Here is a 141,896-nt window from a genome sequence, read left to right as displayed (position 1 = left end):
GGCTGTTGAGCTCCATATTTTACTTACTTTTTCGTCTTAGTTGTATTAAGCCGCCGGCGGCTCCTCAACATGATTGAGGACTGGTAGCTAAAAATGGATGTGATATCCACACATCCCATTTTACTTCTCACACACATTTTTAATTTTCGGCCGTCGGATCGGATGAATTTAAGAAGATCAACGGATAGAAATTATCAAAGGGTGTGTGAGAAGTAAAATGGGTTGTGTGGATAGTATTCTCTGTGTACCTGCCATAGTATTCCCCTCCCCTATCTGACCTTAGGATCTTTATGGACATTTCTTGTTGTTTTTCAACTTTGGTTTTGAATACTTTAAAACAATTGAATACAGAAGACTTCCGAGATTAATAGAAATATGAAAATCTTGAAAAATCATTCGTAAAAGTCATGAAATACACATTTCCATGAAGTGTTTTGGTTGGAAAAGGTCCACAGACGTCTGAATGAATAATCTCCAACAACTTTAGACTTCTAGTTGAAGTTTTCTTCTTAGAAATTATTAACTTTCCCTTAAAACACTCAATACAATTTGTTAAGTCTGAGAAGTCTAAAGTAGGTAGGATATTATCCTTGACTAAGCGATTCATTCTAATTTTCGAAATGTGTCACAATCTTCTACGCCAAAGCATAGAAGATTTTTCATTTAAAAACGTTCTTTTACTCGAACCCATTGAATCAACACTAAGGCCAGCAAAATCATTCATCACTGAACACAACAATTGCCACAAATTATTAACCAGGAAACAAACTCCAAGAACATCTTTTGGATTATTTTTCAAGTAAATTATGACACTCTCATCTCATTGTCTCCATTGAAATGTAAACCGCATTTTACAAGTTTTGAAACAGAAACTAAATTCCTTCAAAGTGAAGGTACATAGAGAACATCAACTAATTCTAAAATAAAACCACTAGATAATTCCAGCTTGAGGTTGCCTACTACTTCCACAGCCACTTCATTGTATTGCCAACGAAAACTTGAAAAACTTCACTTCTTGTAGTTGTAACTCCTCTTGTGAAACCCTGCAATGAATTGGTGATGTGAACCGAACACTTAGTGTCAAACCACCAAGTATTTGGAGGGACTACAACAAGATTAGTTTCAAAACAAACAAAAATACCTTTCTTAATTTTCCAGTTCTTGAGTTTCTCACATTCCCTTCTTATGTGTCCAGTATTTTTGCAAAAATAGCACCTTATGTTGTCCATAATTTCCTTATGTTCCTTTGGTCATTTAGAGGAAGAAGCAGCTATAGCAGTTCCTAGAGAAGAGTCTAGTTTAGAAGCCTTACCAGAATGAAACATTGGCCTATTCCCTTTGTTGGCATGCACCAAGTTCATAGTACCTTTCTTTGAGCCTGTCTTCCCCCTGAGCGCATATAGAAATCAGTTCATCCAATGACCATTTTTCCTTCTGTGTGTTGTAAGTGATCTTCAGTTGATCAAAGGAATAAGGTAGGGAGGTCAATGCCATATAAACAACAAAAGCATTATCAACTGGAACCTCCAAGTCCTTCAATTTTGTTGCAGTGTCAACAAGCTTCGGTATATGTTCCCTTACACCTTTGCCTTCATCAAACTTCAAACTGGCCAATGTCATCATCAATTCACCCATTTCGGCTTTCTCGGACTCTTTGAGCTTTGCTCCAATTGAATCCAGGAAATCCTTAGCTTTGTCACATGCAGTTATACCACCTCTCAAAGTCTCACTTATAGTTCTTTTCATCACCATGAGCTACGCATCCTGTTGTCTTTTTGCCACTTTTCATGCTTCAATCTTTGCTCAGCAGTCTAAGTGTCAGTTGGTGGTGCAGGTTCGTCCTCTCTCAGTGCTAAATCGAGATCCATCAGGCCCAGCAAAATCTCAATATCATGTTTCCACGTTTTGAGTTTCCCCTATTGAGAGGCTCGATCGATGAAAGGCTAAGTGCAGATGAAGTTGCTGAGGTAGCAAAGTAAAACATTAAATATAGTTTTAATTTCATACATCACTTACACATGTTTAAATATAAACACCCTTTCAAAATCATGTACATTTTGACCACTACAATCACTTTTATCGCAAATATATCGAGTCTTTGGACAAGATAATTACAAGATTATACAAGGAATGATTCATTGAAACTTTACGGATTTTATATATTCTTTCCTTTGGAAAAGAGTATGAACATGCAATGAATCTTTAAACCCTTCTTTGCCAGAATATACAGCCATATCATTCACCGCTGCATGACATTAAAAACTTCTAAGGCAAGACTATCCCATGCATTTCATAAAAAACAGAGAATTCACATGCTTGAAAACATATGCAGTTACACATATATATTCGACTCGTTGAAAGACTTAATGTTCTTAAGGTGATAGAACCCAATAACGTAGAATTTTTCTTTACGAGCAGGGAGTCCTTCTATAGATTAACATTCACCAACTTCCCTCTATCATGGAGGGTTGGTTTTTGTCAGTTAACAACAATTTCATCAAATAGTGGGACGTAAGTTATCTCCACTATTGATATCCATATTTCCTTAATAATAGGAAGCAGTTCTTTCCATGCTTGCAACTTATGTCAAATTGTATTATTACCAATTAAATACATTTCGTCCTTCACTAAATGATAGTTTAGTCCAATTAGGTTTCTAACATAAATGGCTTTCTTGAGTTGTGTAATACTATGTCTAATGGTGGCCTGGATCATATTCCAAGCCTTCCGTTACTCATCTGCAAGAAGAATGCCGACAAATCTTCCGCCCTGGACCAAGGCCATTACCCTTCATTGGCAATCTTTTGGAGATTGGCAACAAACCGCCCCTCTCCATAACCAAGCTTTCACAATACTGCGGACCCATAATGTACTTTAAAACTCGGCCAAATAACTGTTGAGAATGAATCCTACATCGATTAGATGAGAGACTTTACGTGTGCTATTAAGTAATTTGGCTACTTCTCATATTGTCAATTGGTTTTATTGTGGAACTCCAACTTCTTCATGATATGCCAAGCATGGGATACCTTGGCTACATGTTTCAGATAAATGGAGAAACCTTCACAAAATATGCAACTCTCAGTTGTTCGCCACCAATTCTCGATGCTAGCCAAGGCAACCATTAGCGGATGGACTAAGGGGCAAGGGAGGTCAGCTGACCCCCGAACTCCAGTGAATGTCCGGATAACTCGAGAGTTGCCTTTTTGAAGATTGAAGTTGGCTTTATACATTCCCTCCAGCTGTTTGATAAAATGCTTGAAAGAAGAGTTTCTCTTCTTATTATTATTATTTTTTAAATATTATCTTACCAAAACGACCATATTTTAGGCCAAATTAGTTTAATAAAATTAAAAAAAACAACAACAGCCAAAAAAGTAATAATCATGTGCATTTGCTAATTACATTGCTTTGGTTTTACCGGTTGCTAATGCTTCAGTGGAGAAAGTCATTTCCGCTATCAATAGTGTGAAGAGTACATTGCATAACAGAATGATTTATACCTTGGCTATGATGGAGTGATAGCATGGTGATTTATAATAAGAGCAATGTTTTATCTTCCGTTGATAATTAAGCTATGATGGAGTGTTTTCAAAATATGAAAATGCGTCATTGACTATTGTTACTTGTATTTGTTATTTATTCTATAGGTTATGAATAAGGAACTATGGTTTAATTTTTAAGGTTATTATGTGTCTAAAAAATGTTTGTGAAATTTTACATGTGACCCTCCGAACAATTTTTCCTGAATCCGCCATTGAAGGCAACCGTCAATTAAAAGTGCAAGAGCTCGTTGCTGATGTCAAAGAAAGCCTTGTAAAAGGCGAGGCGGTAGAAATTGGAAGGGTTGCTTTCAAAAACTACGCTCAATTTTCTATCACGTACTGTCTTCTCTGTGGATTTAGTGGACTCACATATTGAGAGGGCTAGAGAGTTCAAATAGTTAGCGTGGAGTATTTATGGAAGAGGCTGGCAAACGAAACTTGGCAGACTTCTTTCCTGTGCTTAAGAAGATTGATCCGATGAGGATAAGGCAACGTTTGACTAGTCACTCCTAGAATGTTTGAACTCTTTGACCGCTTGGTCATGCAAAGGTTTGAATCAAGAAAACAACTTGATTATATCATATGACTAATGATATGTTAAATACCTTAATAAACATTAGTGAAGAGAAAAATTGAGGATATATATGGACACTGATGAAACTCAACATTTGTTCCTGGTTAGTTGCTACTATATATTTACCCTCTAATTTTGTTGCTCTCAATTATTCTCAAATGTTGGCAGTCCTACATCGGTGGGAAAAGTCAATAAGAGTGGCTTTAAATATAATTACTCTACTCTAACTAATACCAATGTCTTTTGTGGTAATATCTCACACCTAACGGATTGGGCATGTGGTGTGGTAAAGTTGGGGACAATACCAGTGTCGTTAGAGTGAGGCCCCCCAGGCCCTTTGATCTAGAAAATATCAACATGGTATCAGAGCCCATTGTTACGGGCTCATGCAAGCCGAAAGCTTGTCATTAGGAAATGTGGGCTTGGAAACAAGCTTGGACTCTTAACATAGAGCCAGCATCTGAGTTCTTAAGAAGCACTTCCTGAAAAGATTAAAAACAAGTCTAGACACCATTGGAGCCGGCTTGTTGAGTTTCAATTGCCGATATGTGGATCTCCACGTGTGAACCACCAAAGGGGGTTACACGTGAGAGGGCGTATTGGTAGTCCCACATCGGTGGGGGAAGTCAACAAGGGTGGCTTTAAATATGATTACCTTACTCTAATACCAAGTTTTTTTGTGGTAAAACCCCACACTTGACAAATTGGGCATGTGGTAAAATTAGTAACAGTATTGGTGTCGTTAGAGTGGAACCCCAAGACCCGTCGTTGTAAAAAAATTCAACATTGAATAGCGATGACTATGATTGGTTAGAGTGGAGCCCCTGGACCCGTCGTTTTTTGTTGTGTATACTTAAGGATTGCTTAGAGGCTATATCGATGACTATGATTGTTTTGTTGGTTCATTACAGGATCTATTTACTGTGGGAACAGATACAACGTCATTCGCATTGGAATGGGCAATTGCTGAGCTACTCTGTGACCCTGAAAAATTGTCCAAAGCTCAAGTAGAGCTGAAGCAGATCATCAGAAAAGGAAAACCGGTTGAAGAATATGACATTGGTCAACTCCCTTACTTACAAGCAATAATCAAAGATACCTTTTGATTGACCCAGCAGCACCTTAACTACTTCCCCGAAAAGCTGAAACAGATGTAGAAATCTGCGGGTACACTGTACCAAATGGCGCACAAGTGTTTGTCAATGCATAGGCCATCAACAGAGACCCTAGCATTTGGGACAACCTGAATTCATTTTTGCTAGCTAGAGAGGTTTTTGGGATCGGAAATTGATGTTACCGGCAAGAACTTTGAGCTTATTTCGTTTGGTGGTAGGAGGACAATATGTCCTAGCTTGCCATTGGTAGTAAGAATGGTGAACTTGATGTTGGGTTTGTTAGATATAGTGTGTAAGGTGGTTAAGTTGGTTAGCATATCATGAACTTAGATTGTGACAAGTATTAACATCTTGTGAGTTTTATCTTAGCTTAGTAGTTAAGCTAAGATAGTTAGACATATATACATTTGTGTAAGTGTAATATGTGATTTCATGAAAATACAATACAAACAAATACTTTCTTTCTCTAAACAACCTCTCTTATTCTTTGAGATAGTTCTTTCTTTCTCTGTTTACATGGTATCTTTCGCTTGAAAAGCTTCGGCTTGACGGTTTCTTGATCTTGGTTCTTTTGCTTCCGCGTTCTACTGTGATTCACGATTGTTCTCTCTCTCTTGGGGCCGTGATTACTCTCCATCCTCTACACTCGATGTATCTTCTTCTTTGCACACCAAGTGTTTGTTATAATTTCTCAGTGAAAACCTTTATTTGGGTTGTCTCGGATCTCTGCAATGGTGACTTCTGCTCAGTTGCAGATTCTTCAATCTCCTATAACGTCTCTCATCTCCACAGTTTCTTCATCTGTGAATGTTAAACTTGATGATTCCAATTATCTTACTTGGAATTTTCAGATCGACTTGCTTCTTGAAGGTCATGGTCTTATGGGTTTTGTTGATGGGTCTCATATCCGCCCTCTACGGTTTGTTGCTTCTACTTCTGGAGACTCTAATGTTTCTTTAAGTGATGGGGGTTCTCTGATTGAAAGTGATGAGTTCAAGGTTTGGAAGATGCACGATAGGCATTGATGCAATTGATCACCGCCACTTTATCTCCCCTAGTGGTCTCTTGTGTCATCGGTAGTACTAGTGCTCGTGATCTGTGGGTGCGTCTCAAAGAACAATTCTCTATTGTTACTCAAGCTACGATTTTTCAGATGAAATCTGAGTTGCAGAACATAAAAAAATATACTGATTCAATTTCTCAATACTTGCAATGAATTAAAGAAGCTTGGGACTATCTGGTTGCTGCTGGGGTTCATTTTGATGATGATGATATAGTTATCTTAACCTTGAACGGCCTTCCATCTGAATACAATACTCTACGATCTATTATTCGAGGCCGTGAGAATGTGATTTCCATGAAGGATCTCCGGTCTCAGTTACTTGTTGAAGAAGCAATGGTTGACAATGTCCCTATTACTCATTTCTTATTTGCTATGGTTGCTAGAAATAATGGCAGTCATTCACCGTCTTATGGAGATTCTACCAAAATTGGAGATTCTTCCAATGGTCCTTCATATGGGGGTTCTTCTGGGTTCAAATCAAATTATAGTAAGAACAAAAACAAGGGTAAATTTCAGCATAGCTCCTAGCTGCAGATTTCGAAATTCTGATAATGCAGTTTCTGAAGGTTGTAAAATCTGTGGGAAGAAGAATCAAAGTGCCAAATACTGTCACTTCAGGAATTCTACTATGTCTTCTCAAGCTCCGACAGCTATGCATGATTCGACATCTCAATCTCATGAACCAAGTGCCCCTTCTCAACAACTGTGGCTTACTAATTCCGGAGCTTCTTCCCTTATGATTGCAAATTTGACTAGATTTTCATTGGCTTCCTCATACCCTACTAATGACACCATTCAGACTGCGAGTGGTGCAGGTTTATCGATTTCTCCTATTGGTTCTTCTACTCTTCACACTTCCTTCAAACCGTTGCAACTAAATTCAGTTCTTTATGTTCCTCGTTTATCTCAGAATCTTTTATCTGTGCATAGACTTTGTTTGGACAACAATTGTTGGCTAATATATGATGCATTCTCTTTCTGGATCCAGGACAAAGCCACAAGGATGATTCTCATTCAAGGCAAATGCAGCAATGGATTGTACCCTATCCCAATTTCTGCTAAGAAGAAGGTTATCACTTCTTCGGCTCCCACTGCTTATTTTGGACATCGTGTATCTTCTGGTCTCTGGCATAATAGGCTAGGTCACTCTTCCAATTCTGTGGTGTCTCTGATGTTAAAGAAATGTAATGTGTCTGTTTTACCTGATTCACTGTCTGTGATGTGTCATACTTGTATGGAAGGTAAATTCTGTAAACTGCCATTTGTCAACTCTGTGTCTAAGTCCATTCATCCATTTCAAGTCATTCATAGTGATGTTTGGGGTCCCTCTCCTTGTAATTCAATAGATGGTTTTCAGTATTATGTGACATTCATTGATGAATGCACAAGACATTGTTGGCTGTTTCCTCTTATCAATAAAAGTGATGTTTTCTCTACTTTTGTTGGTTTTTCCAATTATGTGTCCAATCATTTTGCCACTTCTATCAAAATATTACAGAGTGATGGTGGGGGTGAATATCTTAGTAAATCATTTCAACAAGTTTTACTGGACAAAGGGATTAAACATCAATTGTCTTGCCCTTATACACCTGAGCAAAATGGTTTGGCCGAAAAGAAGCATCGGCATATCATTGAAACAGCCATAACCCTTTTGCAAACTGCTTCTCTACCACCCATGTTCTGGTCTTTTGCGTGTCAAACTGTTGTGTATCTTATAAATCGCATGCCTTCACCTATTCTTCAAAATCAATCTCCATTTGAATTGTTATTTGGTGCTGTTCTAGATATACATCATCTCAAATTTTTTGGTTGTTCAATATTTCCTTTACTAAAACCATATAACAGTACCAAATTGCAACCTAAGACATCCAAATGTATCTTTCTTGGTTATGCTTCCAAATACAAGGGTTTCATTTGTTATGACATTTTTTCTACCAAGTTTTATATTTCTAGACATGTAGTTTTTGATGAGTCTGAACTTCCATACCCTTCTCTCTCTGCTACATGTTCTGTCAACCTCCATTCTACTCTTAATTATGTTGTTTTTCCATCATCTCTTCCATATTAGTTAACCATGAAAATCATATTGTGTCTATGTCATCTACCTTGTCTGATACTATGTCATCCCAATTTACTCAACACAGTGGTACTTCTAGTTCATTACAATCCATTACTGCATCCACAGATCACAAATCCTCTTCTGTACTCCCTGTGGTTCCTGAGATTCCAAAGTGGGGTATGTTCTGAGCCTTCTCATGAGTTCACTTTTGCAACTACTCCGAGTACTACTGCAATTGAACTGCAACATGAGTTTCAACCTGATAGTTTGTAGATTATTCTTCCAATTCCTCCTATGAATACTCACTCTATGCAAACACGCGCTAAGAGTGGTATTTCGAAAAAGAAGGCTTTTCTTTCAGTAGTTCAAGAGAGTGAAACGGTTGATATTTCACAAGTTGAACCTGCCACTTACAAGTCTGCTCTTAAGTCTCCAGTGTGGTTATCTGCTATGGAAGAAGAGTTGCAGGCTCTTCATACTCAACACACTTGGTCTTTAGTTCTACTGCCTCATAATAAAAATTTGGTAGGGTGTAAGTGGGTGTTTAAGATCAAGAAGCATGCTGATGGTTTTATTTCCCGGTATAAAGCCCGCCTTGTTGCCAAAGGGTTTAATCAAGAAGAGGGTATCGATTATGGAGAAACTTTTAGCCCGGTTGTTAAACCTACAACTGTGAGGTTGGTTTTGGCATTAACAGCTAATTTTGGATGGTCAGTACGACAACTTGATGTCAAGAATGCCTTTCTTCATGCCATTCTTCAGGAAGAGGTGTACATGACACAGCCACCCGGGTTTAGTGATCCTCACTATCCTGCACATGTTTGCCGACTACAAGTCCTTGTATGGCTTAAAACAAGCCCCAAGGGCATGGAATGACAGGTTTACCTCATTTCTTCCTTATCTGGGATTCCTTTCAACATATTCTGATCCCTCATTGTTTGTTAAACATGTTGGCAAGTCTGTGGTTATCCTACTCCTTTATGTTGATGATATACTCATCACATGGAGTGATTCAGCTGCTATTGATATCACTATTGGGGCTTTGACCAAAGAATTTGATATTAAAGATCTTGGTTCTCTTCATTATTTTCTTGGGATTCAAATCACACAGAATTCTAGTGGGATTTAAAGAATATGTGACAGATTTGTTGGGAAAAGCAGATATCGTTCGTTCTAAACCGTGCCCTACTCCTTGCTTACCGTATAACAGATTGGTAAAAGATGATGGACATCTTTTCAATAATCCATCTTTGTATAGAAGCATTGTAGGTGCTATTCAATACCTGACTTTTACCAGACCTGATATCGCATTCTCGGTTTATCAAGTCTGTCAATTTATGCATTGCCCTATGGAATCACACTATGCTGATGTGAAACGTTTTCTCAGGTATTTGCAAGGCACTATTGATTTTGGCATTCAGTTTAGCAAAGGGGATTTGGATCTTCATGCCTTTAGTGATGCAGACTGGGCGAGTGACCCAAATGAACGTAGATCTACAACAGGTTTGGTTGTGTATATTGGACCAAATCCTATTTCTTGGTCATCCAAGAAACAAAACACAGTCTCTAGATCATCTATAGAGGCTGAATATCGAGCACTCTCAAGCACTTCTGCCGAAATCGATTGGATTAAACAATTACTTCAGTTTATGCAGATTGAGGTGTCTGGTCCAACAACTTTGTTCTATGACAATCTTTCTACCATTGCTCTTGCTTACAATCTTGTACTGCAAGTGCAATTCGTTTCATCAAATGACCAATTTGTCGATATTCTTACAAAGGGACTGTCTACTCCTTTGTTTCGCACACATTGCTACAATATCAGACTTGGCAAGCCTCACTCTGAGATTGAGGGAGGATGTTAGATATAGTGTGTAAGGTGGTTAAGTTGGTTAGCATATCATGAACTTAGATTGTGACAAGTGTCAACATCTTGTGAGCTTTATCTTAGCTTAGTAGTTAAGCTAAGATAGTTAGACATATATACATTTGTGTAAGTGTAATCTGTGATTTCATGAAAATACAATACAAACAAATACTTTCTTTCTCTAAACAACCTTTCTTATTCTTTGAGATAGTTATTTCTTTCTCTGTTTACAGGGTTTGCTTATTAACTGCTTTGATAATTGGAAGCTTGAAGATAGAGTTGCACCAGAGGCCATGAACGTGGATTAGAAGTTTGGTCTCACTTTACAGAGAAAACTCAGCCTCTCATAGTTGTGCCCATGTTATAGGAGAACCCAGTTTGATATCTACGTGAAGTTTCTATAAAGGGTAGCATTGTAAATATACCTTCTTAGTTGTTATCTTAGTAGTCAAGATAATCTGATAGTTTGTTGTATATATATACACCTAAGTTGTAACATTATGTGTGTGAAATGAAAATATATTTTACCAAATATGGTATCAATCGCATTCTCTGTCTAAAGACTCCCCCTCTTCGATCCTACCTTTCCCGCTTCTCTCTGAGTTCCTTCTCTCTGAGTTCCTTCTCTCTGTGTTCTTGATCGATTCTTCGATCATGTTCGAGATCTTCGATCGTGCTCTCTACCTTCATCGTCTATCTGACAATGGCGTCTCCTTCGTCGGAATCGGCTTATCCAATTCATCCCCTTCCGACTGAATCTTCAAACCCTAATTCTTCAAATTCTACCTCAATCACGATCCAAAACATTGGATCCATGGTGCCAATCAAGCTTACCACCACAAATTACTTGACCTGGAGTGCTCTCTTTGCCCCAATTTTTCGCCGCTACAACCTTACTGGGTCATATTGATGGATCTATGGCGGCACCGCCTCACTTTCTTCTTGATTCTTCGAGCAATCGCACTCTCAATCCTGCTTATGTTTCTTGGTATGAGAATGATCAAAATATTCACATCTAGCTCAACTCCATGCTCTATGAATACATAATTCCATATACTGTTGGTGTGAATTCCGCTCGTGATCTTTGGGCAAAATTGGAATCACGTCTTGCCACGGCTTCTCAGTCTCATATTCATGAGTTACGCTCTCGTCTTCGTAATCTTACTAAAGGAAATTCAACTGCTGCTCAATATCTTCAGCAAATTGAGGCAATTGTTGATGCTCTTACTAGTGCCGACTCTTCGGTTAACGATTTCGATCTGATCTCTGTTACTCTTTATGGCCTTCCCCTAAAGTATGACTCATTTGTTGATGCTATTCAATTCCGTCTCGGATCTACAACAATTGATGAACTCCATGGCTTCCTCCTTAGCAAAGAGATTCAATTAGCCACTCGCAAGAAAAGAATCTCTGAGGCATCATCTTTTCAGGCGTTTAACACATCTGCAGGCATCATTCCTCTTCTTATTTCCAATCCTAACTCTTAGGCTTTTGTGGCTCAGTCTCTTTCTACCTTCAACAATCAAAGTCGTGGAATGGATCGTCCTCATAATCGAAGTCATTTCAATCGTGGAAATTATAGATCCTCTAATAATCAATGATTCTCTAACAACCGTGGTAATAATCAGCGTCATACTCGTGGAGGTCGCAACAATTTTTCATCCTATACTAAGAAAAATCCATGTCAGATTTGTCATCAGTTTGATCATGAAGCATATGATTGTCCTCATCGCATGAATCTGGCTTATGGTGGAAAATCCTCTTCTGCAGCAATGGTTCCTAATACTTCTTCATCCAATCCTACTTGGATTGTCGATTCCGGAGCCACATCACACATGACCAACTCTTATGCAACTCTGCAGAATCCTGAAGCATACACAGGTCTAGAACAAGTGTATATTGGTGATGGCAAAGGTTTGCCCATCACTCACTCTAGTTCTACTATTTTGAATACTTCTACTAGTGCTTTTACACTCAATAAAGTACTATATGTGCCTGTATTAAAACATAACCTTCTATCTGCAAATCAATTTCTGATTGATAATCACTGTTCATTGCATCTTTATCCCTCTCACTTCACTGTGAAGGATATTTCTTCGGGGAGGATGCGTTTAAAAGTCCTGTTCAGCAAGGGTTTTATCCTTTTCATTTTCACTCATCTGCAAATGGTCATCATAAGGCACTCACAGCTTCTGCAAAAGCTTCTAATGATGTTTGGCATCAAAGATTGGGTCACCCATCAATCAAGATTCTCAATAAACTTGCTTCAAAATCCTGTATTCCTGTTTTAGCTCATACAAATACATCATTCTGCTCAGATTGTGCATTAGGTAAAAGCTCCAAGCTTCCTTTTGTATCTACTTCTTGTACAACTAGCAAACCTCTAGAACTCATCCACACGGATGTTTGGGGACCATCACCTATAGCATATTCTCAAGGTTTTCGGTACTATATCATTTTTATGGATGACTTTACTAGATATTGCTGGTTTTATCCTCTGAAATGCAAATCTGATGTACTGTCAACTTTTATGCAATACAAATCTCTGGTTGAGAATTCTCTGAGTACCAACATCATTACTTTGAGGACTGATTATGGTGGAGAGTACTTAAGTACTCATTTCTCTAACTTCTTGGCTACACATGGCATTCAACATCAACTCACTTGCCCCCACACACCTGAACAAAATGGGTGTGTAGAACGCAAGCATCGTCATTTAGTTGAAACTGCTTGCACTCTTTTGGCAGCTTCAAAAGTACCCCACATCTATTAGGTTGAGGCTTTCACCACATAAATCTATCTTATTAACAGATTGCCCATTGCATCCCAACAATCTCCTTGGGAATCTCTATATCATCGAGCTCCAAACTATGAGTTTTTAAAGGTCTTTGGTTGTGCTTGTTTCCCATGGCTCAAACCTTATACTTCTTCAAAGCTGGATCCTAAAAGCAAAGCATGTGTCTTTCTTGGATATAGTCTGAATCACAAGGGCTATAAGTGCCTTGATCATGCAACCAATAGAGTATACATTTCTAGGCATGTTCTTTTCAATGAATCCAGTTTTCCTTTTCATAATATGTCAAACACCACAACCCCATTACCACCCTTGTATCCTAAGCTCGGATCATTTGACCCATCTAATCTTACCTTTACATTTCCTATTTCTTCTTCCTCTGGTACTAACACCTCATTGCCTAGATCCTCTTCAAGTACACCACCTATCTTATCCCATAACCATTCCTCCACTACTATCTCAAGTCCTATAATGTCAGTTCCAGATTCCATTCCTTCCATTTCTAATCAACCCATTAACAATCATCCAATGCAAACACGGTCAAAATCTAGCATTTTCAAACCTAAAGCACTCACTGCCACTAAACACGTTCTACCATCTCATCTCTCAGTGGATTACATACCTAATACCTATCTTCAAGCCTCCAAATACCCTCATTGGAGCCAGGCCATGCAAGAGGAAGTCAATGCTCTTATCAACACTGGAACATGGTCTCTTGTTCCCAAGACTCCATCACAGGACATTGTAGGTTGCAAATGGGTCTTCCGTATCAAGAGAAAGCCAGATGGCACTATAGACAGGTACAAAGCTCGGCTCATTGCCAAGGGATTCAATCAACAGGAAGGTTTAGACTATACTGAAACCTTCAGTCTGGTAGCTAAGCCTGTTACCATTCGACTTCTCCTCACTTTTGCAGTTCAATTTGATTGGTTCTTGAACCAACTTGATGTCAACAATGCTTTCTTACATGGGACACTCAATGAATCAATTTTTATGCAGCAACTTCCTAGATTTGAAGATTCAACTAAACCATTTCATGTCTGCCATTTGCATCGTTCTCTGTATGGTTTAAAACAAGCTCCGCAGGCTTGGTATGACAAGCTTCATGGTGCTCTTCATTCTCTTGGATTTTTTGGATCTCACAGTGATCATTCATTGTTTATAAAAAAGGGTCAAGATATGATTTTCATTCTTGTCTATGTTGATGATATTTTGGTTACTGGTCCAAATTCAGCAGCATGTCAACAAGTTATTCAGCAACTTAGCTTCATGTTCCCAATCAAGGATTTAGGTCCTCTACACTATTTCCTCGGTCTTGAAGTTCAACGATCCTCCTCCGGTATTTTTCTCTCTCAAAACAAATACATATTGGATTTGCTATCCAAAGCAAACATGACTGGAGCCAAACCTTGCAGTACCCATCTCAGCACCTCTAAACTTGATCATGATTCTCACTTATGTCAAAATGCTTCTGAGTATCGTTCACTAGTTGGTGCTCTCCAATATCTCACTTGGACACGTCTCGATCTCAGTTTTGCAATTAATCTTGTATGTCAATATATGCACAATCCAGAGTTTCACACTTTCAGGCTGTTAAGCGTATCCTCCGATATCTCAAGGGATCTCTTGGCATTGGTCTCTGGTTCTCCAAGTGTTCAACTCCGCCTACTATCATAGCATTCTCTGACGCTGATTGGGCTGGCTGTGCTCTTAACAGACGATCCACTGGAGGTTATTGTGTATTTCTGGGAAACTCCTTGATTAGCTGGAGTGCAAAGAAGCAACCAACTGTTGCTAGATCTTCCACAGAGGCAGAGTACAGATCTCTAGCTAACATTGCTTCTGAAATAACCTGGCTTTGTCAGTTACTGGTGGATATTGGCTATTGTCTGCCTTCAACGCCTCAACTCTGGTGTGATAACATTTCGGCTATATCCCTAGCAAAAAATCCTATTTTTCATGCTCGGACAAAGCATGTAGAAATAGACTATCATTACATTCGGGAAAAAGTTCTTGCTAAACAAATCTTTGTCCAGTTTGTCTGCACTCAAGATCAAGTAGCTGATATTTGCACAAAGTCTTTGTCCAAGCTCATATTTCTCTTTCTTCGTGACAAATTTCAACTTCGACTACCTAAGTTCAGTTTGAGGGGGGATATAAAGGTAACATTGTAAATATACCTTCTTAGTTGTTATCTTAGTGGTTAAGATAATCTGATAGTTTGTTGTATATATATACACCTAAGTTGTGACATTATGTGTGTGAAATGAAAATATATTTTACCAAATAGTTTCTACCATATAATTTTTAGAATCTCTATAGTATATCTATCTGCTATTCTCTCCTTCCTAATTATTGCTCCTACGTGATGAGAGATTGGACATTCACGTTATGAACAAAAAAGTTCGGTGATGGATGTTCTTGGTGTTCTTTTCTTTTTGTTCATATGTAATTAAGAATTACTTACATTCTCCTTGAGGTTTGTCGTATTTTCACAATAACGATTCTTACAAATCAGTTGAATGGCGGCTCAACGACTCCTTTAATTTGTTGAGTGAAACCTTAATAGCATCTCTATTTGCAATTGCCTGCCTCCCTCCTAATTCTTATTCCTATGTGATGAGAGGTTAGACGTTCAAGTTTTGAACAAAAAGTTAGGTAATATGTTCTCCATGTCCTTTTCTTTTTGTCATATATAACTAAAGATTAATTACACTAACACTTCTTGAGATTTATCGTATTTTTAAAAAGCGATTCTTACAAGTTAGTTGACTGGCCGCTCAATGGCTCCTTTAATTTGTTAAGTGAAGCCTCAATAGTATCTCTATTTGCAATTCCCTCCCTACCATTTCTTGTTCCTACGTGATGAGATATTGAACATTCAAGTTTTGAACAAAAAAGTTAGGTGATGGATGTTCTCCATGTCCTCTTCTTTTTATCAAAATATAATTAAAAATTAATTACACTAACCCTCCTTGAGATTTATCGTATTTTCATAAAAGTGATTCTTACAAGTTAGTTGACTGGTGGCTTGGGCTTTTAATTTGTTGAGTGAACAAAAAAGTTAGGTGATAGATGTTGTCCATGTCCATGTCCTTTTTTTTTATCCATGTTTCATTAAGAGCTAGTTTCACTAATTCTCATTAAGGTTTATCGTATTTTCACAAAATCCTTTCAGATTTGAGAAATAACACTAACATTTTAATTTTCTTTTGTATCACCCCCTAAAGACTAATTTACCCTTTCATTTAATAGTTTAAAATTAAAAAAAGCTTTGTGAATAAATAGATTAATAAAAAAGCACAATACACAAAAAAAAAAAGTAAAAAAAAAATGGAAAGAAATCCTAGATGCTAATATGCTATGCATATTCTTTTTGTCGCCTTCTTCGCCCTCCATTTTTTTCTCCTCTATTGTCATCGTCGCAAACACAACCACGAGCCATTTTCCTCCACCCTTTTCTAGCAACCATCCCCAGTCATACTGCCCCAAACTCCAGAGACAGGAAATAGGCAAACAGATAATAATGCCCTAACTAGAAACTCTTAGCAATCCCACCGTCATGGTTTGAAATTCCTGATTGTGAAATTGCGAGAACAACATCAATCCGACGTGAAATCGTGATGTGGAACCCTAAACCCCTGATTTTCACTAGAGAGAATAATGATCATAAATTTTTATCGGATGACGTGGTCCTGATGATCGTGAGTGAAAGTTCGAGTTCGCAGTTGTCAACTCGGGTCTGGTGACCTTCGCGCACAAAATGATAACATAATGATAAGGATATCATCTTCAAGGTATCATGCTTTGACTATTTTGTTGCGCAAGTTCAGAAAGATGAAAATTTGATGCTTTAATTGGTCAAATAAATTGCACTGGGAAAAACCAAGTAAAATGAACGGAGTTTCTCATTATGCATGTTTGGTTTGTGTTAAGAATATTAGAGGATAACCATATCACAGTGCACTCACGGCACTAGATTAATACTTACTTTAGTGGTAAGTAATCTACCTTAGTGATTAAGTAATGAGTAGATAAGGTTGTTATGTAAGAGTGGTGACTAAGCAATAGATAGTTATTTATAAGTCTATATCCCTTTGTAAAGTGTGCTGTAAAAGCTAATGAGAATTCATTCTTCACATATCCATTCTCTCTCTCTCTCTCTCTCTCTCTTTTGATAAGATATTAGGATTCTACATGGTATGGCCGCCATAGTCTCACGACAAATCGATTTGCTTCCGATTGTCTACAAGTTTCTACAGTTTCCACCATTGAATGGTCAAACCCAAAACTCCAAAGCACTTGTAAAAACTACGAACACTAGTGGCATTGATTGTTCCTTAATTAGCTCTAAAATTGAATGCCTTCGCAGCATTGCCATCATTTGCTCTCTGCTGAGTGAATTGCCATACAAAAAATGTGTTAATAAAACAGACAATATATGGTTATATTGTAAGACTAAATTTATCAAAAATATAAGTTAAAAGATTAAGCTCATGAATCATAAATTTATACAAGTACTAAAATCACAATTCGATAAACACAGTGACAGACTAACTCGTAAATGCAGCAGAAGAAGAAGCCAAAGCAAACTTCTAAACAGTGCACATTCTCCTCTCTTGCAAAACCAAAAGTACTCAAACTAACAATAGGTCTTGGTTCAATATTGAGTGTACGTTTTGTGAGAGCAGTAACCACTATTTATAATAGATCAATCCTAATAATTCTCCTATTAGAATCACCATAGGATACCAACTATGAATCCAAACATATTATGAGTACATCAACAAAATAGACTTCCAATCCCACAAGGACTAGGATAATCTGAATTAAATCCTACAAGAATTAGGATAGTTTTAAGCTTTCTAGCAAGACTTTTCTATGTCAATTGAAACACTGTGACCGACCATAATATTCAGTTTTATAATCATTCTAACGTTCTCCTACTTGAGTATGAAACATATTAATCACACAGCCTTTCATATTCATAGAAGTGATCACCAAATCTTTTGGATAACAAAAGCTTAACCTCACATACAACTTACCTATGCATTTTAAAGTATGGTTAAGAATTTTTTCTGTTACATCGCATAATTAACCCAAAAGTCACAACAAGAATTTTTTCTGTTATATCGCAGAATTAACCCAAAAGTCACAACATACTTAATTTGCACTTTGTAATTATGTGAACCAATATAGCCAAACCAAACCAATTTACTCCCACTCATCTAGGCCATACTTAACACAAACAAGTTAATAGCAACTATATTAACTAAAAGTCATTCCAATACAATGAAAGACTAATCAAAATTCATATGGAAACCAAATTCGTTTCCTTTTAAATGCTAACCAACATAATAGGATCCTTCTCATTACTTAAACAAATTAAGTAACACAAACAATGCAACCAATTGCTTCAATAAAACCATAAACTAGTTTAAGCATCCCAATGAATTATAATGGCTGGCCTAAATTGTCACATCCCGGCCCGGGGTGGATCACTTCCCAGGCCCGCTCCACCACCATAGCACGATATTGTTCGCTTTGGGCCCGACCATGCCCTCACGGTTTTGTTTCTAGGAACTCACGAGCAACTTCCCAGTGGGTCACCCATCCTGGGAATGCTCTAGCCCCCTTCTCGCTTAACTTCGAAGTTCCGACGGAACTCGAAGCCAGTGGGCTCCCAAAAGGCCTCGTGCTAGGTAGGGATGGGAATATACATTTAAGGATCACTCCCCTGGGCGATGTGGGATGTCACAATCCACCCCCCTTAGGGGCCCGATGTCTTCGTCGGCACACTCGCAGCCAGGGTTAGGCTCTGATACCAATTGTCACATCCCGGCCCGGGGTGGATCACTTCCCGGGCCCGCTCCACCACCGTAGCACGATATTTCAATTTTCACATCCCGGCCCGGGGCGGATCACTTCCCCGGCCCGTTCCACCACCGTAGCACGATATTGTTCGCTTTGGGCTTACCATTCCCTCACGGTTTTGTTTTTTGGAACTCACGAGCAACTTCCCAGTGGGTCACCCATCCTGGGAATGCTCTAGCCCCCTTCTCGCTTAACTTCGGAGTTCAACGGAACCCGAAGCCAGTAAGCTCCCAAAAGGCCTCGTGCTAGGTAGGGATGAGAATATACATTTAAGGATCGCTCCCCTGGGCGATGTGGGATGTTACAATCCACCCCCTTAGGGGCCCGACGTCCTCGTCGGCACACACGCGGCCAGGGTTAGGCTCTGATACCAATTGTCACATTCCGCTCCGGGCCGGGATGTGACAACCACCACCGTAGCACGATATTGTCCGCTTTGGGCTTACCATTCCCTCACGGTTTTGTTTTTGGGAACTCACGAGCAACTTCCCAGTGGGTCACCCATCCTAGGAGTGCTCTAGCCCCTTTCTCGTTTAACTTCGGAGTTCCGACGGAACTCGAAGCCAGTGAGCTCCCAAAAGGCCTCGTGCTAGGTAGGGATGGGAATATACATTTAAGGATCACTCCCCTGGGCGATGTGGGATGTCACATAAATGCTCTTAGCCTTATACTTACATTTGAACATATTATTCTCCCACTTAAGCATAAGCAAAAAGTACTGCACATCCAATAAAGAAACTGGAGATATGAACCAATTAGTTCCTGATTCCTCACCAGCATAATCTCAGTTTAGTCATATACACCTAAACCATTATGCAAACAGTTTATGTATCAAAAGATAGTCTTGATCCATGCAGAAAAAACTTATCTCACATAAACCCAAAATCACCAGTTTCAATAATGATCAAAATCAGAATAGCAAGCACAATATTTTTTCATTCAATTTGATCCTAACTAGTTCAATATCCATCAAGCAAGATCAACCAAATCTTGATAATGTCTGGATATATATCACAACAATATGTCTTGATTAAAACAAGATAATCAAGACCACTATTTCTTCTAGAGAACTCAAAATTCATCTTCCTCCCTACTTGCGATTTCAATCAAAACATAATAGTGGAAGCATGCATCATAAATGAAATCACAAATACACCTATACAATAAGCATGCATCTTAAACTTCATGATTTTCACAATACAATAAGCATAGGCTTTCTTATGAATTCATAAATTAAATCAATATGCTTATGAATTCATAAATTAAATCAATATGCATTCAGCAATGTCAATTTGTGTTGTACAAAAATATTGACAACAACTCATATAAGCTAATTTGTTTCTCATCCTTGTATATGGATGATACAAGCTAATTCTCAAAATTTATAGCTTGACCTATATAATCATACAAGTAAATTTTTAAGGCTACGATTAATATACATCACCACGAAATCTAATTTGGGTCAACTAATGAAAAATAAGAGCACTACAAAATAAAACCCAAAATTACACCAACGTATATAGATCCACCATATATGCACAATAACGATTCTAGCCAAAACATATTTACACATATATGTTCGTTCATCTGTTCATATATTTTCTTGTATGTATGCATCAATATGCAGAAAAAACTTATGCAAATTCTATTTGATATAGATACAATCGCATGCCCGTAATTACAACGTCTATGCACGAATCGATAAGGAATCTGTCACATACTTAAAACTGTAATAATACCGTAAGCCTCAAATTCCATCCCAAACTAATGTTACCATAAACCCAAAAACCAATTGATGTATTCACAGTAATTGACATTCAAAAAATCTATGGATGCTACCATAATTATGTTTGCTTTATTACAAAAAAAAAAATTAAGCAACACAAAACTCTTATTGATTTGTAATTATCAAATGCCAAAATTGTATGGTGTGTTGATGCACAAAACCGGAGGTCTTGGAACAACGTAAATCCGACCGTGAATACACATGAAATGTAAATAACACAAGATGTATCGTGGTTCACCCCAAGGTTTGGGCTACGTCCACACTGATTATGTATTTATCTGAGAGGTGAGGGAGAGAACCTCTGTAATGAGAGGAGATGTGAGAGGGGATGAGAGGGCCTCATAAATGGCCTCCTCTAATTGTGAGGGTGATGGGTCCTTTTATAGAATGAGGTTTCCTCACTTATTACATATTTGCCCCTTCCTTTATTACATAATTACATTTAAGTCCCCCGAGTATTTATACGAGGTCTAAATACGAGGCCCTAAATATGGTATAAACAGTAGTCCCCCAAGTCTTCAGTCAAGAGAGTCTTTTGGGTGGAGATTTGAAATTCAGTCCATGTGTGAGTCGAAGTAACTAGATGTTGTCTTGAACTGATGCTCGATATGAGGCGGTGCTTAATCTGAAATGATGCTCAACTAGAAGTAGCACACGCTGCGAGGCTGCTCAGCTCGTAGCTTATGTTGCCTTGGTTGGCTCGGCTTGTGGCGTTTGAAGGTGAGGGAGTCCCTTTTATAGAATAAGGGTTTGCTCCTCAATACATAAATGATGGGCTAGAGTTGATGCTCATGGCGAGGCGGTTGCTCAGTAGGTGGCGATGCTCTCTAATGGTGGTGAGGGAGTCCCTTTTATAGAATAAGGGCTCGCTCCTCAATACATAAATAATGGGTAAGTCCCCCAAGTATTTTTCATGAGGCCCAATATATGGTACATAATGTAGTCCCCAAAGTCTTCAGTCAATAGAGTCTGTTGGCTGGAGACTTCAAATTGAATCCATGTATGGGCCGAAGTGGCGGTTGTTCGGAGGCGGTATTTGTATACCCTGCACTGAAGCTTTGTAGGTGAAGCTTTGCAAGTGAAACTTTGAAGCTAGAGCTCTGTAAATGACGCTTTTGAAGCTAGAGCTCTGTAAATGAAGTTTTTGAAGCTGATTGACATGAGTGATGCTCATGAATGTTTATGTTGATTGACATGAGTGATGCTCATGGATGTTGTCATGAGTGATGCTCATGAATGTTAACATGAGTGATGCTCATAAATGTTGACATGAATGATGGTCATGAATGTTTATGTATGATTGTCATGAGTGATGCTCATGAATGTTTATGTATGAATGACATGAGTAACGCTCATGTATAATTTGGAGTATTGGGTGTACTTTTGATCACCTGGTTGGTGGCATGAAGGAGAGTACAGGTTGTACATTTCATCACCTGGTTGGTGGTAATAGCGGCAAGTTGCCGAATAATTTTGGAGTACTGGGCGTACTTTTGATCACCTGGTTGGTGATAATAGTGGCCTGGCTCTTTTGGGCATATGGGCATTCGCCCTCCACATAACGATCCAGCCCATTATTTTGGGCTTGCCGTTTTTTTTTTTTTTTTTGGATAAGAAAAATAAATTACATCCTTAAAAAACAAGAAAAGTAAATCACATCATTCTGGTGGGGTGTTTATTCCTTGCTTTTGCAGTGTCCCCATGTGCATCTCTTTTGCTTTTTGCTTTTTCTTGATTTTGCTGCATCTCTCTCTGTCTCTGATTTTGCTTTTTCTTTTCTCCTTTCGCTTTCGGATTGGAGGACATTGTCATCCATGCTTCTTCATTTTTCAGCTGGAAAGCTAAAGACCCAAGACTGCAAAGCAGATTAAACAATGTATGGGGAAGAAAAGAAAACAATTGGGTATCTTTTTCACTTATTTTCCTCCACTTTCCCTCATTTTCCGAGAAAATAATAGATAATTGAGGTAGTGCAGAACCAACTCAACAAAGATTAACCTTTTCCATGAGGGTGTCTAATCAGATAGAAAGAACAACTCAAAGGATGGAGAAAGAGTGTGGCAGCAGCGATGTGAGATCTGACAGTCACTAGAAAGGTGAAATACTCGGTGGTGGCAGCAGCGATGGAGAGAAAGGTGAAATCCAAAAAATACAGCAGGATCACCAAAACAATGCACGACAAGAACATCGAAATCGGCCCGAAAATCCACAGAAACAGAAGGAACGAGAAGTAGAATGCTCGGAGTCCCAAGGACCAGAAATAGCTGCCTCGGTTCACGGTGGTGGCAACGTACTCTTGCGTGAGGTACTGCTGCTTGTGGTGAGGCGGCGACATCATCTTCTTGAACGACGCGTTGATGAGCATGCTGGCATGGCTGTAGTACCTTATGGACTGCACGTTGAAAAGGAATGCCACCAAGAAACACACTAAAATGGCGAAGAACTTGATCGAATACGCAAACTCGCTTCGGTTTCCGAAAACGAAAAATGCTCTCCTAGTGCTGATGGTCATCAAGAGGGCAATGAGAAAGCAGAGCATGATCGCTGTCAAGGCCAAAACGGTCGATGCCATTATGTTGTTTCGAAGCGTCTGCACCGGAAGAATACCATTCTTTGGAGCATCGTCCATCATGGCTTGAACCCAGAAGCGGCGATTGATGGAGTTGAATACATAGAACCTCGAAGTTGAATTCGATTGGATAACTTATGTTCTTTGATTATTGTTTCGCAAAAGCAAACCCTTGAAGATCTGAAACACACTCAAACAGATGCAAAACTGAAATAAAAAATGGTAAAGAGAGGAGATATTGCTCTTTAATGACTTCCAGTTCCAGCTCTTTGCCTCTATCTCGATCTCGGTCTCAGTCATATTTGGAGGTGGAAGGAAGCAGCTGTGCTGGAAGATGGAACAAAGATAGCAGATGAAGATGATCAGATGAAGTAGGATGTGACTTCAGCTTTATCTTCCCTGTAGGCTTGTGAGGAGTATTTGAGATTTGGATCTTTTCTGTTTCTGGGTTTTTGTGATTTTGCAGATTCACGGTGGAGGTGAAAAAATAAAAGAGAACTGACATAATTTTTTGTGTCATTTCCCACAGACGGCGCAAATGTGTCTTGGAACAACGTAAATCCGACCGTGAATCTACATGACATGTAAATAACACAAGATGTATCGTGGTTCACCCCAAGGTTTCGGCTACGTCCACACTGATTATGTATTTATCTTAGAGGTGAGGGAGAGAATCTCTGTAATGAAAGGAGATGGGAGAGGGGATGAGAGGGCCTCAGAAATGGCCTCCTCTAATTGTGAGGGTGAGGAGTCCTTTTATAGAATAAGGACTCCTCACTTATTACATATTTGCTCATTCGTTTATTACATAATTACATTTAAGTCCCCCGAGTATTTATACGAGGTCTAAATACGAGACCCTAAATATGGTATAAACATGGTGAATCAAACATGGGGATATCATGAGAATTTTTTAAAACAATTAATGCACAAATGCTATCTCCATATGCATACATATTTCATTCATATATGCTATTATACATAAATCACAAAGCAATTGGCATCCACTTTGTTATGCATTTGTATTTGTTGCCTTATAATACCTACCGAATTGCATATGATATGCAGTCAAATCCATTCCAACCCAAACTTGATATAAATCAAATCAATTAAAAATCAGGAATTGACAATAAGACGTGCATGTGCCACTTCCTACAATTATATATATCGAGATTCATACATAAAACAAAGCATAACCATTTATGCATATCGTTAGCATTCTTTTAAACCATCAGAAAAGACTAAGCATATTTGCTTCATCATGACAGTCGATGAGACTCAACCTGTACAACAATCATGAATCATATATGCTCATAAGTTCAAAATTTGGCTTAACCAATGCTAATGGCAAAGCAGATACATGCACCAGCACACCATGCGTCCATGTATATATTGAAATAGATTCGTGTTTGTGCTTCTTTATACTTGGAAGCCCTTTGATATTATATAATATAACTTGTATATATTATGTTGATGCACAAAATCAGCGAGGACTTTGGTACAACAGAAAGTGTCAGGTTTGTGACCTTCGCTTGGTTGCTTCGATCACTAGTGAAGATAAGTACGTAAATGAATAGGGACAGAGAAGCAAACACAAGATGTACGTGGTTCACCCAGATCGGCTACGTCCACGGAGTAGAGGAGTTCTCATTAATTGTGAAGGGTTTACACAAATACATAGGTTCAAGCTCTCATTTTGTGAGTTCTAGTGAATAGTTTAGTACAAAATGACATTAGAGATTATTGTGGGAGAATGATCCCTATTTATAGAGGAGAGTTTCTAGTTTTGTTCTAACATCGACACGTGTCGTGTTGTGATTGGCTTCTGATGTTGACACGTGTCGAGCTGTGATTGGCTTCTGATGTCGACACGTGTCGTATTGTGATTGGCCTCCTGGTTGAAGGGAAGCTCTTCTAGGTCCTTGACGGTATAACATTGACCGGTGCTCAGTAGTTTCGGGATTGGTCAAGTATGGTACAAACAGTGCTCCCCTAAGTTCCCGAGTGAGGGAAGCTCCTCGGTTGGGGACTTGCAAGATCCAAGCCATTGAGTAATCACGAAACTTCTAAGTACTGGAGTGTGGTATCATTTTCACGTGCTTTATCTGTCTCATATGTAGATGTGGCATCTTCTCTGGAAGTACTTTTCCTCCATCCATGGGTGGTATCTTTAATCGATGAAGATGCACAAGGTAATGTATCAATTTCACTTGAAGCTTACCTGTAGTTTCGGGCTTGGTCAAGTGCGATACAAACCCTATAGTAGGAGTCCCCCAAGTCGCTGAGCTAGGAGATCTGCCGAAAGAGGTGACAGACAAGGTAAGCAGTCAAACTTCCAAGCAAGCAACCCAGGATCGGAGGTTCGACTTCGGCTTCCGGTTGATTGTTCTCCTTCTCCTTGTCTCTCATTCAGCTGCCAGGATAAGGAGAAGCAAATGGAGAAGAGATGATATGAGATACTTTTGCTTTTGAAGAAGTAACTTTCCACAGGCTTATTCTTGAACTGTGCTGGAGGGTTTTCTTGTTCCCTTCAGAGTATAAGGCCGACTCAAATCTAGAGTACGTTCGACCTTGATGATATGGGATACTTTTGCTGTTGACGGAATAATGAATGTGGTATGGAAAGGTGTCGTGCTGTAGTGATCTGTTTCAGCTCACCGTTGAACCTTCTGCTTCAATCTTTTGCATGGCAGAAGTGGTGTGCAACCTTTGCATTTAAATGGTCCTTCAGAACATTCCTTCATAGTGACTCATCCACGTTTGGCAGCTTCAGTGTAAAGAGCCAATATCTGATCAACTGTCATGAGGTATTTGCCGGTGGAATTCGTGACCTTGACAGCAGTTGAGGATGAGTACTCGAGAGCAATGCTAAGTAAGCAACCAGGCAAAGGTTCCATGCAGTCAGTTCCAGATTGGAGGTTTGATTTCAGGTTCCGACTGACTGCCCTCTTTCTCCTTGTCCTGCAGGTGTGGACAAGGACAAAGACAAAGACAGGGAGAAAGCATGATATGGGATACTCTTGCTTTCGACCCTGATGATATGAGATACTCTTGTTCTTGGTGTGGCTTATTTGCTGAGGTATTATCGGGGGGAAATAAAGCTGAGTATTTCGAGAGGTTATGTTGAGGGTGCATTCTCGAATGCGAGAAAGGGTTGAGCATTTTTGCAGGTTTTCCTGTCCGTTGAGGAGGGAGGTCGATGTATATAGGGATTTCCCAATAACAAGTAGTAATGCTATTCCTTTACCCTTCTTGGTCACAACAATGTAGTGGGAGCTGCCAGCTTCACGTGTTTTAACTTTGTCAGAGCACTTTGAAAAAGTGGTATGTGGTATCTGGAAAGCTGATGTTACGTGTGAAGATTACAGACAAGCTTTATCTAAGGAAATCTGGCTCTCGAAGTTCTGAGAGTTGTGCCTCTTCGGTTTTCGAACAAGCAATCCCGTCGAGGATCTGACTCTCGAGATTCGGAAAGCGGTGCTACTTCGGTTTTTGAGAAAGTAATTATGTTGGGAGTCTTTTCTCGAATGTGAGTAAAGGTTGGACGTTCTTGCCAACCTGTCTTGCCGCAAAACACGGAGGTCGACACACATAGGGACTTTCCAGTTGTCAAGCAGTGGTGTTGTTCCTTTACCCTTGTGGGTAATAGTATGGTAGCTGGAACTTCGAAATTCTCGTGCCTAAACTTTGTCAGAGATCTTTGACAAAGTTATATGTGGTACCCGAGGAGTTGATGGTGCATGTGGAGAGTGGTGATTGAACAATAAGATTCACGTGCTTTCTACTTCACCAGAAATCTTCGACAGATTACCCGTAATTTCTGCAAAGCTGAGTGTGCATGTGACAGGTGCTGACGAGGCTGAAAAAGCAGGTGCTTCTTCGATTTCTGAGATCGGCCCTCGTGGTCTCTGAGCAGCCCAGCTTTTGAGAAAGCAAACGCCTCTTCGATTTCTGAAGCTCCGTCGAGTGCAGATTTTTATAGAGGCTGGCATTAAGTTCCACAGCACACTTGAATCTCTACCAGTAGAAGCTCCCTTCTTGCCCTTCTAAGATCTTGATTTGTCTGACCTCTTCCCTCTTCAACATATTTGAAAATGTCTGGACCCTCCGACCGTCGTTTTGACTTGAACCTTGGAGAAGAGACAGCCACGCATTCTCCAGACAACATATGGCGCCCATCCTTCATATCCCCTACTGGTCCTCTTACCGTTGGGGATTCTGTGATGAAGAATGATATGACCGCTGCAGTGGTGGCCAGGAACCTTCTCACTCCCACAGATAACAGACTACTTTCCAAACGGTCTGATGAGTTGGCTGTTAAGGACTCTCTGGCTCTTAGTGTTCAGTGTGTAGGTTCTGTGTCTAATATGGCCCAATGCCTATTTGCTAGAACCCGCCAAGTTGAATCATTGGCTGCTGAAGTGATGAGTCTCAAACAGGAGATTAGAGGGCTCAAGCATGAGAATAAACAGTTGCACCGGCTCGCCCATGACTATGCTACAAACATGAAAAGAAAGCTTGACCAGATGAAGGAATCTGATGGTAAGGTTTTACTTGATCATCAGCGGTTTGTGGGTTTGTTCCAAATGCATTTATTGCCTTCGTCCCCTGGGGCTGTACCTGGTAATGAAGCTTCAAATGATGAACCTCCAATGCCTCTTCCTTCTGGGGTTTTGTCAAGTACTGAGGCTCCGGATAACCACCCTCCGGTGCTTTCTCTTTCTGGGGCTCTACCGACTGCTGAGACTTCCCCTAAGCAACCTTTGTGAAGGCTCCCTTTTGTTTGTTTATTTTGACTCATGTATATGTACATATTTGTGGCTTATCGAAAATATTAATAAATAAGCTTTGCTTCATTTCAACATATTGTGTTAAATACACCAATGCCTTCTTCAGAAAGTTCTTTGAATTTTTTCTTTTGTTGAAACCTATATTGTTGAAGCTTTGTGAGTGAAGCGTGTAGTTTGAAGTAATGTTCCCTTAATTTCCCGAGTAAGGAAAACTTCTCGGTTGGAGACTTGAAAAATCCAAGTCATTGAATGGTTGTGAGACTGTCGAGTATCAAGGTGTAGTAGCATATGGTGGGAGTCCCCCAAGTCTTCAGGCGAAGAGAGTTGTCGAATGAGGTGTCTCGCTTGTTACTAATTTGTCAAAGTAACGAATCCTTGTTTCGATGTCACACATTCGTATATGCTTTATCTAAAAATATTTCCAACTTTTGTGTGTTTGATGCTGCATGCTATTGACTAGACAAGATCAAGTGCAATTAGTAGCATTTCTCTCTTTTTCATCTTTTCTTTGGTGGAATTGCTTTTCGTTTCCACTAATCAGCCTGAGTGGATGCAAGATAACACCATTCTCTATAGCTCATATTGCAAAGTCGTCTTCATGAAAGTTGTTCCTTATCTTGTGAACTACAACATATCCAAATTTGAGATCCATCGGAGTAGTACAACTTCAGAAATTCAAGTATGATGAGTAACTGTTCATCAATTTTCTGTTAACCCGTCAGACTTGTTGTGAGCTTCGAAACTCCATTTTCTCTTGTTCAGATCAACAGACTTTCTTCATCGAAGTTGTTCCTCACCATCTCTTCCATAACATATCAAAAATTCAGAACAAACTAACGGTTGAATATTTCCAGATCTTCGAAACACCGCAGCAGCTTTGAAGCTTGCAGAAATCTGACTGTCATGTTTGGGGCTTCAACACTCTAACTTCCGTCGCTCAAATAGAAAAATTTCCTTCGTGAAAGTTGTTCATCTGCTCAAGAACTATAAGATGTCTAAAATTCAGCTCCACTGGAATTAGCTTCGCACTATCTTGATGAAGAGTGTGTGAAGCTTTTATGTGTTTTGGTGTTGAAATTTGGTATTGTAGGTGAAGTTTTGGTGTTGAAATTTTGTATTGTAGGTGAAGCTTTGGGGTTGAAGCTTGATAGGTGAAGCTTTATAGGTGAAGCTTTGGTGTTGAAGCTTTATAGGTGAAGCTTTGTGTTTGAAGCTTTATAGGTGAAGCTTTGGTTGGCACCATAAATTGATTGTGCTTCGCACTATCTTGATGAACATAGTGCGAAGCTTTGGAGATTGATACTTTTCCTCCATTGATGAAGCTTTTGTTGGCACCATAAATTGATTGTGCTTCGCACTATCTTGATGAACATAGTGCGAAGCTTTGGAGATTGATACTTGTCCTCCATTGATGAAGCTTTTGTTGGCACCATAAATTGATTGTGCTTCGCACTATCTTGATGAACATAGTGCGAAGCTTTGGAGATTGATACTTGTCCTCCATTGATGAAGCTTTTGTTGGCACCATAAATTGATTGTGCTTCGCACTATCTTGATGAACATAGTGCGAAGCTTTGGAGATTGATACTTGTCCTCCATTGATGAAGCTTTTGTTGGCACCATAAATTGATTGTGCTTCGCACTATCTTGATGAACATAGTGCGAAGCTTTTGAGATTGATATTTGTCCTCCATTGATGAAGCTTTTGTTGGCACCATAAATTGATTTTGCTTCACACTATCTGGATGAAGATAGTGCAAAGCTTTTGAGATTGATATTTGTCCTCCATTGATGAAGCTTTGTTGAATTTCCCAATTTCCATTTTTTTTTTTTTTTTTAATTTTTTTTGGGAAAACTAGAAATTTGAAAATGTGGGAGAGACAACGTATACAAATTTTGCTTCCATACTGTTAAGCGAGAGATTGTGATGCAAGCCACATCTTGTAGTAGTCGAAGGTTTGGATGAACCATATAAATTGAATTTGCTTCGAACAGTCTTGATCAAGAGCGTTTGAAGCTTTCTATGAGTTGTAGTGTTTGCATTGTTACAGAGGAGAAATGTCTGAAGCAGATGCAAGAGGGTTGAAGAGCTTGATCTTCGTATACCATGCATTGAAGCCATTGTTGGCTTGCAATAAGACTTTGTTTGTGACTATAGCTCTTGTTAGACATAAGTGCTCCCCTAGTTAAGTTGTAAAGCTTGATGGTTTTTTATTATTTGTGAATGCTAGGAGTTCACATGTACAAGTTGTACCACTCGTCTTCTGGTTAATGGAATGAATGGTAGGTTGCTTTCATCACTTGGTTGGTGGTACGAATGTGAATTCCTTAATCACCTTTCATCACATTTCATCACCTGGTTGGTGACATAAAGGAGAGTACGCGTTGTACATTTCATCACCTGGTTGGTGGCATGAAGGAACGTACGCGTTGTACATTTCATCACCTGGTTGGTGGCATGAAGATGAGTTCCTTCTTCACCTGATTGGTGATAAGGGTGGCAAGTTTCCAAATAATATTAGAGTACGGGTTGTACATTTCATCACCTAGTTGGTGGTACGAAGGTGAGTTCCTTCATCACCTAGTTGGTGAGAATAAGGGCAAGGTGTCGAGGCACATTGTGGCAAATGTCGAATGACACAAAGTGTGTTGAACCCTTTCGAAGCACAGTTGGCTTATGTATGGATGTGTTGGAATGTATGATGTTTATGCATGAATGTGTTGGAATGTATGATGTTTATGTATGAATGTATTAGAATGTATAATGTTTATGTATGAATGTGTTGGAATGTATGATGTTTATGTATGAATGTGTTGGAATGTATGATGTTTACGTATGAATGTGTTGGAATGTATGATGTAGATCCTTTGTATAGTCTTGTTGACACATGCTTAGATTTTATTTTGTATTGGAAACATTTGCGTTGAAGCTTCAACACTTGAGTGTTTCATTGCTCAGAATGGAAAAGAGTTTATGGCCGAGTTGGCTAAATCACCTCTTTATTGAATTCATACCAAATGGTCTTTGTTACATAGGATGCCGAACGGCTGTAGCTTAACACTTGTACAATGTGAGTCTATTTGTAATAGTACTTCAAGTGGTCAGCATTCCATGGATGGCCAAGGGTCTTGCCGTCGGAGTTTCTGAGCTTGTAGGAGCCAGGGCGGCTGATGCCGACGACCTCGAACGGTCCGTCCCAGTTAGGACTGAGTGTTCCTTCACTCGGGACTCTATCACAGAGTAATCTTTTCTTCAGTACCCAGTCTCCCACTTTGAAAGAGCGAGGTTTGACCCTTGAGTCGTAGTAGTTGGAGATGCGCTGCTTGTAGGCGACATTCCTCAGGTGAGCCTGATTTCTGTGTTCCTCGACTAGATCCAGGTTGAGGGTGAGTTGATTATCGTTCTCACTCTGTATGTAGTTCTGGATTCGGTATGTTGCTTGCTCAAGCTCAACTGGGACAACTGCTTCTGTACCAAAAGCAAGTGAGAATGGAGTTTCTCCTGTGGAAGTCCGATATGAAGTGCGGTATGACCAAAGGACTTGGGGTACGAATTCTGGCCAACAACCTTTAGCTTTGTCCAAGCTAGTTTTCAGAGTGCGCTTGATTATTTTGTTATTGGCCTCGACTTGTCCGTTAGACTGGGGATGGGCTGGAGAGGCAAAACATAAGTTGATGTTGAACTTAGAGCAGAACATCTTGAACTTCTTGTTGTCGAACTGCCGCCCATTGTCCGTGACTATCGCATTGGGAATGCCGAATCTGCAGAGGATGTTCTTCCATACGAAGTCTTCTATTTTTCCCTCAGTAATGGTTGCCAAGGGTTCTACTTCAGCCCACTTTGTGAAGTAGTCAACTGCAACGATTGCATAGCGGACCTTGCCTTTCCCTGCAGGCATTGGGCCGATCAAATCAAGTCCCCATTGGGCAAAGGGCCAAGGGCTAATCATAGGAGTGAGCGGCTCGGGAGGGGAGTGAGGGATAGATGCGTAGCGTTGACACTTATCACATGAGCGAGATATTCTGATGGCATCTTGGTGGAGTGTTGGCCAATAGTATCCTTGGCGAAAAGTCTTGTGTGCTAGGGATCGAGACCCAGCATGATCTCCGCAGACTCCTTCATGTATTTCCCGAAGGACAATTTCCGCCTCTGCAGATGTAAGGCATCTTAGGTATGGCAGGGTGAAACCGCGCTTGTAGAGTTGGTCATTAATGATCAGGTAGCGGGCAGACTTGTATCGAATCTGCTTAGCTTGGACTTTGTCAATTGGGAGGGTGCCATGAGCAAGGAATTTATAAATTGGGGTGATCCAACTATCTTCTTGTTGTAAATTGCACACCTCCGCGACCATAGTGCTTGGTTCTGCCAACAATTCGACATGAATTTTTCTCCCAATCTTGTCTTCCACTGCCGAGGCGAGGCGAGCCAAAACGTCTGCATGACTGTTTGCCGCTCGAGGAACTTGGGTGATCTGGTAGTGGAAGTGCTTGAGCAAAAGTCGCGTTTGCGCAAGATATGCTGCCATGGAGCTATCCTTAGCATCAAAGTTGTTTGTGACTTGGTTGACCACTAATTGGGAGTCACTGAAGATATCAATTCGTTTAACCCCAAGGTGTTTGGCCAAACGTAAGCCTGCTAGAAGGGCTTCGTATTCGGCCTCGTTGTTCGATGCCTTGAATTTGAAATGAAGAGCGTATTCCATCGCCACTTTGTCGGGGGTAGTGAGGACTAATCCTGCTCCGCAGCCCTGTTGGTTGGATGAGCCATCAACATACAGACTCCATGCTGGGGTCGTTGATTCTACTTTCTGAGCTTCCGATGGTAATGAAGCTACTACTTCAGGTGTAGAAGCAATGTCAACAGGATATGTGAAGTCGGCGATGAAATCTGCTACTGCTTGACCTTTTTCGGCTGGTTTTGGTTGGTAGGAGATGTCAAACTCACCCAATGCTATCGCCCATTTGATCATTCGTCCAGACGTGTCAAGACTCTGGAGTATCTGTCGAAGAGGGTGATTGGTAAGCACGATGATGGCGTGTGTTTGGAAATAAGGGCGAAGTTTCCGAGCAGACATGACCAATGCTAGAGCTAATTTCTCAATGTTGGAGTATCGTGTCTCCGCATCTTGTAGGGCCTTGCTAGCGTAGTAGACGGGCCGTTCGACACCACTGTCCATTCGAATAAGAACAGAACTGACTGCTGAAGCCGAAACCGATAGATAGATGATGAGAGTGTCACCAACTTCTGGTTTGGAGAGCAGATGGGCTTTACTCATGTACTCTTTGAGGTTCCTGAATGCCTTGGCACATTCCTCCGTCCATGTAATGTACTTCTTATTTCCCTTGAGTGCTTTGAAGAAAGGAGCACATCTGTCTGTGGCCTTAGAGATGAATCTAGTTAAGGCTGCCACCTTGCCAGTAAGGCTTTGGATGTCTTTTGAAGTTATTGGCTCTTTCATGTCGAGGATTGCTTTGATCTTTTCAGGGTTAGCTTCAATGCCTCGTTGGCTAATCATGAAGCCTAAGAATTTGCCAGAGCCCACGCCGAAGGCACATTTGTTGGGGTTCAACCTCATTCGATACCTCTTTAGAATGGTGAAAGTTTCAGATAGGTTGGTGATGTGTTGGTCAGCATGTTTGCTTTTGACTAGCATATCATCAACGTAAACTTCCATGCTCTTCCCAATTTGTTCGGCGAACATTGAATTGACCAGTCTCTGATAAGTTGCTCCTACATTCTTTAGGCCGAAAGGCATGACTTTATAGCAATATAGTCCCCTGTCAGTAGTGAAGGCCGTGTGTTCTTGGTCTGAGGGGTTCATGAGGATTTGGTTGTATCCTGAATAAGCGTCCATGAAGCTCAAGAGCTCACACCCTGCCATAGAGTCTATAAGTCTATCAATGAGAGGAAGGGGGAAACTATCCTTCGGGCATCCTTTGTTTAGGTCAGTGTAGTCGACACACATTCTCCACAAGACCTTTTGAAGCAGGAGACTTTCCTTGGTCGGATTTTTCTTAACAAGGACAACATTTGCTACCCATGTTGGGTAATTGACTTCACAGACGAAGCCTATGTCCTTGAGTTTTTCAACTTCTACTTTCATCGCCTCGTATCGTTCAACATCATAAGATCTTCGCTTCTGTTTTACTGGTTTGGTCTTGGGATCAATACTCAAGTGGTGACAGATGATATCGGGAGAGATGCCCGGCATATCTTTATATGACCAAGCGAAGACCTCGGCGTTCTCTTGTAAAAAGGAGATCAGCGACAACCGAAGGGGTGGTGACAAAGTGGTGCCAATATTCACCATGCGGTCTGGATGGTCTTTGGAGATAGAGACCTTCTCTAACTCTTCAGCGGGTTGTGCTTGCTGGGTGAATGAGTCATCTCGAGGGTCGTCGGGTTGACTGTTGCCATCCTGAAGACCCGAGTTGGATTCATCTGGACTGGTCTTTACGACTTGGTTATGTATAAAGAGAGTCTCTTTGGGGATAGGCAGGTGTTGTTGTTTGACTGAAGTGTTGTAACATGATCGAGCACTAAGTTGATCTCCCCTGATGTACCCATTGCCGAAAGGGGTTGGAAACTTCATCAACAACATATGTGTGGATACCGTGGCCTTGAGATCATTGATGCCTGTGCGCCCAAAGATGACATTGTATGTCGTCGGGCAGTTGACCACTAGGAAGTTAGTGGTAATAGTAGCCGTGTAGGGGCATGTACCAATGGTGAAGGGTAAGTGTATACTCCCTAAAGGTTGCACGATATCGCCAGAGAAGCTTATCAGAGGAGAAATCGAGCGATCGAGCAAGTGTTCAGCTACATTAAGTGCCTTGAAAGCTTCAGCAAACATGATATTGACTGAAGCACCTGTGTCTATCAGAATTCGTTTCACATCAAAATTTGCTATGTGAGCTTCCACGATCAGCGGGTCATTGTGAGGGTAGATGATACCTCTTTCTTCCTCAGGGTAGAAACATATTGGATCCCAGTTAGGCTTTTGATACTTGCCTCCTCTGATATCTTCCACGTGAAACACTTGATGGCCAGGTCTCAAAGTTCGTTCACTGCTTTTCATGGCCCTATTGGAAGATTCAGACATGGGTGTGCCGCCGCTTATGGAATATATCACATTCACCTGGCGTTGGTTACGGTTATCCCTTGGATGGTGAAGGAGGAACTGATCAATTTTTCCTTCACGTGCCAAAGCTTCAATATGGTCACGGAGGATAATGCACCTCTCACTATCATGGCCATTATACTCGTGGTAGCAGCAAAACATGCCTGTGTTCTTCGTGGACTTGTAACCTGGCTGTCTTGGCTTTGGCTTTGGTATCAGGTGAGCTATACTGGGGTAGATCGCAGCACATGTAGCATTCAAAGAGGTGTATGTCTCATACCTCGGGGTAGGGCCTGTCTTGACACGTGATTGGCCCACTGCGTTGACTGCCTGGGGGCGGGCATTATTGTGACAATATCCTGAGTTATCGCGATAGTGCCCCTTATTCTTTTTATTAAAATGAGATTGGTGAGGATGGAAGTCTTTCCTTTTGCCCTGAGATTGATATGTCTGCTGACTTGGCGAAGCATTAAATGAGGCAGGGGGGTGTGCTGCTACCATTTGGAAGGTTGAGGTCTTTTCATTCGGTTGGATCTGGCCTTCACTCCCTACTTGCTGATAAGGGGTCACTGTAGGGGGTTTCCCTTGATATGTCCTTGCCTCGGCGGAGGCATGGTTGAAAGCTTGTGTCATCACCTCACAGTAAGTCTTCCAAGTGTTGGCATTGATCATGTACTTGAAGAAACAGTCACGTAAGCCTGCAGTGAAAGCCTTAAGGGCGGTCTTGTCATCTGCCTCAACGCAGCGAGAATACTCATGGCTGAAGCGGCCAGCGTACTTTCGTAATGACTCGTCCGGCTTCTGGCGAATAGTGTACAAGTCATCTGCGGAATGCAAGCGATCGGTCTGGAAAATGTGTTGAGAGACAAACAGCTTTCTCAACTCTTCAAATGAGTCTACTGTCTCAGGTGGAAGACGGCAATACCAGTTTAAAGCTCCGCCAGAGAGGGTGGAGGGGAAGAGAAGGCACCGTTCTTTGTCGGTGTGTCCCCGGTATACCATGGTGGACTCAAAGAGGTTAAGGTGTTCAATCGGGTCTTCCCTTCCAGTATAGAGCTGTAAGTCAAGCTTCTGCTTTGTCTTCGCTTGGAGGGGAGTGTTGAGGATCTTTCTTGTGAGAGGGCCAGGCCTGGGTTGGTTCCAGTCAAGTATCTCGGCTTGACGTTCAGCCTTCAGCTTGTTTACTTCCTCAAGGAGCTGCAGGACAAGGGGGTCCTGAGCGGAGTCGTGCACCACCGAAGTTTTCTTCTTTAAGTCCCCATCGCCTCTTGAAAGTAGGAAAGTTTGATCAAGATAGCGTGATCTTTCTCTGGACTCGCCACACTGACTTCTAGAGTGAGTATGTCGGAATGTTTCCGAGTCCCCAGTACCTTCATATTCTTCTGGGACTTGTTGCCCCTTCTCTAGATTGGCGGCTGGCCTGGGTCGTGGAAGAGGACCGAGTCTTTTAGAAACCCTTGGGTCATTGATCTTCGAGCTTATGTGGATGGGATTCTCTCGACGTTGCTTTAGGAAGTCTCGACAATCGCGATAGACAGCTTTTGATCCTTCCACACCCTCTGTGAGGAGGTGTTTTCCTCTACTTCTCCTGCTTCAGGTTGAGAGAAGTCTCATGTTGATTATCACATTGATGTGTAGCTCGATCCCTATCAGGGATGTCCGTGTCGGATATCGGCGACCCTCCGTGTTGGGGGCATTCAGTTGATTGTTGACCTCGACAGGGGCGACGAGCTTGTGTGTTTGAGCCTGCCTAGCCTCGTGAAGCATCTCGAAAAGTTTTTCATATTGTTCTTGGAGGACTTCATTCTTCATCGCTATCTTGTTGTTCTGAACCTCTAGCTCATCGACTTTAGCTTGAAGAGTAACTCTATTTCCTTCCTGATTTCGTTGCTTCATACTAGGTCCAGCAGGGGAGTCATTCTGTGTGCTGTGGCTTCTTTCGCTCCCCATATCGGAGAGAGATGCTTGGCCAAAAGAGAGTGTACGAGCGGTGGAAACCAGCTTGACAAAGCTGAAGAAAGTGGGAATAAGTGTCGTTTCCCACAGACGGCGCCAAATGTTGATGCACAAAACCGGGACGGTCTTGGAACAACGTAAATCCGACCGTGAATCTGCACAAACGCTCAAGAACACGAAGAACACAAAGAACACAAGGATTTTATCGTGGTTTACCCCAATGTTTGGGCTACGTCCACACTGTAATTGATTCTGTTTCTCTGTAATTGTATGGATACAAGTGTTTGAGGGGAAGTCCCCCAGAGAGAGAAGAGAAGGGAGAGGAGAGCCTCGATGGTGTGAGGACTCTCTCTCAAGGCTTCTAGCCTTTGTTTTCAGCTCTAGCCCTTAGAAATGAGGACTTAAGACTTCTTTTAGAATGAGGGGGAGTCCCTTTTATAGAATAAGGGGCTCCTCCTCTTTTACATTTGTCGTGGGCTTAATGTGTGAGGCCCAAATACGAAGCCCAAGGCCCAAATACGAGGCCCAAATATATGGTACCAACAGGCCCGAAACTACTGAGCACCGGTCAACGTTATACCGTCAAGGACCTAGAAGAGCTTCCCTTCAACCAGGAGACCAATCACAATACGACATGTGTCGACATCAGAAGCCAATCACAGCTCGACACGTGTCAACATCAGAAGCCAATCACAACACGACACGTGTCGATGTTAGAACAAAACTAGAAACTCTCCTCTATAAATAGGGATCATTCTCCCACAATAATCTCTAATGTCATTTTGTACTAAACTATTCACTAGAACTCACAAAATGAGAGCTTGAACCTATGTATTTGTGTAAACCCTTCACAATTAATGAGAACTCCTCTACTCCGTGGACGTAGTCGATCTGGGTGAACCACGTACATCTTGTGTTTGCTTCTCTGTCCCTATTCATTTACGTACTTATCTTCACTAGTGATCGAAGCAACCAAGCGAAGGTCACAAACCTGATACTTTCTGTTGTACCAAAGTCCTCGCTGATTTTGTGCATCAACATTTGGCGCCGTCTGTGGGAATCGACATGAAAAGCTATGTCGGTTCTCTTTCATTTTTTTTCATCAAACCTCACAACCTCCACCGTGAATCTGCAAAATACAGCACCGCCTCTCCTGGATGCCCACTTCTCTCTCTGCCATTCTCAACCCCACAGAGCCAGAATCTCACCTCCATCCGCCATGTTCCGCCGCTAAATCCCCTGTGGGTTGGGGGCCAGAGACAAAGTGGAGCTCCTGTTAATTCAAGTTTAAAGAATTATAATGTACTGCAACCAGATTCGGAGAGAGGGCATGGGGGTCAGCCATACCATGTGCCTCATGGTTTGAAATTTTATGCAATCAAATGTGAGACCCGAGTTTGGCAGAGCCCAGTATCAAAATCAACTCAGAAGCCCAAGTGCACACACAGAGATCACATTCAAACCCAAACCCTATGGCTGAAACTCCATCCCAGACGCCGACGCCGCCGCGATCTGCGTCTGAGGCCGAGACGGAGACGATGGAGTACTGGTGCTACCAGTGCAACAAACGCGTCTCCATAAGGTTCTACAGGAAGTATTCAACAAGTTAAAAATTGAGAAGCATCTTGAAGTCAATAGGCTTGTTAACCTTGTGGAGCGAAGGAGTAAGGGTGGGTCAGAATCCACTACCCTCATCCTCTTCATCTTCTGCAACCCCCGGCCGGCTCCGAGCCATCCAACGAAGACTCCGCCTCCGTGCAAGAGAAGTTTGCGCCAGGAGCAGGAAGCCCTAGCGGCCGCGGCTCGTTCCCTCTCCGTCGACGAGCAGGACCTTCTCACTGCGAGCTACGGCGACGTCCCCCTGATCGAGCTCCAATCGAAGACGGCTGAGGACATCAGTCACTGGACCAAGGTTGGAAGCCTAACCAGTGCGTTGGAGAATCGGTCCGTGCTGATACGTGGCCGGGCGCATACGATTCGTGCCGTCGGGAAGAATATGGCGTTGGTTGTCGTCAGAGAAAGGGGGTTTACAGTGCAGTGCGTGGCGACGGTGCATCCTGACACCGTGAGCCGCCAGATGGTGAAGTATGTCGCTGGGTTGAGCAGAGACGCAGCAGGTGGAAGTTCAAATGAGGAAGTTATATTGTGTGAATAAGGCTGCTGTTTTACCTATTAACATTGAGGATGCTGCTCGGAGTGATGTCGAAATCGAAAAGGCTTTGCAGGCCGGAGAAACACTCGTTCGAGTTAATCACTCACAGAGTTGGACGGGAAGGAGAAACAATCGAAAAGGCTGTAGCACATCCTGCCCTAACTATTAGTGGAACCCTGAGCCTTATTTGGGCCCCGCCACTTTGCTCCACTCCAATTGAGTTTGTTACAGCAGGATATTCCAATGGATGATAATCATCATCAAAAGGGCTTGGACAACAACAAAAAACATTAGGTCTCCATCCACTTTTCCCTGTCGACCGCCAATGTCGGGATAAAGATAAGGCATCTTCTTTCTTTATAAATAGTGTTTCATTATAATCGGCACTCACAAAAGCATAATTAATATATATATATATAGATATAATGATAGTTGGCATCACAAAAGCATTATTAGTATATGCCGTGCTTGTTGCTAGAAAGCATTATTAGTATATAATGATAGTTGGCATCACAACAGTATATAATGATGGTTGGCATCACAACAGCATATATATATATATATATAATGATAGTTGGCATCACAACAGTATATATATATATATATATACTTGTTGCTAGAATGCAACCGCATATGCCGCGTGCTTGTGCTTTTATTAAATAATGCTGTTGTAAACTTAAGTCTGCTATGCACATACCAATATCAGTATGCGTAGTGCAATACAAATGCATCACTTATATGCCATGTAACACCATATTAAATGTACTGTGCTGACAGAAAGTCAGTACTTAATCATTGTAAATGATCATAACTCCATCTATTGCATGTGCTAAACACATGCACCGAACTGATCAATATATTATATACTATTGCATCAAAGGCTATTACCTTGAGACAATGGCTAGTCACGTGGCATAATTATGGGCACACAACCTTTCACAAGTGTGTGTGTGTGTATATATATATATATATATATATATATCACTAATCCTAGTCGGATCGCGCATATTTATATAAGCATTTATTTGTGCAAATATTTATTCATTGCCCATTGTTTCAGCTAATTATTTCACTTATGCAACGTGTGATTTACCACACAATTGAATAAATCATTTATTTGTAGTAGGCACATCGTACAATATTCTGCCTTGACAAATTGTGTCAATTCGATTTATTCATTATACAATCATACTTATGCTGTCATTTATTGTCAGGAATTATCGAGCAACCAGCTCTACTAATCAACATTGATCTCTTGCCTGACCAGACACCCACTTGCTCGGACATTCGCTTATTGGGACACCTATGTGCCCGGACCCAACTCGATTACCCTACAGATAGTCCCAACTTGATGCCCCTACGTATGGCCCCAATTCAAAGACCCGACTTGCGGACCTGATCCGCAAATCTGACATATAGACCCAATATGTGAACCCGACAAGCAGACCCGAGTCATGTCGAGAATCAACTCATACTGAGTGCATGTCGACATAAAGTAGATACTTGCAATAAGGAATACCACGAGCCGAGCCGCCTCGCAGTGAGCATAGCCTCTAGCCGAGCCGCCTCGCAATGAGCATCGCCTCCAGCCGAGCAAATGCCTCGCCGCGAGCATAGCCTCTAGCCGAGCAGCCTCGCAACGAGCATCGCCTCCAGCCGAGTAGTCTCGTAATTTTGTGATACCTTTAGCCGAGTATTGCTTTATGTTGAGCATTGCCTTAGGTTGAGTACTGGTTCAAGACATCTAGCCACTTCGGCCCGTACATGGATTGAATTTGAAGTCTCCAGCCAAAAGACTCTCTTGACTGAAGACTTGGGGGACTCCTGTTGGTACCATATATTTGGGCCTCGTATTTGGGCCTTGGGCTTCGTATTTGGGCCTCACACATTAAGCCCACGACAAATGTAAAAGAGGAGGAGCCCTTTATTCTATAAAAGGGGACTCCCCCTCATTCTAAAAGAAGTCTTAAGTCCTCATTTCTAAGGGCTAGAGCTGAAAACAAAGGCTAGAAGCCTTGAGAGAGAGTCCTCACACCACCGAGGCTCTCCTCTCCCTTCTCTTCTCTCTCTGGGGGACTTCCCCTCAAACACTTGTATCCATACAATTAAAGAGAAACAGAATCAATTACAGTGTGGACGTAGCCCAAACATTGTGATGAACCACGATAAAATCCTTGTGTTCTTTGTGTTCTTCGTGTTCTTGAGCGTTTGTGCAGATTCACGGTCGGATTTACGTTGTTCCAAGACCGCCCCGGTTTTGTGCATCAACATATTATATAATATCTAACAAAATATAATCAATGCACGACACTCAATTTTACAGACAAAATGACATGGTATAACAAATGTTCGAAACTGAGTAGAAAGGTTTTGATAAAAAAGAATTCGAGATAAAACCTTTTGAAAGCCCTATAGATTTCCTCACAAACAAAATTTGATCCATGCTAATTAACTATCAAATCTTTTACTGTTTTAGTGTCAAAACTTTCAATTTGAATTCAAGAGCAACAATCTTAGGCTCCGATACCACATGTAAGACTAAACTTATCAAAAGTAAAAGTTAAGAGATTAAGCTCATGAACCACAAATTTATACAAGTATTAAAATCACAATTCGATAAACACAATGACAAACTAACCCGTAAAAGCAGTATAAGAAGAAGCCAAAGCAGAATTCTAAATAGTGCACATTCTCCTCTCTTGCAAAACCCAAAGTACTCAAACTAACAATAGGTCTTAGTTCGATGTCAAGTGTACATTCTCTCTTGCAAAACCAAAAGTACTCAAACTAACAATAGATTTGATATCGAGTGTACGTTTTGTGAAAGCAGTGACCAATATTTATAAGAAATCAATCCTAATAATTCTCATATTAGAATCACCATAGGATCCAAACATATTAAAAGTACATCAGCAAAATAGACTTCCAGTTCCACAATGACTAGGATAATCTGAATTAAATCCTACAAGAATTGGGATAGTTTTAAGCTTTCTAACAAGACTTTTCTATGTCAATTGAAACACTATGACCGACCATAATAATCAATTGGGGTGTGATATCCACACACCATTTTTTACTCCTCTCACACCTTTTTGATTTTCGGCCGTCGGATAAGATGAATTGAAGAAGATCAATGGACAGAAATTAACAAGGGGTGTGTGAGAAGTAAAAAGGGGTGTGTGGATAACACATCCCTTTTCAATTTTATACTCATATTGTATTGACCTTTTTACCTGATATCTTGTATGTGAATTTCCCACTTTTCTATTAATAAAAAGGTATTTTTCTAGGTTTACATTTATAAATGAAATAATGGATGTGCAAAGACAAGAATTAGATGTTAACTGAACACCTAAACCTTGTTTAATTTTTTTTACCTTTCTTTTTCTTGAAGGAATCGTAAGTTTTAGCTAACAAGGCCCGCCATTGAACTCTCGTCTAAGAAGAAAATTCTTTAAGATAGATGATCAGTGAACTCAAACATGGCAGAAATTTAAAACAAAAAAATTGAAAATTGAAAATTGGAGATTTTATAGGTTTTTTGGTTGATATACCCGGCAAGTTGTCCAGCTCTCTCTTATAAATTAGGCACTGGCGCCAACACCTTTCTTTTATCTGCAATTGTTTTTTTCTGACTTTTGTCCCACGAGATGTCCATATCCTCTATCTTTTGTCCAAAATTCTAGATGCATGGGAATGGAGAACAATATGCATAAATTATTTCGATTATATTCGTCCTTTTGTTAAATGGCTTCTTTTTCAAGACGGCACACAACTTATATATAGATTATATAACTTTTGAAGGATTAATAGATGGTTACGAGAAATCTTAGGAGCAGTCGTGCATGAGCTCATTTAGAATGGACGGCAAGAATAATTAAGTCCCTAGGCGCCCTGTCACTTTTCATTTTCGATATATGCGCAACATTCATTGTCTATCCCAACAATTATACCAAAAACTTAAGGTTTAGGAGAAAGAGGCGAGAGAGAGATCAGAGATGAACATCTTGAGTTGCATACTACTAGGTCTAATGGTTGCATGGATCTCAATTTACACCATCTATTATTCACAAGAAAGAAGATCATCAATTACCAAAAGGCTTCCACCTGGACCAAACCCACTTCCCTTCATTGCAATCTCTTAGAGCTTGGCAACAAACCCCATCTCTCTCTCACTAAAGCTTTCACAACGCTATGGCCCCCATAATGACCTTGCAACTCGGCCAAATAACGACAGTGGTAATTTCTTCATCATTCGTCGCCAAAGAAGTCCTCCGAACCCATGACCAACTTTTTTGCAACCAAACCATCCCAGATGCGGTCCAAGCCTGTAAACATTCCAAGTACAGCATGGCTTGGACACCGGTTTCAGCTACATGGAGAAATCTTCGCAAAACATGTAACTCGCAATTGTTCATCACCAAAATTCTCGACATCAATTAAGCCAACCGTCACCTAAAAGTGCAAGAACTCATATCCGATGGCAATGAAAGCGCTGTAAAAGGTGAGGTGGTTGATATCGGTAGGGCTGCTTTCAAAACTTCGCTCAATTTGCTGTCGCGTACTGTCTTCTCTGTGGATTTAGCGGACCCACATAGTGAGAGGGCGAGAGAGTTCAAGGAGTTGGTGTGGAGTATCTTTGAAGAGGCTGGGAAACCTAACTTGGCTGACTATTTTCCTGTGCTGAAAAAGATTGATCCCCAGGGGATACGACGCCGTATGACTGATCACTTCCAGAAGATGTTTGACCTCTTCAACTGCTTGATGATGCAACGGTTTGAATCAAGAAAAGAGCTTGATTATATCATGACTAATGATATGTTATAGATACCCTGATTAACATTAGTGAAGAGAAAAATGAGGATATGGACATGGATGAAACTCAACATGTTAGTGTGTATGAATTCAAGAGTTTTGAACTGGAGAGAGAGAGCTGAACAAAGAGCAAAAACTGAAGAACACAATGGAAGATGAATAGTTTTCTTCTTCTCTCTGTCTAATTGCAGAGGAATATTTTCTGTGTAAATTGAAAGAGCACGAAGCACATGCTTTTACATAACTGATGGCCTTGAACTTGGGACCACACATACACTACATTTCATCTTAGTCACTCATCTACCTAATCACATGGATCAACCAACACATGGCACTCATGACCTTTTACAAAACTTAATTTTACACTTGGCATTATTTTGCACAAGTGAATACACCAATTTAAACAATCTTATTCTAAGCTTTTCAGCTCAACACTTATAATTCAACACAACATCTGTTCCTGGTTAGTTGTCTACTCTCTGCTAGCCTCGTTGTTCTTGATCTTGATGAACTTATTCTTTGAATCGATAATATGTTTATACTAAAAATTGCTTAGAGGTAATTAAGAATTACGCGCGAGTCGCCACTAGGTAATTATTAGTGTTGTGTATGGTCCAAGGAAGAAAATATCGGAAATATCGGTAGTCTAAAAACACGGAAATATTGATGGAAATATCGGGATAATATCGATATCGATAAAAATTACATGGAAACCACGGAAATTGTAAGAAAAACTTGGAAATTTTTATTGAAACTTTGCAGGATATTTATTTAGTCAATTATCTATTAGTTTATCACAAAAATTGGAAGGAAATGCATTGCATGATGGATTTAACATTATCAAGTTGATTATATAGCGAGCTGACAAACATTGTGAGTGTAGAAAATATGTAGTAATTAATGAAAGAGGTCTAAACACACCATAATCATTTATATATAATGAATTAGTACAATATTTTACACTTTATACATTGCATTTTTGGTTCTTCTCTGACAGAATTAGGTCTTCACGTGGAGAAGAAGATAAAGTAAGTAGATTTTTTTGTTCTTCTCTGACAGAATATTTGGTTCTTCTGTGCAAAGTCACTTCCAATTCTTTCATACAAAACCATGTGCCACACACACACACCCTCAAAGTTTTTTTCTTTTTCTCTCGGATAACACACACACACACACATAACCATACACACACACACACACACACAAAACCATGGTTTCATACAAAACTGTGTGCCACACACACACACACACACACACACATCCTCAATCTTTCCTTCTCTCTCGAATCGTCTCGATCCTTCCTTCTCTCTCTTCTCTCTCTGAGTCTTCTCCCTTCCTGTAATTGTTCTCAGTCTTCACCCTTCCCCCTTCTCCAGTTCTTCCACACACACACAGAGACATCATCTCTCGAATCTCGATCCATCTCTCGATCCTCCTCGTCCGCGTCTCCCTCTGCTCCTCCCATCTCACCCGCCCTAAACCCAGTCGTCGACACCACTCCATAACCGCCTTCTAAACCACCTTGTTCCATGGAGAAGCCGTGTCGTTAGTCGCAGTCGTCGAGTCGTAACTGTCGCGTCATCGCAAATCAACGGTTGTGGAGAAACTGAGCGGAGGCAACGGACACCGGACGATGGACCGGAATTCATCGTAGTCGTCGGTGAGGAGCACAACGTTGTCCCAGCCGTCTTGGATTCGTGAGGAAGACGACGTTCCCAGGCTCCTACTACCATATTCTTCTCGGCTTGTAATTTAATTTTTGTACATATTTCGAATTTTCTGCATGTTGCACCATTTTTGTACTGAATTCGATTTTAGGGATTTAGGAATTAGGGATTCAGTTCATTTGCTTTGAATTCGAATTTGGGGATTTAGGGATTCATCAGTTCATTTGCTTTGAAATCGAATTTGGGGATTTAGGGATTCGGTTAATTTGCTCCGGCGTTCTTCTCCGATTTGAACAGTGCCAAAATATCGCGATATTTTGACGAAAACAATTTGGATAGTTAAAAAAATATCGGACCCCAAAAAAAACGATAATATCGGCGAAATATCGCCGATATTATCAATATTTTCTTCACTGGTATGGTCTAAAATTGGTCATGTATTGTATTATTATTTCTCTAGTAAACAGACGAATTTCATCTAGAAAGATGATAGGTTGAGCTGATGTAAGTAGTTTTTAATTTTTTACTTGTTCGTCATCAACACACTACTATTTATTATAGCATCAAGCACGTGGGCGATCTTGTGAATATCTCTATGTGCTGTTCATAGTCTGTACTATGTCACAGTTTTGATTTTGTTACATACAAATTAAGTGATCTTTAGGGTTGTTGTATACTCATTTTTCTTGTAGTGCTTCTTCAATATATATAAGCGGGACAAGTGAATTGCACTTCTCTTTGTTTCACTACAGGACCTATTTGTTGCGGCAGCAGATACAACGTCATCCACATTGGAATGGGCAATGGCTGAGCTACTCAGCAACCTAGAAAAATTGTCCAAAGCTCAAGCGGAGCTAAAGCAGATCATCGTAAAAGGAAAACCGATTGAGGAATCCGACATTGCTCAACTCCCTTACTTATGTAAACCATTGAGAATGTTGATGAAGAAGATTATGCAGAAAGAGAGAAGGAGAGAAAGATTGAAGATTGAAAGTAGAGAGAGAGAAGAGAGTTTAGAGAATTGTGTTATCTTTCTTATTAGTTACAAATGTTTGTTACAAGGTATATATATTTGCATTGGTAGCTTACACTCTAAGCTACACTATAACAAACTTAACTAACTCTATAATCTCTTGACACATGTCTAATTCACAGTCATAGGATCTTAATACTCATAATGCCCCCTCAAGCTCAGGGGCAAAGAAATTGAGCCTAAGATTGGCACAATGAGTCTAGAAAATTGCTGCAGAGAGCCATTTGGTAAGTATATCAGCAAACTGCTCATTTGAATACACAAAGTGCACCTGTAATTGATGTTTTGCTACCCTTTCTCGAACAAAATGTACATCAACCTCAATGTGTTTTGTTCTTTGATGTTGAATTGGATTGCAAGTCAGTGTTATAGCAGACAAGTTGTCACAAAAGAGTAGTGGTTTATCTGCAAGAAATTCATCAAACACTTGATCCAATCCAGTTCAGTAGCTGTAATAGATAATACCCGATATTCAACCTCAGTTGATGATCTAGATTCAGTGTTCTGTTTCTTTGACATCCATGAAATGGGATTAGAACCCAAGAACACCACCATTCCAGTAGTTGATCTTCTATAATTAGGATCTCCAGCTCAATCTGCATCACTATATGCAGTTATATTAAGGGAGCCTCTGACATACTGAATAGCACAACCTTGAGTAGCCTTTAAGTACTTGAGAATCCTTTTGACAGCCATAAAATGTGATTCCATTGGTCTTTGCATAAATTGACAGACCTGATGCACTGCAAAAGCAATGTCAGGTCTAGTGAATGTCAAGTATTATAAGGCACCAACCAAGCTCATATACAGTGAAATATTATTGTAAGGTTTTCCATCATCTGTGAGTAGTCTGTTGTATGGCAAACATGGAGTAGCACAAGGTTTGGATAGTCGCATTTCAGATTTAGTTAACAAGTCGGTAACATAATTGTCTTGGGAAAGAAACAAGCCATTCTTCTTTTGCACAATTTGAATCCTCAGAAAATAGTGAAGTGGTCCCAAGTCTTTTATATCAAACTCCTTAGTAAGAGATTTAATAACTTCAGTGATAGCTTATGTAGCACTTCTTGTTATGATTATGTCATCAACATATGAAAACAAGATCACCACAGAACTGTCAACAGTTTTTATAAACAATGATGAATCTGCATATGTAGATTTAAACCCCAAGAATGGTAGAAAATTGGTGAACCTCTCATTACAGGCCCTTGGTGCATGTTTCAATCCATATAGTGATTTATGTAATCTGCAAACATAGTTTTCATGTTTGGTATCAACAAACTCATGTGGTTGTGCCATGTAGACCTCTTCTTGCAATATGCCATGAAGGAAAGCATTTTTCACATCTAATTGTTTAAAGTCCATAAAAAGTGTGATGATAAGGCCAGAACTAGTCTCGTTATTGTTGGTTTAATAATAGGACTAAAAGTCTTTCCATAGTCAATGCCCTCTTCTTGACTAAATCATTTTGCCATTAGCTGTGCCTTGTATCTCCTTAGCAATAGTGACATTTCTTTGGACATCGCCAAAAACATTAGAGTTCCAATCTTGAAGACAACACTTAAAGGCCTTAAGCTTTTCCAACATAACAAGCATGGGACACCCAAGGCAATAGTTGATTGCCAGCACTTAGCAACCAAATCAGAAAATTATGAATGTAAAGTCCACATGGACTGAAACCAAAAAGGTCGTGGACCTCCAGTACGAATAGCAAAAGCTGAGAAAACTAGACAATCATGATCATAAACAACCCTGGGTAAAACTGAACAACTAATAGAAGGCCAAGATTGTAACCAACATGTGTCACAAAGAAACCGATCAAGACGCCTCTCCATGCAACCACGGACACTCCAACAATTAGTCCAAGTGTAAAAAGCACCAGTAGTATCCATCTGAGTAAAGTCACAAAGCTCAGTAATACTGTAAAAGTCCTCACACGAAGTTCAAGCAGGTAAGTAACCACCCATTTGCTCATGCATTCCAATGATAGCATTAAAGTCACCAATTGCCATCCACTGCATTGTAGTATTAGAACGGATATTTAAGAGGTCACAACATAAATCACGACGAAGAGTCGAGGTAGTAACCGCATAAACAACGGTAAACTGAGAAAGAACACATTCAAAAGAAGTCTAAAAAGTAACTTGTTGCCCTCAAGAAGAAATCACAGTAGGAGAACAATAGTACGTAGAACACAAAACCCAAATATTAGGCAATAAATCACCCCTGTTATTGACAATAAGTAAAGAGAGACCTAATGAATTCCAATAAGTAGAAGGAACAGAATCAAAAGTAACCATAGGTTCAGAGATGCAAACGTAGTCCGTTTGGAAGAAAGAAATGCAAGAGCAAGGTTAACTACTATTTACAAATATAAATTTTTAGAGTAAAAGACTGTTTACTACCCTCATGTTTCATGGTTTTCAACATTTAGTACATCAAGTTTTTTCGTCTCAGAGTCATACCTAAAGTGTAAATTTTGGGATAGTCTCATACATCCATTAGTCAAATGTTAAATATGTCGTTAATTATGACGTGGCGCCCATGTGGACAATGACTGGGCACCACGTGTCAGCCACTTTTTTTTTCCTTCTTTCTTCTTCTTCTTCTTCTTCTTCCTCCGACTGCAACTTTTTTTTTCTTCCTCCTTCTCCTTCTTCCTTCCTCCTTCTTTCTTCCCCTTCTTCTCCTTCTTCCTTCTTCTTCCTTCTACCTTCTCCTTCTTCTTCCTCCAAATCTGGGGAAGTTTATTTTTTTTCTTCCTCCTTCTTCCTCCTTCCTTCTCCTTCCTCCTTCTTCCTTCTTCCTTCTTCTTCCTCCGAATCTGCCCAGATTCGGTTTTTTTTTTCTTCTTCTTTCTTCTTCTTCCTCCTTCTTCCTCCTTCTTCCTTCCACTTCTCCTTCTTATTCTTCTTCTTCCTCCTCCAAATCTGGGGAAGTTTTTTTTTTTTCTCTTTCTCCTTCCTCCTTCCTCCTTCCTTCTTCCTTTCTCTTCTTCTTCTTCTTCTTCTTCCTCTAAATCTGCCCAGATTCGGCTTTTTTTTTTCTTCTTTTTTCTTCTTTCTTCTTCTTCTTCTTCTTCCTCCGACTGCAACTTTTTTTTTTCTTCTTTCTCCTTCTTCCTCCTTCTTCCTTTTTTTTCTCCTTCTTCCTTCCTTCTTCTTCCTTCCCCTTCTTCTCCGTCTTCCTTCTTCCTTTTTCTTCATCTTCCTCAAAAAAAAAAAAAAAACCTTCATCTTCCCCAGATTCGGAGGAAGAAGAAGGAAGAAGGAGAAGAAGGGGAAGGAAAAAGGAAGAAGGAGGAAGGGGGAAGGAAGAAGGAGAAAAAAAATCGAATCTCGGCAGATTCAGAGGAAGAAGAAGAAGAAGAAGAGGAAGGAAGAAGGAGGAAGGAGAAGGAAGAAGGAAGAAGGAAGAAAGAAGAAGGAAGGAGGAAAGAGGAAGGAGGAGGAAGAAGGAAAAAAAAATGAAACTTCCCCAGATTCGGAGGAAGAAGAAGGAGAAGGAGAAGGGAGAAGGAAGAAGAAGGAAGAAAGAGAAGAAGGGGAAGGAAGAAGGAGGAAGGAAGAAGGAGGAAGGAAGAATGAGAAGGAAGAAGAAGAAAAAAAGTTGCAGTCAAAGGAAGAAAAAGAAAGAAGAAAAAAAACATGGCTAACACGTGGCGCCCAGTCATTGTCCACATGGGCGCCACGTCATAATTAACGGCACATTTAACAGTTTGACTAACGGATGTATGAGACTGTCCCAAAATTTACACTTTAGGTATGACTCTGAGACGAAAAAAACTTAATGTACTAAATGTTGAAAACCACGAAACATGAAGGTAGTAAACAGTCTTTTACCCCTAATTCTTAGTTAAGAGCAGGTCCACCCATGGAACTTGCTCGAGGGACAGGGGAGAGGAAATGGCCCGAGGCCCTGTGAATTTGCTCCAGCATTGAAGGAGCCCGAGCAGAGGTGGAGCCCGAGCTCCGGGCCTATCAACTCTTCATAACCTAAGAGCCCGAGTGGGTGTGACGCCAGCGCTGGCGGCAGACCGTTTTTTTTATTTTTTTTTTGTCAGGCGCGTGCACCCCACTCCTGCGTAGGGGCGCGTCGCCCGACCAGTTTTCAAAAAAGTCAGCCGACTTTTCAAACCAAAAAGTTACCGTTGGGAAGCCACGTGGCTTCCCATAGTCCGTTCGATCTCAACAGCTCTTTAATTTGGCCGTTGGATCTCAACGGTAAAAAAATTAAAAAAAATCTTATTTAATATCAACCGTTCGATCTGAGATCAACGATCGATATTAATATGCTTTCTAAATAAATAAAAAATTGTTTTAAAATTAAGAAAAGTTACCGTTATGACACGTGGCACAATCTGAAATGTTAGAATTCAAATTTTTTTAAATCCAATGGCAGAGAATAATTATTTGAATAAAAAAATTGTAAAATTGTAAAAAATCCAAAAAAATATCTGATTTTTTTTTTAAAAAATGTTTCTACTTTTCTATAAATACCTTCTCATTATCATCTACTTTACACCACAATTTCATACTTTCTCAACTATTTTCAATCACATTCCTATCTTTCTCTCAAAGTTTCAATCCAATTTTTTTCAACAAAATGACTACTGATGCAGGTACGAATTGGACGCTTGTTGAAGATGCTGCATTATGTACTAGCTGGGTTGAAGTTACGCATAGTTCGCGTACGGGTAATGAGATGCAGTTGCGAGAAATGTGGAGTCTTATTCATACCAATTATCTTGAAAAAATGGGTGGGAGTAGAACCAAAGAATCGATGTCTAGTCGTTGGAAATTACTTAGCCAATCGTTTAGTATTTGGAGAGACGTCTTGGCACAAACTAGTAGTAATCTTCGAAGTGGGGAAAATTACACGGATCAGGTAACAATATATTATTTATTTGTTTGTACTATACCCAAATTTACATTGTAATTATTTGTTTGTATTATTTATTTGTTACATACTTTAATTATAATTATTTATTTGTATTATTTATTTGTTACATACTTTGATTATAATTTTTTGTTTGTATTATTTATTTGTTACATACTTTAATTATAATTTTTTGTTTGTATTATTTATTTGTTACATACTTTAATTATAATTATTTGTTTGTATTATTTATTTGTTACATACTTTAATTATAATATTTGTTTGTATTATGTTACCTACTTTAATTATAATTATTTGTTTGTATTATTTATTTGTTACATACTTTGATTATAATTTTTTGTTTGTATTATTTATTTGTTACCTATTTTGATTATAATTATTTCCTCTCCCCCACTGTGTAGCTAATTCAAGCACAAGCTTGGTATGGTGCCAAAAGCAAAACCAAAAATAAATCATTCAACCGGTGGGAATGTTGGAATATTGTCAAAGATTGTCCTAAATTCAGAGTTGTGCATGTTGGTCCAGAAGTTGTCATGAACAGCACCCCGCTATACTCTACACTTGATAATGGCTCGCATGAAGATGATGCAGAAGAAGTGCCCGAAACGCCCCTCCCTGAACAAGCGTCGGGTTCGACCCGTTATCCAATTAGGCCTCAAGGTAAGAACGCTTCAAAGAGAAAAGTAAGTGCTTCCAAGCATGATTATGCAAAGTACATGGAAGAACTTACTCGCCATAGTGAATTGAGGCTGATAAGGCTAGAGATGAGGCAAAAGTTGCAGCTGTTGAGAGAGAATTTCAAGCTAATCAGAGAGAAAGATAGCTCCTTAGGCAAGAAAGGGAACTGGTTAGAGAAGAAAGAATGGCACAACGAGATCGTGAGATTATGAACATGTCTTTAGAAGGGAAGTCTCCAAATTCTAAATATTTTTGGAAGTCGGAGAAAGAGGATGTGGTGCGTAGGAGGCGTGCAAGAGAAGCGAGAGTAAGAGGATATGGTCCTAGCAGCACAAATTGGTTAAGTGATGATGAATAGAGTACTTTTTGTAATCGGAGCCCATAGTTTTCCAATCACCTTGGGTTGTAATTTATTATTTATTTAATTGAGTATTTTATGTTGTTTCCAATTTATTGAATTTAGTACTTTATTTAAAGTGAGAGTAAATTTATTTAATATGGTAATATATTTATACTATAAGAGAATCTTTATTCAAATAACATAAACACACCAAATAAAAAACTCACGAAATGAACACCAAATAAAACGTATCAAATAAAATTACATAAACACACCAAATAATAAAAACCTCACTAAAATAAAACACACCAAATAAAATTAAATAAACATACCAAATAATAAAAACCTTACTAAATGAACTAAAATAAAACACACCAAATAAAATTACATAAACATACCAAATAATAAAAAACACACTAAATGAACTTAATTATCTTCAGCTTATTTCAATGCCCACTGGTGCTCTATCAAGTCATTTTGTCTGGCATTGTGTATGTCTGGCCTTTGAAATGCAGTATATCGTTGAATGACCCTCTCGTTGTAACATTCATCCCTTTCTAATAGCTCATGTTGCACGGGCTCATCGGTGGCGTCATGAGCACAATATATACGTGTTCTTGAATTGTTCATCTTGTCTAGCTCATATTCATCAACAGTTTCATAATCGTACTCATCTTCCACAATCATGTTGTGAAGAATGATGCACGTTATCATGATGGATCGAAGCGACTCTACATCAAACAATCTGGCAGCACCCCTAACGATCGCCCAACGAGCTTGAAGGATACCGAAACAACGCTCCACATCCTTCCTACACCCCTTTTGACACCTTGCAAAGTGTTTTTCCTTTGCACTTCGCGGACGTGGCACTGTTTTGACAAATGTTGACCACTTTGGGTAAATGCCGTCAGCTAGGTAGTATGGCCCGTCGTACATACATCCATTGACCTCATACATGACTTTTGGTGCCTTTCTTTGCAGGACATTATTGAACACTGGGATTGAGCAAGGACATTCAGGTCATTTTGAGCTCCCGGAACTCCGAAAAAAACGTGCCAAATCCATGTATCAAAGGATGCCACCGCCTCCAAAATGATACTTTTTGCTCATTTTATGTCTCCATAAGCGCCTTGTCATGCACTTGGACAGTTTTTCCACGTCCAATGCATACAATCAATGCTCCCAATCATCCCAGGAAAACCTCGCATCTCGGCCTTCTTCAAAAGCCTTTCCAAGTCCATGTGAGTAGGTTTCCGAAGGTACTCTACGGTGTAGATAGATTCGATTGCTCCGTAAAACCTCATCAGGGACTCAAGAATGGTTGATTTCTCCATCCTCGCTATCTCATCCACTTGGTTTGCAGATACTATGTACGCAAATATCCGCAGCGCAACAGTAATTTTTTGCTCAGGAAGGATACCCATAGCACCATAAGCATCTTTCTTTTGCTGAAAGTAAAAATCATGGTTGCAAACAGCAATCATGATTTTGTTGAACAAATGTCGTTCCATTCTAAAACAACGTCTGAAGTACATATCAGGAAATGCACTATTATGGACAAAATAATCGTCCAACAGCTCCACACCTCGTTGTTGCCTCCTTCTATCAAGGTTTCCGGAACGGGTGGGCCTGCATATCTGAGCCACAGCTTGGACGACTCGACGGGAATGTGAGTCTCTGGCCATTCTTGATTCGTTATCTCTCATTCTCCGCTCCTCATCCTCTTCCTTCTCATTTTGGGCTATATGGAGATTGAACATTCCTTCAGATTGGTTAAACAATTCTTCCTCTTCTTAATCGATTTCCCACATCATGCTTGAAGAAGAAGACATTGTAAGTAGAAACTATGAATAATGATACAGATTTTGATTTGGTGAAGAAAGAAACATAAACCATGAATAATGATAGAGATATTGAGAAAATTAGTGTGAGATTTCAAAGAATGGATGATGGATTATATGGAGGATTCTAAAATGATTAGGTTGTAGATAGTGCCACGTAGCATGCCGTCATTCGTTAAAAATCTGATCGCAATCTATCATAAAAAATTCTGAAAAGATAACGACACGTGGCACGACAACATTGGATAAAAATCTTATCGAAATCCATCACCAATAATTATCTTTTCGGATAATGACACGTGGCGCAACGAGAACGATTTAAAAACTGATTGAAATCTATCCTCAAAGATTCTGAAAAGATAACGACACGTGGCACGATGACATTCGATAAAAATCTTATCGAAATCTATGACCAATAATAGTCGTTTTGGGTAAATGACACGTGGCGCAACGAGAACGATTTAAAATATCTTATCCGAAATTACAAATAAATTTATTTAATATTATTTTGTAAAAAAGTAATTAATAAATATTTTATTGCCTATTGTCAGGGCTATTCAAGTGCAAGGGTAGAGATACAAAAGGCAATTACTGTTCATTATGGCAGTTACTATTCACATAGTGGATTGAATAGTGGATTGCCTGGGGGAGGGCTCCAAGGGTGGAGTTGCTCTAAAATGTAAGTTAATTCTGAAAAAACATTTAAAATGTTTTATGCAATAAGCACATAATTGATGTTTCGTGTAGGAACTTCAAATGCTTTTGAAACCTATAAATATTTATCTAAAATCACTTTCAGTCATTTTAAAAATATTTCCAAACGAGTTTAAATATATGAAAATGATTAAATATTTGCCTGGTAGCTATGGAAGGGCCGGTAAACTAGGCAGAGAGACATAACGGATAAAATCATCGAACTCATCACCATTTAAATGGAAAGTTTTCCTTATGTGAAAGGGAGTTTTAATGATCAAAAGATTCAAAAGATTTAACGTGACTCGGGATTTTTCCTAGAACACGCTAGTGTACTTGGGTTTACATCAAATTGTCTAAATATTTATTCTACAGTAAGGCAAACCCTATTCCATATTGGACAGCAAAAGAGGCAATGACTGGAGAAAAAAAAATATATATATATATTAGCCCTTATGGTTTAATGGAAAAATAAACAGATTCAAATTTCAATGGAGCTAGAGAGATAAAAAAACAACAATTTACAAAACAGCCAACGGCAGAAGTGTCCGAATCTAATCAGAGATATTCGGCCGAAATTTTTGAACTTAATATAAATTGTACGTTATGCGGAAATTTACGAATCCTTTTATTTTCTCACTCGCTTTGCTTTGTTATAAACAATTTGGTATTAGGTTATTTATATTGAACTTGGAGCAATGATTTTGAGAGTGAGTGTTTACAACAATGTCTCATTTGAATTTCGATTTCAAATCTCCTTCAATAAAATGAAGGCTACATATCCAAAGAAGATAAGAATAACAAAACATTAATGTGGAAGCAGTAACCTCACAAGCATGTATAATTCTTATAAATATTTTGAAGAAATATTGTAGAAAGTAGAAATCGCTTTTGTAGACTAGGCTTTAAACTCCAGTTGGAGTTCTTGGGCTAGATTCTTAAATATGGTGTCTACTCCTATACAAGAATGGCATTTGGGCACAATTACACAAAGTTACAAAATATCAATGGGGAGTATTCACAAGCATACGTGAAATTTTTATTTTTTTTATATAAACAATATTCTACATTTAATATGTCTAAATTATAGAGATCAGATTTGAACTCGGATGCAAATCATTTATCTAACTAATTTGGCTAAATTTAGATATGATCTACAGGCATGATTCTTATTTAGATTCTAAAAATTATATGGTACGGCCTTGAAATAGATATCAAGCTGGGTTCTTCTATAACATGGGCACAACTCTGAGAGGCTGAGCTTTCTGTAAGGTAAGGCCAAACTTCTGATCCATGTTCATGGTCTCTAGTGTAACTCCATCTTCAAGCTTCCAATTACTGAAACAGTTAATAAGCGAACCCAGCATCAAGTTCACCATTCTCACTGCCAATGGCATACCAGGACACATTCTCCTCCCACCACCAAACGGAATAAGCTCAAAATTCTTGCCAGTAAAATCAATTTCCGATCCCAAAAACCTCTCTGGCACGAATGAGTCTGGATTGTCCCAAATGACAGGGTCTCTTCCTATGGCCCATGCATTGACAAACACTTGTGCACCTTTTGGTACAACGTACCCGCAGATCTCAACATCTGTTTCAGCTTTTCGGGGAATTAGTAAAGGTGCTGCTGGGTATAGACGGAAGGTCTCCTTGATTATTGCTTGTAAGTAAGGGAGTTGACCAATGTCGGATTCCTCAACCAGTTTTCCTTTTCCGATGGTCTGCTTCAGCTCCGCTTGGGCTTTGGACAATTTTTCTGGGTTGCGGATTAGCTCAGCCATTGCCCATTCCAATGTGGATGACGTTGTATCTGTTGCCGCAGCAAATAGATCCTGTCATGAACGAACAAAACTGGAAGTCACTTGTCCCACTTATACATATTGAAGAAGCACTATAAGAAAAATGGGTATGCAACAACCCTAAAAGATCACGTAATTTGTATGTAACAAAATCAAAACCGTGGGAATGTACGCACTATGATCAGCACATAGATATGTTCACAAGATCTCCCCTGAGCTTGATGCTATAATAAATAATAGTGTTGATGGTGCACAAGTCAAAAACCAAAAACTATTTATATCAGCTCAACCTATCATATTTCTAGATGAAATCTGTGTGTTTACTAGAAAAATAATACACTAGATGACCAATTTTAGACGATACACAACGCTAATAATTACCCTGTGTGATTCTTATTTACCTCGGAGCAATTTTAAGTATGAACACATTATCAATTCAAAGAATAAGTTCACCAAGATCAAGAACAACCAAGCTAGCAGAGAGTAGAAAACTAACCAGGAACAGATGTTGAGTTTCATCCATGTCCATATCCTCATTTTTCTTTACACTAAGGGTTATCAGGGTATCTAACATATCATTAGTCATGACATAATCAAGCTCTTTTCTTGATTCAAACCGTTGCATCATCAATCGATCAAATATGTCAAACATCTTCCGGTAGTAACCAGTCTGACGGCGTCGTATCCCCAGGGGATCAATCTTTTTCAGCACAGGAAAATAGTCAGCCAAGTTAGGTTTCAAAGACTCTTCAAGAATACTCCATACCAGCTCCTTGAACTCTCTCGCCCTCGCACTGTGTGGGTCCGCTAAATCCACAGAGAAGATGGTACGCGATAGCAAATTGAGCGTAGTTTTGAAAGCAGCCCGTCCGATATCAACCACCTCACCTTTTACAGCGCCTTCATTGACGTCGGATATGAGCTCTTGCACTTTCAGGTGACGGTTGGCTTGGTTGGCGTCTAGAATTTTAGTGGTGAACAATTGCGAGTTACATGTTTTGCGGAGGTTTTTCCATGTAGCTGAAACCGGTATCCACGCCATGCTGTACTTGGAATGTTGACAGGCTTGGAGCGCATCAGGGACGGTTCGGTTGCAGAAGAGTTGGTCATGGGTTCGGAGGACTGATTTGGCGATGGTTGATGAAGAAATTACCACGGTTGTTATTTGGCCGAGATGCAAAGTCATAATTGGGCCATAGCGTTGTGAAAGCTTTGTGAGAGAGAGATGGGGTTTGTTGCCAAGCTCTAAGAGATTGCCAATGAAGGGAAGTGGGTTTGGTCCTGGTGGAAGCCTTGTGGTATCTAATGATCGTCTTCCAAGCGAATAATAGAGGGTGTGAATTGAGATCCATGCAATTATTAGACCTAGTAGTATGCAACTCAAGAAATCCATTTCTTCTCCCAATCTGTAAATTTTGCCACAATTGAGAGGACATAAATACATCTTTTCACTGGGATATGTATCTATATATATGAATGGGACCAATTTACTTATCATATTTTACTCACATAATGACGTAGAATGTAAGGTTTAGATCTTAACAAATACTGACACATCATTTGGTGAATAAATTAACCTACTTAGTATTTTTAGTCAAAAAGTTCACTTGTTATGCTATTAATTGAAGGCTGATTTAACATTACTGAAATTATTTTATAAGCATCTTTTTATAAAAAAAATTGGGGCTAAAATTGTATTTGGGAAAAGAAAAAAAAAGTTTTTTTTTATTTTATCAAATCATGGATCCAAAACAGTAGAAAGCAAAAACAATTCTACTCTTACTTTTGAAAAGCACATCAACTCCAAACTAGTCCTTAGATGGGGTACCGTGGCTTGAAGAAAATGAAGCCTTTGTATCTGAATTCTTAACCAAAAGGACATGAAAAACATGAAAAACATGGAGAACATGAATAATATGTACAAAGGAAAAGGACATGAAGAACACGAAATCAAAGGTATTTTTTGCCACGTGTCCATCATGTTGAGGAGCCGGCAGCAGCTTTATATTACTAGGCCGAAAACCCACCAGGTAGCAATCAAATTCAAAACCCAACAGTTCTCGATCATATTTCCTTTTTCGATTGACATTTGATTGTTGAAGCGTACAAGGGCAAAGGGAGATAAATATTGAGTTTGTAATGCTATGTTTTGATTTGTATTTAAAGTTAAATTATTGGAGTTAAATACTGAATTTTATTTTTAAAGAAAATTTATAAAGTGTACAATTACAGGACACAAAGCATAAAAATTTGGGTAAAAAACTGTTTACTACCCTCATGTCTCGTGGTTTTCAACATTTAGTACATCAAGTTTTTTTCGTCTCAGAGTCATACCTAAAGTGTAAATTTTGAGACAGTCTCATACATCCGTTAGTCAAACTGTTAAATGTGTCGTTAATTGTGACGTGGCGTCCATGTGGACAATGACTGGGCGCCACGTGTCAGCCACGTTTTTTTTTTTCTTCTTCTTTCTTCTTTCTTCTTTCTTCTTCGTCTTCTTCCTCCGACTGCAACTTTTTTTTTTCTTCTTCCTTCTCCTTCTTCCTTCCTCCTTCCTTCCCCTTCTTCTCCTTATTCCTTCTTCCTCCGTCTCCCTTCTCCTTCTCCTTCGTCTTCCTCCGAATCTAGGGAAGTTTCTTCTTTTTTTTTCCTTCTTCCTCCTCCTTCCTCCTTCCTTCTTCCTTCTCATTCCTCCTTCTTCCTTCCTCTTCTTCTTCTTCCTTCGAATCTGCCCAGATTCAGTTTTTTTTTTCTTCTTCTTCCTTCTTCTTCTCCTTCTTCCTTCCCCCTTCCTCCTTCTTCCTTCTTCCTTCCCCTTCTTCTCCTTCTTCCTTCTTCTTCCTCCGAATCTAGGGAAGATGAAGGTTTTTTTTTTTTTTTTTTGAGGAAGATGAAGAAGAAGGAAGAAGGAAGAAGGAGAAGAAGGGGAAGGAAGAAGGAGGAAGGAAGAAGGAGGAAGAAGGAGAAAGAAGAAGAAAAAAAAGTTGCAGTCAGAGGAAGAAGAAAGAAGAAAAAAGAAGAAAAAAACGCCGAATCTGGGCAGATTCAGAAGAAGAAGAAGAAGAAGAAGAAGAAGAAGAAGAAGAAGAAGAAGAGGAAGGAAGAAGGAAGAAGAAAGAAGAAGGAAAAAAAAAACTTCCCCAGATTTGGAGGAAGAAGAAGAAGAAGAAGAAGGAGAAGGGGAAGGAAGAAGGAGGAAGAAGAAGAAAGAAGAAGAAAAAAAATACCGAATCTGGGCATATTCGGATGAAGAAGAAGGAAGAAGGAAGAAGGAAGAAGGAGGAAGAAGAAGAAAAAAAAAAAAACTTCCCCAGATTCGGAGGAAGAAGAAAAAAACGTGGCTCTGACACGTGGCGCCCAGTCATTGTCCACATGGGCGCCACGTCACAATTAACGGCAGATTTAACAGTTTGACTAACGGATGTATGAGACTATTTCAAAATTTACACTTTAGGTATGATTCTGAGACGAAAAAAACTTGATGTACTAAATGTTGAAAACCATGAAACATGAGGCTAGTAAACAGTCTTTTACCCAAGAATTAGTTTCAAAATAGTTTCACCAAAAGCACTTTCAGTCATACTTTCAAACCAGCTCTTTATTATTTTTTAAACTTTTTTGAATTGTAGAAGACCAACAATACACTACCTCCATTACGAGACCACATTATTACATTAATACGAGTTTGAATTTGCTGCTCCATTTGTCCTTAATGTTATAAATAGTATTTTCCCTTTTAGATTGTTTAGTTTGAATTTTGAAATTTTTATTTACAAACACAATCTTTCGAAAGCAGACATAAAATGTGATATTATATTTGTTCAAGAGGTAAATTATCGCAATCGAACCTGATTCTATACTAGAGGTCGAATACCTTAGCTACATGTTGATTATTCAATGTATTTGATTTTATAGACCGTGAGTTTTGATACAGAATGTATAAGGTACCGTGGTTGGGTTTTGATACCAAATTTATAGGTACTCTAATTGTATTTCTCTTCACTTGTAAATGATATGTTTTAGATTCAATTCCCACCAAATGCGGATTTGAACCACATTATTGTTATCCTATTATGAGGTTAAGCCTACCTCATCTCCCTCAGCGTAAATAATATTGTTTGTTAACCATTCTACCGCCCGCAACAACAACATTATAATCTTCTTTTCCCTTGCACGTTTCAGCATCCAAATGTCAATCCAAAAAGGAAACATGATGGCGGAGTGGTGGGTTTTGAATTTGATTGCTACCTGGTGGGTTTTCGGCTTAATATTAAGCCACCGCTGGCTCCTCAACATGATGGACTCGTGGCAAAAAATACTTTTGATTCGTATTCTTCGTGTCCTCTTTCTTTGTACGCATTACTCATGTTCTCCGTATTTTCCACGTTTTCCATGTCCTCTTGGTTAAGAATTCAGATACATAGGCTTCATTTTCTTCAAGCCACGGTACCATCTTCTCGTCCCTTGTACGTTTCAGCATCCAAATGTCAATCCAAAATGGAAACATGATGGAGGAGTGGTGGGTTTTGAATTTGATTGCTACCTGGTGGGTTCTCGGCTTAAGTAATATTAAGCCGCTGCCGACTCCTCAACTGGCAAAAAATACTTCTGATTCGTGTTCTTCGTGTCCTTTTTTCTGTGTTCTCCGTGTATTCCATGTCCTTTTGGTTAAGAATTCAGATACGTAGGCTTCATTTTCTTCAAGCCACGGTACCATCTCCTTTTCCCGTGTACGTTTCAGCATCCAAATGTCAATCCAAAAAGGAAACATGACGGAGGAGTGGTGGGTTTTGAATTTGATTGCTACCTGGTGGGTTTTCCGCTTAAGTAACATTAAGCCGCCGCCGGCTCCTCAACATGATGGACTCGTGGCAAAAAAATACTTTTGATTCGTGTTTTGTGTCCTTTTTCTTTGTACACATTACTCATGTTCTCTGTGTTCTTCGTGTTTTCCACATCCTTTTGGTTAAGAATTCAGATATATAAGCTTCATTTTCTTCAAGCATGGTACCATCTCCTTTTACCTTGCACGTTTCAGCGTCCAAATGTCAATCCAAAAAGGAAACATGATGTAGGAGTGGTGGGTTTTGAATTTGACTGCTACCTCGTGGGTTTTCGGCTTAAGTAATATTAAGCCGCCGCCGGCTCCTCAACATGATGGACTCGTGGCAAAAAATACTTTTGATTCGTGTTCTTTGTGTCCTTTTTCTTTGTACACATTACTCATGTTCTCCATGTACTCCGCGTTTTCCATGTCTTTTTGGTTAAGAATTCAGATACATAGGCTTCATTTTCTTCAAGCCACGGTACCCCAGCTTAAATTAATAGTATAACAGGTGGACTTTTCGACTGAAAATATTTAACGCATTAATTTATTCATCAAATGATGTGTCAGTACTTATTAAGACTTAAACCTTACATTCTACTTCTTTTTATGAGTAAAGTATGATTATATTTGGTGTTTCTAGCGGTACCCCATCCATATATATACGTATCCCCAGAGAAAAGATGTATTCGTATCCTCTCAATTGTGGCAAAATTTCTATCGTTTGAGAGCTAAAAAACAATAAGTGTTAATGAGAACAATGCAAGAGAAAATTAGGTTTTGCTGTGCAGCAAATTTTGAGAGCACACTGGATTTTGTGAATTCCACAACAATGTAACATTTTATTTACAACCATTGCATGCTTGATATTGCCAAAACTAAAAGTACAGAACCAACTGATACTCAGTTCTCTACCATAACACCAGAAATCCTACTCACTTCCAAGGTTTATTGATTTGGACTGCCAAACCACACTGCCATTTTCGTATCTACAAATTTACCTTCTAAAACATTAAAAATTACCTTGATGTTTCACATTAACAAAACTAGCAAAAATACACTTTTTGAAGAATAGCATTCTTTTTGCACATTTTTTGTTATTCATGAAAAAGTGGTTAAATTCTTGCTATTTTTGTTAAAAAGCGAATGAAACAGAACGCGGCGCGTAATTTTCATCATTTTTTCCCGGCGATGTCATAAGCCAGGATGATTCGAACATTTCGATGAGATCATCCTTAGAGTTGGTTTCACTTTCATCATCATCAGCAACACTACTCTCCACTTCTTCCCTGTTGTTAACCTTGTTCTCTTCTTTTTTTCCAATCCCTCCTTTATTTGTTCCCTTCTGTAGAAGCACGTCCTTGTAAGTAACAGCTTTACGCGGAGAAGAGAAATTATTACCCTTATTAATCTTATTACAATTTGGGGAAGACTGGTCGGCCTCATGAACCGAACCTGGTTGACAGTTGTGATCAATATTGCTGCTTGTATCAACCTTAATCTCCTTCTCCCTCGTACCCTTTGACTTTCTCCAGTAGTTAGTCAATGTAGCCGCAACAAAATTCAGCAGCCAAATGGCACGAACCAACGTCCAGTCGAAAAATGAAATGTGATGGAAATGTGCAGGGATTTTGCTAACAGCATTGTCGAATTTTCCAGGCAGGGATTCGGTGACTTGGACAAGGTCGTCGATCTTGTCGAACACAATGTGTGAAGGAGGGTAAAATCTCTCGATCATGCCTTCAAGGGCTAAAATTCGACCGTCGATGAATGAGAGGATTGTCATTGTGACCCATTGGTATTTCAAGGCATAAGCCAAGGGTCCGGCCAACGTTATTAGTCTGGCTGCAATTTTTATTATGAACCCTAGCGGTCCATTAAGACCTTGGGCTATGGTGAAGGCTCTATGAGCTACCGCTAAAAATGAAACCGCACAAGTGTGCAACGGGCGTTTTCTGGGACTGATCATGTTGATTTGTGCTGTTGATTCCTGAGAAATTCCAAATTTATTCAGACATGTACATGAAAAATGGTACTTCATGCCAAAATATTGAATCAAATTCTGACATATATGAAAAATAATAGTTCAACTCTCGAAGAGACTGTCGACGTATCACTGACAATCCATTGATATCACTATTGCAAATAAAATGCAGCGACATGTTATCAGTACATTGTTAACAATATCAATACAATATCGATGCATGCCATTTTTCGATAAAGGACAAGAGTAAAGAGAATTTCTATGAAAACGAACGCGATGTTGTTACCTGGGATGCCAAGGATGCCCGGGAATCCATATCGTGAAAAGTGGTCAAGGATTCGGCCTTATATGTATTTTAAAGAGATGTCTTCTGCTCTAAATTTGAAAGCACCTGATAATAGTAACAACCCAAAACCAATTGTTTGGAAGGGGCGCAGTTTCTTTTTTGGCGCGCTGCCAGTGGGAAACGAGCGGATCCTAATGATTTTAGCGGGAGAGTTCTCTGGATGATTGACACTTGTTACATACACGAAAAGACATTACAGAGAAATTTTTCAGTCCCGGTTCAGTATACTAAATGTCATAAATACAGTTGGTTAGAAATTTTCTTTTTTTTTTCACGTTTCCAACTAATTATAATATACATTGTGTACTGAATCATATTTCCAACGCACCGAAAGATATCTCGACTTTACCTCGTGGTTTGAGTGTGCTTGAAAAATGACGCGCGTAACGGTTCCTAGCCGCTGGCAGTTGGTTGAAAGTGAAAACTTGAAAGTTTGAAACTTGAAAAAAGCAAAATAAAAAGCATTGAATTCGATTCTAGAAGGCAACAAGCTGTGGACTGTGGAGGAATTGTTGTCAGATCAGCTGTGAGCTCATTCAACGGCTGAGATCCAATTGCAGTTTTGCACATCAAAATCAAGAAGCAAACAGAAGACATTCATCGTTTCTTCTGTCATAAGTGGCATTTTTTTTTTTTTTTGTCAACTTCTTAATCTGAATTCAACCGATGTCGGAACTGGAAAATCTGCTTGGTAATGAAGGTTTCATTTGTTAATTTTGTTTTCGATTGTTTTCGATTACGAAAGCTTTTATTTGTTTCAATATTTAGAATGGAAGATTTCGGTTTCTTGGATATCTGTTAATTTGTTATTCCTAACTTGAGTAATTACATGAACTCCTTGTGCTTTTTGTAAAAGTGCTTTTCTTCATATATTTGTAAGATTTCTACCTTCATCAAACACAACATGGCGTGATAAAAAGATGCGGTTAGTAGAGATGTCTAAGCACCGATAACCTTGATGATTGAGAGAGTAACCAAGAAAAACACATTTAGTAGAACGAAATTGGAGTTTATTATTATTATAGGGTCGTAGGTAGGGAAAACATGCACACCCAAAGGTCTTTAAAAAACTATAATCAGGTTCCTTAAGAAACAACTTTTGATAAGGAGACATAAAACCAAGTACTTTAGAGGGGAGGCGATTGAGAAGATAAACTGCTGTGTGCATGGCCTCAGCCCAATAGGCAGGAGGCATCGACGCATGGGCCATTAAAGTAAGTCCAGTGTCGACAATGTGACGGTGTTTGCGTTCCGCCAAACCATTTTGTTCGGGATGATGAGGGCATGAGAGACAATGATGAATACCATTGTGAAGAAAAAAATTCTTGAATTGGTGACTAGTGTATTCGCCCCCACCATCAGACTGAAACATCTTAATTTTAGTGGAGAATTGATTTTCAACCAAGGTCTTAAAGTGAGTAAAAATATTAAAGACTTCAGATTTCAATGTCATGGGATAAATCCAAGAATAACGAGAGAAATTATCAACAAAAAGAACATAATATTGGAAACCACTAACAGATTTATTGGACGCACTCCACACGTCGGAGTGAATAAGCTCAAGAGGAGCTTGAGTAACAGACAATGATGCAGAAAAAGGTAACTTAACACTTTTGCCTAAGGGACAAGAATGACACATAAAAGTATTGAGATTGAGGTTGCCAGAAACAGGCAACTTATTCGAATGCCTAGAAAAAAGAAATTTTAAAATGGAAGAAGATGGATGACCTAAACGAGAGTGCCAGACATCACTACCAACACAAACACCAAGAAAAGCAGCACGACCATGAGCAGTCGGTGATGAAGAGGAAAAGGGATAAAAGCCATTGCTACTCTTGCCCGAAAAAAGAATCGTCCCCGTCTCCATATCCTGAATATAGAAACAAGAAGGAAACAATGTAATATAACAATTGTTATCCAACATAAACCGATTAGCAGACAACACAGAAGTAGAGGCATCCGGACAATGAAGAACATCATTAAGCTTGAAAGAAATATTATTATGAGAGAGAGTGGAGGAGCCAATACGGTTAATGGGCAAACCTGTACCGCCAACGACACCACCGACGGAATCACCACCACGATAATCACGGGACTGAGACAAAGCATTGAGATCATTGGTGATATGCGAGTTGGCCCCGGAATCAAGGAGCCAAGGCTGGGAGTGCTGAGCAGTCAAGGCAGTGAGACGTGAAGAAGGAGGACGACCTTCATAAGCTAAATTATGGCGTTGAGCACAGTCAAGAGCACCATGACCAAAAGTATTGCAAATCTGGCAGCGAGGACGGGAGGAACCGTGATATGGGGCTGGACCAAGAACCCTAGAAGCATTGTTGGAGCCACGGAAGCGAGAGCCATCGTGCTGAGGACGACCACCACCACGATCGCGAAACGGACGGTCATGGAAACCACCAGCACCGCGATAGCCACGATAGTCGTCACCACCATTGTTGCGAGACCCATCATGTTGAGGACGACCACCCCCACGGGAGAAACGGCCAGAGCCACGATCGCCGCCGCGATCAGAAGAGGAGCGGCCACGAGAGGCAGAAGAGCCGCGGGAGGCTACCAGGGCCGAGACGCTGGAGTCCGGCGGAGCAGGAGGATCAGCAAGGCGGAGTTCAGCAGCGAGAAGAAGAGCCTCAAGATCAGGAAGGGAGATGGGGTTGTCACGAGCCTGAGCAGCAGCAACAGTGTTCTCAAATTTGGGGCTGACATTAGACATGACGACCGGCACCATGTAATCAGCAGAAACAGGTGCCCCGGCAAGGGCCAATTGATCTGCAATACCATTGATCTTATCAAGAAAGTCAGAAATTGAAGAATCACCTCGTTTGGTCTAGAAGAAGGCAGTACGAAGCTGAAGAATGCGACTTTGGTTTGTAGAAGCAAAACGCTGCTGAAGAGCAACCCAAACATCACGGGCAGTGGAATGACGAGCAGTGGCGGCGAGGGCCTGGTGACCAAGAGAGCCATTGATCCAAGAAAGAACAAGCTGGTCCTTCTGAACCCAGTCAGCATACGCGGGGTTGGGTTTGGAAGAGGCGTTGCCGGTATCGTCGGACAAGAACGCCGAGGGGCAGATGGAAGTACCATCAACAAAAGCCAACAATTGACGACTGCGAAGAACAGGTAGCAACTGAGCCAACCAAAGAGGATAATTGGAAGAGTCAAGTTTGATGGAGATCGCATGAGAAACAGAAGGGAAGATGTCGGAGGAAGGAGTAGTCGAACTGGTTGAGGCAGCCATGGAGAAAAGTAGGAAGAATCCGAAAAGAAAAAAAAAAGACGTTAGTCACTGGCTCTGAGTACCATAAAAGATAACTCAAAGGAGGAATGGCAGACAAGACAGCAAAAGTAAAAGAAGGTATTTTGGCTCAATCCCTCGATACCTTAGAGGGTGCATTATCATTGATTTAAATAGTGTACAATGACTTGATTTACAAGTATAATTAATCTACAAAGAATACATAAAGGGAATGTTTTAATAAAACAGGGAAATCTGGAAATCATGATGAAAACGGGAAACAATCCCAAGAGATCAGGAATGTATCATCCTTTAATTTCTTCATTCCCTACTCATATGTTAACTGGAAAAACCGTATGCACCAGAAGGCACAATAGGTTCTAGCTCCTTGCTTGGTTTCTTTCTCGGGTTTTTGTCTTATATCTTTCATCGTCTTGTCTCTCTTCCGCTCAGCTAGCGGCTCATGAACTTTCGTCGTGGGTTTTTGCAGGTGCAATCAAGGATAACCAGATATATATGCGACTGTAGCCTGAAGTTCTTGAACTGTATTCCTGCTGCTCTGTTTATAACTATTGCATTCGAGGAGCGGGTACTTCCTTAAACATCCTCAAAAGTCAGTTCGAATGAATCGTTCAGCATTTGCATAAGTCGTTCATAGACGAAACGCCTGCTCCTATGTTTCGAGTCCATAGACAACGAGACAAGGAAACCGAGATTATGCTTAGGTATATCATTATTCAAAAAAATAGCAGGCTTCCATGAAAGCCTACAGATTACAGCCGCTAACCCGATAGCCACTGCTCTGGAACAAACTGTTCCAACATTCATATGGTTGTACCGTTGTATAAATACTCATCTATGTACAAGCGTGAAGTACAGAGAGCCCCCCAAATTGAACAACCTTCCCGAGTATATCAGATACGTACATGAAAGGGAAGATCACTCGCTATCCTTCCAAACTTCACGGAGGAGTTGATACCTGACAGCTTTCTGACCACCCTTCCACTTCGGCGTTGAGGCTGCCAATGGACTGGGAGAAAACGGAGAATTGTCTATGATGATTGAAGTCATCGGTGAATCCAACTCATCAAGCTCGTCATCACTTGTATAAGATTTCTTAAGCACTGATGACCCACTCCTAGAGAAAGTTGGACTTCCCACATCTCCTATAATGCCTAGTAGTGAAGCAGCTGGAGGTGGTGAATACACTGTAGGATTTGCGTTGCATGGGAAACTTGCAGCTGACTCTGCTTCAGCTTCCAAATCCTCCTAAATAAATAAAAAGTGAAAAAGATTAATGCAAAATTAAACCCTACAAAGATAAGGGTTTCCGCCCCGAATCCATGATTCTTGTTCAGAGGATAGCCAGTTAGAATAATAAACAATCAATTATATATAACCAGTCCTACACCATTCATACAGGAATGCAGTTCAGTAAATAAGCTGAATAGTTATGTGCGGAGATATTAGAATTAGAGGCCCACTTAGTTACCTCATAATCAAGAGCCTCAAAAACTGCTTCAGGAATTGGGTCTGGGCAAAACTCATCTGGAACAAAATTGTAAAGAACCCTCTTGATCAATGATGCACCAAATGTAGGGCATACCTTCAGAAATCAATGAAACAGTGATTATTACAAAATGGCAGGGAGTTATTATAAACTCGGTGTTTTTGTTTAGTACATTGATATTTTTACACTAAGGGGAGGGGGAGTTCGGCAAAACCACACAATGGGCAGCCTAATTTGGTATCGAATTCGCCATCCACGAGATTCGAACCTAAGGGCTCTCACTTCCAAGTGGAAAGGAATACCACCAGACCTCTCACGGTGTTTTTTTTTATTAACTGTGGGGAATGGACACAAACCCAGTATTTACCTCTTTCCGGGTGGATTTATCTGCAAGCATATCCAATGGAAGCATCATGAGGTCACTCAAAGCATTAAGTAGACGGAAAGCTTTAAAGGATGTTTCGCACTCTTGTCCCTTGTGATCACTGAGTTCAGTATTATCATCAGGAGCATCAGTATCATCGATGCCAAATAGATCAGTAAGCCATCTGGACCAGCTTCCAATCTGGGGTCATGAAGACAAGCACAATCCTTCCTTCAATGAAATGCAAGACTACTATTTCTTCACAAATAAAATACTTGCCTTTTCACCGGTAGTACAGAGTTGCAGCGGAAACCAAAAAACCAATATGTGACTAATAACCCACACAATGAAGTGTCCACACTCACCGCATTTTTTAGCTGTACACCAGCCCCAAAACTCAAATTTCCAGCTGGAATAGGGAGAACCTTAGAATCACTTATGGGGTCGGACACAGGATCTGTGGGCATCTCTTCAGCATTTTCACGAAGAATAGCATTGAACATAGCCACATCCAATCTATCCACTAATTGCTCCATTACCTGAAAAACCATAGATTAGCATTCTATAGGTCTGCATAAATTTTGGGGAAAGTACTAAAACCGTGCAATAGATCTTTAATTGACTTTGGAAGCATGATGCAGTAGTAAAAGCTCACTATAATGTAGTACTGGAATTCCACCAGGAGTTCAAAACATAAAATAAAACACTAAATATATTTTCATTTAAACATCGGTCGTGCAGCTCTGGCTACCTATAGCACTTGCACAAAGTTTTCAAATACACTCACGCACAATGTTCTATGATAACCCTTAGGAGTTTCCAGGTGAAGTGAAAAGCTCAACATACGCTCATGCATAAACCTACCAAACGAGCCAGCAGAGGCAAGCAGCCACACTCATGTCCACCAGCTCTTGCAGGACAAAGCCTTTCACAGGCATCTTTGAAAGCCTTTTTCCACAGCTCCATAGAAAAGTTACCCTGCTCATGACTACCCAAACCATGCCTCCTTCCACTGGCTTTCCTTGAGCTTGAACCCTTTGCAGCTGCTGACTGCATATATGGAGTCATATTCTGAAGAGGGAAAAACAAGATACGATATCAGTAATGAATAGCAAGGACTTTCTTATCTAGGCTAAATGAGTAAATTCTTGTAGGTAGATGAAAAGAGATGATGACAATGCCAATAATGAAGAAAAAAATGAAAATAATATGGGTTTACCTGCCACCATACAGACTCAACAATTCGGGAGAAAATCCATCCTTCAAACTTTTCCAAAGCTGCCATAAATATCTGTGGATCTTCCCAATCATCGAAACTTTCAACAGTGCTATTGTTCTCTTCCTTGTGAGGAGGAAACCCATTCTTTGGTTTCAAAAACCCCTCAGCATTAATTTTATTGCAGGACAAGGTCTGGCTGATGATAGCTCTCAACACAATTGAATTTGACAACCAGAATGTCAACCTGTTCATTGGGCAACAAAACAGTGGAGTGTGAAACTAAAAGATAAGTATCTTTGCATCCTGGAAGATTTATAGGACACAAAGTATCAACTGATTTCGACCATCAAAAATAGTTAGGATCCGGGGACACACGTTTTGACACCTATTCAAAAAAAAAAAAAAAAATATATATATATATATATATATATATATTTTAAATTCATCTTGGACATCATTTCTTGGCCAGTAAATTATAATGGTGAGTTCTTTTCCATTTATTTAGCTTAGTACCTCGCAACATCATTTCCGCATGCTTTAGAAACCAAGATTAGTCCAGTGATAGCAGCTCTTGCTGCATTTGCCTTGTTAGCTCGCGAGCTTGTCTTGCAAGCATGAAAATAGAACCTAGAAAGTCGCCGAGCAGGAGCGTGAATCTTATTAGTGTGGCTCCCATGCTCAGCGGCAACAGAGTAAAGGCCAACCTCAACAGCAGCAGCTTCTCTCAGTTCTTCCTTGAGCAATTCAATTGTGGACTCCAAGTCAACTTTGCTATCTGAAAAGCTGACTATTTTTTGTTCACTTTCACTTGTTGAGCTAATCCAACCGTGAACAGAAGCATCTTCAGGAGTTTCAGCTTCCTTTGACTTTTTGAGAAACTCATTATTGCTTGACTGTCTATTGTTCTGAGCTGATACTAAAGGTAACTGCACAGACTCTACATGCTTTAGTTCATTACTTTTAGCCTTACTTCCCTGCACTACAACAACTTTCCTGCTGGGTGTAAAAGTTTCACTCCTTAACCTGACTTGCTTTCTGGTAGGCTCTTGTGAAAATCTAGGAGCTAATTTGTCATCAAAAGAATATTGATTCGCCATTAGGAGATGGCCATCCTCTCGAAGGGCTTGTGAATCTGCATTGCTTGCAAATGTGGAGTTTGTGTCCTCCTGAATAGACATACTCGAGGATGCACGTTCAGCAGCATGGGTACTGACAACATTTCCCGTGATAAGTTTTTGAGCATTTTCATATATACTGGCACTCCTGTTAGATGGAGTTATGTGAATTCTGTTGTCCTTAAAATTATGGTAACCAGATACCTGATGGCTATCTTGATAACCAAAGGATGAAGACGCTGAATGAACAGAGTGAGTGAGTGATTTTTTAAGGATTGGCATTGAACTCTCCTTTGAACTGTTAGGCAAGGAAGCAGGATCATTTGAAGAGTTCAGCAGAAAGGAGGAAGAGCCTATTGATGACGGGGGAGATGAACTTCCATTTTGGTGTTTGAATGCTTTAGCCACTGGAGTTACCCCTGTGCTTGCAGTTGCTGCCATTGACTGTACAGCAGGTTCCCCATAAGTCCTTTTACTGATTGTTGATTCTAGTCCATTCTGAAATTAATATATATGTGGCTGTTAAACAATCAGAAAATCCAGAAATGAATTGGCTCAGATAAAGAAAAGCAACCCATCAGATCAAACATTGTCAGGATAGTTACTGTCCACTATTTGATTGGTGCAGAAGCAACCGACAAACCAAAGTAAATTGGCAGGATGATTGCAAGTTTGCAACCATATTATTAGGTCGTTTTCTTTGGACATTTATATGCAAATGAGTTTGACAATTATGATGCTGCAAGTACTTCAAGTCACACTAACTGGGTGCTCGGAATTTGTATTTGAAGGCCTTAATTTCAGCAACGCCGTTTGTTCATTAGACACCATGGATCTGAAACTAATTTAAATTCCACAAACCTAATTCTGCTTGATAAATTAGTTGCAACTGGAGAAATCATATTTTGAAATAATAAGAGCAAGAAAGGAAAGAAATTGATCTAAAAGGTAGAAAATTTAAATACGGCTTCACATACCTTTTCACCGCTAGGTGATGAACTGACTGTTGTCTCAATAGCCGAGGAGTTTACAGTACGTGATGAACGCGAGGAAACATCATCATCGTCATCAGTAAAAGAGGCAATCTCATCATTGCCATCATTCGCAGACTCTGGAACAGATTCAGTTCCATCATTTTCCAGAGACACTTCTCTGGACAAGCTACTCTTCGGTGTCAAGCTGGAGCTAGATTTACCACATGGCTGAATAGTAACATAAAGAACCGGTTGAGATGAACTCTTAAAACTTTTCTTCCAGTTCAGAGGAGTGCTCACATTTCGGGTTTCCACAATGATCCCATAGTCAGCAAGATTGATCACAGCTGACCCCAAGAGTTGACCTTTAACTCCCTTGTCCTTTCGAGGTTCATACAAGTAAAACTCTAAGTTGTTCTTCAGGTAAGAGTCGCGAACTGCACTTTTTCTTGATTTCTCCTTATATAAAGTGACTGGAAGCGTGAAAGACTCGCCGATTTCGATCTTCCCATCACCAACATTGCAAATACACGATCCAGAAACCTGATCACCATTTTCCCATTGAAGCAGGACAGATTGAACAGACTTCAAAGCCTGAGATGAGGGCCATGGCTTTAACTCCTGCACATGGATGAGATAATCAACCTCAACGGCCGCGCTCTTCCTGCTCTTTGCTCTGATCCCAAGAACCATTGTCACGAAACGCTCCTGGATAGCTTGTGATGGGTAGAACCAGTTACAAACTCACAATGCTTCTACATCCATAAAACCTCCTTACATATATACACACATCACAAAATCAGATACAAATAAAAGGGGTGTAAAATATATTCAAATTGTCAACCTTTTGAATGTAATTTAATACCAATAACCTAAGATGCAATGCACCCTCATGAACTTCAATAAACAATGAAGAAAATGCAAGAAAAAAACAATGGGCAGTTTAAGATTTGACCATGAAAAACAAAAAACGAGTACAAACGTGGAGAGGGGTTTAAATTTAATAAATTTTGGGTATCACCCACCCCACTCATTCAACTTATTTTTTATATTATTTTAAAAAATATGGTGACAAATTCTCTGACCTCCCTCCGCGTTATATAAAAATGCGGAAGAACTTAGCAAAAACTGAAACGGACAAAAGGGTTGATGAGAACAGCAGCAGTGAATCAATCAACAAAAAAACAAAACAAAAATCAAAACTTTTTGTATCCGAGCATCGATGCAGAGACCAACTTACTACTCCTACTAGATCCCAAAGCAGAGAAGACGAACAGAATTTAGAAACCATGCAACCAATGGAAACAAATTTGAAGGAAAAACTGGGAATTGCAGGACAGTTTGATGGAGAACAAAGAAAGAATGTGAGTAAGCATACAGCGGGCGAATGGAGAGGAATGCAGAAGAAATGCGAGACTGCGTCTGGGTTCGGCTGTGTAGGTGTGTGGTTTTTCAGGTTGTACGTTGCGTCAGAAGGTGGAAAATTGAAAGGGGAGAGGCGTGCGAGAATACGGAAAGAGGAAGGAAAGGTCGTTGGAGAAAAAGGAACAATTGGAAAAGGATGGATGATAACCGCGTTGTTCGGAAAGGAACTGTCTCTCTCCGGAGTCCCTCTCACTCACCTCATCCAATCTGGGCTCATACGTCTGACCGACCGGCTTGAGCCCGCCAACGGGTTGCGTCATTCTATTGGGCCCTCCTGTGGTGAAGGCCGTTCGGATTTAGATCGAAAGTTAAAATTTTCGTCAACTCTCATTCAAACAACTTTCAGTAGTTAATTGTTATCACTTTAGACTAAGTTTATTTTTTGGTCTCACATGTGAGGCTTACGAGTTAATAATTAACAAAGATTTGACGAAACTTTAAATTTTAAACTTAAATCTTAACAGACTTACTCTATAATTTTAAATCTTAATTTTTTTTACCATAAAAGCCATCTTCTGACTCCCTCTCACCAGGAGGATTGTTTTGACTTTGGGGAAGCTCAAAGTTTCTTCTTTCCACGTGTCACTCTTCTAGAACCTACTACTTACCCCCTCTGAATTTTGCACACCTTGTTGAATTTAGTACAAGTCCTTTGGAAACTGTACAAACAAAAGGCATCCAACTTCACTAAAATGGAAGTTGATAAATATGCCTGGGATTGTTGCCAACACCTACTACAAACCATTAGATATATGGACTTAAGATGCATCGAGACCACACTAACAGGGACTTGTAAGTGACGGGTTGAAAATTCTTTGTTTCGTGTCTTCTTCGCAATGCTCATGCAGTGCATTTTCAATCCCCATGTCGAATATTTTATAGTGCAATTTCTTACTAATCTAGCAAGCAAGCATAAAACCCTTGAAGTTTTCGTACCCGTAAATTTGAGGTTTCATGTTGTATTCATGAAGGCATATCTATCCATATCATTACATAAAGCAGGGAAGTGAAAAACAAAAATTTATTAACAAAATTCCAACTGTGTAAGGGAAAACAAAGATCTGGAAACACAACATAAATATCCTGCCCAGACGCATCAATAACGAGTCACAGTTTCTCTGGGACAACGATGTCATATAGTTGATACAGTTAAAAAATAAACAATAGCAGCCGGACCACCAGCTGCCTCCCGATTCACCTATCCTCCCAAAATCTGGGACACATAGTCCATTTTATTCCATGACTTCCGCTACTACAAGCATTAACCTACACGGTAGAAAAATCCTTATTAAACCAAGTGATAAATGTTTCAGTACCTAAGAATATACAGATGCGTTCACCAGCAGCCACCCCAAGAGCAAAACATTTACCACACAAACAGAAAAGTTCGGCCATGACACTAAATATACTAAGATGAGAGTAACAGATTCATCAAGTTCGCTAAACACAGAAACAGGAATGCTAGTTAATCATCCACCTAGTTTTCTGAGTGTTCTTAACTTGATATTAAGGTCAACATTGCCAGTCAAGATCTCACACAATTCACCGTCTTAGTTTGAAGTTACTAATATTGTTTTTCTCCTTTTCTTATTTTTAGGAGTTGAATGAAGAAAAGAATACAGGATAGATACAAGAAGCAACCTGAGAGAAGCACTTAAGCAGCTGCCTCCAGCAATTCCTTCTCAGCACGCTCCCTGATCCTCCTCTCAAGCTCTGGCCTGAAATGCCTTATTAAACCTTGCACAGGCCAAGCAGCAGCATCACCCAAAGCACAGATTGTGTGCCCCTCAATCTGCTTGGTCACCTCCTGAAGCATGTCAATCTCTTCCAGCTTTGCATTCCCTACTTTCATTCTTTCCATGATCATCCAAAGCCATCCTGTCCCCTCCCTGCATGGTGTGCACTGCCCACAGCTCTCATGCTTGTAGAAGTAAGAAAGCCTTGCAATTGCATCGACAATGTCAGTCGATTTATCCATCACAATAACAGCTGCAGTTCCCAATCCTGACTGGACAGCTTTCAGTGCATCAAAATCCATCAATACATCATTACATATGTCCTTGGTAAGCAATGGAACGGATGAACCACCTGGAATTACTGCAAGTAAATTGTCCCATCCACCCCTCACACCTCCACAGTGCCTCTCTAATAACTCTTTCAAGGGTATGCTCATCTCCTCCTCAACGGTGCAAGGCTTGTTCACATGTCCTGAAATACAGAACAATTTTGTCCCTGAATTGTTCTTTCTCCCAAAACTGGCAAACCACTCTGGTCCACGCCTCAAAATGGTAGGAGAAACAGCCACCGTTTCCACATTTGTAACGGTGGTGGGGCAGCCATATAATCCTGCATTAGCAGGGAAGGGAGGCTTCAATCTTGGCTTACCCTGTTTCCCTTCAAGGCTCTCTAGAAGAGCTGTTTCTTCACCACAAATATAGGCCCCAGCACCAAAGTGGATGTGAACATCAAAATCATAACCAGATCCACATGCATTTTTTCCCAGTAATCCAGCTGCATAGGCTTCATTTCTGGCCTTTACAAGGTTTAACCGTTCATTCACATATTCACCTCTTATATAGATGTAAGCAGCACTAGCCCTCATCCCAACACCAGCAATCAAGCAACCCTCTAAAAGTTTGTGTGGGTCATGGCGCATAATTTCCCTGTCCTTACAGGTTCCAGGTTCACTTTCATCAGCATTGACGACAAGATAGGATGGACGGCCATCAGATACTTTTGGCATAAAAGACCATTTGAGGCCAGATGGGAAACCAGCACCACCACGTCCACGGAGGCCAGACTTCTTCATTTCATTGACAATCCAATCAGCACCTTTAATAACTAGATCTTTTGTTCGGTACCAGTCACCTCGTTTCATGGCACCCTTGAGAAATGGGTCGTGCAACCCATATAAGTTGGTGAAAATTCGGTCTTCATCTTTCAAACCACCAAAATGGGTTTTTTCAGGAGGTGGAGGAGGTGGTGGAGGTTGAGGAGTAGTAGAGGGTGCTGCACCCTGAGTGCTAAATGATCTAAACCCTAGGCCCCACTTCGCACCATGATGACGAGCTAAAGCTGCTCTCTGCAGAGAAAGTATACCCTTGATGGGTGCCTACGAATTAACAAAAATAAGTCAGATCAATTCATTTCTTCAAAGTGACCTATGCCTATAATATCTACTCTTCAGAGCTAACAAGAAACAAAATACAGTTGACATAAAACAACTTCTCGGAATGTGCATGAAAAATCCTACATAAAATTACATAACCAGAAGCATGATGTAACATTGGTGTTATAACAAAGCTGTGGCGTATCCACTACATTCATTTCTTAAAGATTCTACATTCCACGAAGAAGGCAATATGGGCACACGCACTAGACGAATTACATGCGGTTTGCCCATTTCAATTCAGCATCTCTATAACTATCTTAAGTTTAGACCTGGAAGAGATTCTCACACAAAACTGAACCTAGGCCCTGAATTGAATTAATCTAAGAATCCTGCAGCGAATCCCCGCTATATCTCAAACCAGCTTTTAGCCGAACAAAAACGGTAATAATGGAGGTGATAAGTATATAGACTTAAAGGCTCCTAATCCATTTGAAACCTAATGTCAAAACCATTCTCCAATCAAGCCTAATAAAAAGATGGTCTCAGCTAACGAGAGATGGAAAACGTATCGAAAACCTAACTAACCCATTCAAAATTCAATTTTCCATCGCTTTCCAACTATTTTCCTCAATTTTCCCACCAAACAAACAGATACGAGACAGAGAAAATTAAGAAAAACCCATATCGGATCTACTAAAACTCAATATTTCATAACAAATTAACATATAAAACAATAACGGATTGACAAAAACACAAAAGCAAAGCTGAATCAGAGTGAAACCTAGGGCAGTGCACGATAAGCTCAAAAAATTAAAATTCAGCTAGAAATGCGCGCAAATTGAGATGTCGGTTGCCTACCATGGCGGGTTACGGCGGACGAAGCTTGATGCGTCGCCGGATCAGGTAATCGACGAGAACGAGACTGGGAGACAAGGAGAGAGAATCCTCAGTTGGGAAATGAACGAGGGAGCTCCAGTTCGCGAAACCTGGTATGCTGCAGAGGGTAAAATGGACCTTCGATGATTTAAAGAGGCCGGTAGTGAACGGTCGAGATTAAGCGAGTATGTGTGATGAGGCTATATAACACGTAGATGCTATGCTGTTTCTATTTGGTCCATGGATCAACGGTTGTGATGTGGACCTAGTTTTACGTCCTTTTCATCCTGAAATTTTCAATTGGGTTGGGCTTTTAATTTTAGATGAATCATGGGTATATTCGTGGGCTTTGGGTTGAATCGGTTGGTTTTTAAAAAGTGTTATTATGTCCACTCGTTTTGATTTTTTAATTTTTGGCCAAATTTTTTTTGTGGTCCATGTGGTGACACGACATTTTCAATGTGATCCTTGTAATGAAAAAGCTATTAATTAAACCTCCGTGGTGAACCCTATTAGCAATTGAGGTCCAAATCCAAAGTTCCGTTAGTCTTCCATTAAATAAAATCATGTGACTATCACATGTGGATCGGTTAAAATTAAGTTTATTTATTTTGGAAAATAAAAAGACAAAAACATGATTGAATTAAAATAAAATTACAAATAAAAGAAACTTGTAAAGATAAAAAAACCCTAGTAGTTTTCGCATCTCATTTCAGGCTCTCAGCCACTAGTGGACCTCCTCCACCGTCACTAACCATCACCCCAATTTAATAGCACATGTATCTCAACCTATATAATGCAGGAAAATCACATAGGCACAAGAATAACTTAAAGAGTTCAATACAATGGGTGAAATGCAGTATATATGCATTCAGATGGGTGAATGGCATTGTAGAATTAAAGACAATGGGTGAAAGGCATAGTTAAAAAGTTCAGTCTTCAGGTCTACCCTCCGCATATGAACTTCAAGAGCGTAAGAAACTTAAAGAATTAAAATTCAAATAAGATTAAGAAAAAAAATTGAAAGGTTGTGCACTGGCCAACTAGGGCCTGCATAAAACCACATTACCAATTAAAGACAAAACTGAAGGGCATTTATGCATTCAAATTGGTACAAATTGATACAAGAATGAAAATTCAAGTAAGACTAAGACTCTAACTCATGATCAAAGACATGTTGGCATTGAAAAAAAAAACCAATGGTATATTAGAAGTATTAAGATTTCCAAATGAAATTAAATTATACCTAAGAAATTAGGCGCAACTTCACCTTCACCTCTTCCCCTAGCCATTGACGTGGTTTTACATGTTTAGTTTCAATCTTCGCGTTCAAGCTTTTTTTTTGCCTGTAAAATCTAATTTCAATTAAACCCTAAATTATAATAGACGTCCATTGAATAAGATGTAATTTGGATTGAAATGACGAATTTGACCCATCATGTGATAGTCACGTGAGTTTATTTAACGGAAGACTAATGGAAATTTGGATTTGGACCTCAATTGCTAACAAGGTCCACCATGAGGGTTTAATTAAAAGGTTTTTCACCACGAGGGTTACATCGAAAGTGGACTGTCACCACAGGGATCATGAAAAAAAAAATTGGCTTTAATTTTTTTTATTGTATTTCACAGTCTCAACGCGTATTTTTACGTGTAGTTTCATTTAAGCATAAGACAAGAATAACACATATTGCGTGATGTGGAGCCACATTCGCCATTGGGCTAAACACTTGGGTTAACTTGACTTCAATATCAACAAATAATTTGAGGTTCCACCATAAAACAAATTGACAATATAAAAAAATAATTCAGCTCTCTAAAAGCACATCCCAAATTCCTTTATTCTCCTATGTGCAATTCACACTCTCATTGCCATAAACTATTGCACCATAACTGAATTTGTAGATTAATTTATCCGGCACAAGATAGTCCATGTGTCCTAATTTTTGTGTAATGAACAAGAAAATAATTTACTTGTTCAAATGAGATACCATGTAAACTTGACATACATTGTTGTTTCATTTTATTTTTTTAATATAACTTAAAGTGTGCGATGCAATGGTTGACAATTCCCGACCCCGATATTCCTCGAATACTCAGATAGGCACGTGCTGGGCGACACCCGAGGGTGACGAAAGCCATTTATTGAATACAAGAGTAATGATTAGAGGGAAAATACACATGAATGATCATTAGAATCTAGAGGTAATAAACAAAGTTTAAGGAATGTCTAGAGTGCACATAACACATTCTAAAACAATATCACAAAAGAAAAGATCATTACAAGATATCACACAAGTGAGTGATAGATTGCTAATGGTAGGGGAATGCCTCGTACGTAGTGTCGTAGTCCTCGTTTCTAAGACCTGAATGGGGGCGCAAAACAAAGGTAAGTAGACCAAGTTCATATATACAATAATAATAAAACAGTTATTAAGATACTAACCCCCACAATTTATATACAGAAAACTACTAGCATAATAAGTGATAGTTTTACTGAAAACCCTAGCATGCCAAAAATATCTTAAAAGACATATCGTGGAACACAAAATATTAAACATCTCATAGATCGTCTCATAGCGATGTACTGCTAGTAAGATCACTGAATAAATATAACTTCTGGCCCTATACCAGCACTGTGGTCTCTGCGCCCGTAGCCAAAGATTACCAACTCCCGACCCAACGCCTGCTCCGTGTCCCTCAGCCCGTAACTAGGGATTATTTTTATTTCTCCCAGCCTATCGGCCAACACCAGATCCTCACCCCAGGCGGCATAGTGTCCACTAGGTACGCACAAATAGTTACGTCTCTCATAAATAACCACTTCATAGTATAAAGTTATCAATCGTCTATACTATAAAGAAGGGTTTCTAAAACATGTTCTAGCATCCTATCGTCATCCGTCAGATAGTCTACCAGTTCATGGTTTTTATAGAAAATACAATATATATATATATATATATATATTAAAATATAGCTCAATATAGGCCAACAATTAATTCCTCATAAAAAACGAGAAGATAAACAACATATTTCATAAACATGCTTAACATAAAAATCAATTCATAAACTCGTAAGGCATGCATTTCATTTATGCAATTAAACTATGAAATTATGCAAATTTCAGAAATGGTCCACTCATAGATACTCCGTAGCAGCAGAATTGTGCGGAAAATGATTAAGGAAATCCCCACTAGCAACTTCACCTAAGCACAAAAATGTACAATTTATCAAGCTACCCAACTATAGAATTTTAAGAAATGGAAATGGGTCTTGGGTTTGGATCCGGATTAGGGCTTAGGTTTAGGTTAACTAAGGTTCGGACCTATTGGGTTTTGGATAAGTTTAGGAACAAAAAGGGTGGTGGTTTGGGCTTGAGCCCAAACCCACACAACACATAACACACACACGTCAGCACACACACACACACATGCACACACCCACTACTACAATATTAGCTTTAGGTGGCGGATGATGGTGGCGGATATTAGAAAATCATGTCGGATAAATTATATCTGACACATCATTTAATTACTAGCGGATATTTGAAAAATTATGTCGGATATATCCGACATAAATTCCTGACGGATATTTACTGGCAGATATCAAGAAAATACTGGCGGATATTTACCGGCGGTATTTTTGAATCTTTTTTTTTTAATATTTTTTTACATATTCTGGCGGTTTTTAAGTTAATGGTGGCGGTTATAACCGATAAAAATTGACTATTTTACTTTATGGCGGTTATTATTTTGTATTCTGGCGGTTATAACCGACATAAATGAAAATTTTATTATTTTAAAATGTTATATTGATTAAAAATAAATAAATAAACACATATTTTAATTTTTTTTTTCACTCATGACCCTAAAGTCTAATGAACCCAATTCCCACAAGCAATAAATTTTCTTAGAGAATAATAACAACAGATTACAATCTAAAGCTCTATTATTTTTGTAATAAGGATTATGCTCCCTCACAGGCAAGCAACAAGATACAAAGAAATTTAAACAATTTTTTCCAATGCTTCACAATGCACATTGTCTGACACATAAGCACACATGAACATCTGGTGTACTTTATCATGTCTGATTTTATTATTTTAAAATGTTATATGGATTATAAATAAATAAATACATGTTTTAAATATTATATTTTTTGCGATTTTTTACACATGCTATCTCATAGTATATACGAACATATTTGACGGTTTGATTGTTGAAACTAGTTTTGTTGAATGCATATCCTATCAAATTGATAGATTTAACAAACACTTAAGAGTTAATGTTATACTTCCATTAAATATAAAATAAGATTTATCCACTAGTGTAAATGTTTTAAATTGAAGATCGAATTCATTCATTGCATTCTTATAGGGTCGAGGAGTGTAGCTGTAAAAAATCATTAAAATCGAAGCTAAAATAACCGTTAAATTATGATTTTTCGTTTATAACCGTCGAAAACTTTTGTTCCGTTACGTAATCTGTGAATGTTTGTTTTTTACGATTTTTTACGTATGCAATCTCGGAGTGTGTACAAATAAGTTTGACGGTTTGATCGTTGAAAAATGCTTCGTAGAATGCGTATCGCATCCAAACGGTAGATTAAACAAACACTTATAGTTAATGTTATACTTCCATTAAGTATAAAATAAGATTTATCCACTAGTGTAAATATTTTAAATTGAAGATCGAATTCATTCAATGCATTCTTATAGGGTCGAGGAGTGTAGCTGTAAAAAAATCATTAAAATCGGAGCTAAAATAACCGCTAAATTGTGATTTTTCGTTTATAACCGTCGAAAACTTTTGTTTTGTTACCTAATCTTTGAACGTTTGTTTTTTGTGATTTTTTACATATGTGATATCAGAGTATGTACAAACAAGTTTAACGGTTAGATCATTGAAAAACGTTTCGTAGAATGTGTATTACGTCAAAATGGTAGATTAAATAAACACTTAAAAGTTAATGTTATACTTCCATTAAGTATAAAATAAGATTTTGTGGTATCCACTAGTGTAAATATTTTAAATTGATGATCAAAATTTTTCATTACATTCTTATAGGGTCGAGGAGTGTAGCTGTAAAAAATCATTAAAATCAGAGCTAAAATAACCGTTAAATTGTGATTTTTCGTTTATAACTGTCGAAAACATTTATTCCGTTACGTAATCTGTGAATGTTTGCTTTTTACGATTTTTTATGTATACAATCTCGGAGTGTGTACAAATAAGTTTGACGGTTCGATCGTTGAAAAACGCTTCGTAGAATGCCTATCGCATCAAAATGGTAGATTAAACAAACACTAAGAGTTAATGTTATACTTCCATTAAGTATAAAATAAGATTTATCCATTAGTGTAAATATTTTAAATTGAAAATCGAATTCGTTCAATGCATTCTTATAGGGTCAAGGAGTGTAGCTGTAAAAAATCATCAAAATCGGAGCTAAAATAACCGTTAAATTGTGATTTTTCGTTTATAACCGTCGAAAACTTTTGTTCCGTTGCATAATCTCTTAACGTTTATTTTTTACGATTTTTTACGTATGCTATCTCAGAGTGTGTACATTTAGTTTGACGGTTGGATCGTTGAAAAAAGTTTCGTAGAATGTATATCGTGTCAAAACGGTAGATTAAACAAACACTTAAAGTTAATATTATACTTCCATTAAGTATAAAATCTAGTGTAAATATTTCAAATTGAAGATCAAATTCGTTCATTGCATTCTTATAGGGTTGAGGAGTGTAGCTGTAAAAAAATCATCAAAACCGGAGCTAAAATAACCGTTAAATTGTGATTTTTTGTTTATAATCGTTGAAAACTTTTGTTCCGTTACGTAATCTCTGAATGTTTGTTTTTTACGATTTTTTACGTATACAATCTCGGAGTGTGTACAAATAAGTTTGACGGTTCGATCGTTGAAAAAAGTTTCGTAGAAGGCATATCACGTCAAAATGATAGATTAAACAAACACTTAGAGTTACTATTATACTTCCATTAAGTATAAAATAAGATTTTGTGGAATACACTAGTGTAAATATTTCAAATTGAAGATCGAATTTGTTCATTGCATTCTTATTTATGTTTTTCAAGTATTGATTAGACAATATTTCGTTTGTGTGATGATATTTTCCGTGTACAATTATCTTTTTGTTTCTTTATTGCATATTTTACATAGGTTACTATCTATTAAACCAAACAATTATTTATTTTCGACCAAAATTTTTTTATTTATTTAATTTTTAAAAGCGTATTCTACGTAAATACATATTATTTATTTATTTATTAAACCAATCAATTATTATTTTATTTTTTTAAATTGTAACAAAATTTTGGGGGGAATTTAAAATTTTGGAGGGAATTAAAATTTTGGGAGGGAATTAAAATTTTGGGACAGAATTTTGTGGGGTGAATTTTTCCGCCATTTTGTTTCTGTTGGTTGTAACCGACAGGAATGAAATTTTTTTTATCGATTTATATTTAAAAAAAAAATTCTGTCAGTTTTAACCGACAGTACCTAAACCCTTTCTTATACCTACATCTGGCCCCCACTCCTCTCCTTCATTTTTCTGAAACATAACTCTTTAACTCTCGACACACACTCTCTCTCTAAGCTCCGAGAAGGAACCCCCACCATTCCTCTCAATTCTGACCAAATCAACCCTTAAAAATCTGAACCTCGAACCCTTGGGACATAGGGAATCAACCTGCAGCGTTGCATGTATTATCGATGCATCACTATGTGCTCTGCCATTAATGCTGAGAGCTTCAGCTCTCTCGAACTCCATCTCAGGTATGAATTATTTTCCCTTCTTGGCTGTGTGGGTTCTAATCCATCTGTGATGAGTATTATGGCGAAAATCTCTGGGGTTTAATCTCTGTTTTGAATCTGTCGAGATGCCCTGCTACTGCTCTGCCGAGATGCCTTGTCCAGGCCCAAGGCCGTATGAGTGTGTCCGGCGAGCTTGGCATAGCGATAGGCACCAACCCATGAGAGGTGCCATCGTTCAGCAGATTTTTCGGCACTGGGTCATCTTTGTTTCCATGGATTTCTTGGTAAAGGTGTATGTTTTTCACATTTTGTTGACCGCCTACTACCTGTTTGATTAGGGTCGTCAATGAGGTTCACATCTCTGTAACGTAGAAGAACAAGGAGTGGCAAAAGAAGCTGCCTTTTGTGGTTTTAAAAGGAGAGGAAATTATGTATTCCAAAGCCAATTATGAGGTTTTTCTCGTTTCCTTTTCGGTTTTGCATTCGCTCTTTTTGGTTGTTCCGTCGGTCATTTTTTGCTTTGTTTTGTTGAAGGTTGAGTACATGAATCTCAACACGCTATGGGACAACAAATGACGCGATTAACACGATTATCCGGCGAGATGAGGACACTGAAACCGGGGAGCTTCTGTCGCCGTGTGTCGAAGGTAACATTGTACTGATTTCTTTGCAGTATGTTGAATTGAACCTTGAAATTATGCTACTGGGTTGGTCTCATTTTCAATGTATATTAGCTCATTGCTCAAGCTTAGGTTAGTTCGTTGTGTAGAATGAATACACTAGAGGTGTGATTTGTATGTGTTTTGGTTCCTCCTCTGTAGTTCGTAAGAAGAGATTATTGCGCATAAAGTCGTTTATATTTTTTTTAATTATTAATATATTTTCTGTCGGTTTCAGCCGACAAGAATGCTTTTATTTATTATTATTGATAAATTTTTTGTCGGTTATAGCCGACAGAATTCCTGGCCGTTTTATATTTTCTGTCAGTTTTATCCGAGAGAAATTCTCTTATTTATTTATTATAAATATATATCTTGTCGGTTATAACCGACATTATTTCTGTCGGTTTTAGAGTATTTTCTGTCGGAAAATTCATTTCCTGACGCAGGCAATTCTGTCGCTTATTGTATCCGCCACTGCATCCATTTTCTATCGGATTTTGCCTAAAATTCGACAGTAATATACGTTTTTTGTCGGTTTTTGAACCGCCAGTTATAGATAATTTTGTAGTACACACACACACGCAACATACCACACAAGTGCACAACACACTCGTACACACACGGGCACAATACACCCACACACTCACACAGACACACACACACCACACACACACGCACGGACACACACATATACACACCACACACATGCACGGCCCAAAACACACACACACACACACACTCACTGAGCCTAAAACACACACACTCAGTCCAGCATGACACGGCCCGCAGGCCAAATAACCAAAAGGGAACTTGGCTGGTCCAAGAATGGGCTAAGGCACGTGGGTGTTTTGAGAAGGCCTGGTGGCCTGTGGGGTGACGGGGAAAAACACCGGAGCTGTTATAGCTCCGGTTGACGGCGAACATATAAACTACTACCCAAACCAAGTACTAAAATAAAGAGGGAAGAGAGTGGAGTATTTTTCATACCCTAGTTTCGCCATGAACGGCCGTGAGTGTTCGGAAAGAATCCTAGAAGGTCACGATTTCGTCATAAAATGTGGGTGAGTTTCCCCCGTGCCGTTTCCGTCCTCAAAACATTGGAAGAACCACGTAAAAATCAACCCACAACGCTCCACAACAACAATGGTAATTTAAAAAGGTATTCAAACTTACCTAGCTGGAAGGAATGGAGGAATCGGTCGGAGGTCCTTTCTCTAGGTTCCCCGACCTCGCTGCGATGGAGAGAGAGAGACGGCGCAAAGAGGATGATGATGATGATGGTCTACAACAGGAGCTGCATGTAGGTTTGCTGGGTTGGTCACGGTGCAAGGAGAGAAAGGGAGATAGGAGAGTTCCCATGAAAAAGAGAGAGATCTGAAAGGGAATACTAGGGAAGAGAGGGAAGAGAAGAGAGCTGAGAACCTACCATGTGGCAGTTTAGGAGAATTAGGGAATCTAGATCAATGGTTAGGATTAAAAGAGATAAGGGATTAAATTGATAGATTTAAATATGCTCTAGGGAGGAAAATAGAAATATAATAAAAATGTGGGAGTAGGTGTACTTGCATGACAACCATCCACACGAAAAAGAGAAAACTTGATATACATGGTTGACACATCATTTCCTGGTACAATGGTTATCTAAACTTACTTAGTCAACACCGAGGCCAAGGAGGAACTTTGGGCTTCCTTTGGGAAGGAGAATTCTATACCCTCCTATTCTCATCCCATTCCATCCCTCTCCTCTCACACATTACTTTTTGTCGTATTATCTTTATAAAAAAAATCAATATAAGATGTTGACGTGGCTTAACTATGACCGTTCAAATAGGAGGACATGGAAGGGTAGAAAAATTATGAGGGTAGAGAATCCTCCTCCTTCCGTTGGAGCTGGGTTTTGTGAGCTAAATAAGTCCACCATTTGTTTGGATCCCTGTCCCTAATTAAGTGGGTAAGTATCAAAGTAGGCAGCCATCTGAATACCAAATTAAGCTAATCTTATGGTTAACCAAATAATTAACCTCGGATAAGCGGCAGGCCACCAATTTTGTGACCTTGTTAGACAAGACAGCGACTTCTGCAAAACAAGTAAGCAACCAACTGTCTTTTTCCAAATTTAGTTAGTGTTAATTAAGATTATAAAATTATGTCTTATTCCAAATTTGATTAATGTTAATAAAGTTATTATGGTGGGTTATTATAGTTGAAAATATTATTGTAACTGTGGCTACATTACAAGAGCACTTCCAATGCAGGCCAAATCCGGCTTTTAGAAGACCTCAAGTTGTTGGACTGTCGGGACATGGAAAGTCTAGGGTTTATTATCTCGATGAAATTAAGGAAGATCATTTGGTTGTTTCGATAATCACTTGTAGACTTTTAGTTTAGTTAGGGCTAGTTTGGTATTGTGCTTTGAAAAAAAATTGTTTTTGCTGTGCCGTGAAAATAAACTCATTTTTTGCTGCTTCAAGTTTTCAGCTTTTTTTTCACCTAAAACTGTGAAAATAAGTTATTTTTAAGTATTTACCAAACACTTTTTGAGCTAAGCTTTTTTTATAAAAACACCTCAGTACCAAACCAGTACTTAGGCTTGTTTGAGATTGTTTTCGTAAAAAGCAATTATATTCATAATCATACTGTTATTGGATGGACAACAGAAAAATTTATATTAACATTGCTTTCAACTGTTCCTTTAAAGTCATATTTATAGACCATATGATGTGACGGTTGATAGTTGAATTCTTTATTTAGATCATTCAAAATGAAATACAACTATCAACTGCCCCATCATTTGGTTTAAAAATACAGTTTCGTTTTTTTATCCAAAAATATATTCTCAGATGGATAATGCTAGGGAGATCGTCAATTTAAACATATTTTGTAAACCATATGACGTGGTTATTGATAATTGAACTATTGTTAAAGTGTTGATTAACATGCGTATCTTTTATTGGTGACACATCACATGATTTACAAATTAAATTAAAAAAATTGGTCTACTTAACATTATTCTTTCCTAATAGGTCTCACATATATGTAACCCTTTTCTTGATACAATAATGGAAAAAAGGAGAAATCAAACTTATGACCTTCGGTTTAAAGATAAATAAAATTAACCACTTAAATTCCAACTCCTTTGTAAATATGCAACTTTTTAGTCGCATGCGTGTGTAGTAGCTTGTATTTGTGGGTGACCAGTTATTTGATTAAGCAACACAAATTGGGTTGGTTAGAAATTGAGTTGATGGCTGAATCACGATAAATCAGTATAGTTTAAAGTCGGTCCAAATTGTAATGAATATGTTGATCATGTGTAACGCCTAGAAGGACATCTGAATCTCATTTATGGTTCCTTCGATACAAATGAATAATCCAATTTTCTTTTCCGTTACAAAAAATATATATTTTTTTTGTGAAATAAAAAGATAATCCAATTTGGTTGCTAATGTCCAGCTACAAATCTTTCATTGTTTCGATCGTTTTGATTTGGGATTTTTTTTTCATTTTTTTATTATAAAATTTCAGAATTAGAGGACGGGTCTTGGTACGACAGAAATGTTACTTTTTTTTTACTAAATGATCACGGACTTGAGTTGTGAAAACAATTTATTTGTAAAATAAGAGTAAGGCTGCGTACTATAGATATTTACCCCATTCCTCACAAAGTGTGGAACCTTATTAGCTTGAGGTCGCCCTTTGAAATTTCAAAATTATTTTTATCATCATTCTACTCATTCCCTCCTATTTTTTCTTTGATTACTAACATGTTGTTGTAGTCAATTAATAAAAAAAAAAAAACTCATACTAAATTAGATAGCTTCTATAAAACTAATTGATTGTATCGAATTCGGATAATCATTTCCTTAAAAAGATTTAATTCAAATGATCTCACCCATTCTCTTTGATAGACAAATGATCTCACCCATTAATTCTAATAATTGTGCCAGCAAACATTGTGTGAAAAGGCTAAAGAGAATGAAAAAAATCCCACATCAAAACGATGAAAAAAAGAATGATTTGGAGCTGAACATTAGCAAGCACATTTCAAAGCGTAACAATCATACTGCTACGCAATATAACTGTTACACAAGTCATAAAATAAATTTATTATATAATTGACATACTCCAATTATAATATTAATAAATAAATATACGTGCTCATCACTCATCTAAGTACAATAATAACACGATGGTATGACATTTTATTGTAATTAAAGTTGGGCGGAATGCCCTTAATTCTTTTGAACCTCACTAATAATTAGTTCCATCATTTATTCAGAATATGAGATACTTCAGATTTTAGCGGTAGAAAATATTTACTCGGTAAAGAGGATGAAAACTTGTTGAACAAGACCAAGTCATCGTCAAATATATTTTGGTCACCTTGGTACACAACCCCAAGAAGACATGTGTCTCTCTTCCCTCTCTTTCTCTCTCTAGCTTTTCTCTCTCTAATCTCCTCTCTGGCGCCAAAATGGGAAAGCATCCTGCGTATTCTTTTATCATAATCCATCAAATTAATGAATCCGTATCATTGAAATTTAATTCAACGATTATAAACGGGATATTTAATTTAACGATTGCAAATAGAGATTTATTTTAAAAATTATAATAACTTACAAATTCAATGATTTGATGCAGATTCAGTCCTTTCAGCCAAAAACCCAACTCACTGTATAAGCAGACCAAAACAGAACTCTCTCTCTCTCCACCTATACGGAGCTCTCTCTCCACCTATATACCCAATCACAAAAGCCAACCACGAAGCTCTCCAGACGTTTCACTCTTCGGAGGTTCCGCAAAACGAAGCGTTTCGGAAATGACGGTGTTCGGGAGCTCCGCCACGGCTTACCTGTCCGGCGGGAAAGCGCACGCGCACGTGTTTCCGATCGACTACGAGGCCGAGGTTTCGCAGCGGTTGGTGGACGCCGCGCACGACAACGACTCGAAATCGGCGGGGGAATGTCTAGGCGATCCTTTCGTGGACGTGAACTTTGTCGGAACGGTGTGCTTGAAGTCGAAGAAGACGGAGATTGTGGCGCAGGGCGAGTCGGCGCACGAGGTTCGCGTCGAGTACGAGGAGTTCAAGACTCAGATCACTGCCTTGTTCCTCGCCGCTCACTCTGGGAATTTGGCGCTCGTTAGGAAGCTCCTGGTAACGTAATTCATGCAAATTTGCAGTATTTGAAATTATTAAATTCATATTATAATTTCTCTTTTGCTTAAATTTAGAGCGAAGAACTTTGAATGTCTCTAATTTTGGTTTTGTAAATTTTCGCGTGACAGAGTTATGGAGCAAATGTGAATCAAAACCTGTTCCGAGGCTATGCAACAACAGCAGCAGTGAGGGAGGGACATTTGGAGATATTGGAGGTGCTCATCAATGGCGGCGCGTCTCAGGAGGCATGTGAGGAGGCCTTGTTGGAGGCAAGCTACTTGGGGAGGGCTAGGTCCGCCGAGATGCTCATGGGATCCGACATGATCCGCCCTCAGGCGGCGGTGCATGCTCTTGTTTCTGCTTCCTGCAGAGGCTTTGTTGATGTAGTTGACACACTCATCAAGGTAACTTTTAATCATAGACTAATCGAAAAATCCATCGTGGTTTTATGTCTCAATTAGGGCTCGTCTGAGAATGCTTATGTAGGAATAACCTCTGCTCGTAAGTACTTTTAAGTTGTTATGCTCTTATCTGAGTCTGCATTGCCGAAAACATGATCCTTAAACTGTATTGACAACATAATTAAGTGTGAAGTACAAACAAGGTCATCGTCGCCCAAAAGTGTATGTGTTTTTTTAATTGCTTGAACATATAACCTTTGTTCCATGACAGTGATGCTATTGATTGGTGGCAGTGTGGGGTGGATGCGGATGCAACTGACAGGGCGCTGCTTCAATCGTCCAAGCCATTTCTATACACTAATGTTTACTGTAATGCGCTTGTTGCCGCCATTGTTAGCCGGCAAATTTCTGTAGTCAGACTCCTCTTGCAGGTTTATCCCTAACTCATCGACTAGTATGCGTACCTTTATGGTTATGCACTTCTATCTAACGTTGTGTACCTTTTGGAATGAATAACAGGCTGGAGCCAGAACAGATATAAAAGTGAGTCTTGGGGGCTGGTCCTGGGATGTAAATACAGGAGAAGAGTTTCGGGTGGGTGCAGGACTAGCCGAGGCTTACAGTGTGACCTGGTGTGCTGTGGAGTATTTTGAAGCCAGTGGTGCTATCTTGCGGATGCTCTTGCAACACCACTCTCCTAACATTCCTCACTTTGGGAGGACTCTCATTCACCACGCCGTATTATGTAACAATGAAAGAGCGGTAGAGGTTCTGTTAAGTTGCGGTGCTGATGTAGAAGTTCCAATTAAGACAACAAATTCAGAAACTGACTGCCCTGTTCACATGGCGTCGCGACTTGGATTAAATAAGGTTCTTCAACAATTGGTTAGTGCGGGGTGCAATGTCAACTCTCGGACAGAATCTGGAGAAACTGCACTAATGAGCTGTGCTAGATATAAACACCAGGAATGCCTTAAAATTCTGGCTTCAGAGGGTGCTGATTTTGGCCTGGTGAATTCTGCTGGTCAGAGCGCAAGCGTAATAGCAGAGTCAGCAAGGTGGACTCTTGGCTTCCGACAAGCAGTTGCAGACGTGATTCGATCTGGTGAAATTGTTCAATCAAGCAATACATCAGTATTTTCTCCTCTAATGCTTGTGACTCAAGCAAACGATGTTGAGGCCTTGAAGAAACTGATTGAGGGAGCAGACGTTGATCTCAATGAGCAAGATGAAAAGGGATACTCAGCTGCCATGATAGCTGCAGAGGGTGGTTACCTGGAAACTTTCAAATTGCTTATCGATGCTGGGGCTGACATAAACCTGCACAATAAATGTGGTCAGACTGTAATGGAACTATTCGTTACAAACCAAAACAGTGAAGAATTTGAAAAGTTGTTTCTTAAGAATGCTGCACCTCAAAAGGTACTTGATAGTCCTATTGAGTTTTATGGGACTCTACATCAGGCAGTACAGCACGGCAACACAGATTTCGTTCTTACATTGATAAGCAGGGGTTCTGATGTGAATGCTTCTGATGCCGATGGATACACTCCATTGATGTTAGCAGCAAGAGGAGGCCACTCTACACTGTGCGAGCTTTTGATTACTTTAGGGGCAAAATGCGACATTGCGAATGCAAGACACGAGACAGCCCTCTTACTTGCAAGGAAAAGTGGGATTAAAAACGATGCAGAGAATGTGATATTGGATGAGGTTGCAAGAAGCCTTGTTCTTGGTGGGAGTCGCGTGAAGAAGCACACAAAATGCGGTAGAGGATCTCCACATCGAAAAATGCTGAAAATGGTTGGGGCTGCCGGGATTTTGCAGTGGGGGAAGTCGAGCAAGAGAAATGTGATTTGCAGGAGGGCGGAAGTCGGGGCTAGTGACTCGTTCAGATGGAACCGCCGGAGGAAATTCGACACTGACGAGCTGGGGCTGTTCCATGTGGTGACCACAAAGCACAAGGAGCTGCATTTTGTATGTGAAGGTGGGATTGAAATGGCTGAGCTCTGGGTGAGAGGGATCAAGCTTGTGACAATGAAAGCTGTTTTTGGCAAGCTTTGAGTGGAGTTGGAGTGTGCATTGGAGATTTGTTCAATTGAAGCAGTTTTTATTGGTGCTTGGTTCATCCCATTGTACTTTTTGTTGTATGTTTTTTTTACTTGAACTCTTTGTACTTCGGTAGTAACTTTCCCACAAAGGTCTTTAAACTCAGTAAATAAGTTTCTGGGCATTTCTTTCCACTCCACGAGAAAGTGTGATTTGAGTTCACAACGACGCAATTATCAGGGGCCTGCTCTAACATTGAGTTAATAGCATGCCGTGAGGGCTCCTGCTGGAGGCCTACTATGCCAAAAGTGACGTTGAGTTCGAATTTTAGGAACATAGCAAAACAAAAAAAGCTATAAAATTGTGTTCGAAAAGTAGCAATGCACGTAAAATTTGAGTTCGAAAAATCTAATCGGTAGCCAAATGTTAGAGACTTTTTGTCATTTTAACAATTTACATCAACCACTCCTACTCATAAGACCATAACGATTGTATAGCAAACTAATAACTAATATCTGGAACTATTACGGGATGACCTAGTGGTTGAGAACGAATTCTAAACTCAGACTTCCCACAAAACGTCCGTGAATCACATTATAATAGCCAGAGAATAATGAAATACTTTTATGAGTCTTCTCAACTCTTCGAAATATGAATTGGCATGGTGAAAGCATTAGCTGCTCCTTAAAAAAAAAAATAAAAAAATAAAAAATAAAAAACCGTTGAAAAGTTGAGTTTTTCTAAAACCCTGATTTCGATTTTCTTCCCAAACAAATTCCCTCCCAAAACCCCCAAATTTCTTCTTCCTCGTCATTATACGATTCCGAGCTTCTTTTACTTCATCAATGGCGGACCTACCAATCCTCCAATTCGAGGACACAATCATGAAAGCAGTAGAAGAAAACCCCGTCGTAGTGGTGATCGGAGAGACAGGTTCGGGAAAGAGCACGCAGCTCTCTCAGATACTTCACAGAAGGGGCTACACCAAGTCCGGAGTCGTCGGCGTCACTCAGCCCCGCCGAGTCGCCGCCGTCTCCGTCGCCAGACGAGTTTCGCAGGAGCTCGGCGTTCGGCTTGGGGACGAAGTTGGATACGCCATCAGATTTGAAGATAGAACTTCGGAAAGGACGCGGATTAAGTACCTCACCGATGGAGTTCTTCTTCGTGAAAGCCTCTCCAATCCAGAGCTTGATCAGTACTCTGTAATCATACTAGATGAAGCTCACGAAAGGAGTCTAAACACGTACAATCTCTCTCTCCATAACGCTCCAGATTTTAGGGTTCTTAGAAATTTTGATTATTTGTTTGTTTACACTACAATGTGGCATTTTGTCAATCAGGGACATACTGCTGGGACTGATGAAACGCTTGGTGAAAAGGCGTGCCTCGAATTTCAAGGTTCTAATCACTTCAGCAACTCTTGATGGCGAAAAAGTATCACAATTCTTTTCAAATTGCCCTGTAGTGAAAGTCCCCGGCAAGTTATTCCCGGTCGAAATAGCCTACAGCCGTGAGCGCCCTGCCAGCTATCTTGAGTCATCTCTAGAAACAGCTCTCAGTATGATTCTGATTTTAGTTTATTCCTTGCATTGTATTTTATTTTTCATATAATCAATGTGGTATCTTCTTTCTGTTATTTCGGTTTAATTCCCGACTTAGTTTCAAACATTTACTTGTTGGTAAGAAGTTGACTAACAATTTCTCTTTTTATAGATATACATATTAAGCAAGGCGAAGGCGATGTCTTGATTTTCATGACTGGACAGGTCAGATGCTGTTTTCCTACTCTCTTTTCCTTTTTGTGGCATTCAATGTACATGCGAGCGTGTGACTGCTACTTTGCATATAACCTGTCGTTTACATTGTTTTCCATACAATGCTTCTACTGACCGAAAAACTGTTCTTTTTTATAGGATGATATAGACAAGTTGGTGTTGAAGTTAGAAGAGAGAGTTCGAAGCCTGGAAGAAGGGTCTTGCATGGATGCCATAATCCTTCCTCTTCATGGTTCTTTGCAGCCCGAAATGCAGGCAAGTAAAGACTAATTGTAATTGTGTTCTATTTTTGGAGGCTTTAAAATCCTAAAGCTTTTTTAGTTCATGCTTCATCTTTTCTGTACAGGTACGTGTTTTTGGTCCTCGGCCTCCAAATTGTAGGAGATTTATTGTTGCAACAAATATTGCTGAAACTTCTTTGACTGTAGATGGTGTTGTGTAAGAAAAGAAACTATTTCCTGGCTGTCATGCTCATTTGCTTTTATTTACCCTTTTTATATTGCTTGCTTCACAAGGTTGAAATTGACTTAATGATTATATGGAAGCTATTGTTGAGTAAAATTTTCAAGTAAACTTTTTTCCATGTTATTTATAATCAACGAATCTGGTTTACACATAACTGAAATGATGTTAAATGGTTTTCTGTTTTCTCATAATCATGTATGAATCACAGGTATGTTATTGATTCTGGTTACGTGAAGCAACGACAGTACAACCCATCAACTGGCATGTATTCCCTCGATGTTGTTCAAATTAGCAAGTAAGGAGTCCATAGTTTTATATTTATTATAACTTTTTACTGTGTTCTGTCCTTACACTTAATTTATTACTGTATTCTTGTTTGGGCTCTTCGTCTACAATTTTAGTAGACAAGTTTTATGAAAAGTACATTTTTTCCAGGCTTTTCCAAACGATAAAATTTCCTTTTTTTTACCCCCCCGCATCTTGTACTCTACCGAGTGCTATAAGGTTTCTAACACAAATGAATAACATCTCTGTGTAGTTTGCTTATGTTTGTATTCAGGTAATTTGAATTTTGATCCAATTCATTCCTATGTGAAAAAGATTTGAAATTGAAGTTAACTAGACCTTTTCAATTGTTTATATGTTTGTTCTCTTATTATTTTGCACTACAATTGTGAACCAACTACGAAAGCAATCAGCGTTAGCAGCTTCTATAGTTGCATTCTGATCTAGAAACAATTTCATGGTTATCATTTAAGGAAGCCAGTGATACTTAAACCATTGCAGTAGATGTAGGCATGGAATTTTTAAAAGCATGGCCGAAAGGCTTAATAAACAGAAGTTGTCATGTTTATAGATGTTATTCCCTCGAATGATTCTCTTTAAAAAAAAAAAAAAGAATGATTCTGCCTATCATTCTAATTAAGTTTGGATTCATATGATTGCAGGGTACAAGCAAATCAACGTGCAGGACGAGCAGGAAGAACACGTCCTGGGAAGTGCTATCGTTTATACCCTTCGACGGTTTACGAGGATGAGTTCCTTGATGCAACAATTCCTGAAATACAACGCTCTTCGCTTGCTGGAAGTGTTCTCTATTTGAAATCTTTGGACCTCCCTGATATTGACATTCTAAAATTTGATTTTCTTGATTCTCCTTCCCGTAAGATGAATTTCTTTTCATTGTGTTTTTCTGCCCTGTTCAGGGATAACATTAGAATTCCTTGCATATGTTTTCTAATTCCAATTGGTTTGCTGCAGCTGAGTCTTTACAAGATGCTTTGAAGCAGTTGTATCTTATTGATGCTATTGATGAAAATGGATTGATCACAAGAGTTGGAAAAACAATGGCTGGTATTTGATTCACATCCCAGTTTTCAAGAGTTATAGTAATAATTTCCAATGTGTTGCCATTATTTAGAAGCCTTAAACGAGTTTTAGTAGTTTTGATAAATTAGCGTCATTGGAGAGCCCCTAGCATCTTGAGGAATAAAATGGCATTTTATAGTCGTCAAAATTTTGTATATCATTCATAACCTTAGTTGAACTGTAATAGAAGTGTCATATATGTACTCACAAATGTTTTGCTACTCATACCTACTTGGGCTTTTTGTTCCTGTACTATCTGTTACTAGTGCTAGAAGTTATTCCCCCTTGGTTTTGTGCACATTGAGCATTTTCTCTTTTAGATCTTTGATGAGTCTGCTCAGTAATTCCTTGATTTTTTCAGAGCTTCCGCTAGAACCTTCACTGTCAAAGACCTTAATGGAGGCAAATGAGTATGGCTGCTTATCGCAGGCTTTGACTGTTGCTGCTATGTTATCTGCAGAAACCACATTGCTTCCTGGTCGAAGGTAAACTCGTTAAAAGTTTCCCAGAAGATGGTGCCCTTATCTATGTTGTGAAAGTTAATAGCATGCATTGTGTTCTGACTTCTGAATACCTGAAAAGTACTCATATATCATATGTAAAACTAAATGTGCACACATCTGCACACATAAACTTTGAAAGATATTTGTGGACCTCTGGCCCTTGGAAGTATGAATATTTCGTTTGAGAAGATTATTTTTGTGCATGCCTCCATTTGCAGCAAAAGTACGGAGAAGAAGAGGAAACATGATTATTTGGACCTTCCTGATGGCTCTGGTTGGGGTGATCATATCCAGTTGCTACAGATCTATGAGTGCTGGCATCAAACTGACTATGACATTAATTGGTGCAAGGATTATCAGTTGCAGGTACCTTTTTATAGTCCGTATAAGAAATGTGATATATTGAGTACATCTACAACATGATTCTAATATATGCATATTATGTTTCTGGAACTCATTGATTGTAGGTGAGAGGGATGAAGTTTGTCAAGGATGTAAGGAAACAGTTATCTCAAATCATGCAGAAAATAGCAAAAGGTTAGTAAGCTAAATTAGCGAGGACCTTGCGCTTATATCACATTCACGAAACATTGCTTGTTACTTGATAATGTGAAACTCTTATATATAATGGTGAACAGCTGTAATAGTTGCTAACTGATGAGTGCTCAATAAGTAACATATCCAAAATACATTGATTTATGGCACAAAAACGAATTGAGATGACAATGGAAGATATATTAGCTATCTTTATTATTTATAGCCTAATTTTTTTCTTGACGTATTATCTGATCTTTGTTAACTGTTATTAGTGTTTAACTGCCAACTGAAGATTCTTCTTGCAGTGTTCTCTTGATGTTGCTTTCCTTCACTCTATTGATATGTTGTGTATCTGGAAAACAGGATCATTAGATGTACAGACAGCCAGAAGACGGAATGAAAGCCAACAAGATTATCACAATTTGAGGAAGGCTTTGTGCGTGGGATATGCAAATCAACTTGCTGAGAGAATGATGCATCACAATGGTTATCGAACTTTAGGTTTTAAGCCCCAAGTAGTACAGGTATGAACCTTGAAGTCTAGTCTACGTTAGGCTTGTTACATTATCATTATGCATTTCTGGTTATCAAATCACCTATTGATTTATTTAATCCGGGAAAGGAAAATCAGAAACTTTGAGTAGAAAATTGATTGTGACTAGGCATATCTCACTACCATTAGTCAAAGGCTTTGAGTAGTGAGTTTTTCGGAAGTCTAGAATTGACGCTTGTATTTGTATCATCTTTTATTTCAGGTGCATCCATCCTCTGTGCTAAAACCAGATGATGAAGGGAAATTGCCTGACTATGTTGTGTACCATGAACTCATTGCAACAACCCGCCCATTCCTGCGCACTGTATGTGCCGTAAATGTTGCTTGGGTCAGACCAATTTTGGACAAAGTGAATAATCTAAACATCAAGAAGCTGAGGTAAAGCCAGTTTACATAGAAACACCATTATAAGTAGAAAATGGTTTGTTGCTAATTTGAGGTCGTATATGAAGTTATGAACATTGCTGGGTTTGAACCTTTTAACCTTTTATGCAGTGGCGGGATTGGTCGTATTGAAGAGCAACCGGAGGGAAATCTTTCCGATTTGCCAAAGAAAGAGGATGTTGTTGCGCCGGTCCTTGACGATCGGGAAAGTAGAGTACAGGCGGCTAGGGAACGATTTCTTGCTCGTAAAGGAAAGAAATGAGCTTATTCAGTAGTTGTGTTGGATGGAGTGGGGGTATTGAGTTTTAGCACTGACCTAAAGAAATCTGGTTTAAGCTGCAACCGGTAAATACGGAAACCAAACTAAGGCTGCCCAACTCCCAAGTCAATTTCAGATCAATGCCAGCCTCATCATCCTCTACCATAGTTGCAATCAACCACCTCCGGAAGACACGAGTCCGGCACACACATGTTGTATTTCTATTTTCCGATTGTTCTGGTACGACAAGCAATGTGCATGCCGGCCAGTACATCCCAATCCAATGTGGTATGTTTTGAGCATACTGGCTGCTTCGTGACGTATAGACTTTGTATATATTTCAATTAAAAATCAAAGATTTTTCAATCTATCAAAGTCCTCTCTACGAACAAATCGTTCAAAGCCTCTCAAAATGAAGGAACAAATCTCTCAAAAGAAAGCAAGCATTTCCTCGAAGCATTTCAAAGAGTAGGAGTACCATTCCTTGTCTAAATCTCTCTCAAATCAAGTAGCTAAGGCGATTATCGTCGGAACAGTTTGTGAACTTAGTAGCATCTCCGTCCATGCAGATGCTGATCTGGTAAAGATGGTTCGCACATATATCCGGCTCACACTGAATTGTAGTTTGGACTTTGGTTTTCTGGTGAACAATCTTGGCCTTTGCACGAAGATCCTTAATATGGATCATCTCCCTAGTAAGATCCTTGATATGGATCATCTCCCTAGTACAGCGGATAGGCTTTTTCGAATACTCATCTTGTACTATCAAAGACAAAGTATTGGGAAAAGGCCATCCGCTGTACCAGGGAGATGAATAAATCCAAGAACTCTGTATTATGACCTTTTTAAGCAGGACACTGCCCTTTTTAAGCACGTGGTTGAATTATTATCTTCAGCACGTGTACAGTCGTGCTGCGGAAACTTCATTTCTGGTCATGAAGCCAACATTGCTGCGAGTGTTTGCTGCCACTCCTCAGGGGTGTACTTCTGTCAGGAAACATGCGTGAAAAGCTTGAAGGCTAATGGTGGCGACAAGCCAGTCGCGGTGGTTAATGGTGGTACTGAGAAAAGGATGGACATGCTCACTGCTTGGCCGAAAACAAATCCAGGATGTTCTTGTGCAATTCGGATGCACCCAGCTTGCAATGACGTTCTAACAGTGCTTCTACTGGCCTTGCCGCCAGGGACATGGTCTGGGATCAAAGACGTGAAGCTTTCGAAAGAAATATATCACCTTGTTTCCACAGAAAATCTTCCCACATTGCTTCAAGAAGAGGTTTTGCACCTGCGACGCCAGCTCCAACTTCTCAAGAAATGCCAAGAGGATAGGGTCGACGAGGATCAATCGCCAACCCACATCAAGCAAAAGACATCATTAACCCGTTCGGACCTACTTTTTTCTCTTTTTTTTTTGCCGAAGCCTAAGGTATTATTCCGTAGCAAACTTGTACCAGATTGCTTGACTGCGTATCTATAGCAACTAGTTTTTTCTGGTTTAAAAAAAGACATCTGGTATTTTCAGCCAGTTAAAACTATGCAAACATTATTGAAAGTGTGATCTCTCCGTGGTGAGAGCCCTCCGTAGTGAGTTTTTTCTCTCCTCTGTGAGAGTGATCTAGTCGTGGTGTCTTGGTGAGTCTGGCCTCCATTAATTGCGTCTCTCTCTTGCATGGTCGGAGGCTTAATGATTTGTCTTCTGAGGTTGGTGGCGTTTCAATTAAGAGCAGTTATAGCTTTGCTAGTCAGGTTCTTAACCATGGGTGGAGTGGTTCGCTTAGTGCTATCTACCCTTCATCCCAGCGTTGTAGCGGATTCAACGCGCTTTCCAGCAAGCTTTCATTCTCTGGGCCTCATAGAAAGAAGTACCAATTTCTCTATCCTCTTTACATTTTCTTTCATCCACCTTATGAGTACGATTTCAACGGAAGATAGTGGCCAGGGACAATCGGCGATGGAGGATTTGGTCGTACACCTCGAGGAATCTTTGGAATTAACTCCGATGGAGAACGGCGTGAAACTGGTGGGAATGGTATTAAACGAGAAGCCACTCAACAAGTGGGGGGTCAGAAACATTCTACGGGCAGCCTGGAAGGATATAGGAGAGATGCAAGTCAAGTGGGTAAAGGATAATCTGTATATCATTATTGTCCCTGATGAGAACTCGGCCAGGCAAATTCTTTCTCAAGTTCCCTGGGCGGTGATGAAGAAAAACTTCTCAGTTAAAAGGTGGTCTCAGGACTTAGCGTTGGAGGAAATACAATGGGACTTGGTTCCCTTTTGGGTCCAAATTCGGGGTGTTCCGTTATGTCTCTGCTCGCCTTCGAATCTCACGAAGTTAGCTTCGGCTATTGGGCAGGTGGAGGAAGTGGAAAACCCGTCTCTGGCAAGGGGGTTTTTGAGAGCGAAAGTGATTGTTGATACCTCTAAGCCTCTACTCACGGGATGTTGGTTGCCCAGGAAGCAGAATCAGGAAACCTGGCTTGAATTTAGATACGAACGGCTCCAGGATTTTTGCTATAAGTGTGGACGAATTGGGCATACGAATATGGATTGTTCTTTTGAGCAGCATCGGGGAGGTGGAAATGGTTATGGGGACTGGCTAAAGGCTGCCCCGATTCGGGAAATTATTGACCGTCCGAGATCAGAGTATTCGAATCCTAGCGGACGGAGAACGGTGGGCACGAAAAGGTCGATGATGGGTGGAGGAGGATGGCAGCGCGTGCGGGACACGGTGACTCAATCGGGTGAAGCTCAGGTAGTCAGTAAGGAGGGCCCCTCACGTATGGAAGCGGCTTGAGGTCCCAGTAATGTTCAGATCTCGAGACTGACGGAAGGGTCTAGAGTTGTGGATCTTACGTTGGGATCCTGTCAATGGGCCTTAGCTGATCATCTACCCGAGTTCCATGATCAATTGGGTCGGGCTTTTAATCTTTTGGGCCCCCAACCCAGCAGATCTTTGGACTTTCACATCCCACTGGAGTTAAGCCCATCCGTGGAGCTTGTTCAGATTGAGGAGGGTCCGTATGAAGGTAATGGGCGGCCTGCTGATGGATTGAGATTGGCGCAGGACGAGGTTGCACAAGCTGTGGCCCACCTTAAACCAACCTCTGGTAAAAAAAACAAAAAGAGGCTGCTCGAATTAAAGCAGTTAGAATCAGGCCTCTCGGCCACGAAGAAAATCAAGAAGGGAGATGGAGGTATCCCGCGTCAGATGAAAGCACGATTTCGGAATATTTTTGTTCCGAGTGGATCTGTGGTGGGGGAGAGTGATTCCTTGGTGCGGCAACCTTTTCTCGAGCTTCATTCTACATGCCCATGCCTTGGATCTTACCCTGCAGGAAGTGGGGAATTGGAGCTGAATGCTAGGCATGAGCAAATGCCGGACGACTCAACTTGTTGCGGTGGCGGCTGGCCCCTAACAGCCGCACGACAGTCATGAATTACCTGCTTTGGAACTGCCGAGGTCTGGGGTCGGACCCGGTAGTTCGGGCCCTCCGTGGGCTGATCAGGAAACATAGACCCTCTATGATCTTTTTATCTGAGATGAAAATGAGAGATCATAGGATTGACGGTATTCGTAGGCGTTTGGGATACTCATTTGGCTTCCATGTTTCGCCGATTGGGCGGGCTGAGGGTTTAAGTTTATGGTGGATTGAGTCGATGAATGTTAACATTCTCTTTTCTTCTGCTCACATTATTGATGTGTGTTTCTGTTTGGAGGATAGTCTCTCTTGGGTGCGCTGTACTTTTGTTTATGGTACTCCGTACAGACGAGAGAAGCTGGATTTCTGGAATTGGATGTCTAACTATTTTGGTCCGACGGATATTCCCTGGCTTTGTGGTGGGGACTTCAATGAGTTTGTGTGGGACCATCAGAAATCGGGGGGAGCCAGTGTCCTGTATAATAGATCGGGGTACTTGCATAACTTTCTGAATGCAGCTGCTTTGGTGGATCTGGGGTTCAATGGGCCGAAGTTCACATGGCGTGGTAGGTGGTATGGTAATCTTGTGGAGGAAAGGCTTGATAGGGCGGCTGCTAACGTTCTTTGGCAAAATCTTTGGCCCCATACTTCTGTTCATCACGATACGGCGCTTTGCTCGGATCATTGCCCAATCGTGGTCCTATCCCAGCCCGCTACTCGTAGGGGTAAACGGCTATTCCGTTTTGAGGCGTTCTGGGCTAAGGAAGAGGATTGTAGGGCTCTAGTGGCTAAGTGCTGGGGCTCTCCAGGTAGGGGGCGGTGGATTGACTTGTGGAATCTGAAACTCTCAATATGCAAATCTCATCTTATCAGTTGGAGTCGGAATAAGTTCAACCGGCGTGGCTTGGAGATTGAGGAGTTGGTGCAGCAACTGGATTCGCTTCAGCATCATTGGGAGGATAATGCGGAGGAGATACATGTTGTGTCTAATCGCATTGATCAGTTGCGGGAGCAGGAGGAACTTTACTGGATGCAACGGTCTAGAGTTAACTGGTTTCGGGAGGGCGACGCTAATACTGCTTTTTTCCATCGTACGACTCTCCAACGGAGACGGGTTAATTCCATTGTTAAGTTGAAGGATGTGGATGGCTCTTGGGTGGATGATAGTCGGAGGGTTCCCGCTTTAGTGGAGGAGCATTTTAAATCCCTTTTTACTTCTGTGGGCTGTCGGGATTGGGGTGATATTCTCAACTGTCTGGAACCTCTGGTTTCTGAGTTAATGAATAATGATCTCATCAAACCTGTTTCTGAGGAGGAGATTAAGGTTGCTGTTCATCAGATGGGGGGTTTGAAGGCTCTGGGACCGGACGGGTTCCAAGGTATTTTTTATCACTTTTTTTGGGACATTATTGTTGCTGAGGTGAATGGTTTGGTGATGGATTTCATGCAGGGGGAGGGTAACACTCGAAGCCTTAACTCTACTTACATTGTCTTGATTCCTAAGGTCCCTCATCCTGAATCGGTGTCCCAATATCGTCCTATCAGTCTTTGCAACTTCTCGTTTAAGATTCTTTCAAAGGTGTTGGCGAATCGGTTGCAGCCCTTGCTGCCTCTTTTAATCTCGCCTATGCAGAACGCTTTTATTGCGGATCGGCAAATTCAGGAGAACCTTGGGCTTGCTCATGAATTGTTCCATTTTCTGAAGTTGAGGAAATCTCAGCAAAAGTTTGAGATGTGTGTTAAATTAGATATGCAGAAAGCGTATGACCGGGTTGAATGGGACTTCCTGGAAGCGGTTTTGCTGAAGCTTGGCTTTTGTCGTGGCTGGACTAACCTGGTCATGAACTGTGTTCGCACTGTGTAGTTCGCAATTTTACTGAATGGTCAGCCTGGAAATTGGTTTTCTCCCTCTCGTGGGCTCCGTCAAGGTGACCATCTCTCTCCGTACTTGTTTCTTATGGTTAGTGATGTTCTTTCTCGTTCAATTCAGAGGGGAGTGGAAGATGGGCGACTCGGCGGTATCCTCATGCATCCCCGTGGGCCTAGTATCTCGCACCTGTTTTTCGCTGATGATACTTTAATTTGCCTTCAGGCGAATCTGAGAAATGGTGAAAACATTATGCATATCCTCAACAAGTACTGTTTGGCCTCGGGTCAGATGATGAATTCTCATAAGTCTAGTGTGTACTTCGGTCGTAACACTCCTGACCAGGTGAGGTCGCAGCTTGGCTCCTTGTTGGGTATGCCGGTGGTGTCCGACCCGGGGGTGTATCTCGGGCTGCCTGCTATTTGGGGAAGATCTAAACGAAGTAGTCTTGCTTTTGTGAAAGGGAGAGTGATGGGTAAGATCCAGGGCTGGAAGCAATCTGCTATCTCTTTTGCGGGGAAATAAGTTTTATTGAAAGCTGTTGTCCAAGCTATTCCTACCTACCCTATGAATCTGTTTAAATTCCCGGCTGCTGTTTGCAAAGACCTTGACTCTATGTTGGCGGGCTTTTTGTGGGGTGACTGTGGTGGGCATAAGAGGATTCATTGGGTGAATTGGGATACTCTGGGTCGGCCTAAAAGTGAAGGGGGCTTGGGCTTTCGGAATTTCCAGGACTTCAATGATGCGTTGTTAGTTAAACAATGCTGGCGCTTGATGCTTAATCCAAATTCTTTATGGGCTCAGACGTTGAAAGCTAGATACTTTCCTCACTCTTCCTTCTTGGATGCGAAGTTAGGAGGTCGTGCCTCTTGGGCGTAGGCTAGCCTTCTTGTGGGTAGAGACATTCTGAAAAAATGAGCACACTGGCAGATTTTGAATGGTAAGGATACTCGGCTTTGGGTTGATCGTTGGCTTCCCTCTCTTCCTCTTGGGCATCCTAATCCCGATCCTCCCACTTCTGTTACTCTTACTTCTAAGGTCTCCTCCCTTATTTGCCCGAGGTCCAAGTCTTGGGACATTGATTTTTTACGACCGTTCATTCCTGAGGTGGAAATCAACGCCATTCTTGATATTCCTTTGGGGCATTGTTCTATTCGGGATAGATTGGTCTGGACGGCGAGTAGAACTGGTATCTATTCGGTCCGGGAGGGTTATCACTGGATCCATTCTTCACGGGGGCAGCTGGGGGTTCCTGATTCTGGTGTCCCAAGTACTTTGGGGACTTCGGTTTGGAAAGCGATTTGGCAGACTAATGCCCCGCCAAAAATTCGCCATTTTTTGTGGCGCGCTGCTAGGGAGGCTTTGGCCACTGTGGGAGGTTTGTTCAAGCGTAGGTCTGCTTCTTCTCCTTTGTGTCCTGTCTGTAAATCTCAGGAGGAGTCTGTGCTGCATTTGCTGCTGAGGTGTCCCTGGGTTGAACCTATCTGGTTTGGTGGTCCGCTTGGGTTTCGAAGGGTTGGTGAATGTGATCCCTCTTTCCATTACTGGCTCAATGCTCTGATCAATAAGACTACTAATCTCCAGGAAAGATCGCGAATTCTCTCAATCATTGCTTTCTCTTGCTGGCACATCTGGAATGCGAGATGTAATTTTGTCTTTAAGGAGTCGGCCTTAGCCCCATCCCAGGTGCTCCATTCTATCTCTTTCTCCCTGGGGTCTTTTTTAGAGGTGCAGGCTCCCTTGTCCCTGTCCCGCCCCTCCCCCATTCCGGCTCCTAGATGGTCCCCCCTTCTGCTCCCTATATAAAAGTTAATGTTGATGCTAGCTGGTGTCAGGTGGATGGTATGGCACGGTTGGCTGCGATCCTGAGGGATCATAATGGGCTGTTTGTGGCGGCCCACAAGTGGTCTCTTGGTGCTCCGTCCGTGGTGTTCGCTGAAGCTTTGGCGATGCTTAAGGGCTGTGAGTTGGCGGCGGAGTTGGGCTGTAGATAGATTGTAGCTGAATCGGACTCGCTTGAGGTGGTCTCGTCTTTGCAGGGTGGTATTGCTCGGGGCAGCTGGGAAGTGTTCCCCATCCTGGATTCTATTTTGAGGTTGCGGAATTCTTTCCAGGGCTGTCGCTGGTCTTGGGTCCCAAGACTGGCCAATCGGTCGGCGGACTTTCTGGCGTCGAGGTCTAATGTGGAGATGAGCGGTATTACTTGGGTCAGGAGACCCCCATCTTCCATGGTGCACATTCTTAACAACGATGGTCTACCTTGCCCTCTGTGATTGGTTTTTTTGGGTTTGGGCGTGTGTTGGGACGACGTCTCACCTTTGTGGTAGCGTCTTTGTATTGCTGTTATCCCTCTCACGGCCCTTTGTTTGTTTTGCTGTGCTTGCTCTTGTGTGGGCTATCTGTATTCTGTTGGCCTCTGGTATTTCGGAATGGATGTTTTTTAGTTCAAAAAAAAAGAAGGTATTATTCCATAATCTGAAGGGTAAGACGAGTCCTAATGGGGTCAAAAGGCTAAAGGCATTTCAATCCATCTCTAATCACAATCAAATGACAAAGGTCATCTCAAAGCTTTCAACCAGAAAATTATTCATGTTTTTGCCAGCTTTACGCCTCAAACCCTAAACCCTAAACCCCACTTATTATTATTAAGTTAGCGATAAATAGAGGCACTTTATAAAAGGCCATATGTATTACAGAACTGAATGTAAGTTTTATTCCTATAAGAAAGAAATCCCTTGGTAATAAGCTCCAAATCCTTCGGTAATGTGCGGTCTTGCTCCATTGATTTTGGTTACTATCGAATAATCTAGCCATTTGTGTCGTATTTGCTGTTAACGTTGATAGTTTGGGTGAAGTTACTAACTCGCCACCATAACTCAATTTGAAGACCAACTTTGTCCCTCTTCATATTTTACATTTTCGCATCTTTTATGTAAAAAATTTACTTATAACAAACGAAAAATTGAAATTTATTCATAAAAAGATGTAATCAACAGTTATTATAATACATGTAGCATCGCCAAATTTTGAATTTTGAATGCAAGTCTACGTCACCAATTGAATTATTAGTTACACAAAACACATAAAAAATAAACATGTGGTGGCTGACTTATCATAAAATTGGTTCTCATTGGCAAAGCTTGTTATAGTTTAATGAGGAAAGTTCAAAAATTTTGTTGTGGGTCTGTGTTGGATGCAGTTGGATTGTCACAATGCAATATTATATAAAGGACTATATGGCGACAGACACATGAACAAAAAACTCTAATTGACCGGCCAAATGCCAACTTTCAACAACATCGATATTGTTGGCAACTTGAATGTTCAAGTTCAACAACATCGATGATGTCCCTAACTTGCCAACTTGTTAAATAACACATGCACAATCCGACAAGTGTGAGGTCTTATTAATTGGAATGAGGTTAGAATATTTAAACTTTATTTTCACAAAGATATAGCCGATCTGAAATATTACAACAGTACAAAAGTTGAACACAATTTATATAATATTATTAATTCACTCAAATTATTATAGGTGAATATTTTTTTATCAACATAGTTTAGCAAGAAACATATCAAGTATATATTCTTTTTAATCACAACAGTATATCATGTTACTTGTGTTTTCGATGCGCATAAAAAACAGAAACAAAATATTAATTCGCCCAAGAAAAAGGAGAGAGAAAGTCACACCCCCTTAACGTTTCAGTCATTGCCTTTCACTTGGCAAATGTCCCAGGGACCCAGCCGTGTTGCGCATCATCGGACTGACAAAGTGACACAAATCTTCGTATCTCTTGACAAGTAAGAAACTTAGTTCCCACAATTCGGATGCTCATCTAATCATCCACGTTCTTCAATTTCGCCTCCAAAAGATAAGAGATTGCATCAAATAAAATAAAACATTTTTCTTGTAAGTTGCAGGCATTGACTTACAGAGCAAGGAGTGGAAAAAATGAAGGTGGTTCCGAGAGAAGCTGAGAAACTAAGCCTAAACAATGCTGGGTTTTTGGCGCAGAAGCGTCTTGCTCGAGGGTTGAGGCTGAATCACCCAGAAGCTGCAGCTCTCATAGCCACACAGGTGTGTTTTTTGCTTCGTATTTTTCAGATTTTGCTCCGAAACTTGATCTTTTGTTCAAATTTACGAACTTTGATCGGATTTTGGTAATGGGTTTTGTAAAGGAAACGTTTTTGTTTAATGTGTTTGTGTGTTTGTAGATTTTGGAGTTCGTTCGAAATGGCGATAAATCTGTGGCGGAGTTGATGGACATTGGGAGACAGCTGCTGGGAAGGTAATGGTGTGAACTGTGAAATCTTATCAATTTGCCCTGTTTTTGTATGTGGGATGTTAATTCTGGATTGCAATCAACCAATTTGTATTCCTAATTTCGTACCTCGAAATCATGTGTCTAGTTGCTCAAGATTGATCTGCATCTTTCTTTTTCAAACAGGAAACAAGTTCTTCCTGGTGTTCACTATCTTTTGGATATGGTGCAGGTATTATGCTCATTATGGTTGTTTGCATTTGCTTCGAAAAGCCTTAAACATAATGCTTGCTGCTGAAAATTTGTCAAAATTTCCAACTTATTGTCTCATACCCCTGACATAGCATTCTGCCTAAAATCAAATTTATAAGTAAGATTTTAAATGCAGGTTGAAGGGACTTTTCGTGATGGGACCAAGTTAATCACCATTCACGATCCAATTTCTAGGGAGAACGGAAATCTGGAACTAGCTTTGAAGGATTCTTTTCTTCCTGGTAAAGGCTATCGGATATTGGAAGTTTCAAATGACTGTTCTGGGACCTATTATGGGCACTTATGCAATAAGATTTTTCTGCAGTTCCCTCACTAGACAAGTTTCCTGAAATGGAAGATGGTAAAATTCCGGGTGAAATTATCCATGGAGGTGGTTGTATTGTGCTTAATCATGGAAGGAAAGCAATACTCCTCAGAGTTGTTAACCAAGGAGACAGGCCGGTTCAGGTGCGTTTATCTTTTACATATAATTTCTCAGTTACTTGAAATAGTGATATCCCTTCTGTAGTCATATTCAGTTTTAATTGGCTTCTAGTAGCTTATGGCATGCACTTGTAGTCAAAATGTAAGCATTCGTTAGTTCGAGGATGAAAGGGATTCTTGATTGAGCTAATCAACATCTCATTTACTTTAGCTTAGTATGGTTATTGGTTCTGGTTTAGAGTGTGTCAATTAAGCAACCGACTTATGATTAGTTACTACCCTACTTTTTCAGGTTGGCAGTCACTATCACTTCATTGAGGTCAACCCCTGCCTGGTTTTTGATCGAATGAAATCATATGGCATGCACTTGAATATACCAGCTGGAACAGCCAAGAGATTTGAGGTTCTTTAATGTCTTAAATCATTTTTCAATGTTATCATTGTTATGTAATGAAAAGTTGTTTAGTTCATGTCAGTCACAAAATATTTTCTGCTTATCATATATTTTTCTAATCAAAGTCTATCAAGGATGTCATGTCATCCTTCATCATCTTTTACATCTATAATTGGGTGCTACTTTTGTGATAGAAGTCATGGTGCTGCGAAGCCACTTATTTTTGTTAATTAGGCCCTACTTTGTCATTTTGCATGCTGGTATAGTACCATTTTTTTTACCGCTTAATCTACTATTAGCATTCTAAGTATGTTATTGGTGCTTGTTTTGCTGTGCCAGCCGGGGGAAAGCAAACATGTTGCACTTGTAAGAATTGGAGGTACTAGAGTAATCAGAGGAGGAAATTGCATTGTGGATGGTTCGGTAGATGATGGCAAACTAAAGGAAGTCATGGAAGCCATACAAGCAAAGGAATTTGGACATGAGGAAGAACCAAATGCTAGGTCGAGGCTTTCTACCAGAGAAATGTTTATTTGCCTCCTTGCTTCTATTTTGTTAGATCAATAAAGTTGCATGATTGTTAGCTAGTTCACTAAGATGGTTAAGGAAAAATTGGAGATGCCTTACCTCAGTATTAATTTTGCAGTGAAGGTGTTGCAGGAAGCAATCCAGCTTTCACCACTGTAATTTCTCGTGAGGCATATGCAAACATGTATGGCCCTACTACTGGTGATAAAGTTCGGCTTGGTGATACCAACTTGTTTGCTGAAATTGAAAAGGATTTTACTGTTTATGGGGATGAATCGATATTTGGAGGTGGTAAAGTTATAAGAGAAGGAATGGGCCAGTCATGTGGGAACCACCCAGCTAATTCATTGGATACGGTTATAACTAATGCTGTGATCATTGATTATAATGGGATATATAAGGCAGATATTGGTATCAAAGATGGTAACATTTTTGCACTTGGAAAGTCAGGCAATCCAGATGTTATGAATGGTGTAAATATGACTATTGGGGTAAATATCATCTCATATTACAGCAGGTCGTTCTGGAAAGAAAATTTATAGGAAGTTGATAAAATGTCCTTATGCCTTCTTCTTTATCACTTAGGTTAACACAGAGGTCATTGCGGGGGAAGGAATGATTGTGACTGCAGGAGGAATAGACTGTCACGTGCACTTCATATGCCCTCAATTAGCATATGAAGCAATATCGAGTGGTGAGCTATATTATGAGAATCCTTAGGCCGGAAAGTGCCTGTGATGCGTATAGTGATGCGTTTTGACGCGTAGTGAAGTACATGTATCTGGTGTGAAACATTATTCATAACTTAAGAGATGCTTAGTCATCTTGTTTAGTTGCCTCCAAGACATGGATTATATATTAGATGCAGAACATTATACCAGCAAGTTGCAAGTTGAATGAGTCGTTTTTAAAAAAAAAAAAAAGTTGACGTACCATAATTTTGTTGTAAAGATTTTCCTCTATTAACTCAAGGTTTGGTGCAGTTGCATAATGTTTCATCTGAATGGCATATTTTATTTCCTGGTTGATTCAATTTGCATTTGTTTTTTCCCCTTGTACCACCTAGGTTTCCTTTAAAAAAAATTCATTTTTGCATCTTCTATTCCTGCTCATATATACTCGTGAATGAACTTTGTGTGTTTCTAAATTTTTTGCGGACAATGAACAAGCATTTAAGGGGTCCATTTTCCGAAACTTATAATGTGTAGGTATCACAACCTTAGTGGGAGGTGGAACAGGACCTGCTACTGGGACTCGTGCAACAACTTGTACACCAGCCCCATTACACATGAAGTTAATGCTGCAAGCAACTGACGACCTGCCTCTAAATTTTGGATTTACTGGGAAGGTATGCTTAAACTGTTGTGTGTACTTAAAAATCTCTTCTTTCTTCCCTACCCCATGCCTGCATTCAACTATAAACCTGTTACTACCATTTTACAAAATGTGAAGTAATGTCTAAAGCTGTTTTATTTTATATATTCTTCCTTTTTCTTTAATATCCTTGGCTTACTTTAGGGGAACACTGCCAAACCCGAAGGGATGCATGATATAGTAAGGGCTGGGGCAATGGGACTGAAGCTGCATGAGGACTGGGGAAGCACTCCTGCTGCAATCGACAATTGTTTGGCTGTTGGAGATCAATATGACATCCAGGTGCTGTATTATAATCTTTATTTAATGTTAGGTCTTATAGGCTGTTTCGGGTGGTAGTATCTTACGAGTTTCACATCTTCTAATACTTCCAATTCTGACCTTGATAGGTTAACATCCATACAGACACCTTGAATGAATCTGGATTTGTAGAGCATACAATTGCTGCATTTAAAGGAAGAACTATCCATACTTACCACAGGTATAAATCACATCCTCGGTCTATTTGATAAGTCGGCAATTTTTCTTACAGTCTCTTACAAGTCCATGACCACTTTACTTTGTACACAGAGTAGAGGCAAACCATTTTTCGGTAGCTAAGGCATCACACTGAATACAGTTTGAGATCGTGGCCATTTGGTCACATCTTGGCATTTATCTAACCATTCCTGCATACTTGAATATTTTGCATTATCGTACCTATATTTTTTGCTGTGAGTCTTGATGACTTGTCAGTACGATTATATTGCTAAGTATACATATTTTAAATGATTATGAGTATCCTTGGCGTAACTTCCTGCATGTTGTTACATTTCGTTTCTTGTTTTCTTCTTATTTGTGTTTTTTCTTTTTTAGTTCTCATAGTTTGTGCTTGTTATCTCTTGGCAGTGAAGGTGCAGGTGGGGGCCATGCTCCAGATATAATCAAAGTCTGCGGTGTGAAAAATGTCCTGCCATCATCAACGAATCCCACACGGCCTTTCACCTCAAATACTATAGATGAGCATCTTGATATGCTGGTATGAGAAGATAACAGTAGTAGTGATACAGCATGCGCTAAGGTTGTTTAGAGTCTTTTGGCTGAATGTTGTTTTGAAACTTCGAATGCGTACAGATGGTTTGCCATCACCTTGACAAGGACATTCCAGAAGATGTAGCTTTTGCTGAATCAAGAATAAGGGCTGAAACAATTGCTGCAGAAGATATTTTGCACGATATGGGGGCCATTAGCATTGTATCTTCTGATTCACAGGCTATGGGTCGCATTGGAGAGGTTCTTACTACCTTCACCTTATGCATTCTGGTTCCTCCTGATCATAGAAAACTTTTATAAATTGAGATACATGCCCCCATATGTCTGTTTGTATCGACTTCACTGAAACCGTAACATAACAGTAACAAAAAAGGAAAACAAAAGTCCTTATTCAAATTGAATTACAGAACATTATCATTGTCGCCTTTTACCAAACTGTGGATTTTCATGCCTTCACTTGGAAGTCCCTGTTTCTGGCGTTAGTAGGAGTCTTTGTCTAATTATTTTACACCGAGGCATGTATAAGGCTTATTGTCTAAAAACTTTTCGTGTCAGGTGATAATCAGAACTTGGCAAACAGCTGACAAGATGAAATCACAAAGAGGGTCGATAGAACCTAGTGGATCCGACAATGACAACTTCCGGATCAAACGATACATCGCAAAGTACACTATAAATCCAGCAATAGTTAATGGATTTTCTCAGTATGTTGGTTCTATTGAGGTATGCCACTCTTATAGATAACCAAAATAATTCTTTCAAGCATTTTTTAACCTCTCTTATTTGGAGCAGAGCATTTGAGAAACAAATGAATAGAAGTTAAGCTTGATGCTTTGAGCTTCAACCTTTTTGAATGTGTACCTGGATGAAACTTACCTTTTTGGAATTACTCGCATTTCTTGGGTTCCATAAACACTTTTATTGTCATTAAAATAGCGGAATTCTCATTCTACTCATGGGCTTTGCATGTTATGCAGGTGGGGAAGCTGGCTGATCTTGTTCTATGGAAGCCATCGTTCTTTGGCGCAAAACCAGAAATGGTGATCAAGGGTGGTGCAATTGCATGGGCTAATATGGGTGATCCAAATGCAAGCATCCCCACCCCTGAACCGGTAAAGTTTATAGTTTACAAACAGTTCTTATGCATGGATGCATTTTCTAGTCATGACAATTCTTTTACGTGATTGATGACTTACGTTGAGGATGGTCCAAAAGAATTTGGAGATGGTAGTAGATATTCTTTTTAGGGTGTAATAAATATAGCGATTTTTGTTCTGATTACTCTAGAAAACCTTATGTCTTCGCAGGTTATTTCAAGGCCTATGTTTGGTGCATTTGGCAAGGCTGGTAGTGCTCATTCCATTGCTTTTGTCAGCCAGGCATGGATCTCTCTCTCTCTCTCTCTCTCTCTCTCTCTCTCTCACGCGAGATTCATTAGCAAGACTGATTTTCTCTTTATTTCACTGTGCAAACAGGCAGCTGTAGATAACTGCGTTAAAGACTCGTATCGCCTTGACAAGAGAGTGGAAGCCGTGCGCAACGTTAGGAAACTCAGCAAACTCGACATGAAGCTCAATGACGCCCTACCAAATATAGAGGTTGATCCGGAAACATACAAGGTAACAGCAGACGGCGTGGTTCTTACCTGCAGTCCAGCCACCACAGTTCCACTATCTCGGAACTACTTCATGTTTTAGGCTCCTTCATAGCTCCAGTGAACCCCCTCCCGCTTGTATTATGATTCCAAGTCTAACGAACTCAAATAAACACCGGAAGTATGTACAAATAGAACCAGTTATAAACTTTTAATAAAAAATACAGCAAGAGAGAGCTAGCCCGTGTTTTATTATACAGCTTGATGTCTATTTAGTGTCCCGAGGTTTTGTATGTGCATACTTCTCAATAAACGTTGATTCGTTGACATTTTTGATATCTATCATTCATTGCATGTTCTGATAATGTGAATCTGTATATCTGGTTGCTCATAGGTAATCTGTTAAAATAAACCAGCAAAGAGCCTAATAAAATGGCTTATCATTGAGTGTTCTTGTCCTCTAGATGTTTCACATTTTATACAATATTTTCTAATTTCCCCTACCGTCAAATATTTTCTTGCAGCTGGAACAAAATTTAATATATAGAAATAATTAAACTCAATCAAATCTCGACTTCTAGAAATGAAAAATAATATAATAATATACGATATAGGAATTTTTTTTTTCACGTGAATTGTTTGCATGGTAAGTCAATCACATCTCAGCTTCTAGAAATGAAAAATAATCTTCGTTTACCAGAAAAAAAAAATGAAAAATAATCTTCTATTGTTATAAATAGGTAAAAGTTAGAGAGATAATCTTTCTAAGGACATGAGCAAAGCAGGTGCAAAATATCACACTATAACTTTAGTAGCTATAACACAAAAAAGATGGTAGATAAAGAGAGGGAGGGATACTGATATTATTTCTCTTGCTTTCTTTCGCAGTGCATTTGATAACAGACGGAGTGCTCTATTTATAAAGAGACTCCCGTAACTACAACCATCCACAAAACAATGATGGTACTTTTGAAAGTATCAAACACTATTCCTAAGTCTTGTTCTTTTTGAGTAGGCATTCATTAATCCGTCAATTTTACAACACTTCCCCTTGGATGCCTACATATCAATATCAGTTGCCTCGTTAAAATCTTGTCCGGAAAAATCCAGTGGGAAAAAATCATAGCGAAAGAAAAAGAGTACAACTTTACCTGGATTGTTGATATAATGTTAAGTATGCTTATGTTGCCTCGTTAAAACCTTGATAGGAAAAACCCAATGGGAAAAATCCTAGTCGAAGGAAAAAGAGTACAACAAGCATGTATCATGGATGCTCCCCTTGATATTTATCTCCTCTTGATTTCGCATTCTTCAAATTTAGCTGATTGGTAAGTCGACGTAATCCGATACTCTGCACTAACTTCTGAAACGTGCACTTTGGTAGAGACTTGGTGAACAGGTCTGCCAGATTTTCATTGGAACATATTTGTCTGACTTCAATAACTTTAGCCTTCTGAAGCTCATGTGCACTGAAAAACTTTGAAGATATGTGTTTAGTCTTATCGCCCTTAATGAATCATTCCTTCATTTGGGCAACACAGGCTGCATTATCTTTATGGATGACAATTGGATTGTCTGTCTTCGAAGGTAGACCACATGAATTCCGGATATGATGGATCATTGATCTTAACTAAGAACATTCACGACTTGCTTCATGTAAAGCAAGTATTTTTGAGTGATTTGAAGATGTAGCAACTAATGTTTGCTTTGTTGAGCGCCATGAGATTGCTGTATCTCCATTCTTGAACACATATCAAGTTTGTGAGCGGGCTTTGTGCGGATTAGAGAGGAAACCAACATCTGCATATTCGGTAAGGATCTGGTCATTTGTGGATTTCTCTGAGTAGAAGAGACCCATGTCTGTTGTCCCACGAAGGTATCACAAAACATCTTTGACTCATTTCTAATAACGAATTGTTGGAGTAGAGCTATACCTTGCTAACAAGTTAACTGGAAAAGTTATATCTGGTCTAGTACATTGTGCTAAATACAATAAAGTACCTATTGCACTCAGATATGGTACTTCTAGACCAATGACCATTTTATCATCTTCTTTTGGACAGAATGGATCTTTTTTAATGTCCAAAGAACGAACGACCATTGGCGTGCTGAGTGGATAAATCTTGTCCATGCCAAATCGCTTCAGGATTTTTTCAATGTAAGTTGATTGGTGGACCAAAATTCCATTAGCACAATGCTCGATCTGCAGGTCGAGACAATATTTTGTTTTCCCGAGATCTTTCATTTCAAATTCGCTTTTCAGATATTCAGCAGTTTTATTGAGCTCCTCAGGAGTTCTAACTAGATTCATATCATCAACATATACTGCCACTATAGCAAATCCAGAATTGGATTTCTTATTGAACACACAAGGGCAAATGACATTGTTGATATATCCTTCTTTGATCAAATATTCACTGAGATGATTATACCATATTCGTCTAGATTGTTTCAGCCCATACAATGATCGTCTTAATTTGATCGAGAGCATACCTCGTGGTTTGTTAGTTGTTTCAGGTAACTTAAGTCATTCTGGGACCTTCATGTATATGTCAGTATCTAATTCTCCATATAGATATGCAGTGATGACATCCATAAGTCGCATGTCAAGTTTTTCTGAAACCACTAAACTTATTAAGTAACGGAACGTAATTGCGTCTATTACAGGAGAATATGTCTCCTCATAATCAATTTCAGGTCTTTGTGAAAAGCCTTGTGCAATGAGTCGTGCTTTGTATCTTACAATCTCATTTTTCTCATTGCATTTTCTTGTGAATACCCATTTGTAACCCATAGGATTTACATCAGGTGGAGTTTGGACTACCGGTCCAAAAACATTTCGCTTTTCCAAGGAATTTAATTTTGCCTGAATTGCATCTTTCCACTTAGGCCAATCTTGTCTCTGTTTACATTCATCAACAGAGCGGGGCTCAATATCATCACTTAATATGATTTCAATGGCTACTGCGAATGCGAACATATCATCGATGATTAATTCATTCCGATCCCACAATTCATTTGTACATGCATAATTTATAGAGATTTCTTTGCTTTCATGTACTGTTGTCTCTTCAGGGACATGTGTCTCATCAAGGACATTTTCTTTTTCTGGAAGTCCAGAATCATGAATTGTGGATTTGTCATTCATTCTCTCTTCCTTAATGATTTCATTTGGATTCAGCTGTGCCATTGTCTTTCTCTTTCGAGAGGCTGAATCTTTTGAACCTGGGGTCTACCACGCTTTAGGTGTGCACCAGATGAATCATTCGCTGCCACTTTATTTTGTCCAACAGGGACATCAATTCTTGCAGGTGCATGTGCAGCTGGTATATGTGATTTTGTCACTTTTATAGCATCATTAAATGCATCTGGCATTTGATTGGTAATATTTTGAAGATGAGCGATCATTTTCACTTCATTTTCACATTGAGTGCTACGTGGATCAAAATGAAACAAGGTGGGTACAACCCATGTCAGCTTTTGCCGTTCTTCTAGAACAGTCTTTTCTCCCCTTAATGACGGGAATACTGTCTCATTAAAGTGACAATCAGCAAAACGAGCTGTAAATATATCACCTGTCAGAGGTTCCAAATATCTAATGATAGATGGTGAATCAAAACCTACATAAATTCCTAGCCTACGCCGATGTCCCATTTTAGTGCGTTGCGGCTGTACAATAGGCACATAAACAGCACAACCAAAAACTCGTAAATGTGAAATGTTTGGCTGATGCCCAAACATGAGTTGTACTGATGAGTATTAGTGGTTGGCTATAGGTCTCAATCAAATCAATGATGCAACATGTAAGATGGCATGTCCACATGCAGAAACTGACAATTTTGTTTTCATGAGCAGAGTGCAAGCTATTAACTGAAGCCGCTTGATCAATGCTTTTGCTAAACCATTTTGAGTATAGACATGAGGAACATGGTGTTTAACATCAATGCCCAATGTCATGCAGTAATCATCAAAGGTTTAAGATGTAAATTCACCAACGTTATCCAATCAGATTGACTTAATGGGGTAATCTGGGAACTGTGCTCATAACTTAATTATCTGAGCAAGAAGTCTCACAAAAGCTACATTTCGAGTAGACAAGAGACAAACATGTGACCATCTGATAAATGCATCAACCAAAACCATAAAATATCGAAATGGTCCACATGATGGTTAAATAAGCCCACAAATATCCCCTTGAATTCTTTGCAAAAACGATGGGGATTTAGCATCAACCTTTGGTTGTGATGGTTTGATTACCAATTTCCCTTAAGAACAAGCCTTGTAAGGGTTATCATTTAAGATAACAATGTCTCTGCTCAATAATAGATGTCCATTAGAGTTGGTAATGATCCTACGCATCATGGTGGATCCTAGATGACCCAAATGGTCATGCCAAAGCATGTAATCTTTTGAATCAATGAACTTCTGATTCATAACAGTATGTGAATCAATTGTCCTTATGTATGTATAATACAATCCACTCGACAAACCACGCAAGTTCTCCAATACACGTTTCTGGGTATCATTGGAGGTAACGCATAGATACTCCACATTTTCTGCACTTTTTGTTTCAATGTGGTATCCATTTAAACGTATGTCTTTGAAACTCAACAAATTTTGAGTAGATCGAGTATCATACAATGCATTTTGTATGGACAATATTGTTCCATTTGGTAACATAATTTGGGCTTTCCCTGAGCCTTCAATTACATTTGATTGGCCTGATATTGTTGTTACCCTTACTCTTGTAAGCATCAAGCTTAAGAAATACTTTCAATCACGAAGTATTGTATGTGTGGTTGAGCTGTCTGCAAGACAAATATCTCTGCCATTTCTCATGTTTAGAGAATAACCATAGTTTTTATCCATGCTTTTTGAGTAAAGGGGATCACAGTTAAAAACAACTTATAACAGGAAATTTAAATGCCACTTTTATTGAATTGAAATGCTAGTTTTAAACTACAAGTTCAAAATAATAAAAGTACATCAAGCATAAATGATTCAGTCAGGCCGATACACTTCATTCCCCCTTTCCACAATGAAGTCTGAGACATCTAGGTGGGTTATGTTCAACTTTCCTGATAATTCGCACACTGGATCAGGTATATCCATTAGTTTAGCTTAGTCGAGGAAATTAGGCTTGACACCCTTCTCCTTGAGGGATGCTTGATATAAATCCACCAGATGTTTTAGGGTACGACAGGTACGCACCCAGTGTCAATCGCCACCACACCTATGGCATGCTCCATCAGAGTTTCTAAAAACCTTGTTCATACGAGCTTTGCCTTTGTGGTGATTTCCATTTTTAAAGCTCGAGCTTGAATTTTGCCTTGGAACCTGATTGTGAGACTGAACACCATGGTTCTTGCCTTTCCTGTTCCACCGACCTTGCTTGTGGCCACGTCCTTGTTTATGATTATCGCCACCAGAGGATGTGGCGTTCACTTCGAGGGAAGCAACATTCACTTCTAGGAATGGTGCAAATCCAGTAGGTCAGGATTGATGATTTTTATCAGTAGCTCATTGTTTTGTTCAGCTACCAAGAACACATATATCAGTTGGTTGTATTCAGTGAAGCCTCGCGCTCTATACTGTTGCTGCAGGAGCACGTTAGAGGCATGAAATGTGCTCAAAGTCTTTTCCAGCATGTATTCCTCAGTAATGGTATCCCCACAGAACTTCATCTGAGAGGTAATTCTGAACAACGCAGAATTGTACTCAGCCACTGACTTGAAATCCTGGATCTTTAGGTGAGTCAACTCATAGTGAGTTCTTGGAAGAATTACCGTTGTCTGGTGATTGTATCTGTTTCTCAAAGCCTTCTAGAGAGCTAACTAATCTTCAACCGTTAAGTATTCGCTCTTTAGTCCCTCATCAAGATGACGAAGAATAAAGATCATGGCATTCGCCCGATTTTGAGAGGATGAGATGTTCTCTTCCCTAATGGTATCTCCAAGATTTCCTGCTTGCAGATGGATCTTGGTATCCAGTACCCAGGTAAGGTAATTCTTCCCAGTAATGTCCAGGGCAGCAAAATTAAGCTTTGCCAAGTTCGCCATTTTCTTATCTAAAAGAAAAATGAGATGTGTAAGAACTTGTAATAATGTGTATTCTTTGAGGAATATAGTGTTAGAACTTCTAACTTTTACAAATTTTTCATTTTGATATTCAGGCCAAGAATGATAAGCACTCGAAACTTCAGGTTCGAGATTTTCATGATTAATGAGAAGGGCGATTGTACCGCATCATTCTCATCGAAACAAGCATAGGATGTGCGATTATTTTGTACCACTTAAACAGCAGGAAAATTTAAATACGCACAGCAGGGTGAGCGATTATACCGCACCACCTAAAATTGCAATGAAATTAAACAGCAGGAAAATTTAAATATGCAGGGTAGGGTGGACGATTATACTACCGCTTCACCTAAAATTTGCAGTAAAATTAGATCTGCAGCTCAAGATGGGCGATTGTACCGCACAATCTTTGATCGTAATGAAAATTAAATTTGCAGTTCAAGATGGGCGATTGTACCGCACTATCTTGGATTGCAGTTAAATATAAATAAACACTGGGTTAATAATCAATAGCTACACCAAACAAGAAATCAAAGATATATGTAACTGTTAGGTTGAGAACTAAAAGTAGGCATGGTGCAAACAGTTCTTCGCGAGGGTATGTCCAGTAGTTGAGGCAGAGGAAGAAGATGAACAGTAAAATCCTTAGAGGAAACATTTTTTTTCTTTCTTTCGGTGAAGGTAGATGGAAACTATTTAAGGTTAGAGAGTCGTGCTGATAACTTGTTATAAATAGGCAAAAGTTAAAGAGATAACCTTTCTAAGGATAGGAGCAAAGCATGTGTAAAATATCACACTATAACTTTAGTAGCTATAACACAAAAAGGATGGTAGATAAAGAGAGGGGAGGATACTAATCTTATTTCTCTTGCTTTCTTCCACAATGCATTTGATAACAGACGGAGTGCTCTATTTATAGAGAGACTCTCGTAACTACAACCATCCACAAAATAATGATGGTACTTTTGAAAGTATCAAACACTATTCCTAAGTCTTGTTCTTTTTGAGTAGGCATTCATTAATCCATCAATTTTACAACATCTATATATAAAGTCAACCATAAAATGAATAATGTTTTTTGGTGTCACAAGCTTCAACAAAAATATTTGGACAAAAATGTCCCTCAAACAAAAAACTTCAAAAGTAGCCTAATATAATACATCATATAATGCATGGGTATTTTCATCATTTTAACAGTGTTTTTTAATAATTAATTTTGTGTACAGTTTTTTTATTTTATTTTTAAACTAGTACCTTACAATAGGCTAGTAATAATGTAATTCAATCAGCTGTTCATTAAATATTTTTTTCTCTATTTTTCTCTATTTTTAAACACGTTCAAAATATCTTAAGAGGTGTGTAATATCGGTTATAAAAAAGATATTTCGCACACGAATAATAATATGATTAAATTAGTTGTCCAATGTTTTTTTTTTAAAACAAATAATATTATCTACACTAAAAAAGAGATGTAAGTTTAGCCTTATAATATATTAGTAATAATGTGATTCAGAATAATTGAGTACTCCGATGAAGCTAGAACATACGAACTTATAGATCTTAATAATTTATTCGTGTGGTGAAGGCAATGTAAATGAAAGGCAAAGAAGGAAAGAACGTTCTAGCTTCATCAAGTACTTCAAACTTTCTTGACTACAACTTCAAAATGATTACAAGATTACAGTATCTTGACTACAACTTCAAAATTATTACAAGATTACAGTATCCAGAACTCTCCTCATATAGCATCTACAACTCTCGGCATTGACACTTGACAGAACCACCCCAACTTCCTCAATCTTTTCACTGACTTGCAAAATCTCTTTCTAGATCGATTTAATTTCTAGAGGTATGTATTATTGTTGTCCGTTGCCATTGCAAGTCAACAAAATTGAACATGACACAGGACTTTTGAATGGTAGTATTTAATTTTGAAAAGGTTGAGAAATTAAAGCGAATTAGAGAGATTTTGTAATGTATTTTTAGTATTCACAAATCTCATATCTCTTCATGAGATTTCGAGAAAATTGAATCAAAATTTTACATAGAATCTTTACAAATCAGTTAAACTCCATACAAATTCATGAATTTTTAAATCCATTAAAATCTCTAAAATTCTCAATTGAATACACATTTTTATTTAGTTATGCATAATTAATAACGGTGTAAACTTTAAATCAAGTGGAATGACACATGTAAAATTAGTAAAGACAGACACAATTGAGACAAATAATTGGGGACAGCATATCAACCCTCAAAAATCGAGCAATCCTCTCAGAATCTCTTGCCCTTACTTCTCAGAATCTCTCAAAGATAGAAATACATGTATTATATTGTTTCCTTAAAACGTAAATGCTTCTATAATAATAGTGGAAATGATTGTTGCATTTGCATCACGACATAGATTTGAATCTCGTCGGCTTTTTAATTTAACACCTATGAAGTGATTGACACAAAAAGAAAAAAATGGATATGCTTCAACATATATAGTCTACGGCGGAAAATCCTATCCTTATTATCTCACTGGAAAACTCATTCAACCTAATCCTCAATTCAAGAAAAGAAAAGGCTAAATTAATTATTTTAATGATGCTTAATAAAATGAACAAACGTACGTGTCCGATGTTACATGTTCCGCAGAGTGTGGGATTGTGATTCGTGCAATTCATTAATCTCCAAGTTAAACAAAACAGTGGATGGTTTCATGGAGATAATCAGATCCATGAGCCAATTACGTTTTAGCTCTATATAAGTCTTCATGAGAGGAGCACCATAGAAGCACAACTCCAGGCTCCAGCTGCTATGTATACCCTTATTGTTTTGTTATCAACATTAATTAGCTCCAACTTCTTGCTACTAAATAAAACATTCGAGCTGATGAAGGTTGAGGTTGAAGTGATCTCCAATGAGAATATCAAACCATCTTCTCCAACTCCTGGCCACCTTCGCCATTACCAATTTTCCTTTCTTGATCAAATGGCTCCCCAAGTCTACAACCCGCTGCTCCTCTTCTATGAATACAATGCCAATATACATCCCAACATCACTGAAATATCCAACCACCTTAAGAACTCCTTATCCGAGGCCCTATCGCTATTCTACCCGCTAGCCGGTCGAATCAAAGACAACCGCTTCATACATTGCAATGACGAGGGCATCCCCTACGTCGAAGCTCGAGTGCTGAATTGCACTCTCTCTGATGTTCTCAGCAACCCCAACCCTGGTGAACTTAACAAGTTCATGCCATTTGAACTTGATGATATTACCAATCCATTACCCTTTGGGGTCCAGCTCAACATATTTCGGTGTGGAGGGTTTGCTATTGGCCAATGCATTTCTCACAAGATTGCTGATGGGTTGTCCTATTTCACGTTCAGCAAAATTTGGGCAGCCATCGCCCGTGGGGAACAAGCCAACATAGACCCTCCACAATTTGTGTCAGCCACACTCTTCCCACCAAAGGAGTTAAATACTGGATTCGATGGAGGCGTTGGAATCACAAAAGATAGAGTGACAAAGAGGTTCGTGTTCAATGCCTCTAAAATAGAGACCCTCCAAGCAAAATATGAAAAAGATATGAAAAGCCTCCAACTAAAACACCCCACGCGTGTTGAGACCTTATCCGCTTTCATATGGAGTCGATATGTGGCGGCCACAAAGGATTGTACCGTGAATAAGTTGTACATGGTGATCCATGCAGTGAACCTACGTCCGCGGTTTAGTCCACCATTGCCTCAACATTCTTTTGGAAATCTTTTTCGTTTTTCCATGACATCACCATTGCGAATCAGTTATGGCGGGCAGGAAGAATGTGATGGGGTGGTGATTGGGGAGGTGCGAGAAGCGATAAGCAAGATTGACAATGAGTACGTGAAGCAATTACAAAGGCAGGGTGAGAAGCACTTGGGTTTGATGAAGAAAGCTGCTGATAATTTCAAGAGAGGAGACATGGTTGCGGTACTTAGCTTCAGTAGCTATTGTAGGTTTCCTCTCTATGAAAATGACTTTGGTTGGGGTAAACCTGCGTGGGTGGGATCACCGGCACTGACCTACAAGAACCTAGTGCTTTTCATGGACACCAAGGAGGGTGATGGAATAGAGGCATATGTTAGCTTGGAGGAGAGAGTCATGGCCAAATTTGAATGTGATAGCGAGTTGCTCTCTTATGTTTCTCCAGCCGGTCGGGTCCTGCTGAGCTGTGGAAATTAATTTCACTATGTATGTGTTATGTGTCACAAATAATGTTACCCTCACACAACTGTTTCCCCTCTATCCTCCCATCCTTTGTGTCTCACACAATTGTTCTCCTCTATCCTCCACTTCCACCGTTAATACTCCTGTTAGATGCTTGCTTTCGAATGAGAAGCCTTATTTGACCACTATGTTTGCTACCCGCCTTGAGAGCGAGTCGTCATTCAGTTAGAGGAAGGTATGCAAAATCACTTTGGTTGTTTGGGTCTATACCGCTTCTTTCTACGGTTCTGATGGTGTTTTGTCTACTTGTTTTGTTAGTATCAAAATTCTTCGTTTGTTGGTCCTCGGGTGGTTGACATGGTTGCTGGTGTTGTTTGTTCGTTTTGTTGGCTGAGTGTTTTTGAAGCAATTTTATGTATTGTTTGTGGATTTTGATGTTGTGAAGTTAGTGATTTGGTTTGTTTTTCATCTGGGGCTACTTTGTATCTTTGTTTTTGGGGCATTTGTTTCTTGTTGGCACCGATGACGAATCAGCCGGCCTGACCAATGGAATGGTGAGGTGTTTGGTAGTTGTGGCAGTGACGACTTCCGCCAACAAAATGAGTCTAATTCAGTCATCATGTGCTTTGCTTGGGCTTCTATGTCCTCTTAGCCTGCTTTCAGCTTGTTTTTATGTTTATCTCTTGTATTGTCTTCTTCTGTCAATAAAGTTTATGTTCGACAGAATAAAAAATTAATCTCTTCTAGTTTTTTCCTGAAATGCTTTACACTTTTATTGTATCTGCACTCATGTCATGACAAGTCCATATTGATCAATATGTACCGAGTCTCGCCTAATATACATATGTATCCAACATTATATATCTGAAGGAGAAGCTAATAAATTTTTAAAATTCCGTATCACCCCAATAATACAATTGTTTTCAAGTTTCATGACGTTGGAAAATTAGGCATTTACTATTTTAAAAAAGTTCGGCAAACTTTACAAATTTTAGTGCGAAGGCTGAAGAGTGGTGTGGAATGGATTCCTATCTAGGAGAGATTTCTTTCAAATCATTTTGACAAAAAGATTCTTAATTATTTTAAATTATTTTGATTCATTGTTTATTAAATTGAGATTATTTGTGTCATTTTGATTTTTATTTAACAAATTTTTTTTTTACAAAATGACCAAAAGGATTGACGGTGGAAAAAATTCAAGAACCATTTTTATCAATTTTAAATCTTAAAAATTAAAGTGAGGAGTTATGACAATCATTTTAGCAAAAAAAATCTACTTTTTCCTTGCAACTACCAACTCAAAATTTGAAACATAGTTTTGCATGTGTGTTGTGTTCACACGTCTTACGTAATTTTTGCCCTTTGTGATTAAGTTAACGTTATTATTAATGCTGTGTAATAGCTGAAAATAATAATAATTATGCATTGGAAATTGTTATTGGCATTCCAAAAATCTCATTCTACACTCCAAACTTTATATATTTGTAAAGAAAAATACAAGTGTAAAATAAGATTTTAGAATGCCAATAACACTTCTCTTATGCACTCTAATACGAATTTGATTTCCACTAATTCTTCCCTCACTCTCTCACTTGGGAGTCTTTGTTGTTGTTCCTCCTAACATTTAAAAAGTATTAAGTAAAGCGAATCCAGAAGTCCCCACCCCCTACTAGCCTTACTTTTTTTTTTTTTTGGAAACTTACTAGCTTTAGTTTAGTGATCAGTCAATCTCACTCTCTCCGACAGCCATTGTCTTCTTTAATCCCCCCAAAATACACAAGTACGCCGTCGTTTCACCGACATTATGTTTCCTTATATATATCATCAGTTCGTCACTCATCAGCATCTCACTTTTCTTGTTACTATAAAGCATTAAACTTCAATCTCAGAGGAGATATGTATACGGTGAAACAGTCCACCACTGCTACTCTCAAGTCAACCGCCGCCGTTGACCCGCCTCTTTAATCCCACAAAATACACAAGTACGCCGTCGTTTCACCGACACTCTGTTTCCTTATATATATCATCAGTTTGTCACTCATCAGCGTCTCACTTTTCTTGTTACTATAAAGCATTAAACTTCAATCTCAGAGGGAGATATGTATACGGTGAACAGTGGCGAAGCTACAGAGGAGCAAGGAGGGCGCCCGCCCCTCCTCTCGCCAAAAATCAAGCCCAAAAGCGGTGGTTCCGCCCTTCTGGTCCCGTCGGAAGTTATGGCAACTTTTGATTTTCTGGGTTGCTGTTGCTGCGCTGTGCAGCAATGTTCTAAATTTTTATTTTTTTCTAAAAACCCTTAAACAAAACGACACCATTTACTTTAGTGATTAAAAAAATTAAAATATTCTTTAACTGAAATGACGTTGTTTCGTTTAGTGATTGAAAAAAAAAATTAATTAAAGGGGGAACGACTTGTCCCCACTTACCTCCACCCTCACTCCCCCGTTCAGTCCCCTTCCCTTTTGAAAACCAGGGAGCCCAGAGTTGTGTGTGCCCCCAAATCCCAGGCACACTATTCAACCCCCCTAAATCCCAGCCGTGTCTGCTCTAATCAACTGTTTTGACCACACATCCCACAAACATGTTTGATTCGTCTCTTTACTCAAACAGGTAATTCTTAAACTTTTTATGGGTTTTGAAGATTTATGTTTTTTCTAATGGGTGTAAAGAAAAATTGAATTATGGGTTGTTTTAATTGTGTTTGGATTCTGTTTCTCAAAACCATAGTTTTATTTAATTGATAATTGAATATGAATAGGAAAGGTTGTATTTTGTTTGCTGAATGAAAAATAACATAAGGACTCTTTTTTGAAAGGGACAAATATTAATGTTGAAAACACCAATATGAAGTCCTTAGGAATTGGATTAGCTGAATTTGGAATTCCGCTGCGATTAGTATAATGGAAATGGTGTGTATTTTTCGTGCAAGATTGTTGCTTGTATTTTGTTAGGTTTGACAATGAAGGTATTGTGGATCTGAAGGTGCCATTGGAACACTTTTCGATGTATCGTGAGTGGCAGGAGGATAATGTCCAGAAGATGAGCAAAAGAGAGTTTTGGTTTCACAAGATTAGTACTGTCTTTGTTGAATAATTTGAGTTGGTTTGAAGAAATAACTCAAGCTTTTTGGGTTAATTCCCTTTTTTCAATGTCATTATGCATCTTGTAGTTTTTCATCATCTACTTGGCTTTTTTGGTGCTCTTGTTGGTTAAACAAAACCACTGAATTAGTGGATCATAGTTAAATCTGATTCTACGAACTCAATTAAACAACTTCAAGGAGGTAACCAGTTTAAGGATGTCTCATTGAAATTCAATTATTTCTTCAAGTGATCGCCTTTTATCCTTTTACATTTCACCCCTTTCTCCGATAATTCCTGACTTCGCCACTGCATCTAGGTGCTATATTATGATCTTTATTTCATGTTAGGTCTCATAGGCTGTTTCCGGTGGTAGGATCTTACGAGTTTAATATCTTCAAATACCAATTCTGATCTTGACAGGTTAACATCCATACAGACACCTTGAATGAGTCTGGATTTGTAGAGCATACAATTGCTGCATTTAAAGGAAGAACTATCCATACTTACCACAGGTATAAATCACATTCTCGGTCTATTTGATAAATCGGCAATTTTTCTTCAGTCTTCTACAAGTTCATGACCACTGTACTGTGTACACAGAGGAGGCAAAACTTTTTTCGGTAGTTAAGGGATCACACTGACTACAGTTTGAGATCGTGGCCGTTTGGTCACATCTTGACATTTATCTAACCATTCCTGCATACTTGAATATTTTGAATTTTTGTACCTATGTTTTTTGCTGTGAGTCTTGAATCTTGATGACTTGTCAATATGATTATATTGTTAAGTGATGAGTCGATTTTATACTATATATTTTATCATATTCTTAGTATTAATTTATTGGTTATTTTGTGTGAACTTTGATACTTTGTTATGTATTTTCAATGTAGGACATTCGACTTCTTCTGGAGCAAAAAATAGTCAAACGGATGAATTTTGGAGTGATTCCAATTGAAGGATGTTCGTGAGTCTGTTGACTTGATCATACCAAAGTTGACACACCCCGTCCCGAAGGAGGGCGTGCTGGCCGTCACGTGAGAGTGACGTAACCATTTACACAGTTCGGAAGCTTTAAAAAAAAAATTCCAATTACTAAGATAACACACCCGAGGGTGAGTCCTACTTTTGTGAATTCTGTCAGAACACCGTTGGATTCCTCGTGGCCACCAAAGCTCTGCTAACTTGAACCTGGAGGGGCGCAAAACAAAATTGAGTGGGTCAGTAAAACAAAGTTTTTCGAAGACTTTTCATTTAAAACATTTATAACCCCTCACCGTAAAACCTGTATACTTTCCCAGAAAATAGCATATATATAACATATATATAAGCAAAAAGCTCAAATCTCAAACCTTTAACACTTTTCAGAATATATATATATATATATATATATATATATATATATATATATATAACCATATGAAATCTCAAAGCTTGAATCCCAAATCTTTAACATTTTTCAAGAAAAACATGCCATGCCATAAATCAAAATATAAATCAGGTGAAATAAGGAATCAATCGGAGACCCTGCAGTTGGTCCTATACGATTAATTCAATAGCTCAATATCTCACTAAGCCGGAGTCACCACAGTGACCTATACGGCCCTACTCTGCACATCACTCGGAACTACGTAAGGTAGTCTATACGATGAAAGGTGTAAAATACGCTCTAGTGCTTCTCTCATCATATCATCAGCGCGCATATCTAAGGTCACCCACCAGTCGGAACCCCTCTAATGGTCTGTACGACTGGCATGTCGGAACCCTCACATGGTCTGTACGACATCCACCTACTTGGATCCAAGGCGAGCGTGCGGTGTGGTGAATAATATAAGCACTAACACCTAGGGTGCAGATTATGAGCTCAAACATCTCAACAACAACAATTCAATGAATAAACGAACTCACCTGACTTACCTGTGCCTCCACAGCACCATGCAACATGTATGCCTCATATATCAATCATATAACTCATATGAAATTCACATTTTCCAATTAATTCTATGCATGGCATTTTCAAAACATAATTTCGCATAAAAGCATTTTTTTCTGGGAAAAACAATAGTATATAGGTAATACGAAAACAAAACTGCCCACTCACCTGGAGTTCGCCCACAACTCCCTAGCACCGTACATCAAGGCGTCATGACGATTAGCGCCTAGAACAACAATCAAATCCAACCTCAGAAATTCTGCCGATAGAATACATAACTTATATAAGACACGTCACTACGTAGTTCGATCCGGATGATCTGCAATTCAGATTTCAAATCCGTAACTTCCAGAGGTCCACAATATACCTCTAGGACAACATCCTAAAATTTCATTACCATCCAACGGTCGGATCTTCGTCAATTTCCAAAACTAAGTGACGGTTAACATTCTATTTTATGAACTTACAACTTCAATTCCAGAAGATCCGTAAATCGGATTCCCAATCCGTAAGTTCCTATAATCCTCAAATATTACGTATTACAACGTATCAAAGTTTGATGACGATCCAACGGTCGGATCGTCAATTCACATTTTCATCTAACCACGAATCGTAACCAACTTAGGTTCAATTATTCAATTTACGTCCATCAATTATCAAAACAGAACCTAGAACCTTAATCACAAGCTAATAATGACATTGGCGGGCCATTGGCCACGCGCCGCCGCGCGGGCCGCCGCGGGTGGCGGTTGGCCGCCCCCGGCTCGCCGGAAAATTCAACTATTTCCAAAAATTACCAAAATTTGCAGATTTGAAGATCTCAATGAGTAGAACAACTTTCATACCTGAGACCAAGGCCAATTTGGCCTGGAAGTGCTTCAATTTCACCAAAACCGTGAAGAACCCTAGAATTTGGGTGTTTCCAATTCGACCTTCAAACTTGTTCCAACGCCTCAATTACCTCTTGGGCTTTGTTCTAGGTCCTAAAGGAATGCTAAAGGTGTTAGTAATTGAAAGAAAACATTTCAAAATTTGGAGAATTTAAACAAAAGGGTCGCGGCACCCGTAGGGGTGTTCTTCGCGAAATCACAACGAAATTCAATGATTCTTGGGGTGAAACGTAAAGAGGGAAGGCCTAGATGATGATTAGGAGTGGTACCTTGACTCAATTCGTCGGAAATTTGGACGAAATCCATCGAATTTGGGCGTGGGCACCGCCGGGTCGAAACGACCCACGGGTTCTCCCCAACCCATTTCCTCTTTTCCTCCGCTTCTCACCCTCTCTCCCTTCCTCCTTTCCCTGTTCCGATTGGTCAGTTTCTTCCCCTCTCTGCCTCTGATTCGCTCTCTCTCCTTCTTCTCCGATTGGGCAGTTTTTGCCCAATCTCTCTTCCTCTTTTCTGTTTTCTGGTTCTTCCCACGCACACACCCACACAAAACTTTCATTTTTCTCATCCCAGCCATCCATTTCAAAATCCTTTAATCTGGGCCATCCAAATTTTAATAAAAGAATTTCTATATTTTACTAAAATTATAATTCCTTAAAATTCCAAATTTCAAACGTTAATAACTTCTTCGATATAACTCCAAATCACGAACCGTCTGCGCCCACACGTCCGTAACGACGAGTACTACGAGGATATGCCAAGAAAACAAATCTTAGATGGCACGACACAACGATTAACCTCGAATGATGTGCGTGCCTCGAAGGGCATTTTTGTAAAATCCTTTATTAAAACTTTAAAAATTCTTAAAATTAGGGACGGGCTGTCACAATCTACCCACCTTACAGAAATTTCGTCCTCGAAATTTACACAATCTTTACAATCCATCAATATCCATGAAACAGCCCGAAACACATCTCTCTCATTCGATTCTTTGATTTCTAAGTAGCTTCTTCCACTGAAAGATTCCTCCATAAACTTTCACCAAACTCATAGTCTTATTTCTCAGTACATCATCTTTCTAATAAAAGATAGGCACTGGCTCCTCATCATACGTCAAATCCATATTGACTTCCAAAGGTTGAGAAGGTATCACTCGTGAAGGATATGAGGTTTAATGTCGAAGTATCGAAACATAAAACATATCATGCCCTTTCATCGGCTCTGGAGGCAACTCAGCCCGTACGTAACTTCACTGACTCGTTCAATGATCACAGATGGTCTGACGTATCTAGGACTTACTTGTTTTTCTTTTTTAAAACGAATCATACTTTTCCAAGGTGATAATTTCAAAATCATTCGATCACCTACATATACATCCGGTCAGTGGCATGTTTGTCTGCTAAGCTCTTCAGCCGATCCTGGCCCACTTCCAGGTTAGACTTAATTACTTGAATATTCCGAATAGTCTCATCCACTAACTCAGGGCCTTGAATACTATCCGTCCCCAATTCTAACAATTTCGAAACACAAGACATAGCTTTACACGGCCTTATGGCGTTACTCTAGGGAACAAACTGAAGGGACCAACATACCCAAGAAGTTTAACAGATCCCAAATCTCTTTTTCCATAAAACAAACAAATAAATGTTGCGCTTGTCTGGAAAGGTTGGTGTTCTCATACTGAAGTAACATACGTTGACGTCACCAGCCGATCAATTATTATTCAAATTCCAACCTAACTATTTTGTATACGAGGAAGCTTGTCCACGAAATCCATAGTAATATTCTCCCATTTCCACCGTGGAATGGGAAATGACTACATTATTCCAAAAGACTTATTTCTTTCTGCTTTAACCTGATGACTGATGATACGCCTACTAACATACTTCGCCATTCCTCTTTTCATACCCGTCAATAGTACATGAACGAACGGTATGATAAATCTTAGTACTTTTGGGATGCATTGTAGAAGTGGAATAATGTACATCGTCAAAATTGCTTTCTTTAATTCCACACCATTAGGCATAAACACTTTGTTCTTTTGCATAGGCTTGCCATCTGATTCTCTAACTCTAAGGTCCTTCTTTTTCCCGTTATTCCTTGCTTTAAATAAATTCTTGAATTTCTTCGTCAAACGCTCGAGTATCGAGTACGATCTACCAAATGGGTCCAACTTAGAAATTAGCAAGTAAGGCTTCTTCTCGATTTTTGATACTCAACTTTACTCCAGTAGATTTCAAATCCACAAGAAGATGAACATAGCAAGCGTACCAAGCATTAAATTAGCAAGTAAGGCTTCTTCTCGATTTTTGATACTCAACTTTACTCCAGTAGATTTCAAATCCACAAGAAGATGAACATAGCAAGCGTACCAAGCATTAATTCTCACTGGGGTCTTCCTACTAAATGCATCAGCCACAACATTAGCTTGACCACCCTCGTCACACAATCATAATCACTAAGCAACTCATTCCACCTTTGTTGCCTAAGATTAAGATACCTCTGAATAAACAGATATTGGGTACTCTTTTGATTTGTAACAATCATGCACTTTTCTTCCCATAAAGACATTGTCTCCAAATTCTCAAAGCAAAGATGATAGCTGCTAATTCCAAATTATAATTAGGGTAATTCATCTTATGAGATCCCAATGGCCATGAAGCATAGGCAATCATCCTACCATGTTGCATCAACACGCATCCAAGTACATTCAAAGAAGTATTATTATAGACCACATAATTACCACTATCGTCTGGGAGTGCGAAAACAGATGCATGAGTGAGGGAATACTTTACTTGCTGAAGCTCTACTCACAAATTTTTTTTTTTTTTTTATCCCACTCAAACTTAACCTCTTTTCTCATCAATCTCGCCAAGGGCGAAGCAATAATTAAAATCTTGGACGAACTATCGATAATATCCTGCTAATCCAAGAAAACTCTGAACCTCAGTCACAGTTCGCAATTGTTCCAAATTCTCAATCGTTGCTACTCTTTTAAGAATCCATTTGAATACCTTAAGTAGATATAATTAATTTATCCAACATTAGCATTTGCTAAACTTAGCATACATCAACGTTCCCTCAATCTTTGCAACACCAACTTTAAATATCTAGCATGCACTGCTCTAATCTTATCAATCTCGTCAATGGCAAACAATAACAACCCGGTCCAGATATCACTGGAATACTTCCTTCAGCAAACTCATAAAAGTAGCAGGTGCATTCGTCACTCCGTATGGCCTCCCAACTTGAAATGACCATAACGAGTCCTGGATTCAGTCTTATGAACATCCCCACTGTTAATCTTCAACTAATATCATTCAGACCTCAAGTCAATCTCAGAAAGTACCCAGGCGCCTCAGAGCTGATCAAATAATCATCAATACACAACAATGGATAACAGCTCTCAATCGTTACCCGATTCAATTACATAATATCAATGCCTAGCCTTAATGTCCATTTTCTTCCTCACAAATAACCCGGAGCTTTTCCAATGTGATATAATAAGTTGAATGGAACTTTTAACTCAACCTGAACCAATCTCTAACATAGGATTTGTACCTAAAAACAATTCAATAATAAAACCCACATCTCTGCCTGGCGGCAATCTAGGTAAGGCATCTGGGAATACACCAAGAAAATGTCTAACCATCTTTACATCTTCCATACTATTAGGATCAACATCATTTAGCACCATATGAACTCAATATCTTGGCAGCCTTTTGATAACAATCTTCTTTGCTCTCTCAACAGGAATAATGACATAACTCACTCCACTTTACTTACCCCCAAAAGTAACCTCTGGTCATCCAGGTCAACAAAAATTAACTGATTCCCCATAGCAATCTAGCTTGACACAATTATACATTTCCTCTACCAGAGTCATCTTGTCTCAGAAATCTGGGATCACTAGTAAATCTATCACTTCGCCTCTGACCAGTGGCAGTAAAACTTAAGCTGGGAAAATTAGCTCTAATTTCACTTCCTTTGAAGCTCTGAGTCCTCCGAGGTCTTTGATATGACGAATCTTTAACTTTATCGTCTTATTCTGATTCTCATTCCTTTCTTATTCCTCTTTACTCTCGCTGATCATATTCTCAAAGTCTTCAAAGCCCAACAGCATCCCGTAAACTCTTGGTAAAAAGTACAATGGATAGTGATCGCCAAAGAACGCAACTTCTTCTTATCATCCAGCCAAAAACGACATAACACCTCGACCGAATTAACAACATCATCAGAATGGAAATAAGGCAAGTCTGTAAGCTTTCTATAATATTCATCCGTCGTCATTTTCCTCGTCTCACATTTGCAATTTCTTGTTTACTACCATCACAATATGCCGGGGGAATGAACTTTTCTTAAACAATTCTTTAAACAACTTCCAAACAGTTGTCCTTCCGATATTGTCGGATAACATTCCTATCTCCATCAAAATGCAGATTCATCACTCAAAAACTAGGTAATCATCTCGACCTACCTATCGGGAGGAAAATTCCCTTAACCTTGCATAATCTGAAACGCCTTTTCCCAATTGATTAAGCCATCAATCTGCTCCCTTAGGTCCTTCATATCCCTAAAGGATTCAAATTTAACTTATAACCAGTCTCAAAAGGTCCCTTTAGATAATAGACTGAATCACAATGGCAATAGTTTCCCCCCAAACTACTATATCAGGGAAATTAGGCTCATCCGAACTACGTGGCTCGCTACGAGGCGGTATAGTTCTGACAGAAGACACTAGGAAATTATCAAGATGTCCAGAATTGCAACCTAGGCTCTGATACCAACTGACACACCCCGTCCCGAAGGAGGGCGTGCTGGCCGTCACGTGAGAGTGACGTAACCATTTACACAGTTCGGAAGCTTTAAAAAAAAAATTCCAATTACTAAGATAACACACCCGAGGGTGAGTCCTACTTTTGTGAATTCTGTCAGAACACCGTTGGATTCCTCGTGGCCACCAAAGCTCTGCTAACTTGAACCTGGAGGGGCGCAAAACAAAATTGAGTGGGTCAGTAAAACAAAGTTTTTCGAAGACTTTTCATTTAAAACATTTATAACCCCTCACCGTAAAACCTGTATACTTTCCCAGAAAATAGCATATATATAACATATATATAAGCAAAAAGCTCAAATCTCAAACCTTTAACACTTTTCAGAAATATATATATATATATATATATATATATATATATATATATATATAACCATATGAAATCTCAAAGCTTGAATCCCAAATCTTTAACATTTTTCAAGAAAAACATGCCATGCCATAAATCAAAATATAAATCAGGTGAAATAAGGAATCAATCGGAGACCCTGCAGTTGGTCCTATACGATTAATTCAATAGCTCAATATCTCACTAAGCCGGAGTCACCACAGTGACCTATACGGCCCTACTCTGCACATCACTCGGAACTACGTAAGGTAGTCTATACGATGAAAGGTGTAAAATACGCTCTAGTGCTTCTCTCATCATATCATCAGCGCGCATATCTAAGGTCACCCACCAGTCGGAACCCCTCTAATGGTCTGTACGACTGGCATGTCGGAACCCTCACATGGTCTGTACGACATCCACCTACTTGGATCCAAGGCGAGCGTGCGGTGTGGTGAATAATATAAGCACTAACACCTAGGGTGCAGATTATGAGCTCAAACATCTCAACAACAACAATTCAATGAATAAACGAACTCACCTGACTTACCTGTGCCTCCACAGCACCATGCAACATGTATGCCTCATATATCAATCATATAACTCATATGAAATTCACATTTTCCAATTAATTCTATGCATGGCATTTTCAAAACATAATTTCGCATAAAAGCATTTTTTTCTGGGAAAAACAATAGTATATAGGTAATACGAAAACAAAACTGCCCACTCACCTGGAGTTCGCCCACAACTCCCTAGCACCGTACATCAAGGCGTCATGACGATTAGCGCCTAGAACAACAATCAAATCCAACCTCAGAAATTCTGCCGATAGAATACATAACTTATATAAGACACGTCACTACGTAGTTCGATCCGGATGATCTGCAATTCAGATTTCAAATCCGTAACTTCCAGAGGTCCACAATATACCTCTAGGACAACATCCTAAAATTTCATTACCATCCAACGGTCGGATCTTCGTCAATTTCCAAAACTAAGTGACGGTTAACATTCTATTTTATGAACTTACAACTTCAATTCCAGAAGATCCGTAAATCGGATTCCCAATCCGTAAGTTCCTATAATCCTCAAATATTACGTATTACAACGTATCAAAGTTTGATGACGATCCAACGGTCGGATCGTCAATTCACATTTTCATCTAACCACGAATCGTAACCAACTTAGGTTCAATTATTCAATTTACGTCCATCAATTATCAAAACAGAACCTAGAACCTTAATCACAAGCTAATAATGACATTGGCGGGCCATTGGCCACGCGCCGCCGCGCGGGCCGCCGCGGGTGGCGGTTGGCCGCCCCCGGCTCGCCGGAAAATTCAACTATTTCCAAAAATTACCAAAATTTGCAGATTTGAAGATCTCAATGAGTAGAACAACTTTCATACCTGAGACCAAGGCCAATTTGGCCTGGAAGTGCTTCAATTTCACCAAAACCGTGAAGAACCCTAGAATTTGGGTGTTTCCAATTCGACCTTCAAACTTGTTCCAACGCCTCAATTACCTCTTGGGCTTTGTTCTAGGTCCTAAAGGAATGCTAAAGGTGTTAGTAATTGAAAGAAAACATTTCAAAATTTGGAGAATTTAAACAAAAGGGTCGCGGCACCCGTAGGGGTGTTCTTCGCGAAATCACAACGAAATTCAATGATTCTTGGGGTGAAACGTAAAGAGGGAAGGCCTAGATGATGATTAGGAGTGGTACCTTGACTCAATTCGTCGGAAATTTGGACGAAATCCATCGAATTTGGGCGTGGGCACCGCCGGGTCGAAACGACCCACGGGTTCTCCCCAACCCATTTCCTCTTTTCCTCCGCTTCTCACCCTCTCTCCCTTCCTCCTTTCCCTGTTCCGATTGGTCAGTTTCTTCCCCTCTCTGCCTCTGATTCGCTCTCTCTCCTTCTTCTCCGATTGGGCAGTTTTTGCCCAATCTCTCTTCCTCTTTTCTGTTTTCTGGTTCTTCCCACGCACACACCCACACAAAACTTTCATTTTTCTCATCCCAGCCATCCATTTCAAAATCCTTTAATCTGGGCCATCCAAATTTTAATAAAAGAATTTCTATATTTTACTAAAATTATAATTCCTTAAAATTCCAAATTTCAAACGTTAATAACTTCTTCGATATAACTCCAAATCACGAACCGTCTGCGCCCACACGTCCGTAACGACGAGTACTACGAGGATATGCCAAGAAAACAAATCTTAGATGGCACGACACAACGATTAACCTCGAATGATGTGCGTGCCTCGAAGGGCATTTTTGTAAAATCCTTTATTAAAACTTTAAAAATTCTTAAAATTAGGGACGGGCTGTCACAAAAGTTTCATAATTTTCTACCAAGCGATGATTTTCCGGCAATAAAATAGAGGAGCAATGCGCGGTGCTGGAATAATGACGTTTAGGGCTTGACTTGCGTTTTTGGAGTCTAAGATGACATCGGATGGGTTTGTAGCCTTATGGAGATGTGTTTATAACGTTCCGATCTTCAAAACAAGCTATCATGGGCCAGATTTGGAGGATATCTGAGACTAAAACGTGGCTGGACAAGTACCTGGCAGTTTCTCCTAGCTTAATTAGGATTTTATTTTCTAAGATATTTTATTATTATTCTTAGTTTCCTAGTTGGAATAAAGGACCTGGTTTTTTAGGGTTTGTGCAATGGATGCAACATATATTGCTTTGCCGTCCACAGTTTTTCTCTACGCTTTCTTTTATGCAACTTTGGAGACAGAGAGTAATTACTAGGGTTCTTGGAGATTTTCTACTTTAAGGTGTTTTCATTCATTTTATTCTTACTAATGTTTTCTATGATTTTAATTATGAATATGCCTAACTAATTCCTATTGCTAGGGCGAAGTCTTGAGCTTTAGCATGAATATTTGATTCTTATTTAATTGCTTATGATTGATTGCATGCACACTTTGAATTATTAATCACCATGATTAAAACTATCTAATTGTCTTAATGCCTAATCACCATCAGGATCTTTAGAAAAGTAATTTGATGTAATTTTGGTCGGAAGGTTCCCTGAAATTGATGATGGCTTCTTGCATTAATAATTGTAATTTTACTTAAGATGAACACCATGTCTTAAGGGTTGCATGGTTTTTCAAACGGTTTTCATAAAACTTAATGAGTCTCTTATGTTCATATTTGATCCGAACGTCTGGACGGATTACATGTTAGATATACGTTATATGTTGGGGGTTCCAAGTAGGATATATATTAGGAAAACCTAACCTTCAAAGTGGCATGCATAGATCATAAGTAATTGGTAAAAATGCATAGGATTGCTAGGTAATGATGGAACCCTAGTGCTTTTATAAATTGGGATTTTTAAAACTGTTTCTTTTTCTTTCAGCCTTAATATTGCAGATTGTTTTATTTTTATTAATTAAATTCGTTTTATTAAATTAGATGATAAAAACCAATCATCTCAAATTTCTGTTTTACAATAATTAATTAGAATTTGGTTTGCTTTGAATTGTTTAATAATCACTGCGGAGAACGACCTTGCGAGAACCATTTATACTACAATATCCTTGTTATTCTTGCAAGTATTATAGAAGCTTTTTAACCCATTTGCGTGTGTGGTAAATTCCCTATCACTAAGTATACATATATTCAATGATTATTAATTTATGAGTATCCTTGGCATAACTTCCTACACGTTACATTTCGTTTCTTCTTTTCTTCTTTTTTGTGTTTTTCTTTTTTGTTCTCATAGTTTGTCCTTGTTATCTCCTGGCAGTGAAGGTGCAGGTGGGGGCCATGCTCCAGATATAATCAAAGTCCGTGGCGTGAAAAATGTATTACCGTCATCAACGAATCCCACGCGGCCTCTCACCTCAAATACTATAGATGAGCATCTTGATATGCTGGTATGAGAAGATAACAGAAATAGTGATACAACATGCACTAAGGTTGTTTAGAGTTTTTCGACTGAATGTTGTTTTGAAACTTCAAATGCGTACAGATGGTTTGCCATCACCTTGACAAGGACATTCCAGAAGATGTAGCTTTTGCTGAATCAAGAATAAGGGCTGAAACAATTGCCGCAGAAGATATTTTGCACGATATGGGGGCAATTAGCATTGTATCTTCTGATTCACAGCTTATGGGTCGCATCGGAGAGGTTCTTACTACCTTCACCTTATGCATTCTGGTTCTTCCTGATCATAGAAAACTTTTATAAATTGAGATACATGCCCGCCGCATATGTCTGTTTGTATCGATTTCATTGAAACTGTAGCAAAACAGTAACAAAAAAAGAAAACAAAAAGTCCTTATTCAAGTTGAATTATAGAACATTATCATTGTCGCCTTTTACCAAACCGTGGTTTTTTATGCCTTCACTTGAAAATCTCTGTTTCTGGCGTTAGTAGTAGTCTTTGTCTATTTATTTCACACACAGGCATGTACAAGACTCCTTATTGTCTAAAAACTTTTCGTATCAGGTGATAATCAGAACTTGGCAAACAGCTGACAAGATGAAGTCACAAAGAGGGTCGATAGAACCTAGTGGATCCAACAATGACAACTTCCGGATCAAACGATACATCGCAAAGTAACTATAAATCCAGCAATAGTTAATGGATTTTCTCAGTATGTTGGTTCTATTGAGGTATGCCACTCATAGACAACCAAAATAATTCTTTCAAGCTTATTTTAACCTCTCATTTGGAGCAGAGCATTTGAGAAACAAATGAATAGAAGTTAAGCTTGATGCTTTGAGCTTCAACCTTTTTGAATGCGTAACTCTCCTGGATGAAACTTACCTCTATGGAATTACTTGTATTTCATGCATGGCCGGTCCTGAGAATTTAGGGGTCCTGTGCAAGATTTAGATGGAGGCCCTTCATTTTTTAATACTGTATTTTCTTTGTTATTTTTTTTTTCAATTTGTATCTATAAAATTTAAATACTACAAATTGGAGCACCATTTTGAGTGGACAAGAGTGTTTCCTGTCTTGAAAGGTTTTCGGTTCGAAATATGTTACATGGTTTTTTGTGTAAAACTTATCAACTTTTTAAGTTAATAAATTTGCAAAACTTAAAAATAGCAAAATAGTTCTACAAGGACTCGAACCAGAGCCATGTACAAGAAGATTGAAGGTCTACACCACTAGCGCTGGCGTGGTGATTATTATTATCTTGCACATTTGAGTATATAATAGGTATCTGTTTACATGTAAAGAAACTTTGGGAGCCTGTGACACTTTTTGCACACCCTCAGGGCCGGCTCTGATTTCGTGAGTTCCATAAACACTGTTATTGCCATTAAAATAGCGGAATTCTCATTCTTCTCATGCGCTTTGCATGTTATGCAGGTGGGGAAGCTGGCTGATCTTGTTCTATGGAAGCCATCGTTCTTTGGCGCAAAACCAGAAATGGTGATCAAAGGTGGTGCAATTGCAAGGGCTAATATGGGTGATCCAAATGCAAGCATCCCCGCCCCTGAAACGGTAAAGTTTATAGTTTACAAACAGTTCTTATGCATGGATGCATTTTCTAGTCATGACAATTCTTTTACGTGATTGATGAATTACGTTGAGGAGGGTCCAAAAGAATTTGGAGTTGGTAGTAGATATTCTTTCTAGGGTGTAATAATTTTAGCGATTTTTGTTCTGATTACTCTAGAAAACCTTATGTCTTCCCAGGTTATTTCAAGGCCTATGTTTGGTGCATTTGGCAAGGCTGGTAGTGCTCATTCCATTGCTTTTGTCAGCCAGGCATGGATCTCTCTCTCTCTCTCTCTCTCTCACGCGAGATTCATTAGCAAGACTGATTTTCTCTTTATTTCACTGTGCAAACAGGCAGCTGTAGATAACTGCGTTAAAGACTCGTATCGCCTTGACAAGAGAGTGGAAGCCGTGCGTAACGTTAGGAAACTCAGCAAACTCGACATGAAGCTCAATGACGCCCTACCAAATATAGAGGTTGATCCGGAAACATACAAGGTAACAGCAGACGGCGTGGTTCTTACCTGCAGTCCAGCCACCACAGTTCCACTATCTCGGAACTACTTCATGTTGGGCGTGATGGGCGTGAGTCAATCATTTAGTTTAGGAATGTAATCTTATAATTTATTCTTTGTATAATTGAGATTCTTATTTCCTGTTATGTGCGATATTGTACAATTATATATTTACCCTCTACAAAGAAGAATAAATATACAATTCAAATTCTAAACACTTTTATCTTGGCTTCAATTCTGACTCTTTCTCTGCAAAACTCTGAAACACCAAAAGAAATTTTTTTGTTTTTCCAGCAGTGTCTCGAAGCAAGAGACATCGCTGACAGGAACAATTTTCTTAGCTTTATCCCATTGACCGAAGGCAGGTTCACCAACCATCAAACCTAGAAAACCCAAAGCCAAACATCTTGAAACAAGAGAGCTGGCATCCTAGATGTGTACAAGTACCAACAAGTCTTCTTCCGTGGTAGACAAC

The 141,896-nt window shown here is 39.4% G+C and overlaps 13 protein-coding genes, 1 long non-coding RNA gene and 2 pseudogenes across 17 annotated transcripts; 8 read left to right on the top strand and 8 right to left on the bottom strand.

The window, feature by feature from the left end:
• Positions 1-771: 771 nt before the first annotated feature.
• LOC139190717 (uncharacterized) lies at positions 772-1,984 on the bottom strand. The gene is made up of 2 exons (XR_011575073.1): positions 1,142-1,984; positions 772-1,043 (listed from the first exon to the last, which is right to left on the bottom strand). It is a non-coding gene; the product is annotated as an uncharacterized lncRNA (long non-coding RNA).
• A 681-nt stretch (positions 1,985-2,665) lies between these two features.
• On the top strand, positions 2,666-10,573 carry LOC139190774 (geraniol 8-hydroxylase-like; annotated as a pseudogene).
• A 12,097-nt stretch (positions 10,574-22,670) lies between these two features.
• On the bottom strand, positions 22,671-38,472 carry LOC103452419 (uncharacterized). The gene is made up of 3 exons (XM_029090955.1): positions 38,461-38,472; positions 38,322-38,386; positions 22,671-23,355 (listed from the first exon to the last, which is right to left on the bottom strand). The coding sequence occupies exons 1-3, from the start codon at positions 38,470-38,472 to the stop codon at positions 22,671-22,673; spliced, it is 762 nt and encodes a 253-aa protein (XP_028946788.1).
• A 4,622-nt stretch (positions 38,473-43,094) lies between these two features.
• Positions 43,095-44,523, top strand: LOC139190303 (geraniol 8-hydroxylase-like; annotated as a pseudogene).
• A 9,307-nt stretch (positions 44,524-53,830) lies between these two features.
• LOC139190773 (uncharacterized) lies at positions 53,831-54,457 on the bottom strand. Its single transcript, XM_070811246.1, has one exon. It carries the CDS (start codon positions 54,455-54,457, stop codon positions 53,831-53,833), a length of 627 nt encoding a protein of 208 aa, XP_070667347.1.
• A 1,801-nt stretch (positions 54,458-56,258) lies between these two features.
• LOC103452418 (geraniol 8-hydroxylase-like) lies at positions 56,259-58,477 on the bottom strand. The gene is made up of 2 exons (XM_008391905.4): positions 57,530-58,477; positions 56,259-57,066 (listed from the first exon to the last, which is right to left on the bottom strand). The coding sequence occupies exons 1-2, from the start codon at positions 58,475-58,477 to the stop codon at positions 56,461-56,463; spliced, it is 1,554 nt and encodes a 517-aa protein (XP_008390127.2). The 3' UTR covers positions 56,259-56,460.
• A 4,393-nt stretch (positions 58,478-62,870) lies between these two features.
• Positions 62,871-64,266, bottom strand: LOC103414333 (uncharacterized). Its single transcript, XM_008352731.3, has 2 exons — positions 64,129-64,266; positions 62,871-63,848 (listed from the first exon to the last, which is right to left on the bottom strand). The coding sequence occupies exons 1-2, from the start codon at positions 64,156-64,158 to the stop codon at positions 62,994-62,996; spliced, it is 885 nt and encodes a 294-aa protein (XP_008350953.1). The 5' UTR covers positions 64,159-64,266; the 3' UTR covers positions 62,871-62,993.
• A 3,884-nt stretch (positions 64,267-68,150) lies between these two features.
• Positions 68,151-74,231, bottom strand: LOC103423821 (uncharacterized). Of its 3 annotated transcripts, none has more exons than XM_008361905.4 (9): positions 73,996-74,231; positions 72,621-73,390; positions 71,042-72,141; positions 70,529-70,772; positions 70,174-70,380; positions 69,675-69,848; positions 69,313-69,510; positions 68,928-69,041; positions 68,151-68,704 (listed from the first exon to the last, which is right to left on the bottom strand). In XM_008361905.4, exons 2-9 carry the CDS (start codon positions 73,308-73,310, stop codon positions 68,375-68,377), a joined length of 3,057 nt encoding a protein of 1,018 aa, XP_008360127.1. In that variant the 5' UTR covers positions 73,311-73,390; positions 73,996-74,231; the 3' UTR covers positions 68,151-68,374. The 3 variants fall into 3 exon arrangements, with proteins under 3 accessions (XP_008360127.1, XP_070667286.1, XP_008360128.1); XM_070811185.1 differs by having other exon boundaries at positions 72,621-73,387; positions 73,996-74,125; XM_008361906.4 differs by having other exon boundaries at positions 73,858-74,076.
• Positions 74,232-75,049: 818 nt separating this feature from the next.
• LOC103423822 (NADH dehydrogenase [ubiquinone] flavoprotein 1, mitochondrial) lies at positions 75,050-78,217 on the bottom strand. The gene is made up of 3 exons (XM_008361907.4): positions 78,013-78,217; positions 75,684-77,154; positions 75,050-75,308 (listed from the first exon to the last, which is right to left on the bottom strand). Exons 1-2 carry the CDS (start codon positions 78,013-78,015, stop codon positions 75,697-75,699), a joined length of 1,461 nt encoding a protein of 486 aa, XP_008360129.1. The 5' UTR covers positions 78,016-78,217; the 3' UTR covers positions 75,050-75,308; positions 75,684-75,696.
• An 11,929-nt stretch (positions 78,218-90,146) lies between these two features.
• On the top strand, positions 90,147-93,258 carry LOC103452122 (uncharacterized). Its single transcript, XM_008391616.4, has 4 exons — positions 90,147-90,621; positions 90,753-91,028; positions 91,319-91,456; positions 91,545-93,258. The coding sequence occupies exons 1-4, from the start codon at positions 90,286-90,288 to the stop codon at positions 93,087-93,089; spliced, it is 2,295 nt and encodes a 764-aa protein (XP_008389838.1). The 5' UTR covers positions 90,147-90,285; the 3' UTR covers positions 93,090-93,258.
• A 557-nt stretch (positions 93,259-93,815) lies between these two features.
• LOC103452121 (probable pre-mRNA-splicing factor ATP-dependent RNA helicase DEAH4) lies at positions 93,816-99,293 on the top strand. Its single transcript, XM_008391614.4, has 14 exons — positions 93,816-94,317; positions 94,415-94,632; positions 94,788-94,840; positions 94,988-95,104; positions 95,196-95,287; positions 95,523-95,609; positions 96,262-96,476; positions 96,575-96,667; positions 97,044-97,167; positions 97,404-97,551; positions 97,653-97,722; positions 98,086-98,246; positions 98,478-98,653; positions 98,771-99,293. The coding sequence occupies exons 1-14, from the start codon at positions 93,920-93,922 to the stop codon at positions 98,919-98,921; spliced, it is 2,103 nt and encodes a 700-aa protein (XP_008389836.1). The 5' UTR covers positions 93,816-93,919; the 3' UTR covers positions 98,922-99,293.
• Positions 99,294-102,353: 3,060 nt separating this feature from the next.
• On the top strand, positions 102,354-106,389 carry LOC103452416 (uncharacterized). Its single transcript, XM_070811245.1, has 7 exons — positions 102,354-104,135; positions 104,205-104,300; positions 104,433-104,682; positions 104,746-104,876; positions 105,138-105,893; positions 106,043-106,169; positions 106,247-106,389. The coding sequence occupies exons 1-7, from the start codon at positions 102,354-102,356 to the stop codon at positions 106,387-106,389; spliced, it is 3,285 nt and encodes a 1,094-aa protein (XP_070667346.1).
• A 1,453-nt stretch (positions 106,390-107,842) lies between these two features.
• On the top strand, positions 107,843-114,419 carry LOC103452120 (urease). 2 transcript variants are annotated; one of them, XM_008391612.4, is made up of 19 exons: positions 107,843-108,011; positions 108,132-108,288; positions 108,426-108,499; positions 108,659-108,704; positions 108,861-108,966; positions 109,050-109,192; positions 109,461-109,571; positions 109,902-110,065; positions 110,209-110,581; positions 110,676-110,784; positions 111,299-111,438; positions 111,609-111,746; positions 111,854-111,945; positions 112,353-112,482; positions 112,578-112,736; positions 113,052-113,219; positions 113,474-113,608; positions 113,804-113,875; positions 113,972-114,419. In XM_008391612.4, exons 2-19 carry the CDS (start codon positions 108,163-108,165, stop codon positions 114,191-114,193), a joined length of 2,508 nt encoding a protein of 835 aa, XP_008389834.1. In that variant the 5' UTR covers positions 107,843-108,011; positions 108,132-108,162; the 3' UTR covers positions 114,194-114,419. The 2 variants fall into 2 exon arrangements, with proteins under 2 accessions (XP_008389834.1, XP_008389835.1); XM_008391613.4 differs by having other exon boundaries at positions 107,875-108,011; positions 108,126-108,288.
• A 5,139-nt stretch (positions 114,420-119,558) lies between these two features.
• On the bottom strand, positions 119,559-120,149 carry LOC139190772 (uncharacterized). The gene is made up of 2 exons (XM_070811244.1): positions 119,937-120,149; positions 119,559-119,834 (listed from the first exon to the last, which is right to left on the bottom strand). The coding sequence occupies exons 1-2, from the start codon at positions 120,147-120,149 to the stop codon at positions 119,559-119,561; spliced, it is 489 nt and encodes a 162-aa protein (XP_070667345.1).
• A 2,694-nt stretch (positions 120,150-122,843) lies between these two features.
• LOC103452118 (stemmadenine O-acetyltransferase-like) lies at positions 122,844-125,107 on the top strand. The gene has a single exon (XM_008391611.3). The coding sequence runs from the start codon at positions 122,970-122,972 to the stop codon at positions 124,374-124,376; it is 1,407 nt and encodes a 468-aa protein (XP_008389833.2). The 5' UTR covers positions 122,844-122,969; the 3' UTR covers positions 124,377-125,107.
• Positions 125,108-127,849: 2,742 nt separating this feature from the next.
• LOC114820355 (urease-like) lies at positions 127,850-141,521 on the top strand. The gene is made up of 7 exons (XM_029090953.2): positions 127,850-127,956; positions 139,196-139,325; positions 139,421-139,579; positions 139,902-140,068; positions 140,775-140,909; positions 141,105-141,176; positions 141,261-141,521. The coding sequence occupies exons 5-7, from the start codon at positions 140,835-140,837 to the stop codon at positions 141,519-141,521; spliced, it is 408 nt and encodes a 135-aa protein (XP_028946786.2). The 5' UTR covers positions 127,850-127,956; positions 139,196-139,325; positions 139,421-139,579; positions 139,902-140,068; positions 140,775-140,834.
• Positions 141,522-141,896: the final 375 nt, after the last annotated feature.

Source organism: Malus domestica, chromosome 13 (genome assembly GCF_042453785.1).
Source record: "Malus domestica chromosome 13, GDT2T_hap1".
Taxonomy (NCBI): domain Eukaryota; kingdom Viridiplantae; phylum Streptophyta; class Magnoliopsida; order Rosales; family Rosaceae; genus Malus; species Malus domestica.
This window is presented reverse-complemented; position numbering and strand designations above follow the sequence as displayed.

Excerpts from the sequence above, each read along its gene's own strand:
- LOC103414333 (XM_008352731.3), bottom strand. The coding sequence starts at position 64,158 with ATGGATTCCCGGGCATCCTTGGCATCCCAG. Across the intron at positions 63,849-64,128 it reads GGGCATCCTTGGCATCCCAG|GAATCAACAGCACAAATCAA; the intron begins GTAACAACATCG and ends GGAATTTCTCAG.
- LOC103452418 (XM_008391905.4), bottom strand. The coding sequence starts at position 58,477 with ATGTATTTATGTCCTCTCAATTGTGGCAAAATTTACAGATTGGGAGAA. Across the intron at positions 57,067-57,529 it reads AAACTCAACATCTGTTCCTG|GATCTATTTGCTGCGGCAAC; the intron begins GTTAGTTTTCTA and ends CGTTCATGACAG.
- LOC139190773 (XM_070811246.1), bottom strand. The coding sequence starts at position 54,457 with ATGTTCAATCTCCATATAGCCCAAAATGAGAAGGAAGAGGATGAGGAG.
- LOC103452120 (XM_008391612.4), top strand. The coding sequence starts at position 108,163 with ATGAAGGTGGTTCCGAGAGAAGCTGAGAAACTAAGCCTAAACAATGCT. Across the intron at positions 108,705-108,860 it reads ATCTTTTGGATATGGTGCAG|GTTGAAGGGACTTTTCGTGA; the intron begins GTATTATGCTCA and ends TTTTAAATGCAG. Across the intron at positions 110,582-110,675 it reads GTGTAAATATGACTATTGGG|GTTAACACAGAGGTCATTGC; the intron begins GTAAATATCATC and ends TTTATCACTTAG.
- LOC103452121 (XM_008391614.4), top strand. The coding sequence starts at position 93,920 with ATGGCGGACCTACCAATCCTCCAATTCGAGGACACAATCATGAAAGCA. Across the intron at positions 94,841-94,987 it reads TGATTTTCATGACTGGACAG|GATGATATAGACAAGTTGGT; the intron begins GTCAGATGCTGT and ends TCTTTTTTATAG. Across the intron at positions 96,477-96,574 it reads TTTTCTTGATTCTCCTTCCC|CTGAGTCTTTACAAGATGCT; the intron begins GTAAGATGAATT and ends GGTTTGCTGCAG.
- LOC103452118 (XM_008391611.3), top strand. The coding sequence starts at position 122,970 with ATGTATACCCTTATTGTTTTGTTATCAACATTAATTAGCTCCAACTTC.
- LOC114820355 (XM_029090953.2), top strand. The coding sequence starts at position 140,835 with ATGGTGATCAAAGGTGGTGCAATTGCAAGGGCTAATATGGGTGATCCA. Across the intron at positions 140,910-141,104 it reads GCATCCCCGCCCCTGAAACG|GTTATTTCAAGGCCTATGTT; the intron begins GTAAAGTTTATA and ends ATGTCTTCCCAG. Across the intron at positions 141,177-141,260 it reads CCATTGCTTTTGTCAGCCAG|GCAGCTGTAGATAACTGCGT; the intron begins GCATGGATCTCT and ends CTGTGCAAACAG.
- LOC103452419 (XM_029090955.1), bottom strand. Across the intron at positions 23,356-38,321 it reads GCGGAACATGGCGGATGGAG|GTTCTATGTATTCAACTCCA; the intron begins GTGAGATTCTGG and ends TTCAACTTCGAG.
- LOC103423821 (XM_008361905.4), bottom strand. The coding sequence starts at position 73,310 with ATGGTTCTTGGGATCAGAGCAAAGAGCAGGAAGAGCGCGGCCGTTGAG. Across the intron at positions 72,142-72,620 it reads CATCACCTAGCGGTGAAAAG|AATGGACTAGAATCAACAAT; the intron begins GTATGTGAAGCC and ends TATTAATTTCAG. Across the intron at positions 69,042-69,312 it reads ATAAATCCACCCGGAAAGAG|GTATGCCCTACATTTGGTGC; the intron begins GTAAATACTGGG and ends TGATTTCTGAAG.
- LOC103452416 (XM_070811245.1), top strand. The coding sequence starts at position 102,354 with ATGAATTACCTGCTTTGGAACTGCCGAGGTCTGGGGTCGGACCCGGTA. Across the intron at positions 104,683-104,745 it reads TGTGAAAGGGAGAGTGATGG|CTGTTGTCCAAGCTATTCCT; the intron begins GTAAGATCCAGG and ends TTTTATTGAAAG. Across the intron at positions 105,894-106,042 it reads CGGCCTTAGCCCCATCCCAG|GTGGATGGTATGGCACGGTT; the intron begins GTGCTCCATTCT and ends AGCTGGTGTCAG.
- LOC103452122 (XM_008391616.4), top strand. The coding sequence starts at position 90,286 with ATGACGGTGTTCGGGAGCTCCGCCACGGCTTACCTGTCCGGCGGGAAA. Across the intron at positions 90,622-90,752 it reads CGCTCGTTAGGAAGCTCCTG|AGTTATGGAGCAAATGTGAA; the intron begins GTAACGTAATTC and ends TTCGCGTGACAG. Across the intron at positions 91,457-91,544 it reads TAGTCAGACTCCTCTTGCAG|GCTGGAGCCAGAACAGATAT; the intron begins GTTTATCCCTAA and ends AATGAATAACAG.
- LOC139190772 (XM_070811244.1), bottom strand. The coding sequence starts at position 120,149 with ATGGCGAACTTGGCAAAGCTTAATTTTGCTGCCCTGGACATTACTGGG. Across the intron at positions 119,835-119,936 it reads TAAAGAGCGAATACTTAACG|ATCCAGGATTTCAAGTCAGT; the intron begins GTTGAAGATTAG and ends ACTCACCTAAAG.